General features: G+C 41.1%; 1 protein-coding gene across 3 annotated transcripts; it reads left to right on the top strand.

The window, feature by feature from the left end:
- The first annotated feature begins 23,361 nt into the window (after window positions 1-23,361).
- Window positions 23,362-104,036, top strand: LOC124795189 (transmembrane protein 241-like). 3 transcript variants are annotated; one of them, XM_047259092.1, is made up of 5 exons: window positions 23,362-23,572; window positions 29,539-29,745; window positions 79,714-79,875; window positions 98,888-99,015; window positions 102,914-104,036. In XM_047259092.1, exons 1-5 carry the CDS (start codon window positions 23,450-23,452, stop codon window positions 103,254-103,256), a joined length of 963 nt encoding a protein of 320 aa, XP_047115048.1. In that variant the 5' UTR covers window positions 23,362-23,449; the 3' UTR covers window positions 103,257-104,036. The 3 variants fall into 3 exon arrangements, with proteins under 3 accessions (XP_047115048.1, XP_047115049.1, XP_047115050.1); XM_047259093.1 differs by having other exon boundaries at window positions 29,559-29,745; XM_047259094.1 differs by having other exon boundaries at window positions 29,576-29,745.
- The last annotated feature ends 40,143 nt before the right edge of the window (window positions 104,037-144,179 follow it).

The raw sequence follows: 144,179 nt of genomic DNA on the forward strand, positions 1-144,179 counted from the left end.
CTATTTTCAAGCGTAATTGCATGAGTATGACTAAAAAATAATGTGTTCATTCATGTTAACATTACTTATATATGCATACCCTGTAAACCGACCCGTTCCACATCACTTCAATTAAAGAATCATTCAAATGATATGTGATACACGTAGCTAACTCCAATAAATGGTGACGCCATAGAATTATCAGAAATGCTTTTCCTAAGGAGGCTTTATAAACAATGACAATTTAAATATGTTTCCTTACTTTTTTAGAGATGTTTTTTTGTACAATGGTTGGCTACTGAGGACAAGTTGGATTACATTAAAAATAGTGACATCTTCGTTTTGTATGAACTTTTTGTTACAGATTTAGTCCAGAATGATATCGACTCTCTGTATGACGTTAGCCGTGTGGTATATTTATTGAAGCATATTATTCGACTTCGAGGGAGTGAGAGAAGTTGTGTGGTGACTCAGCTATATAACCCGCCTGATGCAGAAAACGCCCTTTGTTGTGCTGCACTATTTTCTCTAATTCTAGTGGAATAAAAGAACACTGCAGCGTTCATGTCTGACAGGATGGTGTAGATGTCAAATTCATCTATTTAGCACGTGATATTACCTGTGTCAGATAAATTCACATTCAAAATCTAGATCTCATACATACAATTCAATCACGTCGTTCGTTGTCTATTCACTGTCTTTTAGTGATTGTGTGACTACTCGTGTTTCTGTGTTGATACTACATATAGTGTGTTTTAGAACAATGAGCGCTTCCAAACGTATAATTCATGCTATATTATCAGCTGCAATCTATATTCTTGCTTTATACAAATTTTGGTTACATTATCCTCATTCAGACCACAATTTTATTATATGTCTAGTGAATAGTAATATATTTTTGAGAATTTTTCAAAGTTTTGGGAGTGTTATACGTAATACAATTCACAGTAAATCGAAGGTTCCGAGTTACAGAAGCGTTTTCTACAAATTTCAGCAGCAACATCGGCTTTGGAGAATCATTTCCACCATAATAGCGGTGAGAGTAATAAAGTAATTAGTGAAATGTTTCCACTTGTTCTCCACTTGTTAGACAGTTTTCTTTTAAAAGGATACTTTACGATTACAGTGTACACATACCATCTTTTACTTTGTCTGTATTGTATGCAAATTATTGGCGTCATATCGTGTTGTATTTAGTTTCCCAGTGTATATGCATTTGTCGGAAATGCGTGTTATATTCTAGCTTGTTATATACATTTGACAGTGATTGTTTTGCAAGTAGCTTTCTGGACTCAGTTAATTGTATCCCAGCTCTCATAACATACACACTTCGTTACTCCCTGTGAACTATATGGAAATCGCTTGAACAGTCCACGGGTGTACTGCCGGTCCATAGTGTCCAACGGGCACGATATTTCGGGGATCAGACATGTCGCCATCGTCAGGCGCCCGTTGGACTCTATGGACCGGCAGTACACCTGTGGACTGTTCGAGCAAGAAATACGCCGGGAGAAACTGGACAATCACATTATATGGAAATCGATAACATGGAGGACAATACAAGTATTATACAGAAGTGTTAACCCATTAGTGCCTTAGTACTCAGTTGAGGACAGTCGGTTTTCCGTTATTATTGCAATGTGTGCAGCTTCAAACCAACAATGGACTTTTGTTGTGGTAAAGTGAGTTTCCTTCAGCACTGGATACTATTGCTATCTCTCTGCTACAGTTACTCAGTTCGGAACTGTTAAGACGAGTGGAGTGCTTTAGCAGAGCCTGCTGATTGTTTCTATTTTTCTTAGTGTGACTGTGTCTAAGGTAAAACCACAGTTATTTTTTGCTGCTGCGTAATGTAGTACTGTAATAGTGTTTCGAAGTAGTGATGGCCAAAATAGTTTGTAGCATTTTGTGTTCCAGTGCATAAAACTTACTGTCTTCATTCGAGGACACGTGACACTTAAGTGGTAAATGTTATGTCCTAAAGTTTTTTAAGATTTCTTTGTCATGACTCGCCAAATTTTTAAAACTATTGAAGGGGGAGTAGAGTACCTGTTTTTTTTTTTTAAAGAAACAGAAGCAGATGTGGTAGCTCTACCTCCAGATGTAAATGAGCAGACAGATGAGAAAAATGTTGGAGATGAGTTGTCAGGAAATAAGTATAAGAAAGGTTCTTGTATGTCGGATGAATTGAAATAAAAGGTGTGGTCTCACTCCCGTACAGGTTTTTGAACAACTCTTTTCAGAAGAAGTTGTAAGTATGATTATGTAGGAAATTGAAAGATACGCTAGGGAGTGTGAAAATAAAATAAATTTTTCAGTTGTACCTGATGAAATTCGTGTATTTGGTGGGCTCTTGATCTTAACTGGCTATCACAAGTTGTCCAGTGAAAGAGATTGTTAGGCTGAAAATGATCTTGGTGGCCAAATAGTGAAATATGCAATGACTTGTAACAAGTATCTTGTACTTAAATCTGTATTACTTTTCGGTGATAATAAAAAGGCCAACGGAAAAAAAAACATTTTAAAGTAAAACTATTAGCAGTGGCCCTGGCATAAAATTATCGGAGGTGGTGAGTCTTTCAGGAAAATGTAGCAGTTGATGAAATAGTGACGTACTATGGACATCACCCTATAACGCAGTTTATCAGACTCAAGCACATACGGTTTGGATACAAACTATGGACCTTACTAATGTCTACTGTTACAACTGCTTACTATATTGTGACAAGACCAGAAGGATGACAATGAGCATCTACCCTATGCTCTGACTAACGATTCGTCTCCCGCTGATGGAGACTTCATCAGAGGCAGACTCAGGGAGCTGTTACAGACTCAAACAAGCTCAACAAGCTGTACTCTCATCCTCTTAGGCTGTAGCACCCTATTTATGTCTTTGTGAGAGTAGCCGTTTCTTCTGAAAGAGAAAGACGACCAAATTTCATTTTTAAATGTACAGATAATCACAAAATATGACCGAAATTTAGGGCATAAAGTCTACAGAAAGCCCACTCGCATTGATAGATACCATCACAAAGATTCCGGTCACCACCCAAAACAGGAAATATAAAATAATCTTTGAACGCCAGTAATTGGAGGACGAGCTCGATCATTTAAGAACTGCCTCCAGAAAAAATGATAACTCTGACAAAGGGGTAAGTAGGGCGCTATATCCTAAAAGGTCTGGAGTTTCTAATTAAATAGAACCAAGTAAACGGAAAGTTTTCCTTCGATTTGAAAAAAATCATCACAGCATGCATCAGTAAAGTACTCGGTAAACAAAATATTGATACGGTGTTTAAACCAACAAGAAAGGTGCATGAATATTTGCACACTGCAATGGACTTACGCCCAATGCTTGCCACAGCAGGAATATACAAGGAACGTTCAATAAGTAATACAACACTTTTTTTTTTAAAAAAAGTAGGTTGATCTTATTCAGGATTCCAATACATCATATTATTCCCCACTCTTTCCTCTGCAAAACAATATTTTTTAACATAATCTCTGTTCAGTGCGACGGCGTTATGCCACCTTACTGGAAGGGACTGTATGGTCGCATGGTGCCACTCTACTGGTCGACGTCAGAGCCAACATAGCACCTGCTGTGTTTCCACTCCAATGCGATATGCTATCTCATAACCAAAGTCTCCAGATCCTGTTGTCTTGATGTCAGTCTTTTACATCGAATCCCACCTCAGAATCAAATATGTTCCTCAAGCAACACACAGTGTCTCAAAATACGTACTGTCACTTAAGTGTTTCGTAATTTTGAGATCATAACAAAAATCACCAAAGTGACTTACACTAATTTTTATGATCTTTAGTGATATTATGATCACAGGTCACTGTAGATCCTCTTCAAAATAGTCTTCACCAAACTGCTGTTTCACGTGTTCCGGTAACTGGCTGTAACAGACTGACCGTACACATCAAGGCTATAGTTGGAGAGGTAAAACAACAGGCACACCTCGCAATGTTTTTAGTTCTCCTGTCTGGCTTCTTGAAAAGATGATGATGTCCTCTTGATTGCAAAAGACATGCTCGATCATGGATTCGTTTATGAATTGGTGCTGTAAAAGTTGATTATAGGAGCCCTTCAATAGAATTTCAGAGCTATCATACTTTTGTTCTATGCTCTAAGTCTTACGTCAGCAAAGTTATCACACGAAATGATTGTATGAAATAATGAATACACAATCTCTCACTTGCGTAACATCCTGCCACACAAATCCAACAATGCTTGACATAACACATTTTGTGAGCAGTGAACCAAGTTATGTACCCTGCAGTTCATTTAATTAACAAAACTTTATGCTCATGACTGCAATTGGCTTCGACCATCACGTTCATGTCTGCTTTCTTTAATGGCCCGCTCGCAACTCTAATAATGCAATACCTCTTAATAGTGATGCTACATTTGGGTCTGCTCACTATAGCGGTCACCAGCTGACTCTAGTAATGCGCTCTTGTGATACAATTAAAGCTTTCAACGAAATAATTAACACATTTAATGCACCGCTTTAAAATGACCAATAATAAAACAATATGTTAAAAAAGCAAACTTAATAAGTTTTCCTATAATGTTAAAGATATTTATAGAGTGTATAGGATCTATGACCTGAATTTCGTTCTAATGTCTTTTTAAACACAAATACTGAGTATGATTAGCTTCCACTTCACCTATTTCTCATTGCCCTTATCTGTTTAAACTATAGTGTAAGATACTCTCGTATTTTCTTCATATTAATTAGACTAATAATAGTTATTTGAAAAGTACTATGTTTTGCAGTAGTGCTATCATTATTCTTTGCCGTAATTTTGATTTTTAAATGTTTTTGCTTCCTCTTTTAATGGTGACTGTCGAGCTGAGTTAGACAATACTAATACAGTGATGTCATTGATGAGTCGTCGTTACTTTATAGTGATAATGTGATATAAAATTGGTGGGAACTCCACTTAGCCAACGGAAGCACAATAAAATGCTGGGAAACATAGAGCCAATGAAGATCAAGCACCCCCTCCTCCTGCCCCTTCTTATCTTTTATAACAAGCTCAACTGTGTGCTGGCCTTTTCATTCAAGGTATGAACATCATGGGGGGAGGTGCAGGTTTGTTATAAACAATAGCAAATTATCAACAATAATTTTCTCTGTCTCTATACAGCTAACTAATTGCATGTGCCTAATCAGTAGCACTCAGTTGTGCAAGGTTTTTGAAAATAATGAAAAGGGTATAAAAATAGTGTATGGTTTATTGTCAATAATTTTCTTAGTTAAGTGTTTTTGTATATTTATTAACTATAATATTTTATGCTTTATTGACAAGGATATTATAGAATAAATTATTTTTCTTGTAATTTTCCTATACACAAAAATTAATAATCTCAGGTACTATTTGCACTAAAACTAGAAGAATGTAAATACTGCAATAGACTTATAATCAATTCTTTTATTTGCTCCAATATTTACATTTCACAGTACATGAACCAGGATCGACTTTCTTCGCTTTATCAGAATACGCTACCTTATTTACATTAATCATTTCTCTTCTATTTACAGTATTTATATTTTCTTTCATTTCTTTAAAACTAATAATCTCAATTACTAAAGCTAGATCTTAAATACTACATTCCCCATTTTGTTTCTGTGTACTCATTTATACAATATTTACATGTCATTCAGATTGCTTTCATCATAATTTAGTATTTTCATTTAATCAATCATTTCTTTCTGATAAATGATTTCTGTTCTGTTTGTAATATATACATGGGAAATAGGCACTCACAGCAGCACATGAAAGAAAATCACACCCATACACATACCCTATTAAAGAAAAAAACATATGCATAGGAGTCTGACTCTTTACAAATATTAACAAAAATATATTCTTTCTCCAAAAAGTAACACTTCAGTAATTATTGTATCAAGAACTAACGATCCAGCATAGGATCATTTACAATTTTCACACAAAATAAAAGCCACTGAAAGGTCGGGCCTTTGAGATAGGCTGCCCATGCAGAACACCATCGATGCAACATCTTGTGGCAATGAAAAGATGCGAGCCTACCTGCTATAACGTGAGTTTGCTGCTTGAAATGCGTAGAGGGCAAACTACGGATTTCAGACAAATACAAACACTCATGTTTATCGAGAAGACGTAATTTTTGTGGAAGACACAGTATTTGGGGATTTGTAGATAGCAGAAAAGCATTTTGCTTAATAACGTCGGTTTCACTACTTGCCTGTAAGTGGAATTGCAGATGTCAGTAGTATGGAATCCAGTTGGCTTCTGGGTGAAATGGTGCAAATGGTAGTGGCGGATGCTGTTTGGGCTTGATGAGTTTCTGTAATATAAACTGTTGCTTCTGTTGTTGGTTAATTACATTCGAAGTTGCAGTTATTGCTTTCACTATTCTTCTCATTGGACTTTGGAAGGATCTATAGTTGCTGTTGTTGCTGCCACAGTTTCATGAATTCCAGATCCATGATCAACAAAATTAGTGTGTTGTCCTAATACACACGCTGATTCGAAGTGTCTTGCAGCTGCTTGGCGGCCAGATTTTATTTCAGGCTTCACATCAACGGCCAGGCCCAAGTGACGAACCGCTGGCGTCTCTTATTGGCCTCCAAAATCGTCGATAGCGAACATCGTAGTGTGTTGACCTCGCTGTCAGATGGAGATGCAGCAAGAAACATGTGGTGCAAATACTGCACTAGTAAATAATTCCACCACTCGTTAATACTGGATACTTACGTGTTACAATGTGACCAGTGAAAATTTATGCTAGGCGCAGTACGCGAATCAGGATCGACTTTCTTCACTTTACCAGAATAGGCTACCTTATTGCACTTCTTGAACTGATTTAAATTCGGAGTGTCACATTTTTTGCCTCTGTTATCTCTCAAACAACACACAAAATTGTCCATTGACATAGGAATAGCACAGCACTGAGAACAATTTGTAAACAGGCAGGGCTTAACGCTGACACAGTGAACTATACTATACAAATTTCTAAAGAGTAGTTCGTAAGTACTAAACATATGCTTGGAAAGAATTTGAGGCAAACTTATTGGACACTGTGGAATCGAGTCGGTTCAGTACAGTAATTGGTAACCTTATTATTAAAAGCGGCTGGTAGCGAAAATTGGGAGATCCAATCTGAAATCCTGAATCTGGAAAGAAATTTATAATGGTCAGTTTGTAATCGTATAGCAAATATTCGGTACGCTTTTGTGGCATAAAATATATTCTTGTAAATGCTGAAAATAACCACAACATTTGCTCAGATCACTTGTGGCTGGACTTGTAAGTCTGTAAAGTTTATACAACTTGCCTTTGATGAATAATAATAAATCTCTCCTGCATAAAATTTAAATACCATTTCTGGACCACTACATACTTAGGCCGTGTAGGCTATATATGTAGACTAACCAGCTGACCAAGGTATTCTCACTTTTGGTTTCACTATGTGGGAAGACTAAGGTATCCACTGATTCTGGTTTTTACCATCTTTTCAATTACTGATAAGCAGAACTAACAGCAACAGACACTGCAGACACTGAGTTGTACAAAGTGCCTCAAAATTGATTCAAAACTATTATAGATCACTTTGTAAAGTAAAATGTTTCATTTTACCGACTTATCAAGTTTAAACTTCTGCATAGAATGAAACTACCTGACTCACTCTGCAGGAATACACCATACAGCACGACGACACCTTAGTTTAGAAAGTCTGAAGTATATAGTGCTTAGCAGTGGAATCTCAGAACACAACATTGCGACACTTTGTGGAGAATCAAAGAGACAGAATACCACAGAGAGGCAACACTGTGACTATATTGAAGCAAACTGAATAACCAGCGATATCTCCATAGTACAGAGATCACTGTGAATAACCCTCCGCCATATTTTCAGAAGTCAATAAAAGGGCGTCATGGAACATGATTGCACACAAGGGAATTACGAAATTACAACTTTTGGTGCTTAACTACTATAACCAGAAAGAATATTACCTCTGAGTATAGCACACGTCATCTCTCGACAGTGTCAGTAGGTTTCACGTAAACGCTGTAACCCCAGACGACCAGTAAAACAGTATTCATTTGAAATAAGAAATATTCGTAGTTTTATTTCTTCTGAACATGTATTTACATGCTGCACAAATGTTATGCATGATTTCGAAAAGAAATTCAGCAGTTGCATGCCTTACAGGTTCGCACACATACTACCTCGCCCTCAGATCAACCCCAGATTGACTTATGAAAATATGGCGGCTAATGGTATAGCGTGGCTCTGCAAGGAGTGCTAACTAATGTGCCATAGCCTCTCTAATATACAAGGTGATTAAAAGAAAGAAAGTTTACAAATTGAATGGCACATTGAGCATATAAAAGGATGAATAATCACAAAGGAACCAAGGATCACTAAGGCCATCTGGGTCTACTAAATGGCGTTGCAGTTATTTAGTCACATGCTGCAATTGGATACCCACCACGGGATATGCTCAAAGTTTTGTCCAGATGCACTGACACACGCCTGACATCGATGCTGCGTTGAACAGCACACCCTCTCAAAGATACCTGGTGTATATCGAAGACATCCTGCTGTCGTGACGATCCTGTTCACTAGGTCCTCCGGAGATGTAGCAGGTGTTGCATACACAAGGTCCTTCAGATATCCCCACGTGAAAAAATCGACTGAGGGCAGATCGGGTAATCGTGGTGGCTGTACGACTGGCCCACCATGATCAATCCAGCAGGCAGGAAAGGTTATCTAAAGATGTGCTCTCATTTCTCTGCTGAAATGCACTGGGGCTCTTTCGTGCTAAAGCAGAATGTGATGACGAATAGGAACGCGAATATCATTCAGTATATCCGCCACAATCTCTCACAGGAGTATGAGATATGTGTGACCATCAAATCCATGCGGGAGACTGTACGTCGCAATTAAACGTCCCCTTCAATGCCAGACGACTCGTTATGGGTAAATTTGCATTGTTAGGCATGCATACAGGTAGCATGTACGTTCACATTTACCCACATATGCAGGCCGTGAACGTTCATCACACCTGGAGTGAGAATGCACCCTCCTTGGTGAAGAGGACACTCGCTGTGAAACTTCAGTCTACAGTGGATTCCTGCAGAAACTACCAGACAGATCCCATGCACCTGTTGTAGTCACTCAGTTGCAATGCTGGGACATGTTGAAAATGAAACGGATGCAGACCTTCGTTGTGCGCCAGACAGTCTGTTCAGGGAAATCAGGACACAACAGGTACACCATACTTTTCGTAAGATTTCGCGTTTTTCAGCAAGTTTTTTTCCCTTTTACGTATTTATAAAAGTCCAATCAAATCAGCTTATAGTTAAACTGGAACTGTGAGTTTACAGTCCCTGGCAGCAGTCGACTTTTTTCATAAGTCCGCTGGGCCAACATGAGCGAAAATACTCTAGCCACAGTGGCGTTGTGTGCGGGAATAGTAAACAAAACTCGAATAATTTTAGCAGCTGACATTAGTGTACAGGATTTTTTGTTTCCTTAAGAAAGTAAATCCATCGAGTGGTTAGAATTCCATTCTTGCGATTCACACTTAGTTTCTAAAAAGCTCTTCAGATTCATATATTCCTGAAAACAATTATCGCCTGAAATGTCCACACCATTTTTAGTCAGGTATATAACAGTGTTTTCAATAATAACTCAATCCTGGGCTTCAGATAGCGTCATCGAATCAAATACTTGATATTTATTGAAAGAAATAGCCCATTTCTCTAAGTAATCAAATGATATGGTATAAGAGCCATTATCTCTTCCTCAAATTTCGAAATCGAATTAATTATTTCTTGGTTAGGGTTCTTATTCTTTAATTTGTTCAAATTAATATTGGTTTGCATGTCAGTAAAGTTGACAGTCTTCCTTTAATTCAGACATCTTTGTGTGTCGATTAATATATTTCTTATTTCAATTATTGATATTTACTCTTCTCCACGCTTTTTATATTTCTTTCAAACAGAGCTAAGTCTGACTGCAGAAACACGAAGTAAATTTCACTGATACGACTACTGAAAAAATCTGTAATTATTTTATGTGGTCTATTTTTTGCACCAAAAAATGGTTTTAATGGAATCCAAAGCTTAGAATTCTCTCAACTTCAGGCATTAACCACACCCATCTCGTTTTTGGGTGAGATAGAAGAGTGTGATGATTGACATCAACATATAAGCGGAACTCTCTCAGCTTCTCTGTCCTTACCATATATATTGAAAAATAAATGTTTTCATAACGATTATTTCAATGTCAACAGTTAATACTCCAGCAGGGCTTGATATAGTATTGTGAAGAATATGGGCAGGGCCTCCAGTTCCTTCTACACTTTTTCGTAGTTTTTCTTTAATTTGGTGAAACACATTCCGATGGCCAAGTCGATAAAGCCCTGCGAAGTTGGTATTGGTAAGGTCCCCCAAAAAGCTATTAATTTGTCCAATGGAATTTGCAGTTGTCTTGAAGTCTCTAGACAAAACACTGCAATTGTCCCCGATGTTTTGTTAATCAGCGAATCACACTTCAACAGCTTCTCTTGGATTCCATCAGTTTCAGTAAAGTATTGAGCAACGAAAGGAAACATCTTATCAAGAGTGTGGTGTGACAATATTTTTAACAATCGCTGTAGCTTTGATTCTGCCTATAGACTGCTTTGTGGCGACTTTGGAGTTGGGATACGTCGCGGCATTCAGTTTTATGGTACAGTCAAGAGAACTGAAGGATTGATGATGCTTGACAACTTTATTAGCCGTTATTAGTTCTGCAGCAGCAACGAGCAATTCTTTCTGGGTATTTACTTTAGTCAAGAACGTAGAAATAGGCTTTGATGTCAATTCTACTGCGGATCTGTTTGTATGAGTATTTGTAGAAATATGATACCTCAAAACTGCCTTCCCTCCATGAGTTACTGATATGAAGCAGTTACAAATCTAACACAACACTTTCTGATCCATGCGTCCTTTCTTGACAAAAGACCACTCTTTCGTGTAACCATCTGAGAAGTGTCACCTTTTCTTTCCATGCTTAGGCATTTTCATAAGCTGTGGTAAAATAAGATCATTAGACGGTGAAAAGTCGACGATAACACTATGATCACCGAAGTACGCGTCACTATACACTGCACGCCCTATATACCCTCAGTAAACACTTCAAACATCACTAACTTGCACTCGTTGTTTATAATACGTTTAGAACGAAATGTCGTATCGGATTTCTATTCAAATGGGAACTGTTAAATTCATCTGCATGGCGCTCCTTAAATAGTTCTAGCTCCATACTATTGAAGAAGTTTTATTTATTTATTTACACGTCAAGTTCTGTAGGGTCAAATTGAGGCTCAAATCTCCAAGATCATGGAACATTTCAGTACATGAAATTACAACATAAAAGTAATAACATATAAAAATAAAATGTTTACGAACCCGAAAAAAGTCAGTCCATAAGTTTAAGTAAAAGCAATCAACAATACAACAAGAATCAGGTTATTGTTTCAAGGAACTCCTCGACAGAATAGAAGGAGTGACACATGAGCAAACTCTTCAGTTTCGATTTGAAAGCGCGTGGATTGCTGCTGTTGTTGTTGTTGTGGTCTTCAGTCCTGAGACTGGTTTGATGCAGCTTTCCATGCTACTCTATCCTGTGCAAGCTGCTTCATCTCCCAGTACGTACTGCAACCTACATCCTTCTGAATCTGCTTAGTGTATTCATCTCTTGGACTCCCTCTACCATTTTTACCCTCCGCACTGCCCTCCAATACTAAATTTGTGATCCCTTGATGCCTCAGAACATGTCCTACCAACCGATCCCTTCTTCTAGTCATGTTGTGCCACAAACTCCTCTTATCCCCAATCCTATTCAATACCTCGTCATTAGTTATGTGATCTACCCATCTAATCTTCAGCATTCTTCTGTAGCAACACATTTCGAAAGCTTCTATTCTCTTCTTGTCCAAACTATTTATCGTCCATGTTTCACTTCCATAAATGGCTACACTCCATACAAATACTTTCAGAAACGACTTCCTGACACTTAAATCTATACTCGATGTTAAGAAAATCCTCTTCTTCAGAAACGCTTTCCTTGCCATTGCCAGTCTACATTTTACATCCTCTCTATTTCGACCATCATCAGTTATTTTTCTAGAGTTTTGAATTCGAGTGGTAGCTTATTGAAAATGGATGCAGCAGTATACTGCACAGCTTTCTGCACAGGAATTATGGAAGTCTGATGCAAATGCAAGTTTGCTTTCTTCGAAGTTCATCGGAAGTTCACTGAGGCTTTTTGCAGATGATGCTGTGGTGTATGGAGAGGTTGTAACAATGGAAAATTGTACTGAAATGCAGGAGGATCTGCAGCGAATTGACGCATGGTGCAGGGAATGGCAATTGAATCTCAATGTAGACAAGTGTAATGTGCTGCGAATACATAGAAAGATAGATCTCTTATCATTTAGCTACAAAATAGCAGGTCAGCAACTGGAAGCAGTTAATTCCATTAATTATCAGGGAGTACGCATTAGGAGTGATTTAAAATCCAATGATCATATAAAGTTGATCGTCGGTAAAGCAGATGCCATACTGAGATTCATTGGAAGAATCCTAAGGAAATGCAATCCGAAAACGAGAAGATCCAATGGAGAGCAGCGCGCTTCGTTACAGGATCATTTAGTAATCGCGAAAGCGTTACGGAGATGATAGATAAACTCCAGTGGAAGACTCTGCAGGAGAGACGCTCAGTAGCTTGGTACGGGCTTTTGTTAAAGTTTCGAGAACATACCTTCACCGAAAAGTCAAGCAGTATATTGCTTCCTCCTACGTATATCTCGCGAAGAGACCATGAGGATAAAATCAGAGAGATTAGAGCCCACACAGAAGCATACCGACAATCCTTCTTTCCACGAAAAATACGAGACTGGAATAGAAGGGAGAACTGATAGAAGTACTCAGGGTACCCTCTGCCACACACTGTCAGGTGGCTTGCGGAGTATGGATGTAGATGTAGAAGTACTAACTGAGTGAAAGCTGGTTATTTTTGGGAATAAGCAAATATTATTAACAAGACATGACAATAAGGAATATATATATTGAGAGGCTAATGTCAAAATACCGAGACTCGTGAACAGTGGTCGACAAGACGTTTGTGGACTTATACCACTTACTGCCCGAACCACCCATTTCAGAGCCAAAAATATCCCTTTACAATGGGAAGAGTTACCACAGAATGTAATACTATATGGCATAAGCGAATGAAAATAAGCAAAGTAGAATAATTTTCGTATCAAACGATCACTCACTTCAGATACCATTCGAATAGTAAAACTGGCAGCATTAAGTCTTTGAACAAGATCCTGAACATGGGCTTTCCACGACAGTTTACTGTCTATCTGAACGCCTAGAAATTTGAACTGTTTAGTTTCACAAATCATATGCCCATTCTATGAAATTAAAACGTCAGGTTTTGTTGAACTGTGTGTTAGAAACTGCAAAAACTGAGTCTTACTGTGATTTACCGTTAGTTTATTTTCTACAAGCCATGAACTTACGTCATAACTGCACTATTTGAAACCGAGCCAATGTTGCACACAACATCCTTTACTAACAAGCTAGTGTCATCAGCAAACAGAAATATTTTAGAGTTAACCATAATACTATATAAATAAGGAACAGGAGTGGCCCCAACACTGATCCCTGGGGCACCCCCCACGTGACCATACCCCACTCAGAGCCCACATCACAGCCATTCTCAACATTGTGAATAATGACCTTTTGCTGTCTGTTGCTAAAGTAAGAGGTTAGCTACTCCCCGTATTCCGCAATGGTCCAACTTCATGAGCAATATTTTGAAATCAACACAATCAAATGCCTTAGTTAAATCAAAAATTAGGCCTACTGTTCGAAACCTTTTGTTTAACCCATCCAGTACCTTACACAAAAGCCGAACTGTACACTTGATAGCAAATCATGTGATATAAAATGATCAATTATCCTTACATACACAGCCTTTTCAATAACTTTAGTAAACACTAATGGCATAGATGTAGATCTAAAGTTGTCTATGTGGTCCCTTTCTCCTTTTTATAAAGCAGCTTTGCTACTGAGTACTTTAATCTTTCAGGAAACTGAGCATTCATAAAGAAAAAATTACAAATATGGCAAAGTACAAGGCTAACATGTGCAGGACAGTACTTTAATATTCTGCTACGCACTCCATCATAACCATGAGAGCCCTTAGTCTTCAGTGATTTAATTGTTGACTCTATCTCCCCCTTGTCTGTATCACAGAGGAGGATTTCAGACATCAATCTCACAATGGCATTTGCCAAGAGAGTTATATGATTCCCTGTAGAAGCTAAATTTTTATTTAATTCACCAGCAATGGTCAGAAAATGATTGTTAAATACTGTACATATATCTGATTTATCAATAACAGAAATATTTTTACTGCAAACTAACTTTATATCGTCGCCTTGTGCTGCTGACCAGGCACTTCCTTCACAACTGACCACATGGTTTTAATTTTATCCTGTGAACTAGCTATTCTATTTGCATACAACATACTCTTTGGCTTCCTAATAAAATTTTGAAGCACCTTAAACAGTACTGTTTGTAATGTGCTACTGTAGCTTGATTGTGACTGCTTCCAACATTTTGATATAATTCCTGCTTTGTTCTACTTGTTATCCTTATTCCACTAGTCAGTCACCCAGACTGCCTATTACTGCTAGTACCCCATTTAGAACGTTCTAATGGAAAGCAACTCTCAAATAGCATGAGAAATGTGTTAAGGAAAGCATTATATTTATCGTATATGTCATCAGCACTGTAAACATCCCGACACTCTTGGCCCTTGACAAGGTTTAAAAACTCTCTATTGCTGTTGGATTAACTTTCCTACATACTCGTAGTTTGTTATTACATGTGACATTTGTGTGAGTACAAAAGCCTTTTAACGTTAAAATTTGTGCATCATAGTCTGAAAGGCCATTCACGCTTTTACTAACAGAATGCCCATCTAGCAATGAAGAATGAATAAAAATATTGTGTATGGCCTGCGCTACTGTTCCCCTGCTCCCTGGTTGGAAAACACACTCTGCATCAGATCATATGAATTTAGGAGATCTATCAACTTCCTTTTTCTTGCACCATCATACAGAAAATTTCTATTGAAGTCACCACACATAACTAATTCCTGGTACTTCCTACAAAGTGAATCAAGAGCCCTCTCTAGCTTGAGCAGAAATTCTCTGAAGTCGGAGTTAGGGGACCTATAAACAACGACAATTAGAAGTTTAGTTTCACTAAATTCAACTGCCCCTTCACAACAATCAAATATCTGCTCATTGCAGTGCCGTGATATGTCTATGGACTCAAATGGAATACTGTTTTTTATGTACATAGCCACTTCCCAACCCTGCAAGGAACTCCTTGAAAAACAGCCAGCTAATCTGACAGGACTGAAGAAACAACGCTAAGTGAGATGGGTCATCACTAACCTCAATTCAATTTAGAGCTGTCAGGCTTGGGAGTTTTCTGGTTGTTGTCTCTTGGCCTACATAGTTACATGTAACGGTATATCAACAAAACTATTTTTAAATAAACTTTACTGACAATGTTAAGCAAACAACCTCTACTAACAGTATTATGGTATAAGTTTGTGATAGTCTGGTTTTTTCTTGACTGATGGCGCTAGATCTGGAAGGTGCTTACATCGTCAATACAGGATACGCAACATGCTAAGCCATCTCTGAGATGACCTTACCAACATAAACTTCTTGACATAAATAAAACTAATTGAGACTACATTTACATGTTGCCTTAAAAGATGGTGCTATTTCAGTACTAGAGCCAAGCTCGTTACAGTATTTTGCAAAATCGGGACAAAATTGGGTTTTGTCGGGATGTCGGGACAAGAAGGGTGAAACGATGACTGTCCCAATGTAACAGGATGTATGGGAACCCTAGATTCACGCCGTGTGCTTGTAGATGGCGTACATTGCACCCATTCGAGAACGATTTCTTCCACCGCAACTGTCAACTGTTCTGATAACGTGGAACGAGCCCGCTTCGCACAATCGGCGATGCGAAATAGCGAATATTGTGTGGCATGGCACCTTTCTATTGGGATATTTCGTATGATAGAACTGCATGGCTTCTCACCCACTGCATTTGGCCGCACGATAAATCAAATACAACTCAGCTATTTTGAGGTTCGTGTTACTCCCAACGCTTCCACGACGTGAATGGCGGCAGCCTCTATGCGCTCTACCCGTGTTTGTATAGTAACGACCTCTCATGATTGTAGCGCCCTCTCGTGCGTTTGCGAGCCCTGGTTCCTATGTGATTACTGATCAGTGTTACAAACTTTTTTTAAAAATCGCCCTGTATAGTCTATCTCTCTGGGGAGAATAAACAAAACTGCACGAAAGTGTATACTGGACCTGCACACTGGAATGCACATGTGGATGACCACAGAGCAATGACACAAATCTAGAACAGTACTGAAGAAACAACACTAAGTGAGATGGGTCATCAGTAACCTCAATTCAATTTAGAGCTGTCAGGCTTGGGAGTTTTCTGGTTGTTACCTAGTGGCCTACATAGTTTCATGTGATAGTGTATCAACAAACGATTTTTAAATGAACATTGTTGACAATGTTAAGCAAACAACTTCTACTATCAGTATTATGGTATAAGTTTGTGATAGTCTGGTATATTATTGAATGATGACCAATCTCAACTTAGCGTTGTTTCTTCAGTCCTGCCAGATTAGCTGTTTGTTTTCCAAGGAGTATTATGGTACAAGTTTGTAATAGTCACTAAAAATCAGAGTAGAACAAAAAATATAAATAAAACTCTTTTGCTCTTTTTAATATGTAAAATGTTGTTCAATAATTTTCAGTTAAGACGAGTGTAGGCTTCAAACTTTCGAAGATAAACATAATCTTATGTCATTCACCAATAATTTCCAGTGCTTTATAGCCTGATCATGTGCATGTAACCCTAAAAAATAGTTTCTAATCCCGAACTGCTAATTAATTATCCTGCAAATACTGGGCAGTGCGACTGTGCGGTCCCTGGCAGTGTAGGTTTTTTATCATGTGCTACATTTACTCTGTGAATTACCACCTCCATTGGGCTCCATGCCAGTTGCTTGTATACACACGTATCCTTAGATTTCAGTGGTTCTCATCTGATATTCTGATAAACATTCGCTGACGTTCCATCTGCCCTTTCATTTTTCTCTATGGAAATTTGAAGCTAATCCTTTTAATTAAGGATGAGTCTGTTCTTGATGGAAATAGCTACTACATTATAATCCTTTAAGATTCATGACTTTTTATAAGCTGGAGTGTTTTGTTTTACTAGTAGCTGTTTCCATTATAAAGACACATATTCTACTGTTCTGTCTTTATGGAGATTTCCCTTTCAAAAAGAAAGCCGAGTAAACGCAGTTGCAAATCACTGGGATAGAATGAATACTCATTTCGTCAAACGAGATGATTCTGGTAACTAGCCATGCAATTACCGTTACCTCTTACCAGGTGCATTCAAATGCCAGTCATGTTGTGTATGATGTGGCAGATTGAGGGTCGATATTTCAGACACACCCATGTGTGAAGTACTTCTCTGCTGTTTGATAGGATCAGTCTGTGAGAATGACGTTCATAACAAAATAGTAATAAAAAGTTGTTGTGGTGAAAATTGCATTTGCTCGCCTTTAACTGTCTCTTGAAGCACAGATTCAATTGCAGTGTCACTCACGTCAGAGATAATTGACAAGGGGGCTGTAACGATTGGGTGGGCTAATGTTGTAGGGTGTAAAAAGCTGAGCTTCATTTGGTCGAATACTTGTTTCATTTGAAGGGTTCAAGTAGGAGCCTGCTTGCCGTGTGTGTTTTTGCCGGCCAATGCATCTGTCGGTGGTGCCATTTGTGGCAAGTGACCTCTGTACACAGTAATCTTTCTGAAAAATGGCAGTAACTCATGATAATTCGTGTGCTATGGAAAGTGATGAATAAGTTATGTGTGTTGGGTTGTGGGTCGAACCCACTATTCGACTAACAGAATACTTCAGAAATGTTACTTCAGATTTTCGAAGTTGGTACTTCTCATTTATCATCATGCAGAAATGTTCAAGGGTACAAAAATCAGTGTTCCTTATGTAGTTGTGGAATGCCAAAAATCTAAAATATCGTCTACAATATGGGTAACAGAACATAAATTTTGAGAGAAAGTTATCAATGATGTGTTGCCATGTATGGGCTGTGTTTTTCGAACTGTAAGGAATGAACAAAAATGTCGAAGTTCTAAACGATGTTACTGTCGCTGTTTTCGATACATCCTCAGCAGCATTGAGAATTTGCAAGTAAGCTCTTCTTTAAAGTCTAGAGCACTAAAAATTGAAGTACCTTCTAAGGTGTGAGTAAAATCTTGGATGTTCGGTATCAGGTAACCAACTAGTACTGTGGGTGGACTGAGTGCCCGATAATCACCAAATAATCTGTATGTTCCATCTTTCTTGGAAACAAAGTGCATTGACGAAGCCCACATGTTATATGACTGCATAAATATGCAATATATTGCATATATACATATGCAATATATTCGTCGGTAGCAGTCATAGGTTCTCATAGTTGGCTAGTGCCAGTCCGTGCACTTTGTGATGCAACAGCTGGGCCCGGTGTAGTATTAATTTTTTGCACGGAACCATGTCTAACACCTTTCTATTTAAATATCTTGCACATTTCCTGGGGAACATGGGAGAGATACTTTGGAGATGCATGCACACTGCTAGAAAAGTTCACTGTGCTGACCTGTATTTGTGATGAATCGTGTGGTGTGGTACGTTGAACAGTATGTGCGTGTCATTCGTCAGCATCACGGCAGGTCTTGTGTCATTCTCACTGGGTGTTTGGAGCTGGTAATGCCATCCTGCTAAATGTGACACATGCAAGCATGTATAGCATCAAGTTCACTTTCCCTGACGGAAGTATTTTGGTGTGCAATTCGCGATTCTCGTTGTATAGCCTGAGCTTCTCTGTATTCACTACATCATAACTCATCATCACATTTTGTATTTCTGATACTAAAGCCTGTCACTAAGCAGTTGCGAACAAGTGTCATGTTTATGTAGTGAGGTAGGTTCACTTGGACTGCAGGTGAAACCAGGTACCGACTCTCCACTGCTGGTTTTCCTGAGGACACTTCATGTTATATCCAGAGCAAAGATGAAATCGACAGAGAAAATCCGTGCCCAATATTGGTTCTCTAACATCTATGACCAGAAACTGCCATGCAAGCTTCTCATGCACACCAAAGTCTACAGCGTGTGTGACAGTTCCGAAAAATTTGATGTGAGTATCATTTGCAGCTTGCAGTTGGACAGCAGGTATCATAAGCTGTGTTTATGGTTACTGTATGGGGATGACGCTCTTCTCTGAGCTGGTGTCTATCAGGCAGTATTGATTTGCTAGATTAAGATGCCTTTACACCTGTGCGCCTTGCGCCTGGTCGCCATGCAGCTGTAGTTTGCCACACGGAGAAGTAGAGGTGCCCAGTGTGAACACAGGTGTAAACAGAATCACTTGCATGAACATATTGAAGAGGCAGTGTGGATGCTACACGTGTGCCTCTAGTTGCATGTGAGGCAAACACAATTGCACGGCGACTAGGCGACTAGTCACACAGGTGTTAATGTACCTCGGCACACACAGTCTAATACTGTCACTCAAAACCAGGTTATAACTAGCTTGGCCCAAATGCTTTATCTGGTGGTGGCTTAAGTGCCTGTGGCGATCTGGAGTGCCTATTGCAGATGATGTCTTGAGTTTGGGCTGATCCAGGGCATAGAGCAGTTGTGTGCCCTCTCGCCAAAGAGACTGTGAACCCAACACAGCTGTGGTTGCATCAGCTCGCCTGTAAGAGGAAAGTTTTTGTCAGCTGTGGGTATGACTGTTGCGACTGACTTAATGTTACCACATTGCAGTGGGGTCTAGTGACATCACTCTCATAAGTGTACAGAATCACTCAGTTTGCGTTGGATGCATCTGGCAGCAGGTGGCAGGTAGTGCAGGGAATTTACTGGTGGCAATCAATATTATCTGTAACATTTCATGTATTGTTGTTTCTGTAGGATAGCAAAAGTCCATCAGCCTGGAATAATTCGCATTCCATCATTTTGCTTTTATACGAGATCATTGCTAACTTTATCTGAGGCAGTAGTTTGATGAGCCGTGTCATCCATAGCAGACTGCCTGGCATGAGAGGTGAGTTGGTTGATGTACTGAGATGACTCCAAACCTGAGGTGGTGTCCGACTGCCCTATTTGCCTCAGAAGAGACAAATTCGGTATCAGCCAGTGGTGCCTGTATGACATCGCTGATGATGAGGGCATGTCCACTATGTTGTCTAGTAGACTATGGACTTAGAAGTATCATCAAAGCTGCAATGGCTGTGTGGTATGAAGTCGATGATTGTGAACTGTGCTGCCAGATTTGTGGTTGAAAGGGCGGTAGTTTAGGGAGAAAACTCGTTGTATATATGCTCCATAGTAATTTGGAATTGACATGTTGAGGCTGATGGTCTGATGGCGGCAGTGGATGAGGTCCCTGGGACCATATGTCTTGTGGATGGCGAAAATATTCTCCCTGTGGGAGTTTAAACTCACTCCCAAAGAGGCTTGTTTTATAATATTTTACGTCATCAATGGTGAGTTCCCAACAACTCCATCACCACTGCTGCACTTCTCTTTTCTACATCCAGTTTTCTAATCGTTATAGCTTCTGTCTTTTTCTCGAAGAGGTCATCATTTTGTGTTTTCGATGCACAGCCATATAGACACTCTTCATTACCTTCTTTTTATAAAAATAAATTCATTCACATTATAAATGTCCAACGATTGTAACCAGCTGTGTTGTGGCAGATGTGATAAGTAGTTCAGCGACAAATATAGATGGAATTACAGCTGGGCAAATAATTCTCGCATTCGAATGGGCTTGAGATTTCTGATGCGTTGCAGAGCTCGATACAGTATCGAACCTGCTCGAACTTCCACGTGCCATTTGACTCAAGTGGAGCGAATATGAGAAACTATGACTAGCCCCCATAGGTTATAGCTCTCATTAAATTTTGACAGTTTCGTGAAACACATGAGGAAATAGCATTAAATCTTTCCATCTTACAGACTCTTGCTGTATTTGAAAAAATTTGCAAGAGGGTTGTTGTACAGTACTGGTACGTATAGATATACAAACATTTATGCTACTTTTTAAGTAAAGGTGTTAGTCGAGTCGAAAATGTTGTCCTTCAGAAAATATCTCTTGATTCTTAACCAAGCATAACTTTTTACTTGATTATGAGTGTAGAGTCTTGTACTGCAAAGAAGCAAAGGAGAGCATGTTGTTGTGGATGGCCCTCATCCTCTTTCTACAACACAAAGGCACATGTAGATTAATACGGTTCTTTATTTACATGAATGTTTCCTTAACTGGAATAGAGTCCATGTGCTTTGGTACAAGCTCATCTGTAATAGTCCTCTTGCAGACAGTATCGGTAATCTTGCTATTACAAACTTTAGCCTCCCTGTAGTCGCTGATGTGGTCGCTATGAACTGTTGTAGCCTGTGATGTGAACTGAGCCCACTCTGCGACTTAACAGACAGACGCCAAACTGGAAGAGTGAGACGAGTGAGGCCATCCAGTCAGCAGCCTAAATACCTGCCGTCGAGAGGGCGTTGGTGGAGTGTTGCTTGTCAGTGTGTCTCTGGCCTTTCTCATGATAGGACTCTTGATCCATCGCCTACTATCGATCTTTGCCCTTCATCTTTGCCAACTAGTAAGCTGGTGACAGCTTACGCCGGGCAATGAGAGACTGTAATGATTTATGAAGTGTATTGCAAAGGAGAATTTCGATCCCTGTCCGCATACCAGTATTATGCTGTAATAATGGGTAGAAACATTACTGACCTTAATCAGTTTGAAAACAACATGGTAACATTCAGAGGGAAAAGGAAGAAAATTAAATGCCTAATCAACAAAATAAATCATACTATGCTATGATCATTATCACGAGAGAAAATTACAGCGGCAAGATTCGTAGTGGAGACAGTACCAACGGATGTCACTAGATAGTGGGATGGACGAATGCTCGGGAACTGGATTGCATCGTGATTCTTATCTTTTATTTATTTGTTAGTTACATATTATCAGCACCCTAGAAGATACTGCAATCAGCACATCACAGTTCTACATCTACATCTATGCTCTACAAACTGCCATGAGGTGCATGGCAGAAGCTGTTTTAGAGTGCCAGATACATCGTGCAAATAGTAGCAACAGAAGTCGTTTGATCGAGGGCCGATCGGAAGATCGAATCCGAGGTTTACCGAAATGTGGTGTACACTGTTCGATCAGTGAGTCGTACTTAAAGGGGCATCCACGTGATGCGTTTCTTCTGTTCAACTTGGCGCACGCGCAGAAATTTCCAACAACGCAACTGCGCATTCGCATGCGTAATTTCCTGGACATGGAGGCCGTGCGTTTAGCGCATTGCTACCGACCTTCGGTGGGAATCTGTGCGCTTTTTTTTGCAGACGACAGGTAGGTGGGGCCAATGTGTGCTTCATCGTGTAGTATGCTGAGGTTATGCTGTGAAGTTATATACGTGCAAAAGTATCGGTTGACCCCAAAAGAAGCACGCCTTAGGAGATTACAGATAAAGAAAAGTCGTATGGAATGCCGCTTCTCAAGATTAATAAAGAATAAGTTAGCGCAAGTTTCGAAGCGGGAAAACGGGGAAGAATAAGCGAGACATTTACGAAAAGTGTATGAGAAAACAGAGGACGAATATTCATGCTATGGTGACGTTAGAGGCAACAACTGAGGACTGTGACATCTGAACAAAAGAAATGATGGTGTATGTGTAGCTCTTGGTTTACTAGGAATTGAAATGAAGGACATCGCTGGAGCAAAAAATACAAAATTGGAAACCATAACCTCTCTTCTAGAGGAGGTTGACGTCTATGAAATTCAGAGTCCGAGGACAATCTACGTATAATCTTTCGTAGTTAAAGTTGTGTAAACAGTTTTTTTATGAACTAAAATACAAATGGGCAATTCACATAACGACTAAGAACCTCCTTAAGTATATATCAATTTCAGGAACAAGTTTTGAAATATGAAATAAATAGTTCAGACTAGTATAAAAGTCGTCGATTACTAGATGAAGAAATGTTGTAACACTATGCAGTTTCCCTAGCAGAAATTTAAAATCTCGCTGTGGCTATTGGGAGTTGGACTATCGATCGATTTTAGAGAGTCGGAGTAAAATCGATACCGTAACTGTCGATATAAAGAGACGCGGAGCATTCAGCGTTGTAAACACGACAACACGTATTTGTTGTCAGTTCCACCTGTCATGTGGAAGCAGGGTCTCATATGGCAAGAATAATGGAGCTTTATTGTGCATTAATTAAAAAAATGCACTGTGCGGAAAAAATAATTTACTCAGAGTTTGTGACTCATTCTTTTCTTTTCGTTTCCACAGTCTTTATAAACAAGGTGAGTACTGGTAAATACATGACATCACCACGTGTGTTTTGCTTTGTTGGCATTCAGATACGGCCTGATTTGAAGTGGAGCTGAATGGAAAACAAAATCTAACTATTATTTTACCCCTTGTTTCGGTGTTTGATGGCGGCAGTTTTAAATTAAAGTCGAACAGTATGTCGACGCCACAAGCAGAAGATTGTCGACTCTAAGTCTTAATATGTATTCCATCAACGACCAAACACCAGTGGTCAACAAATGTGCTACCTGGTTGTTAATTCATCTCTCGTGTTTCACAGATCCCATAGGAAAGAAGAAACTTCACAGGTACTGAATGTGACAAAGTATGCAATCTCCAAGTGATGCAGCTTTTATGAACTGCATTGTTTCCCCTAGCTCAACTACTCCAAAAATTATAATCACTCCTCAGCTATCGATACCACGGAACGAACACCAAAAACAACGAAAATTGGAATCGGACACTTCCCTTGACCTATATAGGTCAGCAGCAGCTCACGATACCAAAACACACATAGCCATGACACATTGGAATCGGACTCTTCCCTTGACCTTAAAGATGCATACGTCTCACCACACCCACAAGCACATGAAGATCACACGTCAACACACTGATCTGACTACCAATAAATAAAATGAAATACAAGTTTAAATTTTTAAGACCTCACAAGAATCTTGGAAGACAAACCATTCGCCTATAGTCACACATTTCATCCACACATACTCGTACAAATATGTTAGCTGTGTAGTTCTGCGATGCCCCTCAGAACAGCTTCCCTAATTGCAAGCCAGTAAAAACTTACAGCATGTGTACATGCTCCAAAATTCAAAATTGTTGGATTCCACCTGATGACTAACCATAAACTGCTGATAGGTTAGGTCATCTAACCTTATGTTAGTGGTCTATCCGTCAAAATATATCATACTTTCCTCCTCCAAATTCACTTTAATAACGTCTGGTGGAGTGGCAGCAAGCCTGTCCTGAACAACATAAGACTAAAAACTTTAACATTGGCTTACACTTACGACTTTTAATCTTCTGTAAACTAAGTTGAGGATGTTGTTCTACCTTATATTCAGGCCACATCTCCAACCTCCAATAAATGCACAGAGAAATGAGAAAAATGTTCCTAAAACAAAATTCACTAATTTCTACTAATGCCCCCCCCTCAATTATTGTCAAAACCGAAGATTGGGGTACTACCCATCAGTTTTGACCAGTGACATCAAGATTGCAGACACCTCTCTTTCAAACATATCCCATACGATGACTGTGACATCACTCACAACATCTCCTGAGACAGACATACAATACGTGAAATATTTTATTACAGAAATAAAGTGGAATTATTGACACAACTGTGAAAATTGGAACTTTTGGCTGTGACATAATAAATTAAATATATGACACTTTTAATACTGAAAACGTACCAAAACCAGTATTAAAGCAGAAATGAAACAAACAAAATTCTCAGAAGAGAGACGAAAAAGAGAGAGAGAGAAACGTGCACACACACATAGTGGTATCAAAAATTTCACTAGACCAATACAATTCAAATGAAGTCTGTGATACCACAAAACGAAACTTTGCGCACAATACAAATGCTGAAAATGTAATCTCACCAGCACTGATAAAACTATGTTCTTGATACCTACCAATCTCAATCCAACACAATCCACTTAACTGCACAAACCAGAAATTCATAAAAGCTAACATAGCTACTGAAATCGATGTACAAGAAACACACAATTACAAACATAACTCACATGTCATACACACTATAATAAGAATCAAACAACACTACAAAAAATACTCATTCATCTAAGCTGCCGATGCACAAATCTTTTCTGGCTAACCACGCACACTAGTATGAACAGCCTAAGAATCAAAACAATCCACAGGTGCTTCCCAAACTGACCACACCCTCCTCCCCCCCCCCCACCCCCTCCCACACCCTTCCTCAACTATTAGACATAGTGAACCCACTACACAAACAAAAGCAAAAGTATAACTGATAACAAATAACAACATTCATAACTTACACACACACACACACACACAAAAACATCATTCGCAAGTCATCTCCAGCCCCCCACCTACACCACCTCCCCCAAACCACATCTTCTGCTCCAGGCTGTCCTCTGATAAATTTGCATCTTGTGGTAATTAATCTTCCCATTGCAGACTGAATGATGGTAAGTTTTTGATTTGAAAGTGGCAACCAGAGAACACACACATAAAGGTACTGAAATTTGCAAGCTTTTGGCGCCAGGAGCTCTTCCTCGTGGCAGGAGGATTGAATGAGATGGAAGAGGGGTGAAGGAAAAGGACTAATGAGGTTTAGGGAATCAGGAGAGTTCGGAAAAGTTGCCCGGAACTGTAGTGCACAGGAAACTTACTAGGTGGTGTGAAAACAAAAGCTTGATTGTTGGGGACTGTATCAGTTAAGATTTAAAAACCTCAGAGCTTAAAAGTGGAATAAAGGGTAATGTGCAAGACAGAGATTACTGACAAGCATCTTAATGTACATTGTGGTAGAGGTGGGGAGGGATAAGGAAAAATAGACAGTTTGGAAAATAAAAGATATAGAATTAAAAGGGAATGAAGAACAGAATCGTTCTTGTGATCAAAGAAATTATGTAAGTTAAGGCCAGGTGGTTAGTAAGAACCAAGGACATCTTGTAACACCAGCTCTTGCTTGCAGAGCTCTTGAAACTTAATTCTGCCACTGGCTTCAACATCAATACTGGTTAGACATGATGTGAAAGAATGAACAAAAGAGTATATAGGAAATAAATATTCAAAAAGAAAGTGCCATATGAGGATGCGGTTTCCCCCAGAAACCATTTCTCAGAACTTCACAGATGGTAACTGGCATTACAACATGTCTTGGTTCTCAGCACCCACCAGCCACTTAGTCTAATATTGTGTTATGTTATTCAGTCTCAGTATTTCCTCTCAGCACTCCCTTTTAGTTTTCTAACTCTTTTTACTTTCAGACCTGTCCATTTTCCGCAACCTATCTCTACTACATGAAATGCTTTTAGCTTTTCGCTCTTATTAACTTGAGCATAATGTTTTGTCAGCAGTCCCTGTCTTGCACATTACCCTGTTTAACATTTTTAAGCTCTTGCGTTTTTGCATTTTGTCTGGTGCAGTCCCCAACAATCAGTATTTCCTTCTCAACCCATCTGGTAAGCCTCTCCTAACCCTTGGGTGACTTTCCCAAATTTCTCTAATGCCCTTACCCTCACCAGTCCTTTTCCTCCACCCTTCTTTCTTCTCCTTCAACCCTTCTGCCAGGAGGAGGAGCCACTGGCTCTGAAAGTTTGCAAATTTCAATACCTTTATGTTTGTGTTCTCCTGCTGCCACTTGGTAAGCAAACTTTTTAGCAATCTAATTACATAAAAAATTTATTATTTTTGTAGAGATATTGAAGTTTTGAATTGTTTTTGTATGAAACGTCCATGTGTCCTTGCTGCAAACTTTGTTTTAGACACCCTGGAAATTTAATTATGAACATTCTATTTAGATGACCAAAAGAACTCCAGGTCACTTTTACTCTCCTGTTTATTTCTTCTGCAGCTCATCCAGTGGTTCTCCTCAACTTCCCTAAATGCAAGAACTCATCAACTGATTCTGTAGCATCTTTGTTAATTTCTGTGTTTATTATTGAAAGACTGAAAATTTCCTCTAGGATTGCTGAGAATAGTTTTGGTGATACAAATGACGGGTGCATGTCTAATCCATCAGTGTTAAGTTTTTCAAAATCCTTACATAGTGAAACTGAAGCTTTAGCATTGATGAAGGTATTATTCAGCATACTAACGTAAATAGAATCAGTATCTTGTATGTCAAGGGCTGGTAAAACAGCTTTTATTGAAGTTGAGTCAGTAGCAATCTCGAAATCTAAGAATCTTACCAAAGTGAGAGTTTGATAACTATAGCCTTGTCTGTCTCCTTTTCTGCAAAGTACTCTAATTACAACATTTTTCTGTTTGTGTGAAGTATTTTTTCTATGCAGAGATGCAGCAGTTAATTTTGCAGGGTTCTTTTTCAGTTAGCATCCCTCCGGGTTCAATCATTTCTGTTGTAACACCTTTATCTCCAGCCATCTGTTTTTTCATACTTAAAATGGAAGAATGTGCCAAAAACAAACTTTGTTGTTCTTGGCAAATTCTGCTAGCATATGATCTCAGTCATTTCTGAAAGTTCCTCCTGATGGATAATTGTTCTCTTATTTGTCCTACTTTGGTGTTAAATACATTATTAGCTTTTAGTTTATTTACTGTCATTTATCAATTTTTGTTTCTGTTTATGGAAATCTTCTACATCATCAGAATTTTAGGGTGTTAGTTTGTGGCTTTCCTCTCCCCTGACATTTTGTCCATCCTGGAAACATTTTGTAAAGCTTATGCTTATTTTTCCTTGTAGAAGAAATATACTGTAGAACTACACTACTGGCCATTAAAATTCCTACACCATGAAGATGACATGCTACAGAGTGAAATTTAATGGACAAGAAGAAGATGCTGTGATATGCAAATGATTAGCTTTTCAGAGTATTCACACAAGGTTGGCACCGGTGGCGACACCTACAACGTGCTGACATGAGGAAAGTTTCCAACCGATTTCTAATACACAAACAGCAGTTGACCGGCATTGCCTGGTGAAATGTTGTTGTGATGGCTCGTGTAAGGAGGAGAAATGTGTACCATCACGTTTCTGACTTTGATAAAGGTCGGATTGTAGCCTATCACGATTGCGGTTTATCGTATTGCGACATTGCCGCTCACGTTGGTCGAGATCCAATGACTGTTAGCAGAATACAGAATATGGGATCGGTGATTTCAGGAGGGTAATACGGAACGCTGTGCTGGATCCCGATGGCCTCGTATCACTAGCAGTCGAGATGACAGGCATCTTATCCACATGGCTGTAACGGATTGCGCAGCCATGTCTCGATCCCTGGGTCAACAGATGGGAACGTTCGCAAGACAACAACCATCTGCACGAACAGTTCGACTATGTTTGCAGCAGCATGGGCTATCAGCTCGGAGACCATGGCCGCGGTTACCCTCGACGCTGCATCACAGACAGGAGCGCCTACGATGGTGTACTCAACGACGAACCTGGGTGCACGAATGGCAAAACGTCATTTTTTTGGATGAATCCAGGTTTTGTTTACAGCATCATGATGTTCGCATCCGTGTTTGGCGACATCGCGGTGAACGCACATTGGAAGTGTGTATTCATCATCGCCATACTGGCATATCACTCGGTGTGATGGTATGGGGTGCCATTGGTTACACGTCTCGGTCACCTCTTGTTCGCATTGATGGCACTTTGAACAGTGGGCGTTACATTTAAGATGTGTTACGACCCATGGCTCTAAACTTCATTTGATCCCTGCGAAACCCTACATTTCAGCAGGATAATGCACGACCACATGTTGCAGGTCCTGTACGGGCCTTTCTGGATACGGAAAATGTTTGACTGTAGCCCTGGCCAGCACATTCTCCAGATCTCTCACCAATTGAAAATGTCTGGTCAGTGGTGGCTGAGCAACTGGCTCGTCACAATACGCGTCACTACTCTTGATGAACTGTGGTATTGTGTTGAAGCTGCATGGGCAGCTGTACCTGTACACACCATCCAAGCTCTGTTTGACTCAATGCCCAGGCGTATCAAGGCCATTATTATGGCCAGAGGTGGTTGTTCTGGGTACTGATTTCTCAGGATCTATGCACCCAAATTGCGTGAAAATGTAGTCACATGTGTAGTTCTAGTATAATATATTCGTCCAATGGATACCCGTTTATCATCTGCATTTCTTCTTGGTGTAGCAATTTTAATGGCCAGTAGTGTATTTTGCAATAGCACTGCTTAAATTCCATTTGTGTAACACTGAATTGCATCTTTTGTACCATGTTTAACCCAAACCCTCTTCTTTTTCAGTATGTTCTCTCTGTTTTAAGTTTCACGTACCCCACAGTGTTCCAAGCTTGGCAAACTTTAGTGGGAGCAGTCATTTTTAAATACTTGAATGCAAAGAAAATGCTAGATGTTGTTCCGTTGGATAGATCAGCAGCTTTGCAGTTGCTGCCACACTGCGTCTTCTTTGTTGGTGGTATTGTTGCTGGATCGAAAGCATTATCGAAACTTGTAAGTATAATGGCTCACTTTACAAATTTTTAAATTTGGCTTTGAGCTATGCTTTAAATTAGTTTTTAAAGCCTAAAACTTTTATGAATCATCTTCTTAAACTGCCAGTCACATGAATTTTTTACAGTCACTTTTGAGAGTAATAGCTCATAAAGTGTGGTTGATGCACTACACAATCTGTAGACATTTTCTGCTTTCATTTTCTTTAGTAGTTGTCAACTCGATCCTTTAGAGCCATTTTTAGTGAGAGAATGATGTCCCTCAACACTCCATGTTAAGTGCAACTTTCTGTACCGTTGTGGTCAACGTAATAATGTACATACCAAATGAAAGCGCTGGCAGATCGAAAGACACACAAACAAACACAAACATACACACAAAATTCAAGCTTTCGCAACAAACTGTTGCCTCATCAGGAAAGAGGGAAGGAGAGGGAAAGACGAAAGGATGTGGGTTTTAGGGGAGAGGGTAAGGAGTCATTCCAATCCCGGGAGCGGAAAGACTTACCTTAGGGGGAAAAAAGGACGGGTATACACTCGCGCGCGCGCGCGCGCGCGCGCGCGCGCGCCCACACACACACACACACACACACACACACACACACACACACACACACACACACACACATATACAGACACAAGCAGACATATTTAAAGACAAAGAGTTTGGGCAGAGATGTCAGTCGAGGCGGAAGTGGCGGAAGTGCAGAGGCAAAGATGTTGTTGAATGACAGGTGAGGTATGAGTGGTGGCAACTTGAAATTAGCGGAGATTGAGGCCTGCTGGGTAACGGGAAGAGAGGATATATTGAAGAGCAAGTTCCCATCTCCGGAGTTTGGATAGGTTGGTGTTGGTGTAAGTATCCAGATAACCCGGACGGTGTAACACTGTGCCAAGATGTGCTGGCCGTGCACCAAGGCATGTTTAGCCACAGGGTGATCCTCATTACCAACAAACACTGTCTGCATGTGTCCATTCATGCGAATGGACAGTTTGTTGCTGGTCATTCCCTCATAGAATGCATCACAGTGTAGGCAGGTCAGTTGGTAAATCACGTGGGTGCTTTCACACGTGGCTCTGCCTTTGATCGTGTACACGTTCCGGGTTACAGGACTGGAGTAGGTGGTGGTTGGAGGGTGCATGGGACAGGTTTTACACCGTGGGCGGTTACAAGGATAGGAGCCAGAGGGTAGGGAAGGTGGTTTGGGGATTTCATAGGGATGAACTAACAGGTTATGAAGGTCAGGTGGACAGCGGAAAGACACTCTTGGTGGGGTGGAAACCTGCCATTCAACAACATCTTTGCCTCTGCACTTCCGCCTCGACTGACATCTCTGCCCAAACTCTTTGTCTTTAAATATGTGTGCTTGTGTCTGTATATGTGTGGATGGATGTGTGTGTGTGTGTGTGTGTGTGTGTGTGTGTGTGTGTGTGTGTGTGTGCGAGTGTATACCCGTCCTTTTTTCCCCCTAAGGTAAGTCTTTCCGCTCCCGGGATTGGAATGACTCCTTACCCTCTCCCCTAAAACCCACATCCTTTCGTCTTTCCCTCTCCTTCCCTCTTTCCTGATGAGGCAACAGTTTGTTGCAAAAGCTTGAATTTTGTGTGTATGTTTGTGTTTGTTTGTGTGTCTTTCGACCTGCCAGCGCTTTCGTTTGGTAAGTCACATCATCTTTGTTTTTTGATAAATTTTTCCCACGTGGAATGTTTCCCTCTATTATATTAATAATGTACGTATTTATTTATTATGTTAAAGCAAATTATGCACTTCATTCAGTGGTAGTTTTATTGTATTTTGCCCCTCTTACTTCCTTAGAGTGATAACTTTTATGTTTCAAATGGTTATTAAGAAGCAGATAGAATGGACAGTGGCCACTAGCATTAAATTCCTCAAGAGAAGACTTATGTTTACCGTAAGCATGTTTTTCACCAACGTGAAATTCAGGTGAGGGACCCAGTTATTAATGTAACTTGTGTAAGGAGATTTTAATTTTAAGACTTTGAGTATATCTGGATTTCTCAATAACATTGTGTCCTGTGTAAGAATTGAAAGCAAGCTTATTTGAAGCTTTTAATGTCTTGAAATGCTTCAGTTGTAGGTCTTTGGCAGCAAACGTAACATACTTATTACACCAGTGGAAGACTTTAAGAAGTTATTCTTGAGACCATTTGGCAGTTACTTTTGGTATCTATAGGATTAATTTCTTTGTAAACTCTTTCAGATTTAAGGAGACCACTCATTGAAAAGCAGAAGTGTTGAGCTGTAGATAGGCACACATAAAGGAAAGAAAACTTGTTAGCTTTCAGAGCTATCCTTTGATGAGCTAGAGTAAAACACACACACACACACACACACACACACACACACACACACTCTCTATCTCTCTCTCTCTCTCTCTCTCTCTCTCTCTCTCTCTCTCTCTCTGCCTCTCACCTCTCTGCCCCTACATTTGCCACATGGGCTAACAGTGCCAATGCTTTGTTTCTCAGCATGTGGACTGGTTGTGGTGGGGGTTGTGTCAGGTTGGGTGGTTAAAGGGAGAAGGAGGCAAGGAGAGGGGCTGGGGTTGGTGGCCAGTGGCTTGGCAGTCAGTTTGCTGGTTAGGAATGCAGGAGTGAGGTGTAGCAGGGACAGTGGGTTACCTGAGATTGAGGCCAGGACAATTACGGGAGCGGAGCATGTGTTGTAAGGATAACTCCCATCTGCGTAGTACAGAGAAGCTGGTATTGTCGGGAAGGATCCAGATGACCCATGTTGTGAAGCAGCCATTGAAATTGAGCATGTTGTGCCCAGTTACATGGTGTGCCACGGCATGGTCAACTTTGTTCTTGGCAGTAGTGTAGCAGTAGCAGCCATTCATCCTGGTAGACAGCTGACTGGTAGTCACACTGACATGAAAATCTGTGTAGTATTTGCAGCAGCGTTGGTATATGATGGGCTGCTTTCTCGGCCAGCCGCTGGTAGATTGGGATAAGCCTATGACAAGACTGGAGTAGGAAGTCCTGGGTGGTTGAATTGGGTAGGTCTTGCTCCTTGGTCTGCCACAGGGATGTGATACCTATGTTAACAATGGGAATGGGAGTTGCGTATGGATGGACTAGGATAATGTGTAGGATGGGTGGGTTTCAGAACACCATTTTAGAAGAGAAGGAAGTATCTTGTGTGGGATATCCCTCATTTCAGGAAAGAATGAGTGATAAACAAAGACCTGGTGAAAGATATGGTTCATATGTTCCAGTCTAGGGTGATTTTGGGTGACGAGGGGCATGTCGATGCTGTTCTACATACCACCCATCAATAGGATCACAGTCTTAACACTTTCCAGCAACTAGCCACTAAATTTAACCACCAAAACCACAATGTCCTCCTCCCACATTCCTCCTGTCAGAATTTTAAATCTTTGCTTTTTCCCCGTACATGATGATAACTTAAGTACAGTAAAATATGCTCACACCACAAAACCATCCTGTTGCTCCCAGCCCAATTTCTTCCACCCTTTTCACTCCCTGAACTCACATTATGTTATGTAGTTCGCTTTCAGTCGTCCATTTCCTGCATCAAGAATCCTTGACTTGTGCCAAAGGGTGGTCGGGTTTCGGGTTCCGCTGAATAGGTAAGGTATCCACTATACACAGGAGCCAGCTACATGGGTAGCAGGGGCTGTTTGGTGTTGACTGGGCAGTTTTTTAGGTTAGAGGGTCTCGGGGGAAAAAACAAGAAGGGCTTCAGTCACAAAGGGTGCAGGCCAAACACAGGAAGAATGTAGATACAAGAACCAACAGTATAACAGTTGTAAAGTGCCGTAGCTGTGTTGGGAAAGTACCAGAGCTCCAAGTGCTGATAGAAAGCACTGATGCTCAAATCGTTATAGGCAGTGAAAACTGGCTAAACCGGGATATAAGCTCAGCTGAAATTTTTGCGAAGAACCTAATGGTGTTCCAAAAGGATAGGCTAAACACAGTTGGTGGTCACGTGTTTGTTGCTGTTAGAAGTAGTTTATCTTGTCGTGAAATTGAAATAGATAGTTACTGTGAGTTAGTATGGGCAGAGGTCATTGTTGGCAACCAGAATAAAATAATAATTGGATCCTTTTACTGTCCTCCCAATTCAGATGATACAGTTGCTAAAAGTTTCAAAGAAAACTTGAGTTTGATTTCAAACACATACCTGACTCATACGATTATAGTTGGTGGTAAATTTAATTTACCCTCGATATGTTGGCAAAAATACAGGTTTAATTCTGGAGGTACGCATAAAACATCATTAGAAATTATGCTAAGTGCATTCTCTGAAAATTATTTCAAGCATTTTGTTCATGAGTCCATGCGAATAGTAAACAGTTGTGAAAACACACCTGACCTCTTAGCCACAAATAATCCTGAGTTAATAATGAGCATCAAAACCAATACTAGGATTAGTGAACACAGGGTTGTCGTAGTGAGATTGAATATCGTAACCCCCAAATCCTCCAAAAATAAACAAAAAATATACAAGGTGTACAACTTTGCTTCTATCATTTGCCGATATGTGGCGACAACAGTAAGTAGCAGTCGAAAGAAACAGACTGCAGATGTCAGGCAGTTAGCTTGGACCTTCGTCAACATAACCTCATTCAAACATTAGTCAATTTGTGCCTGCATCATAAAGTTGTTCTTGATTGAAAATGTCAGATTATGAGTCTAATTCTTGTCATTTGCGGGAGGTGTTACTGTTTTGTTTCAGTATGAAGAAAACAGCAGCTGATGCTCTCAAGTACGTATGGTAAGGATGCTATTAGTGAAATAACATGTCGTGAGTAGTTTCAATGCTTCAAGAATGGTGATTTTAACATCGTAGACTGACATAGTGGTGGAAGAGAGAATGTTATCGAAGGTGCAGAATTAGAGACATTGCTGAGTGAAGACTCATGTCAAACTCAAGAAGAATTGGCACGATTAGTGGGAGTGACACAGCAAGCCATTTCAAAACATCTCAATGCTATGGCCATGATTCAGAAAGAAGAAACTTGGGTCCCGTGTGAGCTGAAACCAAGAGACATTGAACGGCATTTGTGTGTTTGTGAACAGTTGCTTCAGAGGCAAAAACGGAAGGGATTTCTACATCGCATTGTGACTGGGGATGAAAAATGGGTTCATTACGATAACCCTAAACGCAAAAACTCATGGCGATACCCCAGCCACGCTTCCACGTCAATGGCCAAACCAAATATTCCTGGATCCAAGATCATGCTCTGCATTTGGTGGGACCAGCTCGATGTCGTGTACTATGAGGTGTTAAAACCAAGTGAAACAATCACAGGTGCTCGTTATCGAATGCAAGTAATGCATTTGAGCAGAGCAAATGGCCACAATACAGTGAGAGGCACGGTTAAGTGATTTTTCAGCACAACGCTCGACCTTACGTTGCAAAAGAGGTCAAAATGTACTTGGAAATGCTAAAATGGGAAGTCCTACCCCACCTGCCATATTCTCCAAACACTGCTCCCTCTGACTATCACCTGTTTAGATCAATGGTGAATGGCCTGGCTGACCAGCACTTCCGATCTCATGGAGAAGTCACAAATTGGACCGATTCGTGGATCACTTCAAAAGATGAACAATTTTTTCGACATGGGACTCGTACACTGCTCAGGAGATGGGAGAAAGTAGTGGCTAACGATGGAAAATACTTTGAATGATACATGTGTAAACAATTTGTTTCATTAAAGCCTCAAATGTTGGGGAAAAAATGGCGGAAGCAAAGTTGTACATCTTATTGTTGTTGTTGTGGTCTTCAGTCCTGAGACTGGTTTGATGCAGTTCTCCATGCTACTCTATCCTGTGCAACCTTCTTCATCTCCCAGTAATTACTGCAACCTACATCCTTCTGAATCTGCTTAGTGTATTCATCTCTTGGTCTCCCTCTACGATGTTTACCCTCCATGTTGCCCTCCAATGCTAAATTTGTGATCCCTTGATGCCTCAGAACATGTCCTACCAACTGGTCCCTCCTTCTTGTCAAGCTATGCTACAAACTCCTCTTCTCCCCAATTCTATTCAATACCTCGTCATTAGTTATATGCTAATCTTCAGCATTCTTCTGTAGCACCACATTTCGAAAGCTTCTATTCTCTTCTTGTCCAAACTATTTATCATCCATGTTTCACTTCCATGGGAAGCAGTGGTTGGGAAGGGAGTGAGACAGGGTTGTAGCCTCTCCCAGATGTTATTCAATATGTATATTGAGCAAGCAATAAAGGAAACATAAGAAAAATTCAGAGTAGGTATTAAAATCCATTGAGAAGAAATAAAAACTTTGAGGTTTGCCAATGACATTGTAATTCTGTTAGAGACAGCAAAGGAGTTGTAAGAGCAGTTGAACGGAATGGACAGTGTCTTGAAAGGAGGATATAAGTTGAACATCAACAAAAGCAAACCGAGGATAATGGAATGTAGTCGAATTAAGTCGGATGATGCTGAGGGAATTAGATTAGGAAATGAGACACTTAAAGTAGTAAAGGAGTTTTGATATTTGGGGAGTAAAATAACTGATGATGGTCGAAGTAGAGAGGATATAAAATGTAGACTGGCAATGGCAAGGAAAGCGTTTCTGAAGAAGAGAAATTTGTTAACATAGAGTATAGATTTAAGTGTCAGGAAGTTGTTTCTGAAAGTATTTGTATGGAGTGTACACCTTATACCTATTCAAAAAAGCAGATAAAAACTTACTTGATGCCTTCCTGAGAGACAATCTCCACTCCTTCCAAATTAATAATATAAGTAGACCAGATGAGGCTTGAATTCAAAGAAATAGTATCGTCAGCAATTGAGAGATTTATACCAAATAAATTAACAAACAGTGGAGCTGATCCACCTTGGTACACAAAATGGGTCAGAACAGCGTTGCAGAAACAACAAAACAAACATGCCAAATTTAAACAGATGCAAAATCCCCAAGATCGGCAATCTTTTACAGAAGCTCGAAATTTAGAGCAGACTTCAATGCGAGATGCTTATAACAGTTTCCACAACAAAACTTTGTCTTGAAACATGGCAAAAAATCCAAAGAGATTCTGGTCACATGTGAAGAATGTTAGCAGCAAGAAACAATCAGTGCCTTCCCTGTGTGGTAACAATGGAGATACTATCAAAGACAGTGCTGTCAAAACAGAGTTATTAAACACATCCTTCCAAAATGCCTTCACAAAAGAAGACAAAGTAAATATTCCAGAATTCAAATCAAGAACAGCTGCCAATGTGAGTAACATAGAAGTAAATATTCTTGGGGTAGTGAAGCAACTTAAATCACTTAACAAAAGCTAATCTTCCAGTCCAGACTGAATACCATTTAGGTGCCTTTCAGAGTATTCTGATGCCTTAACTCCATACTTAACAATCATATACAACCGTTCACTCGACAAAAGATCCGTATCCAAAGACTGGAAAGTTGCACAGGTCACACCAATATTCAAGAAAGGTAGTAGGAGTAATCCACTTAATTACTGGCCTATATCATTGACATCGATATACAGCAGGATTTTGGAACATATATTGTGTTCGAACATTATGAATTACCTTGAAGAAAAGTCTATTGGCACACAGTCAACATGGGTTTAGAAAAGACATCTGAATGGTGCGAAAATTGGCAGTTGACACTAACGAAAAGTGTGATGCCATCCACTTGAGTGCTAAAAGGAATTTGTTAAACTTCGATTACACGATAAGTCAGTCAGATCTAACGGCCATAAATTCAACTAAATACCTGCGAATTACAATTATGAACACATAGAAAATGTTGTGGGGAAGGCTAACCAAAGATTGCATTTTATTGGCAGGACACTTAGAAAACATAACAGATCTAATAAGGAGACTGCCTACACTACACTTGTCCATCCTCTTAGAATACTGCTGTGCGGTGTGGGATCCTTACCAGATAGGACTGATGGGGTACATCAAAAAAGTTCAAAGAAGGGCAGCACATTTTGTATTATCGCGAAATATGGGAGAGAGTGTCACTGAAATGATACAGGATTTGGGCTGGACATCATTAAAAGAAAGGCATTTTTTATTGCGACAGAATCTTCTCACGAAATTCCAATCACCAACTTTCTCCTCTGAATGCAAAATTTTTTGTTGACACCGACCTACGTAAGGAAAAATGATCACCATGATAAAATAATGGAAATCGGAGCTTGTACGGAAAGATATAGGTGTTCGTTCTTTCTGCGGGCTATACGAGATTAGAATAATAGAGAATTGTGAAGGTGGTTCGATGAGCCCTTTGCTAGACACTTAAATCTGATTTGTGGAGTACCCCTGTAGGTGTAGATCTAGATGTAGATAGTTAGTATTAAAGTCCTCGAATACATTGCCTTGTGAAAGTCACTTGGAGCCCAGTTGTGACTTGCGGTGGAGGGCGTTGTGTCAGCATGGCTCATTGACTGTGGCAGTCAGTGTTCAGAACACAGCACTGCAGCTATAGTCAGGGTTTGCTTCATTACATTCGGGACCAGGAAAATTAATTAGCAATTGTCAAAGCTAAGAAAGCCTTTAGTAATGTTACTATGATACGACTTGACATCCCCCCCTCCCCTTGCAATCAGTAATGTAACTGTTCAATTGGAATGACCTAGTTGTTCCTGAGAACAACATTGATGAGAAGAGAAAGACAACAAATTTATGTCAGTGAAATTTACCTAGCCACGGTTTACTTTCTCTGGGCACTCTGTTGGGGTAAATTTGTCATAGTGTGTCTTCAAATAGGATATTTTGATTTGTTTTCATCACATTCTCAATGTTTTCACTGAAAGAAATAATCATATGACATTTTTGGCGGAGACCCTACCTGGGGTTGTTCGCCTGCTTAGTGCAAATCTTTTTATTTGATGCCGCTTCAGCGACTTGCAGGTTGGTGCTGATGAAATGATGATTGATGATGACAACACAGCAGCCAATTCCTGAGCGAAAAAAATATCTCTGATACAACCGGGAATCGAACCTGCCCCCCCTCCCTGCATGACAGTCAGCTGCACTGACCACTCAGCTATGGAGGTGGACATAGTTTTCTTTTTTTTTTTCATAATAAACTTATATTATACCTTATCAGATCCTCTTACGGAACTGCCCTGTATTGTTTTGTTTAGTCCACATTGGAGGCAACTCATGGTTTCTATACAGGGAAACTTGTAAATCTGTTACCATTGTAGTCATATTCTTGAATATCAGTCCAGGTGCTTAGCTGGGTGGTAACGTGCTCACCTCCCATGCAAGCAGGCCCGGGTTTGATTCTCAGCTGCGGCAGATATTTTCTCCGCTCGGGGACTGGGTGTTGTGTTGCCATCATCATCATTTCACCCCCATCACCAGTGTGCAAGTTGCCCAATGTGGCATTGAATGAAATAAGACTTTCACCTGGTGGCCAGACTTCCTCGAATAGGGGCCTCCCGGCCAACAATGCCATATGCTCATTTCATTTCTTGAATACCAGAGATTGGTTCCTTAAATTATGTCAGAAAATATAGATTTCTTACAGTTTTATGTAATGCACACATTGCAAAAGCTGTGGAAATGCGTCTCATGTAACAAAAAGAAACATGCTAACAACACATTGTGTAAACGTCATTAGGAAGAAAGGCACTTGTTACCAACTGAAAGTAAAGACACATTTCATTCCCTTATTTTATCTAATTGTATTTGAAATTTTCGGTAGGTCATGCAGCTACACAGAGGTCGTGGGATACATCTTAATATGTGTCGGACCTCCTTTTGCAGGGCACAGTGCAGCTGCTTGACAGGGTGTGGATTCAACAAGTTGTTGGAAGTCCCATGCAGAAATATTTATCCATGCTGCCTCTATGGCCACCCATAATTGTGAAAGTATTGCTGGTACAGGAGTTTGTGCATGAACTGACCTCTCAATTATGACACCTAAATGTTCGATGGGATTCATGTTGGGCAACCTGAGTGGCCAAATCATTCACTTGAAATTTCCAGAATGCTCTTCAAACCAGTCACAAACAATTGTGGCCTGGTGACATGGTGCATTGTCTGTGAATGGTTGCAAATGGTCTCCATGTAGCCAAACATAAACGTTTCCAGTCAATGATTGGCACAGCTGGACCAGAGACCCATTCCATGTAAACACAGCCCACTCCAGTCTGAAGCCACGATCAGCTTTCACAGTGCCCTGTTGATATCCTGGGGTCCATGCCTTTGTGGGGTCTGCATCAGACTTGAACCCTACAATCAGCTCTTACCAACTGAAATTGGCCACCATGTGACAAGGCCATTGTTTTCCAGTTGTATAGGGTCCAACTGATATGGTTACGAGCCCATGTGAGGCACTGCAGTTGATGTCACGCTGTTAGAAAATGCATATGCATGCGCCACGTGCTGCCATGACCCATTAACACAGAATATAGCCACACTGTTCTAATAGACAGCACTGCTCCGTACATGTATATGTGTGAGTTGCTGACAGATGGGATGGTGGATACCATGCCGTGCACACACCTCCCACAGACGGCCTCCAGTGGCTGACCCGTGCTGATACAGTTGAGGGCCAAATTCAGCACGCATATACATGGCAACACCACACTCGGCACACTCACTCTCACGTGTACTAGTAGCAGGATACAGCATACCTCTCCCTCGTGCGAAGTGGGCACCCGGGCAACCGAGGAGACATCGGCAGCACGAGGAGAGACATATCCATTGGATCTGGAGTGGCAGCAGCTGGTGCCGACAGAGGGGGAGGAGATGATAATGCTGGGCAGGCATCGGAGCTCAAGGCCCTCCATGTGGCACTCAACGCCAGCGCCAGAGAGGAGGGTGCCATCGCCATCCCTGCATCATCATCAGCAGGCAGGTCCCAGTGCAGAGGAGAAAGGGCTGGATCCATTGGTGACGATGGCTTGAGGGATCATGGTGAGGGAACCAGTGGAGGCAGCCCAACTACACTCCTGGAAATTGAAATAAGAACACCGTGAATTCATTGTCCCAGGAAGGGGAAACTTTATTGACACATTCCTGGGGTCAGATACATCACATGATCACACTGACAGAACCACAGGCACATAGACACAGGCAACAGAGCATGCACAATGTCGGCACTAGTACAGTGTATATCCACCTTTCGCAGCAATGCAGGCTGCTATTCTCCCATGGAGACGATCGTAGAGATGCTGGATGTAGTCCTGTGGAACGGCTTGCCATGCCATTTCCACCTGGCACCTCAGTTGGACCAGCGTTCGTGCTGGACGTGCTGACCGCGTGAGACGACGCTTCATCCAGTCCCAAACATGCTCAATGGGGGACAGATCCGGAGATCTTGCTGGCCAGGGTAGTTGACTTACACCTTCTAGAGCACGTTGGGTGGCACGGGATACATGCAGACGTGCATTGTCCTGTTGGAACAGCAAGTTCCCTTGCCGGTCTAGGAATGGTAGAACGATGGGTTCGATGACGGTTTGGATGTACTGTGCACTACTCAGTGTCCCCTCGTCGATCACCAGTGGTGTACGGCCAGTGTAAGAGATCGCTCCCCACACCATGATGCCGGGTGTTGGCCCTGTGTGCCTCGGTCGTATGCAGTCCTGATTGTGGCGCTCACCTGCACGGCGCCAAACACGCATACGACCATCATTGGCACCAAGGCAGAAGCGACTCTCATCGCTGAAGACGACACGTCTCCATTCGTCCCTCCATTCACGCCTGTCGCGACACCACTGGAGGCGGGCTGCACGATGTTGGGGCGTGAGCGGAAACGGCCTAACGGTGTGCGGGACCGTAGCCCAGCTTCATGGAGACGGTTGCAAATGGTCCTCGCCGATACCCCAGGAGCAACAGTGTCCCTAATTTGCTGGGAAGTGGCGGTGCGGTCCCCTACGGCACTGCATAGGATCCTACGGTCTTGGCGTGCATCTGTGCGTCATTGCGGTCTGGTCCCAGGTCGACGGGCACGTGCACCTTCCGCCAACCACTGGCGACAACATCGATGTACTGTGGAGACCTCACGCCCCACGTGTTGAGCAATTCGGCGGTACGTCCACCCGGCCTCCCGCATGCCCACTATACGCCCTCGCTCAAAGTCCGTCAACTGCACATACGGTTCACGTCCACGCTGTTGCGGCATGCTACCAGTGTTAAAGACTGCGATGGAGCTCCGTATGCCACGGCAAACTGGCTGACACTGACGGCGGCGGTGCACAAATGCTGCACAGCTAGCGCCATTCGACGGCCAACACCGCGGTTCCTGGTGTGTCCGCTGTGCCGTGCGTGTGATCATTGCTTGTATAGCCCTCTCGCAGTGTCCGGAGCAAGTATGGTGGGTCTGACACACCGGTGTCAATGTGTTCTTTTTTCCATTTCCAGGAGTGTAGAATGACAGGCTGCGGCAACAGACTGTTACCCGACACTAGGAAGCTGGAACCCTAGGGTGGTGCACCTAGACGAGACAGCAAATGGGATGGGGCTGCCTCTACAGGAGGTGATGATGGGCTTGAGGAGGAGGGCAGTGGGGTGCGCTGCAGTGATGGAAGCTGCACCCTAAACTCAATAGCTTCCAGTGGCAAGTGAAGGCAGAACTGTTAAAAATGGCATGCAACCAGCCCATAAGCTGTATGAGTGTCACAAAGACATGATCCCCAGCTGTGAACAACAGTGGCTGGTATCCACTTGGGTTAGCAACCAAACCCTTGCACCCACATTGGTGAGCCCGCCGTGAAGCGGTCAAATGATCCCGACGGCGGCAGGTGCGGAATTGGCCTCCGCTCCACTACTGGTATGAAGCGATAGGTGCTCAGAAAATGGAGAAAGGCATTGTCCAACAAAGAATCTGCAATAGGCTTTTCATTTGAGACGTGAATGTATGCACTAGTCATTCTGAAACTGCCTGGCAGATTAAAACTGTGTGCCAGACCGAGACTCGAACTCGGGACCTTTGCCTTTTGCGGGCAAGTGCTCTACCAACTGAGCTACCCAAGCACGACTCACACCCCGTCCTCACAGCCTTACTTCTGCCAGTACCTCTTTCTTCTACCTTCCAAACTTTACAGAAGCTCTCCTGCGAGTGGGCAGAGATGCCTTGGGAGCTGCATGTTGTTGGGCACACTGCTCACAAGCTATGCCAAGATGGAGAAATTTGCCATCAATCCCAGGCCAGAAAACGTATCCCAGCTAACAGTGTAGTGTGTAAAACTCCCCATTGACGTCGGTGGAGAAGGCATAGAACCTCACACATAACACAGTGGGAAGGACTACTCTGGGAGAGAAGTCTTCCACAGATGACAGCAAAATACCGTAAGGAAAAATGATTGTGTGTGTGTGGGGGGTGGGGGGTGGGGGGGGGGGGGGTCCAAAGCCTGACCTCGCATTTTATCTGGCCAGACCTGTTGAACGAACTGAACCACCTGGGGGAGAACAGGGTCAGTGGCAACGATAGCTGTTAAGCTCGAGCTTGTAATTGGGAAACCCTCGACTGTGGTCTGCATTTCAGTATCTAGATGGAAGCAAACCAATACTTCACAATCAAAGTCAGGATCAGATCCACAGGAAGGCAACATAAGGTGTCTGCATTGGCATATTTAGTCAAAGGTCAAAAATGGAATTCATAATTGTAGCAAGACAAGAACAGTGCCCGACATTGTAGATGTTGTGCTGCCTTTTCTGGCAAGGGAGTGTGGGGGTGAAACAAGGAAACCAAGGGTTCATGGTCAGTAATAAGGTGAAACTTGGAGCCATACAAAAAAACATGAAATTTCCAGAGAGCATAGACTATGGCAAGAGCCTCTTTTTCCACCTGACGTTAATGCTGCTGGCCGGAGTGAGAGTTTGAGGTGAAAGTAACAGGTTGTTCAGAGCTGTTGGCATATTGGTGCAGGGACCATGCTGAAGCTGTACTATGAGGTGTCAGTCGCTGAAACTGTGTGTTGGTCCGGAGAGAAAGTAGCTAAACAATGGGCTGAAATTAATTTGGATTGCAGCACTTGAAAAGCATGTTTGCAATCTGGGCTCTAGCAAAATTTTACATTCTTGCGTAACCCGGCATGCAATGGGTGGACCAACGTAGCCGCCTCCGGCAGGAATTTATGGTGGCAAGTTTCTTCCCTAGGAAGGCCTGATGCATTGTGGATGAGTGCATATTTTTCAAGTTATTGGCCTGGAAGAGCTTGTACAACAATATCATCCAGATAATTAATGCAATCTGGGACGGGCATAGTCAGTTGCTCTAAGAATAGTTGGAAAATAGCAGAGGCATTACCTACACCAAAAGGAAGGTGCAAATATAGTTAGAGACTGAAAGGTGTATCAAAACCAGAATTTGCTGAGACCCTTCATGTACAGGAACCTGTAGATACACTTCAGACAAATGAATTTTAGAAAAGCACTGACCACCCAATATTTTTACTAACAGTTCTTCCTGGCATGGGAGAGGATACGAATCCACAGTCCTCTGTGTAGAGGTGAAGTTCCCTCAATGGCTTCCGAACTGCAACCAGCAAAGATGAACGTCCTCTGGCCATAACAGGTTGCACCAGCCCTAGAGATTGAAATTCTGCTCTCATTTGATCTTTCAGGGTTACAGGTATAGGACGAGCACGACAAAAATGAGGCCGAGCCATGAATTTCAGAGAAATATAAGCAGGAAAATTCATAGCGCACTCTGTACTTTCCGAAAACAAATCTGAAAACTTTGCACACAATGTTGCCAATTGAGAATACGGTACCTGATTGGACACAAGGTTAACTGCAATGGTGGTAGAAAATCCAAATGCTTGAAATATGTCTATCCCGAAAAAGTTCTCAGTGCCAGCATCAGCAACCACCAAAAATGTAATGGAATGGACTACTGACTTATAAGAGACAGATGCCATAAATTGTTCTAACAGTGCAATGTTCTGTTTTATAAGTGACCAGCTTCCGTGTGACCAGTGTCAACGGCAACGAGCCTATACTCACATAGGTTTCAGAATTCAATAACCTCACTGCAACACCTGTGTTGACCACAGGCTCGAACACTTGGCAAGAACACTTAATTCAATAAATAACTTGGGAGAAGTCACAAGAACTGGAGTCATTCAGATTGCATCCATGTCCCTATACTGACAATGACAATGACACACGGAAGCAATGTGGCCTTTCTTCTGGCAGGCATTACAAGTAGCCCAGTGCTTAGTTTAACTAAATGTTTGTGCTGGAAAAAAACAGTTAGGACAAGACGGGAACAGAGAGAGCTGACACTGGCACTGTGGCTGTCATGGCTGATGGGACCAGCATTGGTCTGCTCAGTGCTGGACCTGCATGTATATTGCCACCACTGCCATTTCCTTCATCACCACTGCTGCTTCCTCGTGCAGGCTATCTGTTGTCCTAGTGGATGCATCTTATGACACTACTGCCACATCGCCCTCTGCTTTAATTTGGTTACCCGATTCCCAAGACGTTTCGAAAGATTGTGCTATTTGCAAAACTTTATCAGTGGGGGGTTTTCACAGAGTAAAGCCTTCTGGTGCAATTCCTTGTCTGAAGGTAAACAGATAACTGTGTCGCGCACCATAAAGTCTACATAAGAATCATTATGGGCATCAGTAACAAACCGACACTTATGGCTAAGACTGTGAGGTTGGGCTGCCCGGGCCCTGTGTGACTGGTTTGGTTTCTCGCGGCATCGGTAGAATTCAACTTGCGCCGCTATGACACATGTTCATGTGCAGTGGTAATTGGACAATAAAATGCACATGTTTTCAAAAGTAAGAGCTGCTGGTTTTTGTAAAGTGGCAAGCTGACACAGTAATAGATACATTTTAGGTGGAATCCATGAGAGGAAGACAGGTTTGCACAAATTTGAGTCTGTCACACTGAAGACCAAGTCTTTTTTCATAAGCTTCCCAATCCTCATCTGAATCATCATATGAAAGAAAATGCGCGTGGATGAACTGGTGAAATGGCACTGTGTCTGTTAATGCAAGCTGACAATGTGGTCACTGCCAAAGTAAGCCTCTCAGTCAGGGCCAGTAGCCTAGCGCCCATAATGACTAATTTGATGAAACTACACTTGAAGACTGCACTTGCGGAAACCACCCCACCTCATCACCAATAGGGTGGTAACCAAATAGTACACGAAACTGATCCAAGTAACACAAATATGCCTTTATTCATAACTTCTCAACACTAATGGAATTAAGCTTCTTGTGAATTTGCATTTGAAATGAAACAGAACAACTGATGTTAGCGACACAACTGGAAGAACATAGAGAGGGCCGGTCAGCACTGCTGAGTCGGCAGCAGACAGCGTGGCAGAGACTACGCCGCATGCGTGCCTCCCACCGGCAGCCTCCAGTTTCTGGCATGCGTTGATACAGTTGGCAGCTGATTTACGTGCTCACACACAGTGACACCACACTTGGCGCACTCACAATCACACATGCTGTTAGCAGGATAGAGTGAAATGTTGGTTAATTATGCTTGACTGCATAGTAGTGGTACAGAGACAGAGATTCAAGAGTGAGGTCTTAGCCATTCTGTTGATTCCCCATCATTGTAAGCAGCAGAATGTGAAAATTATGTGGAGCTTGTGTAAACCCCCCTTATGTATTTTATATTTAAGTCATTAATGATAAGTCACTCAATTTTAGTGGACATCAGAGGAGGGATAGGGGGTGGCATTGACATCAGGTACATTGGTGGCTATTGAATTTTAGAGCATGCATAAACTGAACCATGCATATAGGGATTTATGCTTAATGACAGTACTAGCATGGTAAGAGTCATTCAATTTTAGCACAGTTTGTTTATCTGTGAAACAGGTATAAGGCCATCCTTCCCTAATCTGAGCATCTGGCCCATCTCTAATCACCTTGTTGTCGATTCGACATTGAACACTAATCTCTTTTCCTCACTTCTCCTCCACAATCCTTTCTTACTAATTTTACTACTACTTTGCTTCGTTTATAAATTCACAAAATTTCTTCCATGTGTACATAAACACATCCTCTATTCACAATACTTCTCGTGTTTGCAATCAGACTAATATTTCCTCACCCATAACAACTTATCCCGCTTTTAGGCTGCCAGATGACCATCGCCTTTGGGCGTTTGTAACACTCTGATGATGCCTGTCAATCAGTAGCACATATTCACTGCATCCACTGCATGATTGTCACTATTTTCTGTAGCGTAGTTTTTAATAACGTTTCCTACATGTTCATTTCCGTAGTCTATTCAAGTGCCCGACTGCTCAAGCAGAAGCATATTTGTATGATCTATTCTAGCAATACAATAAGGTTCTTTATAAATTGGTCAAAAGTTCTTTATGACATTTTGTACTCCTTTTTTTCTGATTTCGTGTGAGTACGCACAAGAACTAAATTTCCTGATTTATATACTACTGTGTGCACCAACTTACTATGTGAAGCTTTACATTCTGATACTTTCTTCAGTAATGTTTCTTCAGCCTTTCTATCCTTTCAGAACACATTTTATCATTAGCAGGTAGATCTCTAATTGCTTTACTTATTAAACTGCCATGTTTCTTGTTAAATTATACTTTATTTGGGCCAAATCAAGTGGAATCATGTAGTGTATTATTTAACATATCCTCAAAGAGTGTGACAGGTTGTACTCGGTTTCCATGTCTTTTCTGGCAATATACTCCAAAGTATATCCAGTTCCTTTCATTACATGCTCAGCTGGACTAAATGGTGGCCTGTAGTGTGATATTTACACTGACTTAAAATTAAATTCATTCAGCATTTCGTTCCAAGTCTTTCCAGTGATTTGCCTTCCATTGTTACTAATTGTTTTCTCCCGAGCACAGACCTTCAACAAGGTTTTGATACTATGGCAGTTCCTCCTGCCATTTGTAATGGATTTGGAGAATAGCTTTAATATTATTAGCAGCTGTGTGACAGCACCAGTAGTTGTGATAATGGACCCACAAGATTAAAAGCAACAACCTGTTTTATTGTTTTCGTGTTACTGGATACATAAGCCTTATCTCGTAACAAATATCACTTTTTCTCAATACTTCTTATATCTCCTGAGTCATGTTATTAAAGAGGCATTAATGTCTTAACATCTCCAGACATTTTCTTGCTCAAAAATGACATGTACTGTATGTAGTGAGTATACCACATCAGCTCATTTACTACATGCTCTGGGATACACAGTTTTCAGTCTTCATGTCGTATATTTGTCTGATGATATATTATAATAGATTATATGTTCTAATCTTATTTTACTCTGTACAATCATACTTGCTCAATTTCAGTATTTTGAAATACTTTCTTACGAAATTCTTCATATTGCGTTTCTCCCATAACTCTAATTTTCACTTTCACAATCTGCTGTTGTCCTTTGTGAATCTTCAGTCCTCTGGGATGCCTGGGCAATTCATGTGGCACAGTGTATTCGTGTCGTGGTATCTGGTGAGTACCAAAATCAAGTTCTTGAAGTACTAGAATCCATCTTGTTAATCGACTTTGCTTCGATTTACAACTGAGTAAGAATGCTAGTGCTTTATGGCCAGTTACTACGGATGATTTCTGCCCTGGCAGGTAATAGTGGAACTCTGAAAATCCATTAGCTTTCTTCTCTGCCACACTATATTTTCTTTCCCTACTAGTTAATGTTCAACTTACAGAACGTCATTATCTTTCCATTGTCATGTAAATTGATAAAGCTGCAATCATATTCCATAGTCTGATGAGTCAAAAGCCAAGTAAAACTTTCTATCCAGATCTGGCTGATGCAGAACTGGAGCAATACCTAGCTTACTCTTGGGGGCCTGAAAGTCATTATCACAGCTGCTTGACCACTCCAAAATATGTAATGCTTCACTGTACAGTATCTGATCATCCACAAATCTTCTGTAGCAACCTGCAAGTCCAAGAAATGTCTTTCCTGTGTCAAAGAAACTGCTTCAGATTCAGTCTACAGCACTTTTCCTTTATCTCCAGTTACACACATCTCCATCCAAGCAGTCAGCAATGAAGCGTCAGCCCATGCTGATGGCAATACAGCTCTAAGACTTCTAAAGAATGTTACTAGATGTATATGCCCTTGAGGTTTGAATCTATCTCACTCTGGAGAAAGCACATCCGCTATCAATCATCGTTGCTTACATCACAGAAATGCATGCATGGAAGGCTGATACATTTGGTCAGTTCCGGAGGTAACCTATATACCACATTGGTTCACCTTCCAATGTCATGACCCTGGATTGGTGTGTGCTTTTGATCAAGACCATGTGTCAGTTGTCTTTAGCTATCAGATCTACGTTCTGAGTCACTTTTACCACTAGCTTTCCCTGCTTCACAGCCACTTTTTGCACCTTCACATCAAAATTTGCTACCTTTGGGCCTGCACCACTCTATTGCTCTCTGCATTATCACTGCATCCTTCCCGGTTCCTTTGTTATTTTATTTACTTCTCCTAATATCTTGTTGAGCTTGTTCTCTTGTTTCTTTTTAAAACCAGTGAAATCCTTTTTACCAACAACACAATTTTGACTTTGCACTCAATTTATTAGCTACATCTTTCTGAAATAGAAGAAGAACTCCTTGGCTATATTATCCTGCATTTCTTTCAACTGTCCATTTGTACATTTTTGCTTTCTTTGATTTTAGCATCAAAATATTTGTGGCATTTTAAAATTTTGTTAGTGTCGGTACATACTGGGTCTTCTATCGTTTGATGATTTAATCCGCAGCATCTCAATATGAAGAAACTGAGCTACATGAAAAACTCCCTCCTGTAACCAGTAACAAACTTTATTGAATGCATTCACAGGAGAAACAACAGAGAAATATTCATGCACATCTACATCGCTGCTCTGCAAATTCCACTGGCGGAGGGTTCACAATATTCCACTCTCGAACAGCGCACAGAAAAAAATGAACACCTATACCTTTCCATGCGAGCTCTTATTTCCATTGTTTTATTATGATGATCATTTCTCCCTTTGTAAGTCGACGTCAACAAAATATTTTTGCATTCAGAGGAGAAAGTTGCTGATTGAAATTTTGTGTGTAGTTCCCACCACAATGAGAAAGACCTTTCCAGCATGAGATTTTCACTCTGCGGAGTGTGCGCTGATATGAAACTTCCTGGCAGATTAAAACTGTGTGCCCGAAGGCAAAGGTCTCGAGTTCGAGTCTCGGTCGGGCACACAGTTTTAATCTGCCAGGAAGTTTCAGAAAGACCTTTGTTTTAATGATTTCCACCCCAAATCATGTATCATGTCCATGACTGTCTCTCCCCTATTTCTTGATAATACAAAACGTGCTGCCCATCTTTGAACCTTCTCGGTGTACTTCATTAATCCTATCTGCTAAGGATCCCTCATTGCACAGCAGTATTCCAAAAAGAGATAGAAAAGTGTAGTGCACGCAATCTCTTTAGTATATCTGTTGCATCTTCTAAGTGTTCTGCCAATAAAACACAGTCTTTGGTTTGCCTTCCCCACAACCTTTTCTCTGTGTTCTTCCCAATTTAAGTTGTTTGCAATTGTAATTCCTAAGTATTTAGTTGAATTTATGGCCTTAAGATTTGATTGATATTTATTATGTATCTGAAGTTTAATACATTCCTTTTAGCTCTCTTCTTTATTTAGGATCAATTGCCAATTTTCACACCATTCATATATCTTATCTAAATCATTTTGCAGCTGGTTTTGATCTTCTGATGACTTCACTAGATGATAAATGACAGTATAATCTGCAAATAACCTAAGATGGCTACTTAGATTGTCTCCTAAATTGTTTATATAGAAAAGGAACAACAGAGAGCCTATAATGCTACCTCAAGGAACACCAGAAATCACTTCCGTTTTACTCAGTGACTTTCCATCAGTTGCTACAAATAATGACCTCTCAGACAGGAAATCATGAATGCAGTTGCATAACTGAGCAGGTATTCCACAAGCACACAATTGATTACAAGCTGTTTGTGAGCCTTCTGCAAATGTAGAATTATGGAATTAATTTGAAATTCTTTGTCGATGGCACTCACACTTCATGTGAGTAAAGCGCTAGTTGTGTTTCACAAAAGCAGTGCTTTCTAAATCTGTGCTGACTATGTATCAATAGACCATTCTCTTTGAGGTAATTCATAATGTTCAAACACAATATATGTTCCAAAATCCTGATGCGTATCGACATCAGTGATGTGGCACTATAATTTTATGGATTACTCCTATTGGCTTTCTTGAATATTGCTGTGAGCTGTGCAGCTTTCCATTCACTGTTTATGGATCCTTCATTGAGAAAGCAGTTGTACGTCATTGTTAAGTAAGAAGCTACAACATCAATGTACTCTGAAAGGAACCTGATTGGTATACAATCTGGATGGGAAGACTTTTATTAAGTGATTTAAGTTGCTTAACTACTCTGAGGATATCTGTTTCTAAGTTGCCCCACTGAGCAAATGTTCTTGATTCGAATTCTGGAATATTTACTTCATCTTCTTTGGTGAAGGAATTGATTCTGCTCTAGCAGCACTGTCGTCGATAGTAATTCCATTGCTATTGCGCAGAGAAGGCATTGAATGTGTCTTGCTGCTAGCATATTTTATATACAGCCAGAATCTCTTTGGATTTTCTGCCAGGTTTCAAGACAAGGTGTCCACAACAAAACTATTAAAAGTATCTTGCATTGAAGTCTGCACTAAATTTTGAGCTTCTGTAAAAGATCGCCGATCTTGGGGGGGGGCTTTGCATTTGTTTAAATGTGGCATGCTTTTTCTGTTTTTTCTGCAAAAGTATTCTGACCTGTTTTGTATACCATGGGGGATCAGCTCCATCATTTGTTAATTTATTTGGTATAAATCTCTCAATTGCTGTCAATACTATTTCTTTGATTTCAAGCCACATCTCATCTGTACTTACATTGTTAATATGGAGGGAGTGAAGATTTTCTCGCAGGAAGGTGTCAAGTGAATTTTTATCAACTTTTTTGAATAGATATATTTTTCATTTATATTTTTCTTTTAATTTTGGTGGTTTTAGGAGTTACAGAATTCAGTCTCGCTGTGACACCCCTGTGTTCACTAATCCCTGTATCCATTTTGATGCTTGTTATTAGCTTGGGATTATTTGTTGCTAAGAGGTCAAGTTTGTTTTCACAACCATTTACTATTCGAGTGGCCTCAGCTGGAAATAATTTTCAGAGACCATGTTTAGCGCAATGTCAGATGATATTTTATGTGTACCTTCAGATTTAAACATGTATTTTCGTGAATATATCAAGGGTAATTTAAAGTCACAACCAACTATAATTGTATGAGTCGGGTATGTGATTGAAATTAGACTCAAGTTTTCTTTGAATGTTTCAGCAATTGTACCATCTGAGTTAAGAGGTTGGTAAAAGGATCCAATTATTATTTTATTCCGGTTGCCAATAACTTCCAGAATACAAGCTCACAGCTCAACGTTAATCCACAAAGAACAGTATGTAATATTTATCCCATAACTATACACTGATAACAAGGCATGGAGGATAGAGAAACATAAAAAGCATTAACCAAAGTGGGTTTGTATGCAGTGAGCATGGGGCCCCGAGTTCTAGGAGCCTTTCTTCTCCCTTGAGTTGCAGTACTGTCCCTGTATCCACTCCTTCCCATTGTAACTTTCCCCCGTCCCCCTTGCCCCTCCCTGCCCCCTCCCTCTTTCTTCCTAGGTGTTTCCTGTTTTGATGACCCGGGCATTCCCTTGGTACCTCTGTTCCTTTTGGTCCTCTCTCTCTCTCTCTCTCTCTCCCCCCTCTCTCCCCCTGTCCCCCCCCTCTCCCCCCCCCCCTCTCTCTCTCTCTCTCTCTCTCTCTCTCTCTCTCTCTCTCTCTCTCTCTCTCTCTCTCTCTCTTGCTCTCATTTTCCTTGGTTCCTTGGCTTTTTCTGGTTCCCTTGGGGGTTTGATCTTCTAAATTCTGTTTACATAGTGTGAGCCATTTGGAGAATAACTTGAACTCCTTCCATAGCATCTCCGGCATGGGTTCGCCTCCCTCCCCTCCTTCCCCCCCTTCCCTGCTGTAGCACCCCCAACCCCCTAGGTCACCAGCGTATGTAGCCAGTCTGTGTGGTACGTGGTGGGGTGAGGCCCCTCACAACACCGGAATCACACTTCTGGTACCCGAGCTGGTGCTACCTTGTGTACACCTAGGAGTGGTTACTCGTGTTTTAGGGGCACTGAACTCCTGCCAGTGATTGCCATGCCAGGCAGCCCTTGCTGTGGTTGAAGGGCATCGTGGGATGAGTCCCTGATTGGAGTGGGTGGTACCAGAGCGGACACTCTGCACATGAAGTGTGCTAAACTCTATACTTCTGGCTCCTCTTACACAGCTGTTTCTTCATATGGGAATGATTCTTTCTGTGCTCCTACTTTCAATTCCTCGGCCTTCCCCTCCATGGCCAACCCATGGGAGGAGGATCAGGTCTGCCGGCATGGGGTGAAACCCTTTCCCTGTTACTTTGTTTGTTCGTGGACAGACGGGGAGATTTTCACTGCTACCAAACTGCTCTTTTTTTGTAGAACATATTGAATATAAGTTGGGTGAAGTTGACTCACCTAGTAATATTTGATCTGGCTCCCTACTGATTATAAGCTCTTCTGCCAGTCAGTTGGCTTCTTTGTGTTTGTGGGTGCTTAGGAGATATCCCAATGAGCATTACTCCTCAACAGTCCTTAAATATGACCCAGGGTATTATTTTTCACAGGGACCTCCTCCTTCAGTCTGACAAGGAACTCAGGACTAACCTGGAATGGTGCAGCATTTATTTTGTCCGGTGAATTCAGACAGGTCTTAAGGACAAGGACAGCACTTTCATCTTGGCTTTTGAGGGGATACTCTTCCAGAAAAGGTCAGAGTTGTGTTTTACCATTGTGACATGAAGCCCTGTATCCCACCTCACGTGCTTTGTTTCTAGTGTGTCTGTTTTGGTCACATGTCTTTGTGATAGGCAAATCCTATTTGTAGCAATTTTGGCCACCCTATCCATGTGGGGAGTTCTTGCTGTTGTGACGTAACAAGACTGTTACGCCACACCGTAGTTGCCGAAAGAAGGCACACGTACACACACGCCGACGGGCGTCAAGTACTGGAACAGGCTACGTAATTAATGCTATGAAGAAAAGTACGTAGCTGGATTAATGCTTATCTTTAATCAATCATTGTGGTACATCGCTCTTGATGATACACAGGAGACTTTAATTACAATCACTGTAAGGCTAATGGCGCTTTGCTAGTTCGTAGCCATTAACTTAGCTGAAGGCTATTCTGTCTCTCGGCTAATGAGAGAGAAAGGCTTCATACATCTAGTCGCTAGCTAGGTCGTCCGTACAACTGGGCGAGCGCTTGTTCGTATCACGAGACCTGCCTTGTGGTGGCGCTAGGTCTGCGATCACACAGTGGCGACACGCGGGTCCGACATGTACTAAATGGACCGCGGTCGATTTAAACTACCACCTAGCAAGTGTGGTGTCTGGCGGTGACACCACATTCCTCCCCCCGCAAATCAGCGAACGGTCGTGAGATAAGGCTTCCGCCCGCCGTGGGGAGGACCCCATGTTGACGTATGCGATGAGGTGGGGAGCCTAACAACAGGCGAGACTGTGCCACCCGCACTCGGCCATTCGGTCCGAGGGGAGCTAGGAAACGCCTGAAAACCTAGTCCAGGGTGCACGTCAACATGCGGTATATGCGCCCGTAAAGAGACAGGAGGGGCCGAAGGGTCGACCTCCATTGCGTCGGGGTAGCCGACGCGCGATGATGGCATGTGGTCCGGAGCGGGCGAGAGGTCCATGGCGGAGGACAGCTGGTCGCGGGAAGCGAACGGCGGCGCGCGACCCTGGGAGGCGCTTGGCGGCTGCAGCGAAGCGTCGAATGCGGGCGGCGCTGGCCGGAGGACCGGCGGCGGCGGCGGCTGCTGCTGCGGCGCGTCGCCATGGGGCAAAATGGAAGGCATCGTCGGTAACACCTGGGGATGAGGCGAGCCAGTAGATGGGTCCCCAGGGCGCTGACCGGACGGCACCGTCGCTGAAAGCAGACGGGGAGCGGCAGAACCCGTGCGACGACAGAGGCGCAGCTGATTGAGATGCCGACGCACCTCACCAGAGGCCCCCAAAACCAAATACATCGCGCGGCCGAGGCAGCGAAGAATGCGCCCTGCGAGCCAACGCCGTGAACCTCGATAGTTGCGATAAAATACAACGTCGCCAGGAGCAAAAGCAGGAGTCTGCCGCTGCAAAGGAACCTGATGCGGCGGATGCAGCAAAGACATCAAGGTGCGATGAGGACGACCATGGAGCAACTCAGCCGGCGAGCGACCATCGCGGGGCTGAGAGCAATACGAGGACAAAAAGAGCAACAACGCGTCCTCCCGAGAATGCGACTCTTTCAATTTCAACATCTGTGACTTGAAAGTCCGGACCAATCATTCAGCGGCACCGTTTGACTGAGGCGAAAACGGCGCGGATGTCAGATGTTGAATACCATTGGCCTGGCAGAATGACTGAAATTCTGCGGACATGAATTGTGGGCCATTGTCGGAAACAATAGTCTGCGGAAGACCTTCAATGCAAAAGATAGCAGACAACGCTTGGATGGTGGCGGAGGACGTCGTGGAAGACATCCGGACAACATAAGGAAAATTACTGAAGGCGTCGACCAGAACCAACCATCGAGCATTCCAGAATGGACCAGCAAAATCAATGTGCAAGCGTTGCCAAGGGGAAGTGGCTTTTGGCCATGCAAAGACTTTCCGCAGCGGTGCGGATTGTTTTCGGCACACGCCATGCAAGAAGAACACATATTCGTAATCGCAGCATCGATTCCGAACCAAGTACAGTGCTGATGAGCAAGTTGTTTCGTTCGCACTATACCCCAATGTCCTTGGTGAAGAAGCCGTAAAACAGAGGACTGTAACAAACGTGGGACCACTACTCTGGACTGATCATTATCAGAACGCAACAACAAAACACCACTTCGAACAAAAAGTCTCTCCCTGTGAGCAAAAAATCGGCGAACCAACGGATCCTCGATCTGAGACTTTGACAAAGGCCATTGCGTAGCAACAAAACGTAAAACAGTAGCAAGGACAGGGTCAGCAGCTGTGGCTGTAGCTACACGACGAAAATCAATCGGAAACGATTCGACCACTTCATCCGTTTCTGAATCAATGAACATGCAAGCAAGTTCGGAAGAATCGAATGCTTTATCCTCAGCAACAGGCAAACGGGACAACGCATCGGCGTTTCCGTGCTTAGCAGTGGACCGATACAAGATATCGTAGCGGTACTGCGAGAGGAAAATAGACCAGCGAATGAATTTCTGCGCTGTACGCGGAGGTACAGGCTTGTTCGGATGAAAAAGCGATGTCAAAGGTTTGTGGTCTGTGATGATGGTGAAGTGACGACCATACAAGAAATCATGGAACTTAGTAACACCAAACACGAGAGCCAAAGCTTCTTTCTCTATCTGGGAATAATTTCTTTGCGCAGACGAGAGCAATTTGGACGCAAAGGCAATAGGGCGATCATGCGAGCCAACTTTGTGCGCAAGGACAGCACCGAACCCGAAATCCGATGCATCTACCATCAACAAAAGTGGTTTCAGGGGATCGAAAGGCGTGAGGCAAGTATTAGAAAGCAACGCCGATTTCAACTGGCGAAAGGCGCGTTCGCATTCCGTCGTCCAGACGAACGGAACACCTTTACGGCGTAAGCGATGAAGCGGAGCTGAAATGGAAGAGGCATTGCGCATATATTTGTGATAATAGTTAATTTTACCCAACACACTCTGTAGCTGTTTCACATTGCGAGGGGAAGGAAAAATCTTGTATGGCACGGAGGTGCTCTGGACTCGGATGTATGCCTTGGGCATTGATGACATGGCCCAGGTATGGTAAGTCACGAGCAAAAAACACACATTTGTCCTTCCTCAAGCGAAGACCATTTTGTCGCAAGACCTGAAATAACGTTCATAGGTTCGCAAGATGATCTTCTTCCGTCTGTCCGGAGATCACTATATCGTCCAGATAGTTTGCTGCAGTAGGTACCGACGCACAAATAGTTTGTAAATATTGCTGAAACAAGGCAGGGGCGGATGCACACCCGAACGACAGTCTTTTGAACCTGTACAATCCAAGATGTGTGTTAACCACCAACACGCGCTGGGATTCGTCGTCCACCGGTATTTGCAAGTACGCATCGGCACAGTTTAGCAAAAAGATCTTCCGGGCGGGGCAAAGGAAAAGTAGCAGTCACTAGTTGTGGATTCACTGTAGCCTTGAAGTCCACGCAAAGTCTCAATTTTCCGGAAGGTTTTGGCAAAATGACTAAGGGTGAGGCCCAGAGAGAAGCTTGCACACGTTCAATTACACCCTGTGATTCGAGATCGTTTAATGTTCTTGCGACCTCATCACGCAATGCGTGGGGAACATTGCGCGCTCTGAAAAATTTCGGTTGCGCGTTTACTTTCAGTTCCAAATGTGCTTCATAGTTTTTAGCGCAACCCAAGCCCGGTGCAAAAATGTCTGCAAATTCGTCACACAAGCGAGAAACACTGTCTGAAGGCACAGTTTGATTCACTGATAGGACCTGATTTACAATAGACATGTTAAACAACTGAAATAAATCTAAGCCAAACAAGTTCACTGCAGTAGAAGAACGAAGAACGTAAAATGACACACGTTTTGTTTGTCCCTTGTATGTGGCAAGAAGGCTGCACTGTCCTAACACAGGAATTTTCTGTCCGGAATATGTGGTGAGCTGAACATTTGCGGCACGCAACGGAGGTTTGCCCAGTTGTTTGTACGTGTCGTGATTGAGCAATGAAACTGCAGCTCCGGTATCGAGCTGGAATGGTATCACGTTGCCTTCAAAGTCTAAGTCCACAAAAAGTTTATTGTCCTGCTGACGACAAGAGCGACTGTTTTGTGCAATTTGAACAGACACTGGTACAGAATCACTTGCTAATTGACGTGATTTCCGGCGACGTCGACGCACAGTTTTTGTGGGACGAACACAGTCACTGTTAGAGAAAGTGTCACTGGACGAAGTGGAATTAACGACATGAATGTCCATGGGCAAAGGTCCACGAGCCTGAGTGTCCTTGGTTCGATTCCGGCGCGAAGCAAAGGGCCTGGAATGATTGTGATTGTCTGATCGGAGCTTTTTCTGGCAAACACTTTGAACATGTCCTTTCCTATTGCAGAAAAAGCAAATAGCTTGGCGTGACGGGCAATGTTCACGCGAATGTCTAGTAGCACACCGCGGGCATGATTTCACTGCATTTGTGGGCTGGCGCGGCACACCTGGTTTACAGCGCGGCGGCAGCTGCGTTTGTTTGCGCGAGGGCAGTTGACCGGGCCGCGCAGCGCGTCCAGCGGGCCGGTTAATGTTACACACGGCTGGCGAAGTTTCAAAAGATGCCTGAGCACAGTCTAGTGTGTCTTGTCTATCCAATATGTCTATCACTTGTTGAAGGGAGGGATTAACTAGTTTCAATATTTGCTCCCGTATGCGAACATCAGAAACGTTCTGTGCAATTGCATCACGCACCATTGTATCTGAATAAGAAAGACCACAGTCACAGTCAAAGGCACAGTCCCTAGTAAGTCCTTGCAATGTTGCTACCCACTCCCTATTAGTTTGACCGGCCGTACGTTTTGTACGAAAAAACGTATACCTTTTTGCAACCACATTAACTTTTTCTTTGAAATAGGCATCTAAAGCAGACAAAATTTCCTCGTAGGACAGAGTTGCTACGTCGCGTCGGGGAAACAATTTCACTATCACACGGTAGGTGGACACACCAACACAAGAAAGCAAAAACGGCTGCCGCTCATTACCTTGAATTCTGTAGGCGGCCAGATGGAAGCCGAACTGTCGGGACCATTCTGGCCACGACTCGTGGTTCGGGTCGTAGTGCCTAAAAGGCGGTGCAACAGCGAGTTGTGGCTGCGGTAGCGGTGAAGCGGCGGTCGCCGCATCGTTTTGCAGCGCACGTTGACCCTGGACGAGTTGTCCAAGAGCATCCAATAACGCCTGCGTCTGCTGATTCTGCAAGCGATAAAATTCGGACAGTACATCTGGAGAGTGTGGCGAAGCCATGACACAAATAAATCAGAGCAAAGTAAAACACAAGATCCTTTGTAGACTCGTCGCCAATCTGTTGTGACGTAACAAGACTGTTACGCCACACCGTAGTTGCCGAAAGAAGGCACGCGTACACACACGCCGACGGGCATCAAGTACTGGAACAGGCTACGTAATTAATGCTATGAAGAAAAGTACGTAGCTGGATTAATGCTTATCTTTAATCAATCATTGTGGTACATCGCTCTTGATGATACACAGGAGACTTTAATTACAATCACTGTAAGGCTAATGGCGCCTTGCTAGTTCATAGCCATTAACTTAGCTGAAGGCTATTCTGTCTCTCGGCTAATGAGAGAGAAAGGCTTCATACATCTAGTCGCTAGCTAGGTCGTCCGTACAACTGGGCAAGTGCTTGTTCGTATCACGAGACCTGCCTTGTGGTGGCGCTAGGTCTGCGATCACACAGTGGCGACACGCGGGTCCGACATGTACTAAATGGACCCGGCCGATTTAAACTACCACCTAGCAAGTGTGGTGTCTGGCGGTGACACCACACTTGCCCCCCACTACCCAAGTGCTCAATTGTTCCCTCCAACATTTTCCTCGCTCGCTTGATTGCCTGATCAGTAAATAGGAAAGGAAGGATCAGGAATTCAAAACTCTTGATTGCCTATCCTACTCTTAGGCCCAGCAGAAATTTGACCATCTCCACTCATTCTCTTTAACATTTACTTTTACTTCTGTTGTATTCTTTCTTCCTGCTTCCTCCTCCTTACCGTCATCCTGTCATCGTTTTCTTTTGTCCTCGCTGGCAGTTCCCATTCCCTCTCCTCACAAAACCACTCCTTTTCCTCCTCCTCAGCCAGAGAAGCAGCCCTCTTCTCTGGCACCCACCAAAGGTTGGGCTTCCTCTAGGAACCCGCCTTTCCAGTGTCTCCAGGACAAGAAGCCTATTACTTTGAGTCGGACACTCGACCCATGATTTGTGAGCCTCAAGGCTGCTCGTTCTCTTTCGGATCCTGATATTGCTGTGACTTGCTCTCTTCCTGACCACACTTCCTCTCACCTCCTGAAGGAGAAGAAGAAGTTGCATAAGTCTAGTGACAAGGTCACCCGACATCGCAGCAAGTGTCGCCCCCTCCCTCTCAGTCAGGGTCTGATCTTACATTCAAGGATGTCACTCTGTTCTTACTGATGATGGACGCTGACTTGACACAGTGACCGATTCTGGCCCATTGAGCATCCTTCCAGCCATTTGTATTACTCTCCTCCAATGGAATTCTAATGACTACTATCATCACCAACTGGAATTGCAGTATCTTCATTCTCTTTACTCTGTAACTTATGTTGTATTGTGGGAATCTCATTTTGTAGATACTCATTCACTGACTCTTTGTGGCTTCCAAACCTTCTGCTGGAACAGGGTCGGCCCTCTGCAAGTCTTTGGTGGTGTCTGTACTTTGGTGCACACAGACTTTTAGTTCCTAGGTTCTTTCCTCTTCATACTGTGCTGGAAGTGGTGACCCTTCAGATCTATTTAGACTCTGCAGTAATAATATGCAATCTTTATCTCGCCCAAATCAGCCTCCTATGCTTCCTGCTCTTCTTGGCCGCTTTCAACAGCTTCCTCTCCCCTTCCTTCTCCTTGGAGATTTTAACACCCGTAACCCTCCGTAGTGTGGTTCTGCTACCACTGACCAGGACAGGATTGTTGATGTCCTGCAGGCAGGGTGTGCTCTCTGCCTTCTCGATACTGCAGCTCCCACATACTATAGTATAGCACATGGCATTTCTTGGCCATTGATATTTCCAGCTGTAGCCCTGAATTCCTCCCCTCCATTTAGTGGGCACTTCGTGATGATTTGTACGACAGAGATTGTTTTCCGGTCTTATCTTTCCTTCAGCATCACTCATTTGCATGCCCTGCCAGTTGAACCTTTACTAATATGAATTGGGATGCTTTTTTCTTCAGCTGCCATCCCAACCACTCCACCACACTACGACATTGATGAGTCCATATGGAGTTTGACCAGCACCACTATTTTGGCAACCCAATTCAGTGATTCTTTCTTCCTAAGGCTCTCCCCAATGGATGACTGTCCCTTGGTGCACCCCTGAAATTGCTGCGGCTATTTAAGATTGCCATTGTATCCTCCAGTGCTACAAATGGTACCTGTCTCATGACTATCTCCAGGTCTTTAAATGCCTTCATGCCCAGGCCCATTATTTTCTTAAACGCCAGAAACAAATTTGCTGGGAACAATTTGTCACTTCTGTACGGTGTCATACTCCCTCTTCGCAGGTATGGACTAAGACGAGGCGCATTTTGGGCTACTCTACTCCTGCAAGTATCCTCTGATTTTCCTGAACGGTGTTATCCTCACTAGCCTGGACTCCGTCATGAATATTTTGCTCAGAATTTTGCCCAGGCCTCAGTGTCGATCCACTATCTGCGTGTGTTTCATCTTCTCAAACAGTCAGGAACAACTGTATTTATCCTTTGTTCTGGAACCTTATAGTATCCCCATTTAGTGAGTTGGAATACCCCAGCGCCATTGCTCTCTGCCCCGGCAAGTCTTCTGGACCGGACTGGTTGCACAACCAAATGCTTCAACTCTTATCAGTGGCTAGTCAATGTCATATACTAGCCCTTTTTAATGTCTCTGGAGTGAGGAGTAATTCCCTTCCCAGTGGTGAGAAAGTGTTGTTATTCCAGTTTGGAAATCAGGTAAACTGCTTTCTCAGATGAACAGCTATAGGTTGATCAGTTTAACTAATGTCATGTGCATGTTACATGAACATATGGTGAGGCTGTATTGGATTCTTGAAACTTGGGATCTTTTGACTTCAACCCAGGATGGTTTTTGGCAAGGCCATTGTACTGTGGGTAATTTAGTCCATGTGGAGTCTTCTGTCCGAATGACTTTCACCTGTCATCAAAATCTTGTTGCACTCTTCTATGATCTGCATAAAGCTAATGATACCTATGGCACTAATACTTTCTTGCCACCTTACATGAGTGGGGCCTCCATGGCCCATTCTAGATTTTTATCCAGGACTGTCTTTCAAGCTGCACTTTTCAGGTAAAGGTTGGCATCTCCGGCAGCACTTTTCATCTGCAGGAGAATGGGGTTCCACAGGGTTCTGCTTTGAGAGTACCTCTTTTTTACTGGATATCAGCAGTCTAGTGGTGGCTGCAGGGTCTGTGGTGTCCCCTTTTTGTATGCTGTTGATTTTTGCATTTAGTTTTGTTCAGCTGAGATGGGCATTACTGAATGCAGTCTGTAGGGAGCTATACGCTGAGCACAATCTTGGGCTCCCACTCATCTTCCGTTTTTCAACTACCAAGACCTACATTATACATTTTTGTTGTCACCATACAGTCCATTCTCATCCATATCTATTTTTTCATAGCCAGTCCCTCAATGTGATGGACTGTCATTGTTTTTAGGAGAGGTCTTTGACATCTGATTGATATGACTTCCCCCTTCTTTGTGAGCTAAATTGGACATGTTTGTCATGCCTCAGTGTTCTTTGATACCTCAGCAAAACCAACTGGGGCCTGGACTGCTCTACTCTGATATGGCTCTATACAGCCTAGGTCCAGTCGTGTGTAGATTATGGGAGTCTCACATACAGCTGAGCATTACCTTTGATGTTAGAGATGCTGGACACAGTACATCATTGTGGGGTATGACTGGCAACTGGTACCTCTCGGACTAGCCCCATGATCAGTCTCCTAGAGGAGACAGGGGTTCCACTGTTGCGGGTTTTACGCCAGCAGCAGGTGATCACTATGCATCCAATGCTCCCTGGAGCCCTCTGACTACCATTTACTTTTTCTAGATATAGAGATCCACCTCCCACATGTCTGGGGTTATGATCACCATGTGGCTTTTTTTTCTGAACTCCAGCTTTCTCCTTACCACCTGTTCTCTGAGTCCGCTCACATACATTTCCATGGTGCATTCCCTGTCCACAGCTGTCTTGACCTATCACGAGGGCTGAAAGACTTGACCACCCTGAGGCCCTCTGCTGATTCTTCTCCATTCTCAGAGTGTTTCGGGGTTCAGAAATAATCTATACTGATGGTTGCGTCACACTGGCTTTGTTTATATTCATGCAGGATGTAATGAAGTCCAGTTCTTGCCGGATGGCTGCGGTGTTTTCACTGCAGAATTGGTAGTCATATCTCGTGCTCTTGAGCGTATTCATTCCTTCACCAGTGAGTCCTTTCTCATTTTAGTAACTCTTTGAGCAATTTACAAGCTCTTGACCAGTGTTACAACCTCCATTCATTGGTTCTGACTGCCAGAATTCCCTTTTTGGCCATGAACTATGTGGATGCTTGGTGATCTTTTGATACCAGATCCCAGGTTACATTTGGATATCCCAAAGAATGAATTTGCCTTACTCTGATTTTGTCGAGCAAACTACATGTGATAAAGGAGACCATGAATTTGTGGAGGTCCTCCATGCAGGCCTCTCGCAAGTGCTCCATCATCCTTTGCTGGCTCTGCATCAGCCATACGTGGATGACTAATGGCCATCTCCTCCATCGCAAGGGTACGACCCACTGTTATTGTGGTGCCTGTTTGACATAGGTCCACATTTTGCTGGACTGTCCTAACCCAGCTGCCCTATGGTGGACTCTTAAATCTTTCTCACTTTCTACCCCTGCTGTTAGCAGTAGATGCCTCAGCAGCTTACCTGGTTTCATGGTTTATTTGTGAAGGATGTTTTTAACTCTCTCTCTCTCTCTCTCTCTCTCTCTCTCTCTCTCTCTCTCTCTCTCTCTAAGGGAGGGTACCTCAGCCTTGGTGGCCCATTGAGGGATTGGCAGGATGCCCTGTTGCCTCCTTTGCCCCGAACAGACAGCAACTGTCTGGGCTTGGTTGTCCTCCTTGGCACTCGTGTTTCCCACTCTTTTGCCCGTCTTTCCCCTTCTCATGTGTTCCATTTGACTTGGTGCTCTTCCTCTGTTTTTCTGTGCTTCCCCCCCCCCCCCCAGTTCATATAGTTCATATTACTGGTCTTCCTTGGGTGTAGTTGAGCGGAGTGCCACTGATAAGTGACAGGGCATGTGCCCCCCATCGCACTTTCTGCCTTTTGAAGCTTCTGGCTGCTCCCTGGATGGGGCAGTTCTCCTGCTTTTCTCCCTTTCCCCTCATTTTCTTCTTCCTTGGTCTTTTCTCTCGGCTTCATCACCCTTCACTAAGTCATGAGGTTTTCTTTCCTTGGGTTTCATGCACTATGGTCTTATTTGCTGGGTAATTTTGTTGACTTGCCTGCTCCAGGTAGGAGGGACTGATGACCTCATAGTTTGTCTCCTTTAATCATTAAACCAACCAAACAAACAATAAACAAAATGACACAGGCCTCTGGTTTCTGGTGCAAAATATTTTGACAGTGCAGTGTTTGTAAACGCATGCCTATGATGCGTGTGACACAACATTACATAATGGCAGTTGGTCACTACATCAGCACACTCAGTGGAAGTGGAAGCGCACTGAAAAATGGATGTACTAGCCAGATCCGGTGGTTTGTTAACACTGGAGTCGGCACTGGTGATGGTGGTGTTGGTGGTAGGGCAGCTGTTGAATGAGGCTGGGGCCTTGGAACTTCTAACGAGAGTACTTCATGAAATATAGATGATAGCCTGACCATGCATGAAATATGTGGTCAATTTGACATTAGTCAAAATGTCAAGCAGTTTTCCAGTCCTTGCGAGTACACACTTTGGACCTTTGTACAGAGGCTGTAAAGATGGTTTGATACTTCCTGTGTGTAAGATGAAATTCGAACAGATGTTAAGGTCCTGATGAACAAAGCTAGAGGCTGTTCCATGTCTGAAAGGCTGGTGGGAGTGGATCTGGGTTACATGGTTTCTGAGCTGATGGACAAAATTGGGCTAATCTTGATCCGGTGGTGGCAGAGTGTTGGAGTCCACACATTCAGCAAGTACATGCAACAACTCACTGGGCACTAGCTTAGCCGATGAAGCATCTAAGTCTGGTTTATAAGTGTTCCTTCGGCTCAGCAGCACCATGGGAACATCCTTAGTCCACTCAGTGTTGTGGCACATCAGTGCTGCTTTAAATGAGCAGTGTCATCTTACAGTCATCTTGTTGCTGGCCGGGTGGTAGCTCATCGTTTTGTGGTGGACTATGCAGCAAAATTTAATGCACTTTAATTCAAATTACCATGCATGCTCTGTTGTGATGTACAGCGGACAGTCGAATTGTGGTATCCATTGCGACAATAAAGAAAGAAAGAAAGAAAGCAAAGACTAATATTTCTGCTGAAATATTGTCTAACATTGCAGCTCCTGGCCAGTGAATGAAATGGTTCATGATAATGAGTAGATAGCGTTGGCCCTTGGATGGTGGTAATGACCTGATGATTTCGATGTGGACATGGATGAAGCAGACAGTTGAGTTCCAGAAGTTCTCTACAGCTGCAGGCACATTTCTGTGACTCTTTCTGCACTGACCCTTAATGCAACTGCTCATCCATTTATGGCAATCTTTTTGTATCCTTAACCACACACAACAATTTGTCGTCAGACGGTTCGTTGATCATACACCAGGGTGTCAAAATTTGTGTGAAAGTTGTAACTTTGTCACTTCTGAATGTGGCTAGTAGGATGGGGCGATGTTTTAAGGTGGACATATTGGCATACAGTTTGATATTGGTTGCAGCAGTCTCAGTTAGCTGGAGGTCAATGTTTATGATGCTGCTGTTAGTAGTTCCCGGTCTGTTTGTTGCTCCCTGGCGAGCTTAGTTTAATCAATCATGCTAGAGATGCTGCCGACCCAAGAGAGACAATGGGCAACTTCATTGTTAATACCAGGTATGTGTCAAACATCGGTGCTAAATTGTGAGATGAACACCAGCTGGTTTACTGCTTTGGTGAACAGTTCATGTTGTTCTCTCAAGAGGCATACATCAACAGTTTGTGATCATTGTAAATGTGAAGTCTCTGGGGTTCAGCTGAAGCCTGAAGTATTTAATGGCCTTGTACATTGCTACGTGTTCCCAGTCATACCCTTTTCTTTTGCAGTGGTGACAGCTTGTGTGAGAGGAATGCTAGTGGTTGCCATGCGTCATTGCACCGTTGCTAGAGCACTGCACCACTTGCTGACAGACTAGCATCAACTACCTTTGCCAAGGGCGCACTAGGGTCAGAATGCACAAGCAGTACAGCATACATGAAACTCTTTTTGGTTACTTTCCTGCCAAGGTTGTACCATCAGTCCACATTATGGGTGAGTTGCCTTTACTCTTTGGGACAGAAAGTGCTGCAGCTAATGGCTCTTGTAGCTCTGCTGAGCCTTGAAGGTGGCAACGATATAAATTCAACATGCCCAGAAATTGGCGCAATTCCAAAGTGTTGCTGGGCTGTGCGATGGGCAAGAGAGCTGCCACTTTATCAGGTAGTCGTAGCAATCCCACAGATGATATCCTGTGCCCCAGGAAATCCGCTTGTATCTGACTGAAGGTACATTTACCTCTGTTGAGGACCACACCATGCCATTTCGGCCATTTTGAAGATGCTGCTCTGAAGATGCTGAAAAAAATCACAATGTCACCAAGATAGACGAAGCAAAAAGACAGACCTTGTAGTACCGAGTCGATAAACCTTTGCCAAGTTTGTGCAGCACTCCTGAAACCAAGTATCATAAATGTGCTCTCAAACACTTCAAAAGGAGTAATTATAACCACCTATGGGATATTCTGTTGTGCCATGGGTACCTGCATCTATGCTTTAGCACAGTCCAGTATGCTGAAGATGTTGGCACCACCCAACACACAATTGTGATCATGCACCAATGGCACATAGTATCTTTTTGGTATTGTTCTGGCATTAAGAACTCTATAATTGTCACACAGACCCCACACGCCACAATTTTTCAGAACTAGATGTAACAGTGAGAGTACCAGGGGCAGCTGACTCCTCATGGATCATACAGGCAAGCACTGTCTTTGTGATCACCAGTTGATCTGGAGCCAAATATCATGGTCTACAAGATGAGGGAGGCCTGTTGGTTGTCTTGGTATAATGAAAAGGTCAAGCATTTCCTGCTTAGTTAGGCATGCAAAGAGTTTGTGTCAGGGCTGTTGTGACTTGGCAAGACAGCCAAGCCACTAGGAGGGGAAGCCGAAAGGCACGTGTTTAAGCTCACGCTGACTGGCGTGAGGTCTGGAACAGTTAAAGGAATAGAGACTAGCAAAAAAGGTACGTAGCTTCTGGAATACTTAACTTTAATCCATAATTGGTGAACATCGGTCTGACGGTACATGCATCACAAGATAAATAGCAAATGATAATGGCGCCTTGCTAGGTTGTAACAAATGACGTAACTGAAGGCTGTGCTAAACTATCGTCTCGGCAAATGAGAGCGTAATTTGTCAGTGAACCATCGCTGGCAAAGTCGGCTGTACAACTTGGGCGAGTGCTAGGAAGTCTCTCTAGACCTGCCGTGTGGCGGCGCTCGGTCTGCAATCACTGATAGTGGCGACACGCGGGTCCGACGTATACTAACGGACCGCGGCCGATTTAAAGGCTACCACCTAGCAAGTGTGGTGTTTGGCGGTGACACCACAAGGGCTGTGCGCAAAACAGTTGGCGTTGCACTAGTGCGGACTGTGCCGACAGGAGCCGGTCTCATTGCATCCTGTTCCGCTACCAGTTACTCTACCATGTCCAAGGATGTGTGAGCCTGGGACGCTATGATTGCTTTGACAGGCGGTGGTAAATGGCTGCTCTATATTGTGCATATTAAATAGCCCAGTATGGTTCCCACATCCACTTTGCTTTGTAGGTGCCACAAGTACTGCAAAAGCTTTCTATCTCTGATATTTTCTTATGTGGGGAAAGTGCTGTATTCACTCTTCCTGTGATGCTGACATTCGCTGGATCAGTTCTGCCTTAAAATTGTCACAGGATTTAGACGTTGGTGGTATGATAATTACATGTTGTACTACCTCCACAGTGTACAGGTGATCTGATTGACTTACTATCAGTGCAAATTTGGTATCATCCGCCAAAATTCTGGAATAAAAAAGCTGGCTTCCAGCTGCACAAACGATATAGTTGGATTGTGTTGCTGGAAATGTGGTAGCTGTATGACCAGTTGTGACATAGCAGGATTAGCCATAGCGGATGTATCAGACATTTCATAAATCTCCTTTGTGAGCAGTCGTTAATTCAGTGGTACTGTGCAGGCCATCACACCAGTTTGTTGGTGCAAGTCGGGTAGGCTGTAGTTTGATGATATAATCTTGCATGTATCTCAATATGGGTAAATTGGGCAACACGAAAAGGTCCCTTGTGCAACCAATAACAAACTTTGTTGAATGCAGTCGCAGGAGAAATGGAGAATACACATACTAGGTTTAGAGAATAGGAGCTCATAGTTGTTGTTGTGGTCTTCAGTCCTGAGACTGGTTTGATGCAGCTCTACATGCTACCCTATCCTGTGCAAGCTTCTTCATCTCCCAGTACCTACTGCAACCTACATCCTTCTGAATCTGCTTAGTGTATTCATCTCTTGGTCTCCCCCTACGATATTCACCCTCCACGCTGCCCTCCAATAGTAAATAGGTGATCCCTTGATGCCTCAGAACATGTCCTGCCAACCAATTCCTTCTTCTAGTCAATTTATGCCACAAACTTCTCTTCTCCCCAGTCCTATTCAATACCTACTCATTAGTTATGTGATCTACCCATCTAATCTTCAGCATTCTTCTGTAGCACCACATTTCAAAAGCTTCTATTCTCTTCTTGTCCAAACTATTTATTGCCCATGTTTCACTTCCATACATGGCTACACTTCATACAAATACTTTCAGAAATGACGTCCTGGCACTTAAATCTATACTCGATGTTAACAAATTTCTCTTCTTCAGAAACGCTTTCCTTGCCATTGCCAGTCTACAATTTATATCCTCTCTACTTCGACCATCATCAGTTATTTTGCTCCCCAAATAGCAAAACTCCTTTACTACTTTAAGTGTCTCATTTCTTAATCTAATTCCCTCAGCATCACCTGACTTAATTTATCCTCGTTTTGCTTTTGTTGATGTTCATCTTATACCCTCCTTTCAAGACACTGTCCATTCCGTCCAACTGCTCTTCCAAGTCCTTTGCTGTCTCTGACAGAATTACAATGTCGTCGGTGAACCTCAAAGTTTTTATTTCTTCTCCATGGATTTTAATACCAGCTCATAAGTCAATGTTAATCCACAAGGAACAATATACATGTAAGTTATCCCATAATTAGGCACGAAAGATAGAATAACATAAAAACCATAAATCAAAGAATAAACAAAACCAAAACACATACATAAAGCACAGAATCCCTGGTGTCTGGTGCAAAATGTTTGACAGCACAGTGTTTACAAACACGTGCACACACCACGTGTGACACAACACTACGTAACGGCAGACGGTCACTACCTTGACTTTTTTCTGTACTTTCCGAGTTTTCACTATGTTCTATTGGTTTTCACTCTTTAAACTGTTCACGTTCTGTCACTGGATTGCTCATATCTATTTCGTATTGTTGTATTATGTAGTTCCTGGTAGTGGTGCAGAGGCATTTTGATCCACTATCTGCAGAGTATTATTCATACTAAAACTGGCTTCAGTTATATTATATTCCCCATAACTTAAATCGATGGATAGTTCTTTTTTATATTCTCATCTATAACTAAGTCTATGTTTGCTATTTTGGCCATCTGGCTTTTGTCATCTTGAATTTGTTACAACATGACATAAAAAGGATTCTAACGAAGGGCAGTAAGTTATTCCACAAAATAAAATTGCAGTACAGTATGTACATTGTTAATTGCACTTAGCAACCATGCAGTGCCATGAAACACTATGTACTTTGCTGTTACGTGCAACATTTTCTTTGTACATGGTGATGATCTGGCTGCTGGTGTATAGCACTTGAAATATGCTCACTATTTTTATACACTTGAATTTAGCATATTTCGTGACAGTACTCACTTTTCCGTGGATGTTTATGAGATGATATTTGACTTTTTTGTGTTGGCTTCAGTCGTCTAGTGGAAGTATGATTCCATAATGATGTTTTGTCAGCTGCGGAAATGTCCTGGTTCAATGCGTTTGCCTCATTTTTGGTGCTTCAAATACCATTTTTCTGAATGTGCTTCATTGCCGACTGACTACGGTCAAAGACGACTCCAGCGTCAAAGACACTTTACACAACACACAAGCTTCCACTTGTAACCAGTCTCTTTGGTATTATTCATCACATCTACTAATATTAATCAATATGCTGTCACTCTCGAACATATAAGCAAATTAGCATAAAATAAGGCAAATTACTATTCACAAAAAATATTCTGACAAAAATATAAGCAAACATTTACAACCTCCCTCATTACATTTGGTATCGACAAATCCGGTAGAAAATAACACATCTCTCAGATCCATTACACACTGCAAAGGCAATGCAGTGCGATGTAAAGATTCTGCAGTCCTTCTTTCCTGCGTACAACCAAATGTGATTATGAAAACACTTCCCTCATGTGTAGCATTACCATTGGCATCTATTGTTTGTAGTTCACTTTTGTGGCATATCGTCTGTATTCAATGTCCACGATTACTTCTTCACCAAAAGTTACTGTCGTTTCATGCAGCACCATTTGTAGACCCCCCCTCCCCCTTATTTACTTTATTAATTCCAGTTCACTCAATTTTAGTGGTACACAGATATGAAGGCAACTACTGAATTTTACCGTGTGCCTAAACCAACCTACACAACACTTCCTATGTCTTTATGGATCTATGCTTAATGACAGTACCAGCATAATAAAGAGTCGTTCAATTTTAACACAGTTTATTTATCTTTTTAAACATGTATATGGTCCTTAGTGAGTCCCACACAGTCTGACGTCACTCAGGCTGTCTAGCCTCGGTGACAAGATTCACCATGTAATTTATGTTCAGAAAGATTAACAACTTTTCTGCTTCCGAGTCATCACCAGTCCATCACCTTTGGCTACTTGTAATCCACTGATGCCTCTCCAACATCTCCCAACTGCATGCAGTCCAATGGGGTACTCTCCAACTGTTGATGTGAAACTGCCCTGTCTGGAACCTTCTAGAAGACCAACATTCTAGTAACCACTGGAAGTAGGTGGCTGTTATCGATGATTGGTAAGGGTATCAGTAATTGTTCCCTTACAGTTGAACAATTGCCCTAGACTCGGATTTTGAACCTTCTGGAAGCCCATAAAGAGCAGTACCCCGTAGAAGCATCCCCCCCCCCCTTCTCCCCTCCCCAACATCTATTACATGGAGCTAACCTTCATTTGTAATTGCAGCCTTAAGTCTACTAGCTGCTTGAAAAACATCTCTCTATACCAGCAGTTCTAAAAAGTTGACTGTCATTATTTCAATCCATGTGGAAAATATTTGGAATGGTTCCTGATAATTTAAGTTCTGTAATACATTACTGAAAACTACATTTTATGTATCATTTGAGGTAGATCTTCCTCAGAGCCTTTAACTAAAAGCTTTGCATAGTTCACACATAATCTGTCATGTTATTTTCATTGTTTGTTTGAAATTCTCCACTTCCCCTCAATAGCTGCCTTGCTCAATTTGAGACATTGTGTTTTTGCTTTTCCTTTCTCATAGTTGGCACATCATATGCTGTTCCCATAAGAACTTTCATTATAAAATGGCCCCATTCATTTACATTTGTGTAACCTTAATTTTCTTAGATATTCAATTTTTTGCATAATTTAAGCTGGTATGCTTACCTATTCTTAAGGAAAGTATCATAATCTGCATATCTTATTTCTTGCCTGATGAGTCTGTTTCTTTTAGTATTATTTTAACTCTTCGTGTTAAGGGTCTGATCACTAGCAATTGTAAAGCCGTTTTAGGATGGTCACATCCTATACAATCTGTTCATTGGTTTGCTTTTAGTTCCTCACAAAGTTCAGATTTCCCCCTTCCGCACACTTCTAATAATCCTGTCATGTCCCGTTTAATGTTTTTAACACCTCTTCCAACTCCAATAACCCATCTTTGATCCCCAAATTTCTGGGGTTTATTGTTCCTCAGTAAATTGCAGTAGAAGCAGTTATATTTATAGAATTCATCGTATTGTTACAGAAAAAGCCTTAGTAGTGTGCTGCTTCACACAGTACAATTAATTAAATATCTATACATAATGTTGCAAAAGAATAAGCATGTAAGGATTGTAGTGGGGAATGGGAATGATCAACTTAGGTTTCTTGGGAGAATTTTAAGAAGGTGCAGTTCTTCTATAAAGGAGACCACATACACAACCCTAGTGTGATCCATTCTTGAGTACTGCTCAAGTGTCCTCTGGAGATCTTTGGAGAACTCAAACGGGAATCCCTGATGGATGGGCGATGTTCTTTTCGAGGTGCAGTATTGAGAAAATTTATAGAAACAGCATTTGAAGCTGACGACAGAACGATTCTACTGCTGTCAGTGTACATTTCGCATAAGGACCATGAAGGCAAGACTAGAGAAATTAGGGCTGGTAGGGAGGCATATAGAAAGTCAATTTTCTCTTGCTCACTTTGCAAGTGGAATTGTTGTTGTTGTTGTTGTTGTGGTCTTCAGTCCTGAGACTGGTTTGATGCAGCTCTCCATGCTAATCTATCCTGCGCAAGCTCCTTCTGTAGTGACGTAACAAGACTGTTACGCCACACGGTAGTAGCCAAAAGAAAGGCACGCTAGACTAATGCTGTGGCCGATAGTGCACGAACGGCAATAAGCAGACGGGCGTGAAGTCTGGAACATGAGAACTTATGAATGAATAAGAAGAAAAGTATGTAGATACTTTTTACTTATCTTTTATTGATTCCTTGGAATACATCTCTCTTGAATACTCGTAAGCTATAGGCACTGATACAAATAGCTCCTTGCTAGTTCGTAGCCATTAACTTCTGATGGCTATTCTGTCTCTCGGCTAATGAGAGAGAAAGGCTTCGTACAACTGGGCGATAGCTAGGTTCGCGTACAACTGGGCGGTAGCTTGGTTCTCGTACAACTGGGGCGGTAGCTAGGTTCTCGTACAACTGGGGTCGAGTCCACTCTCGTATCACGAGACCTGCCTTGGTGGTGGCGCTAGGTCTGCGATCACAGTGGCGACACGCGGGTCCGACATGTACTACATGGACCGCGGCCGATTTAAACTACCACCTAGCAAGTGTGGTGTCTGGCGGTGACACCACATTCCTCCCCCGCAAATCGGCGAACGGTCGTGTAATAAGGCTTCCTCCCGCCGTGGGGAGGACCACATGTTGACGTATGCGAGGAGGTGGGGAGCCTAACAACAGGCGAGGCTGTGCCACCCGCACCCGGCCATCCGGTCCGAGGGGAGCTAGGAAACGCCTGCAAAACTAGTCCAGGGTGCACGTCAACATGCGGTGTATGCGCCCGTAAAGAAACATGAGGGGCCGAAGTGTCGACCTCCATTGCGTCGGGGTAGCCGACGTGCGATGACGTCATGTGGTCCGGAGCGGTCGGGAGTTCCATGGCGGAGGACAGCTGGTCACGGGAAGCGATCGGCGGCGCGTGACCCTGGGAGGCGCCTGGCGGCGGCAACGAAGCGTCGAATGCGGTCGGCGCCGGCGGCGGCTGCTGCTGCTGCTGCTGCTGCGGCGGCGGCGGCGCGTCGCCATGGGGCAAAATGGAAGGCATCGTCGGTAACACCTGGGGATGAGGCGAGCCAGTAGATGGGTCCCCAGGGCGCTGACCGGACGGCACCGTCGCTGAAAGCAGACGGGGAGCGGCAGAACCCGAGCGACGACAGAGGCGCAGCTGATTGAGATGCCGACGCACCTCACCAGAGGCCCCCAAAACCAAATACATCGCGCGGCCGAGGCAGCGAAGAATGCGCCCTGCGAGCCAACGCCGTGAACCTCGATAGTTGCGATAAAATACAACGTCGCCTGGAGCAAAAGCAGGAGTCTGCCGCTGCACAGGAACCTGATGCGGCGGATGCAGCAAAGACATCAAGGTGCGATGAGGACGACCGTGGAGCAACTCAGCCGGCGAGCGACCATCTCGGGGCTGAGAGCGATACGAAGACAAAAAGAGCAACAATGCGTCCTCCCTTTTTTTTTTTTTTTTTTTTTTTCAACAACAAAACACCACGTCGAACAAAAAGTCTCTCCTTGTGAGCAAAAAATCGGCGAACCAACGGATCCTCGATCCGAGACTTTGACAAAGGCCATTGCGTAGCAACAAAACGTAAAACAGTAGCAAGGACAGGGTCAGCAGCTGTGGCTGTAGCGACACGACGAAAATCAATCGGAAACGATTCGACCACTTCATCGGTTTCCGAATCAATGAACATGCAAGCAAGTTCGGAAGAATCGAATGCTTTATCCTCCGCAACCGGCAAACGGGACAACGCATCGGCGTTTCCGTGCTTAGCAGTGGACCGATACAAGATATCGTAGCGGTACTGCGAGAGGAAAATAGACCAGCGAATGAATTTCTGCGCTGTACGTGGAGGGACAGGCTTGTTCGGATGAAAAAGCGACGTCAAAGGTTTGTGGTCTGTGATGATGGTAAAGTGACGACCATACAAGAAATCATGGAACTTAGTAACACCAAACACGAGAGCCAAAGCTTCTTTCTCGATCTGTGAATAATTTCTTTGCGCAGACGAGAGCAATTTGGACGCAAAGGCAATAGGGCGATCATGTGAGCCAACTTTGTGCGCAAGCACAGCACCGATCCCGAAATCCGATGCATCTACCATCAACAAAAGGGGTTTCTGGGGATCGAAAGGCGTAAGGCAAGTATTAGAAAGCAACGCCGATTTCAACTGGCGAAAGGCGCGTTCACATTCCGTCGTCCAGACGAACGGAACACCTTTACGGCGTAAGCGATGAAGCGGAGCTGAAATGGAAGAGGCATTGCGCACATATTTATGATAATAGTTAATTTTACCCAACACACTCTGTAGCTGTTTCAGATTTTGAGGGGAAGGCAAATCGTGTATGGCACGGAGGTGCTCTGGACTCGGATGTATGCCTTGGGCATTAATGACATGTCCCAGGTATGGTAAGTCACGAGCAAAAAACACACATTTGTCCTTCCTCAAGCGAAGACCATTTTGCCGCAAGACCTGAAATAATGTTCGTAAATTCGCAAGATGATCTTCTTCTGTCTGTCCGGAGATCACTATATCGTCCAGATAGTTTGCTGCAGTAGGGACCGACGCACAAATAGTTTGTAAATATTGCTGAAACAAGGCAGGGGCGAATGCACACCCGAAAGGCAGTCTTTTGAAGCGGTACAATCCAAGATGCGTTTTAACCACCAATACGCGCTGGGATTCGTCGTCCACCGGTATTTGCAAGTACGCATCGGCTAGGTCCAACTTTGAAAAATATTTTCCCGGGCACAGTTTAGCAAAAAGATCTTCCGGGCGGGGCAAAGGAAAAGTAGCAGTCACTAGCTGTGGATTCACTGTGGCCTTGAAGTCCACGCAAAGTCTCAATTTTCCGGAAGGTTTTGGCAAAATTACTAAGGGTGAGGCCCAGAGAGAAGCTTGCACACGTTCAATTACACCCTGTGATTCGAGATCGTGTAACGTTCTTGCGACCTCATCACGCAATGCGTGGGGAACATTGCGCGCTCTGAAAAATTTCGGTTGCGCGTTTACCTTCAGTTCTAAATGTGCTTCATAGTTTTTAGCGCAACCTAAGCCCGGTGCAAAAATGTCTGCAAATTCGTCACACAGCCGGGAAACACTGTCTGTAGGCACAGTCTGATTCACTGAGAGGACCTGATTTACAATAGACATGTTAAACAACTTAAATAAATCTAGACCAAATAAGTTCACAGCAGAAGAAGAACGAAGAACGTAAAATGACACAAGTTTTGTTTGTCCCTTGTATGTTGCAAGAAGGCTGCACTGTCCTAACACAGGAATTTTCTGTCCGGAATATGTAGTTAGCTTAACATTTGCGGAACGCAACGGAGGTTTGCCCAGTTGTTTGTACGTGTCGTGATTGAGCAATGAAACTGCAGCTCCGGTATCGAGCTGGAATGGTATCACTTGGCCGTCAAAGTCTAAGTCCACAAAAAGTTTATTGTCCTGCTGACGACAAGAGCGACTGTTTTGTGCAATTGGAACAGACACTGGTACAGAATCACTTGCTAATTGACGTGATTTCCGGCGACGTCGACGCACAGTTTTTGTGGGACGATCACAGTCACTGTTAGAGAAAGTGTCACTGGACGAAGTGGAATTAACGACATGAATGTCCATAGGCGAAGGTCCACGAGCCTGAGTGTCCTTGGTTCGATTCCGGCGCGAAGCAAAGGGCCTGGAACGATTGTGATTGTCTGATCTGAGCTTTTTCTGGCAAACACTTTGAACATGTCCTTTCTTATTGCAGAAAAAGCAAATAGCTTGGCGTGACGGGCAATGTTCACGCGAATGTCTAGTAGCACACCGCGGGCATGATTTCACTACATTTGTGGGCTGGCGCGGCACACCTGGCGTAGCACGCGGCGGTCGCTGTGTGTCCGTGCGCGAGGCCCGGTTACCGGGCCGCGCTGCGCGTCCAGCGGGCCGGTTAACGTTACACACGGCTGGCGAAGTTTCAAAAGATTCCTGAGCACAGTCCAGTGTGTCCTGTCTATCCAATATGTCTATCACTTGTTGAAGGGAGGGATTAATTAGTTTCAAAATTTGCTCCCGTATGCGAACATCAGAAACGTTCTGTGCAATTGCATCACGCACCATTGTATCTGAATAAGAAAGACCACAGTCACATTCAAAGGCACAGTCCCTAGTAAGTCCTTGCAATGTCGCTACCCACTCCCTATTAGTTTGACCGGCCGTACGTTTTGTACGAAAAAACGTATACCGTTTTGCAACCACATTAACTGTTTCTTTGAAATAGGCATCTAAGGCAGACAAAATTTCCTCGTATGACAAAGTTGCTACGTCGCGTCGGGGAAACAATTTCACTATCACACGGTATGTGGACACACCGACACAAGAAAGCAAAAACGGCTGCCGCTCATTACCTTGAATTCTGTAGGCAGCCATGTGAAAGGCGAACTGACGAGACCACTCTTGCCAGGTCTCGTGGTTCGGGTCGTAGTGCCTAAAAGGCGGTGCAACGGCAGGTTGTGGCTGCGGTAGCGGTGAAGCGGCTGCGGCCGCATCGGTGTGCAGCGCACGTTGACCCTGGACGAGCTGTCCAAGGGCATCCAGTAACGCCTGCGTCTGCTGATTCTGCAAGCGATAAAATTCGGACAGTACATCGGGAGATTGTGGCGAAGCCATGACACAAATAAATGTAAGCAATCAGAAATAAATGTAAGCAATCAGAAAAAAGTTTTTACTCGTCGCCAATCTGTAGTGACGTAACAAGACTGTTACGCCACACGGTAGTAGCCAAAAGAAAGGCACGCTAGACTAATGCTGTGGCCGATAGTGCACGAACGGCAATAAGCAGACGGGCGTGAAGTCTGGAACATGAGAACTTATGAATGAATAAGAAGAAAAGTATGTAGATACTTTTTACTTATCTTTTATTGATTCCTTGGAATACATCTCTCTTGAATACTCGTAAGCTATAGGCACTGATACAAATAGCTCCTTGCTAGTTCGTAGCCATTAACTTCTGATGGCTATTCTGTCTCTCGGCTAATGAGAGAGAAAGGCTTCGTACAACTGGGCGATAGCTAGGTTCGCGTACAACTGGGCGGTAGCTTGGTTCTCGTACAACTGGGGCGGTAGCTAGGTTCTCGTACAACTGGGGTCGAGTCCACTCTCGTATCACGAGACCTGCCTTGGTGGTGGCGCTAGGTCTGCGATCACAGTGGCGACACGCGGGTCCGACATGTACTACATGGACCGCGGCCGATTTAAACTACCACCTAGCAAGTGTGGTGTCTGGCGGTGACACCACACCTTCATCTCCCAGTACCTACTGCAACCTACATCCTTCTGAATCTGCTTAGTGTATTCATCTCTTGGTCTCCCTCTACAATTTTTACCCTCCACGCTGCCCTCCAATGCTAAATTTGTGATCCTTTGATGCCTCAGGACATGTCCTACCAACCGATCCCTTCTTCTAGTCAAGTTGTGCCACAAACTTCTCTTCTCCCCAATTCTATTCAATACCTCCTCATTAGTTACGTGATCTACCCACTTAATCTTCAACATTCTTCTGTAGCACCACATTTCGAAAGCTTCTATTCTCTTCTTGTCCAAACTACTTATTGTCCATGTTTCACTTCCATACATGGCTACACTCCATACAAATACTTTCAGAAACGACTTCCTGAAACTTAAGTCTATACTCGATGTTAACAAATTTCTCTTCTTCAGAAATGCTTTCCTTGTCATTGCCAGTCTACAATTTATATCCTCTCTACTTCGACCATCATCAGTTATTTTTCTCCCCAAATAGCAAAACTCCTTTACTACTTTAAGTGTCTCATTTCCTAATCTAATTCCCTCAGCATCACCCGACTTAATTCGACTAGATTCCATTATCCTCGTTTTGCTTTTGTTGATGTTCATCTTATATCCTCCTTTCAAGACACTGTCCATTCCGTTCAACTGCTCTTCCAAGTCCTTTGCTGTCTCTGACAGAATTACAATGTCATCGGCGACCTCAAAGTTTTTATTTCTTCTCCCTGGATTTTAATACCTACTCCAAATTTTTCTTTTGTTTCCTTTACTGCTTGCTCAATATACAGATTGAATAACATTGGGGAGAGGCTACAACCCTGTCTCACTCCCTTCCCAACCACTGCTTCCCTTTCATGTCCCTCGACTCTTATAACTGCCATCTAGTTTCTGTACAAATTGTAAATAGCCTTTCGCTCCCTGTATTTTACCCCTGCCACCTGTGCAAGTGGAATAGGAAACAGAATGACTAGTAGTGGTACAGGGTACCCACTACCACACATCATACAGTGGCTTACAGAGTATGTATGTAGATATAGATGTGGAAACTAATTTCGGATAGTGAGGTTTTGTGAGGACTGCAAAGAATTTGGTCCATGGTGTAGAGGTATTGTGTGAGTTCCCTGAGTGGTATTCCCAATATTCTGCCACACAGACAGGAATATGAACCAGCACATGACAGTATCTATTGTACTATAGCCTGCCATGGTTCAAAGAGTTTGGCAACACATGTGTCCAGCAGCCTCATCTCAAGTCTGAATACTTCAGAGTCTGAGTGTGGGCTCAAAATTTGTTTGTGTGCGATTGTGTGCTGATGTTGTTGTGCAACAGACTGTCTTTGTGTGACATGCTTTGAAGTCTAAGAGGCTGGAGATATTGCCATCTGCTGTGAGTAGCCCATACATACTATTTCTTTGTAAAGTAAACCATGAAGGTGCTACCTTGGGGTACTAATTGCTGCTTGAACATTTGGATTAGACATTAGGATCTACTATGGTTAGTTTCTTTAATTGTCACCAAGATGTCATTAAGAACCTTTGATGTTAGTTCTGTATCAGGAGCTGTTACCACATGCTTTTGTGTAATGAATTTTAAAGTATGAATGCAGGTACAAATATTACATAGTTTTCATTAAATTCTACCAGTGCTGAAAATGATGTGAATACACACAGGATCAAACACTGATATTAAAATTCTATTGCTCTCTGCAGTTTAAGTAAATACAGGTGTACTGAGCCAACATTAGTTTCAAAAGTTATCTATAAATTATTTTGCTATTGTAAAGCACTCATTCAAATGGAACAACAGTGCAGGTATCAAGGCAAATTAAATTTTGTTAACACTCTCTTTTCTAACTTATGGTAGTTATTGTCATTATACTCTAACTTATAGTGGCTATTACTTTCTGAGGAAAATTTTGTGATTACAGCCTATTCCGGTATTTGTGAGTGTGGGTAGCCTTCCAAGAGTTTGTGTGTTCCTGCTGGACTATGTGTCATCAGCTATCAAGGCTACAGCATTGCAGCTGACTGCAGGGTTGGTTTGCTTATTGGCAGCTACATCTGTCATCTTGCTGGACGTGAGTCTGCCTGTGAGTATACCTGATGAACAGGTTCTAATAATAAATCAGCATCAGCAGTAGTAGCAACAGTAACAACAACAACTGATAACAAACATAACGACCACTTGACATTAATGTTGACTAAATGTGAGACCGTCTTATTGCTTTGCCTGGATAGGTGCCAGAACCAGCTTATTGCTTTGCCTGATTGAATTTTTTCAGACTTTTCCTTATTGGCAGGTGATATTAACCAAATCTTTGTAAGTTTGTTATGTTTTATTTTTCCGTGAGCTATAAACAAGTCTATTGAATCACAATTATCCCCATGAACTTTTCCTTCCTTCATACCCATGGCTTTGTACATCTTGTGTATCATTACATTCAGAATGACATTTTTTTCAACTATCTGTTTCTCCTCTTGCACACTAATAACTTGAAGATAATATTGGAATCTTGTACATTTAACTCTGTTGTTATTATCCCCAACAGGTAAGAACAGGTAAGCAATGATTGTAAGTTTCTGTTTTGTTTTCCTTGTAGTCTTATTGTTTTCAATTATTGGTAAAATGTTTGAGCGGGGTGAAAACAAAACTCCCTATCAATTATGCAGTGGATTTTTGCCTACATTGCTACATTGTTTTAGTGAAATGAAGAATGGGAAGGTATCAGATTGGCTGGCGTAAGGTGTAGTTTTGCAAAATAGAGTTTATTTGCTTGAAAGAAGTTAGTGTAGTTAATAAAAAATTAATTAGTGATTTGAGGCAAAATAACACAATACATTTTTGTCCAAATTTATATAGCTGATCTGAGAGTGGGAAATGGACAAATGTGGTGTCAAATTGACAGTGTGAGATCTATTATTGAAAAAAAAAAAAATCAAGTGCTTGAAACTAATCTGGGTAATTAAGGAAAACTTAATTAGTGATTTGAGGTAAAACTGAAATATTTCATGAACAGCTGTTGCTAGCCATATAAATGAAGTGTCAGAAAGTTAATCTCTTTGTGGCCTAGCTATTTTACACATAAATAGCTACATTGGTGTGGTATTTAACTGTTAGAAAGATTTCCTTTGAATCAAGTACGAAATTTAGGATACATCAATAACAGAAGACACTAGGAAGGAAAATGGGGTGTTAAAAATGTCATCTCTTCTAAGTGTAGTAATTTTGAGTAAAAAAAACTTTGGTGCAATATTTGATTTTTAAAATGGCTTCCTACAAATCAAGCACTAAATTTAGGATGTTTCCAGAACAGAAGACACCAGAAAAGCAAATGAGATGCCACAAAGATCATGCTTTTTGAACAAAACATTAAAAAAAAAGTCAAATATTTTGCGGAATGATTTGTCTATCTGTAAGAAATAAAATAGATTAGAGAAACATTGGACACATCTATGAAGGGCACTGACAATAGTGTACATCAAATTAGGTGCATCATTGTTTCTCTCATCTATTTCATTTCTTACTTTTAGACAAATCGTGTTGCAAAGGATTTGACTGACATCTTTTTTCCCCTGCAAAATTTTTATTGTCTCTTTTGGCATACTTTTAAAGATATTTGTGAATAATTTTGCTTAGTTCAGAGTATTCTGCCGTGTTCCTTTTATCGTTTGCTTGAAATTCACATTATATTTAATAGTGGCTTAGTTTCATTTGAGATTTTCTTTTGGCTTCTACACACCTGAACTTTTGCTTTTTGCATAAGTAGAATTGTTAAATAATTGTGCAACATTTCAGATTTTCTCCCTAATCAGTAAGTTTCTTTCTAGTTTTATACCTAGTTTCAATTTGTAAAGCACTAGTCTATCTCCACATGAAATATTCTGGAATAATATATGACTGTTAAACCGGATATAGCTTCTTCATTGCTTGGTATTCCATGATAAATGAGATTTTTAGTTCAATTTAGTCCTTGTAAAGTTGGTTTTTCCTGCACTTCTGATAACCGTACTCAGACTTAACCTTTGGTGACCAGTGGACATTGTTTACATGTTTGTTAGGCTCACAGGCATGATACGACAGCAGCACTCCAGAACTGTAGCGTCCATGACAGTGTGTACGGTATATTGCACCGATATTAATGACACCTCTTTAATGAAAAGCCACAGTAGAAAATTACACCTCAAAAGCACATGTTTTAGAGAGTACATACATTCATTTTATGTTTGCCCCATTTTCATATGTTTACATTTATTTGTGCGTGGTGAGCATTGTTTCTTTAGTTATGACATTTGACAATAGCTATCCTAAAAACTCCTCTGGAAAAATTCTGTAGTGTCTTGCTTACTCTCTCTCTCTCTCTCTCTCTCTCTCTCTCTCTCTCTCTCTCTCTCTCTCTCTCTCTCTCTCTCTCTCCCCCCCCCCCCCCACAAATTTCTTCTGCGGGCTGGATTGAAACGAATTGTGTGCCACATCTGACCTGTAGGCTGCGTGCTGCCCACCTGTGACCTACTGCACCCCATTTGATGCTGCTTGATTTCTCTTTTAACTCCACTTGTGTATCAAGTAACCACACAGTTTACAAAGCCTTACTTGAGTGTAATGATCTCTGTCTCCATGACTTTTCCTCCTAGGTTGTGTCAAACTGTGATCACCTCAGGGAGCTAGGCTTCTGGGTTTGCCAAACCCTTAGTTTCTGAGCTGGGGACTGCTGAATAATGTAAGTACTTGGTAACCATAAACTTTCAATGACCATCGTGCAATGTAGAGGTGAAATGTTGTATGTCAGAGGGGGCATGCTTACATCACGAAGATAAAAAAGCGCCCTCAGTCTGACTGTGCTATGTGCCAATGGGGTTAATGGATTTTGAGACGGAGCAAGTGTTAGCTAGCAGCCTCTGAGCCACCTACTGCTCCCCAATTTGATAAGGCATATCTACATGAAGGCCTCTGTCTGGATGTACAAGTATTTCCTTAACATTTCATAGAATCAAAATGGCTCATATCTCTCTCGGCCAAAAGATGTCCAGTCCGTCAGGGCAGGAGCGTATAGAGCAACTCTGGCTGAATTTAAAAAGATTAGTTGCTAGATAGATATGTACCCAGTACAACAGTTCATAATGGAAGGGACCCTTCGTGGTTTACAGTCACTGTAAAGAAACTTCTAAAGAAACAGAGATTACTGAGATGTAAGACAAAACACAAGGCTGTAGATAGAGAGGAGCTGAATGAAACGTGTTTGACTGTCAAGAGAGCACTGCGTGATGCGTTCAATGACTATTGTAACAACATATTGTCAAGTGATCTTTCACAGAATTCAAAGAAATTCTGGTTGTATGTAAAGGCTGTTAGTGGCACCAAAGTTAGTGTCAAGTCCCTAGTGAATGAGACAGGAACTAAAATTGAGGGTAGCAAAGCAAAAGCTGAAATGCTTAACTCCATTTTCAAATTTTCCTTTACAAAGAAAAACCTTGGAGAATAGCCCCAACTTAATCCTCATACCACTGAAAAGATGAATGAAATAAGTATTACTGTCAGTGGTATTGAGAAACAGCTGAAATTGTTAAAACTGAACAAAGCTCCAGGGCCCAATGAGATCCCTATCAGATTCTATATTGAATTTGCGGCTGATTAGCCCTTCTTCTAACTACAATCTATTGTAGATCCCTCGAACAAAAAACCATGCCCAGTTCTAGGGGAAAAGGCACAAGAAGGGTAGTAGAAGTGACCCACAAAACTATTATCCATTATCCTTGACATTATCTTGTTGTAGAATCTTATAACATGATCTGAGCCCAAACATAGTGAGGTATCTTGAACAGAATGACCTCCTCAGTACCAACCAACATGGATTTCGAAAACATTGATCATGCGAAACCCAACTCACACTTTTCTCACATGAAATACTGAAAGCTTAGGATTGAGGCAACCAGGTAGATGCTGTGTTTCTTGATTTCCAAAAAGCATATGACTCAGTGCAACACTTGTGCTTATTGTCAAAAGTACAATCATATGAGGTATCAAATGAAATTTGTGACTGGATTGAGAACTTTGTGACAGGGAGGACACAGCATGTTATCTTGGATATAGAGTCATCAGCAGATGTAGCAATTACTTCGGATGTGCCCCAGGGAAGTCTATTGGGGCTCTTACTGCTCATGTTGTATATTAATAACCTCGAAGAAAATACTAATAGTGAAATCAAGCTTTTTGCAGATTATGCAGTTATCTCTAAGGAAGTACTATCTGAAAGAAACTGCATAAATATTGAGACAGAGCTTTACAAGATTTCAAAGTGGTGCAGAGACTGGCAACTTGCTTTAAATGTTCAGAAATGTGAAGTGCACTTCACAAAATGAGAAAACATAGTATCCTGTACAACAACATGCTATGTATCACTCACATAGGGATTGTGAAGATAATATTAGAATAATTACTGCATGCACAGAGACATTCAAAAAATCATTCCTCCCATACTCCATACATGAATGGAACCAGAAGAAACCCTAATAACTGGTATGATGGGATGTACCCTCTGCCATGCACCTCACGGTGGTTTGCAGATTATAGATGTAGATCATTGGTTGACATTAATACTAAACAGGAGAGCTCAACAGACTAGCTCCCAAAACAATCAGTACCACAAAGTGAAAACATCCATGTTTAAAAATGTATTCCGTCTAGTACTCCCTCTAGTATCCCCGTTTTACTGCATATAACATTAGAATCGATTACGTAAATTTGAAGTCAATGGAATGCCTCTAGGATGGAATCCTTCTAGGAGAGATATCATTTGCTGAGCAAGCATAACTGCTACTGAAATGTTAAAAGTTAGGCAAACATCCAGTTGTAACTGACCAACACAATACACTTAATGTTTGTAAAGGGGGTGTTAAATGGTGGAACTTAAATTGAGAGATACCTTTTCAAATTTAAAGAGTTAGTGTGGTTTCTGGGCACCACTTTCATTCGGTAGCTTACATGAGTGCCACATATCACGACATGGGTACTGAATCCCTCAAAGCTCCTAACATTTTAAAATGTGTTGCCCTCCAGTTATGTTGAACCGACTGAGAAATTATAAAGAATATACAGCATACTCTTGTCTTGCTGCAACAGCATGAACAGGATATAGCATTCTACTTGCTACAAGGGCACATGGGAATAAAAGCCTTTAGGAATGACGGAACTGAAAAGTGTGCCACTTCTGTGCAGGCTGTGAGCTTGCTGTTGAGCCCAAAAATACTTTACTAGTGGGTGGAAGAGTGACCGGAGATGAAGGATGTTGTACTGTTGTATGGACACAATATCAGAAGTAACACCAGCCAAGTTTTATTCTGTATGAAGAGATCCACACTAACACTGAATGAGGTAGAGAACAGTACAAAGGTCAGCTGTGGAGGCACTTGCATCATGCGCTTTTCGATTACACACACACACACACACACACACACACACACACACACACTTAAGGTCCAACACTTCTTCCCCCATGGGGAAAACTGTCCATGTCTTCATCGGTAAGTGACGACTGCTGGAGTGGCTGTCGTGCTGTCACAGGAGAATTTGGTCTGAAATGGCACGGGCACGGATATGTGTGGTGCCGACTCCCCTTGAGAGACAGTGAGGAAGCACTGGTGATGATGATGCTGTACCCATGTCAACATCCGGACAGGCATGCGGTGATGGAGGCAGCAGAGAAAATGGTGCCAGCAATAGGGCCTGCAGAGATGGAGGTGGCCTGGCACTGATTGCTCCACCCAGTGGTGGCAGCACCCAGAGCAAAGATAGCTTCTGAGCTGGAGGAGGTGTGTATTGCACTGCGCAGGCTGGCACAGATGGTGGAAGTGGCCATGGGGGCAGAGGCCCCTGTGGTGCATGGTCGGTCGCCTACGGACTTTGCTGGTTGTAGTGTCATGACACCGAGCCACCAGAGTTGCGCACGACACAGAGGCAGCAGCCTTAGCGGTGATGGGTGACTACTGGTACCCACTTAGGGCGCCAGCCAAATCCATGGACCCCCGACTGCAAAGCCCATATAGAATTGCTGTGAGTCGGATGCTGGTGGGTGGCTGGGTGTTGGCCAGAGCAGTGTGCAGGGCCGGCGGCCATGAAGAAGCTCCGCTAGGCTATGGTTGCCAACTGAAGTGAACCTATATGAACTCAAGAACCTATCAAAGGCTTCCTTGGGAAAAGAGTGAGTGTTTTTTTCATCTGAGTTTGAAACATATGGACCAGTCATTTCACCTCTCCATTGGACTGGGAATGAAATGGAGGGGCATAACATGCTTGTTGGCACTCTTTGTACAAAAATCTACGAAATCTTGAGGCACAAACTTTGGCTGTTGTTCGCCACACGTGTATGTGGCAGTTCTTCTAAAGAACAAAAATCTTTGAGAGGGCTGTGACCATAGCCACTGTGGAAGTGGACAGGCAACAAACCACACAAGGAAATTTTGAAGAAGCATCAGCTACTTCAAACCAAAAGGAGTGAATGATCAGCCCCACAAGATCAGCATGACCACACTCTCAGCGGTGCTGGGGGGGCGGGCCAAAGGGAAAGAGAGATCTTGGTTGGTGGTGCACTGCAGGCAGGCTGTTACAATGCACATGTCATTGTCAATATCTGGCCAAAACGTGGCAGCAGGCCAGCAATTTTGTATGAGAAACACCCCAGTGGTCCAGATGGAGAATGACATCTCGCCACACTGCAGATAAGATCACAAACCTGGGTGCTGGCTCTTCAGTAGCCAACAGTAATATCATTGAGAGCTGTGAGGTGGTGGTAGAGAGCATAATCAGCTGCAACAGCCACCAAAGTCTGAGAACTGGTAATGGGAAAACCAGGCATGCTGTTTTGGGCTTTGATGTCTAAATGGAAACACAACAGTTCCTTCTGTTCAAATGCTGGATCAGGGTCAGTTGGCAAACTAGAAAGAGCATCCACATTAGTGTGTTGTGCTACGGGTCAGAAATGAATCTCATCTTTACAGCATGACAACAGAGCCCAGCATTGCAGATGATGGGCCACTTTATCTGGTAAAGATGCTGAATGACTGAAAAGAGAAACTGAAGGTTTATGAGCAGTAATCAAATGAAACTTACAACTGTATAGGAAAACATGAAATTTTTGGAGTACATAGAAATAGCAAGGGCTTCTTTTTCTGTTGCATCTGATTTAATGTTAAAGAAGCGTACGCAATAGGGCTTTCGGAACCACCTGCCAAAGTGCTGAGTGTAATTTCGACCTTAATGGGGTAAAAGCACACTGGCAGGTGGACGACCAGTGAAATGGAACAACTTTACGTAGGAGATCATGAAGTTGCTGGGCCTTTGTGGCTACACCAGGAAGAAATTTATGATACTATACAATCTTTCCAAGAAAGACTTACAACTCTTTGACATTGGTAGGATGCATCAAGACTGTAATGGCATTGACATGCTGGTGTAAATACTTGATGCCAGCACGTGAGACTTCAAAACAGAGATAAACTGTAGAAGACTAAAAAAATTGTGGCTTGCCCAAGTTACATCAGAGGCCGGTAGACCTGTGAACGAGGCATGTAGGTTCTGCCTGTTGAGAAACCTGCACCCCAGCACAGAGGCCGTGATTTGTTACAAAAATCGTTGGGAAATGGCAGGGGTGCTAAACACATTGAATGGCTCGTGCTGGGATTGATATAACCCGAAGAGGGTATTCACTACGAGGACATGTTTGGAATCGTCATCCTGAGGCAGTTGTAAATAGGCTTCTGACAAGTCTGTTTTGCAAAAGTACTGGCCCCCAGATAGTTGTGATAAGAGTTCTTCCGGATGGGGTAAGGGATAAGTATCACCAACAGACAGTGAATTTATAGGCACTTTAAAACCACCATAGAGCTGAAGGTAGCCTTTAGGTTTTTTGACATTTACCAACAGAGTAGAATATTCACTATAGAACAGGTGTGACAACACTCAAAGATGTAAGATGATCTAGCTACACTTTGACTTTCTCCCATAAAGTTGTTGGGACTGGGCAGGCACAAAAGAAAAGGAGGTGAGGGGGAGAATGCCATCAGTTTCATTGTTTTATGATCCTTAAAACTGGTAGTGCATCCTAAATCTTCCAAGAACATGGAGGAAAAATCCCAGCAGAGCACATTCAGTTGTTGATACAGAGCTTGATCTGATGCCAGATGCACTTCATAAGAAATAGAGAACCCAAAAATTTCAAAGACATCTAACCCAAATAAGTTTTGAGAGTTGGTAGTGTTAGGTGAAAGGCTGAACAACTGCTTTGTACACTATGGTAGTTGAAAACTGTCCCTGTATGGGTATTATTTGTTTGTTGTAACTCACCAACTGATGAGATACAGACGGCAATGCCAGTAATCCAAGATCCATATACATTTAAGAATTTAACATTACTGTCACATCTGTGTACATTTGCACATTTAACATTGTCTATCACACATACTTCAGTGTAGAGTTTGTTTGAGGCTTCCATCACATGGAAAACACTGCTTACATCCAGGTTCATGTCTGGTGCAGCAGGTTGACACATTGTACGTATTAAACAAAACAATAAGGTTGTGTTGGGAGATGAGCACATGTCTGCTGTTTTGATGCCAACTGCTGCTGCTGCTGACTGGCATGGTGCTGCCCCATGCGGCATGGAGGCCATGGTTGCTACTCATCATCTTCTACCATGAGCTAACCGATGCTAGCTGAGGAGGAGCCAGGCATGTTAGAGCATCACGAATCACTGAATCAGCATATGAGCCCTTGCAGGCTTCAGTAACAAACTGGCAGTGACAGCTAATCTAAAGTTTCCGACTTAAAGTGTGAGTGCGAATCTGGGTTATTTCAGTTTATTCCTCGAAACCATTTTCCAGTTATTTGCGAGGTGACTTACTTGGAATTTGCAGCCAATCTTCTTTACTGGATAGCCGGCTGCTGGAAACCCTCTTGACTTCTTCTCTGTCGGATAAAGCTACGTACAGGAATTCTTAGACTCTTTCTACTTATGAAATAAGTAGACATACAAACTTTCCTTTTCGTCAATTAACGATGTATTTGACTTTCATACACAATAAAACCCCACTTTCAACATAAGTGTATAACTTCCGGTAACAGTCGAACGTCAGAAACAAATTGAGTTACAGTTAAAAGAAAGTTGGCTTTGATACCATAACTTTTCTTAACATAAATCACAAAATAAGTCTTACCTATAGCAAGGTTACGTCGAGTTTTCAAGAGTTCCTTTTCAACTGTCTTTGTTTTAATAACAATAGTCAATGACCCAATAAGCACAAAACTCCATGGTTCTTCCCTACACACTCACTAAAACATCTATGGTTTGCCCGACAGATACTTGTCGATGCCGTTCATCCGTCACGCCTACTTTCTTCCTGTGACTGATTTTAAACCTGCACACACAAACATGTGACGTGCAGTTGGTAAGATTCTACCATCCCACACTCATATCCAGAATATCAGGTGTCTGAGACGGTAGAAGGCTGAGTGGTTCTAGAATTCACACAGAAATTCTTGAATGACTACACTAAGCTCATGGAGTTCTGCTGCCCAAGCTCTGTATGACTTACCGTCACTTTTGATAGTAGTATAACTCTATGCAAGCAGCAATAACATGAGTACATTTGCAATGGTAATTATAGAGCAACTGACATATTTCATCAAAAGAGAGACTGGCAGGTTCCTGAAGAGGAGCTAGCTGATACAAAAGGTGATAAACACGATGAGAAATCTATTGGAAAAAATAAAGCCATACAAAAGTTGTGATTGGTGACTCCAAAAGCCTGAAAATGTTGCCAAAGGCATTTTTCATGTGTGTCCCAGTCTCCACGGAATCATCATACGGAAGAAACAGTGGGGGTTGTGTCAACAGCTGTGGAATGTGATGTCACTGAGGCTGCCAAAATGCTTAATGCCATGGAGATAGCCTGCCACTGGACAGTGAGAGCTCACTGTTATTCATCAAGAGATTGAAGAACTTCTTCCATTAACGTTTGGGCTTTATATCGAACCACAGAAATGAAACACGTGGAGTAGAATGCTGCACTCACCGCCAATGTTCTTCTTCCACATGAAGAGATCCACAATAACACTGAATGAAGTATATAGCAGTCCAAAGTCTCGTAATTATAGAACACATTAATATAGAGTCTTTTAGGTGACATACAACAACTTTGCTTAAACATAAGTGAGGCCCAGTGCACCGAACTTATATGGGGCTGTTGTGCACATGGCACAAACCTTGCTGCACTGTCTGACCACATTGTGATGCGACCTCTGTAGGCACTTGTATTGCGCAGTGTTTGATTGTGTGTGCTCACACTATAGTGTGTGCAAGAATATGTGGTCTGTGAAAGCAGCTACCTACCTGTGGCATTCCTCCTTCCAATCACACAAAAAGAAAGAAAAAATCTCACTCACTCAGTTTTATGTAGGACATAGGCACCTTAGGCATGACTTTAGCTCCTGTGAAAGGATCCAACCATTTGAATACCTGTGGTATTTCACTATGTGTGATTTTAATGAAATTCATTTCATATTTTGATGTTATGTTAGGGCCTGCCTTGTATTTCAGAAGATGATGAGACGAGTAAGGTTCGTGCTTTAAAATTTTGTTACTGGCCCTTGTATTAGGTTGCAGGTCTTGTGTGCTCAAGTGGCTGGCTCACCTTTCTTAAGTCATGAATTTTGCTACATAATTTTTTACAGTCATTGTGTCATTTCTCTTTTAGTCGGAAGTTTTACTGACTGGTGGTTGGATTTTAATGTGTGTCTGTGTGTGTGTGTGTGTGTGTGTGTGTGTGTGTGTGTGTGTGTGAGAGAGAGAGAGAGAGAGAGAGAGAGAGAGAGAGAGAGAGTGATTTGACGTACCTTTTAATTCAAGTCTAAAATACTGTTTTCTTTTAACAACACACATCTCATCGTAAGAGTGCTAAAGACCAAGGTGTCATGGAGTGAAACAAATATATCACCTCCACCACCATCGCTACCATCAGCATCACAGTTTAGCCCTATCTCATGCAGTAAAATATGGATATAGAAATAACTGGATGTGTTTGAAGCCATTGCCCAAGTTCCTTCAGTCCACTCCTCCATGTAATCACTTATGTGAACCAGAATACTAATTTTGCCTATGGCAGAAAGGTTTTTGAGAGCCCTACCGCTAGTACACTATCATGGAAGGCCAAAAAGTACCATGACACAAATGAAAAATTATAAATATTGGCGAAGTTAGGCTGATAGCTTTCTGAGCCCAGAGTTGAGTGTTTCTGAATTTAAAAGTCTGAATCAATATGAGCAGTTCACATACTGATTGTAGGCCAGCAGGTCAGCGGGAATCTCATGCTGATATTGTCATTTCGCAGTCAGTCTTTATTGGCAGCACATAATACATTTAGTCTAAGGAGGTGCAGATATTCAGTACTTATTTTGTTGTGTGCTGAACAGATTGGCGAGCAGCCCATTTGTATTTGTTTTCCATGAAGTGATTCATGAAGACAATGGCTAACAGATGCATAATGAGTGTCTCTGGATTGGACTATGGGATTGAATCTGGTTGTTTCCCTTAATCCTCTCTGAGGTATAATTAAAGGGAGCCGGAATGGTCCATCTCCTCCATGTTAATTTTAGCAAATAGAAGGAACATTTTTTCTAAAACCATTAAACATATTGCTCTGAAATTTGGAGTACATGTTCAGTGAATATTTCTCTACAAAGTTATAATGCCATGTTAAGAAATATTTATTGGTTTTTGTTTTACAATTTTTTTAAACAGATGCTTATTTTTTCTCTAAAATTTTGCACTTTTTCTTCTATAACTCTTGAATTATGCAATATTTTTTTACAATTTGTTATAAAAATGAAGGAAAAGAAGAAAACAATGTTGTGTATAAATTTAAATGGTATACTGTTAGCAGTTTTTGAGAAAATGTTCCTCAAAGATGAAAATTTTAAAGTTACAGGAAATGGCTTCCAAAGTTTTTAATACATTCCTGTCCCCATATGATGGATTATCAGCATCCTCTTCTTTTTTCAGTGTTGTTTCATTTTCACTGGTCTTTTCTTCCCTTTTGCTGCATGTTGTAGGCTTTTGTCTTTTCTTCCTGCACCTCTTAGTCTTTCTTCATCAATTAGTCGCATTGTGGAAATGGTGTTGTGTCCTGGTTGGAAACCTAAACATTTCAGCACATCATATTTGATAATGTTTCCTTCATTGTATGTTGTCATTGCATCATACACTCCAAAATGCAACATTTTTATCTGTACAAACAGTCTTTTGGGAATCCTAATCCAAATTAAATTATTTACACTTTCATTTGGATTTTGTGTTTCCCATGTAAACACTTTTCCAATAAACTTGGCTGTGATAAATTTCTGAATATGGGCTTAGTTACATTAATTACAGCATTTGGCAAACTGTTTTCATGGGCATATTCCTTTCCTGATTGGTACTTACACCATGAGTCATCACTTGTGGGGCACAGTGCATGTTGTGGGTGCTCATTTGTTGATGCAGTATAAAAAAAATAATGCCCATACTGCTCTCCTCATATGCTCAATGCTTCTTGTATTTTGCCTAATTGCACACCCATAATACCTCTGCAATCTATCAATTGCTTCATCTGTCAATCTTTCTCTTCCTCCAAGGGTCTTACCATCACTAAGCTTCTGGGATCCTAATGTCTACTTGAGTTTGCACAAGTGAGCCCCTATGCACTTCTGCACATGTCAAGTGCACTCCTGTTTTTTAATGTGAATTTCATTGCCATAAGGTTTGAGTTCCTCTACAGCTTTATATCCCTTAGAATCACCATCTCCTAGATAGTTAGTGTATCATACATTACACCATTCCTGTGATCTGGAAAGAACTACTTTCACTCCCTCTACTTCCATTGCTCCAATCATACCGTGAAAATTTGCTTCACAATTTTCACTATGTTTGTCCTTGGTGTTGCCCTTACATCTACAATGTTTTGAGAGAATAGCAACATCAATTACTTTGCAACTGTCTCCACTGGTAGCTGCCACAACTCTATTTAGAGATTTATGACCTCCACATTGCCATGATCCATCTAAAGCAACAGTTAAAGCTCTACAATTCCCATTATCTGTCACAGCTTCTTCAACTGCTTTCTTCATTGTTGCTTGAGCAATATCTTCAGCAGAAGATCCCACCAATTCATTATAAAATCCAAACTTGGTTGGTGATTTTGGCAAGTTCATAATTCCACATAGCATTGTCCCTGCACACTGCCCTTGCCAATGCAACGCAAGCCGTACACTAGCCTAACATTTATGTCGTGCACCTTCTTTCCATTATTACCAATAAGAGGAATACTGTTAGAATTAGAAGATGAAACTTCTGCAGCACATTTGTTACACTTCAATAACATTTTACATGCCAAACCAATGTGTGAAGTTATTTTCAATTCCAGTCATCTTTCTTTGCAAACTTGGCATAATACGTTATGTTTCAAAATATTAGAGAGCAAGGAAATGTTAATTATTTCATTCACATCATTACTGTCACTTTCATAGTTCTCAAATTTTTCTTTGTTGTCACAAAGTTTCTTGCTGGAAGAAGTTCTATCACATTCATTTCGAGTAGTTGGTGAAGCAGTCTTAGCAACATCTCCCTTCGAGACAACAAAAGATTTCTTCTTCCACTCATTGTGCCTTTTCTTAAACACTCTATTGCTGGAATGGTGCACATTTTTACAGCCAGTGAGCGGCGCCGTCGGAGGTGACACACCAAGTCACTACAACCGTTTACGCGGCACGTCAACTTTGCAGCGATAAATAACACACATAGAATTCACTTAGAAGGGTGAAACTTGATTTTTTTTATTCAGAAAACTCCAAATAATTTTATAATGAAAAAGAAAACAAAAAACACTAATTTTGTCATTTTCATTGTTCCAGCTCCCCTTAAGGATTCTCCTCCCAGTTCCGAGTTAAGCCACTTTTTCACCCCATAATATCTATCCATTTCTTGATGTGTATTCAGTTATGAGCAGTTTAATTTCTGATAGTCACCACGATGAAGAGAGAGCATTCTCTTGTTACCTCAACTAATTAAATAATTACACACACACACACACAATAGCTATATGACTGACAGTCATTGTTAGGATGATCAGTATTGAGACAGCAGTATATTTGTTGGTAGCGAGCTCACCGTGACTGGGTGCCCATGGGATTTGTCCTCTGTAGCAGCACGAGCATCAGGATTTCTGTTGTCACTGTATCAAAGGTTTGCCTATGTATGGTCGTAAACACTGCTGTGTAGGTGAGACTAGTGCTTTGAATGAATTGTGGAAGATGAGTCATTATTTGTTAGTTTAGATTGTAAAAGTAGATAGTTGGATTCGTACATTTTATATTATTTATTGCTTCACTGCTGAATAAAACAGCAGTTTGTGAGCACCTTGGCAAATTTTTTATTGTCAGTGGAAGGAGATGAAGTACTTATTAAGTGTGTTGTGATTCAGTCAGACCTTAATGTACTTTAGATAATGTAACAAACAATTACACAAAACAATGATTTGGATTTTAAAAATCCAACTACTTAAACTTTTTTTTTTATTCAGGAGACAGTACATCACAGAATTTTATGATGGAGTGATAGGTTAGTGGATTTGGAAAATAAGTTAAACCAAATGTTGTATGTTGTAAGGTTACATAGAGAGTAGTGAAAAAATGACAAAATAGCATGCCGGATGTCTGTAACTGATTATATTTATCAGACAATGAAGAAATTGAGCAGGATATTGTAGGCTGAAACCATTTTAGATTTTCAACTGATCATAACCTTTTAAGACCAAATGTAAAAATTGACACAAAAATCAAAAGAAGCAACCATATTAGGCAGAGAATCAGAAATGTTGATTAAGAGAATTCACTTAATAGTGAAGTACACTATATCAAATTCAGCAGCAAGTTCAGCATCTTGGAAAATTAAGATTATGTGGACATAAATGAAGAGGATAATTGTTTAACAAAGTTATTTAAAAAATACCAAAAAATGTTGCAAATACTGTATGAAGAAGGAAAAAGAAAAGCATCTTAGACAGAAAGAGGAAACTGTGAAAAACTGAGAATTATGAGCAAACAATAAAGAAAAATATACAGGGTGTCTCAAAAGAAAGATTGTAATTGAAGAGCTCTCTGTGCATGCATAGCAAATTGGAGCAGAGTTGGATGTACATTCATTGTTTGCTTGGCCTTTAGGAATTAATAAATGTGGAGTGCTTCTCAGGGGCAGACTGCATATTCTGAGTACGAGAATTTTATAAAAATGGTGATTTTGTGACTAGCATGGAGGAAATTTTGCAGTAATTGTGAATTGCAGACTGTAAATGATGTTCCAAGTGTTCCCCTTATTTGGAAATGGTTAAAAAGTTTGAGGAGACTAGTTCAACACTGACCAAACTGAAAATTGGGTGACCAAGGTTATCAAGAGCGACCAAATCCATGGAGAGTGAAAATTGATCTGTTCATGAAAATCCTAACTTCCCCATTTTCATCTGTGCAGGTTCTTTAAATGTGCATAGATCATAAAAACACCAAATTCTGCAAAAAGACCTTAAACTGCATCTTTACAATATCCAGTTGGTGCAAGAATTAAAGCTTCAGGTAGCCAGACATATAGACTGCAGTTCATTAACGATGTGACTGAGTGTCATTCATTTAACAACATTTCATTTTCTGATGAGACTCATTTTCAGCTGAACAGTCATGTCAATAAGCAAAACTGCCATTACTGGAGTGCAATGAATTCTAAACAGAAGCATGAGGAACCCCTTCATTTACCAAAAGTTAGTGTATGGGCTGCGATGTCAGCTCAAGGAGTAATTGGGACAGTCTTTTTCGACAACAAGAGTGGTCGTGTAGTTACAGTGAATTCAGAACATTATGTGATGATGTTAAATGACTTTTTGGTGCCTGAATTGTAAAACTTTGTGGGCTAAAACCAAAGAATATGGTTTCAGCAAGATGGAGCCAGAGCACACTTGTCAAATGTGTCTATACTACAGGTTCGTGGAATTTCCCCTGGCAAACTGATCTTCTGGAGGAGTGACACAAACTGGTCCCTCACATTCCAGATTTGAGCCCCATCAGTTTTTTGTTATGGGGATATGTCAAATCTAAAGTGCATTACAATAATCCAACTTCTTTGGAGCAACTGAAAGAAAATATCCGCAGTGAAGCCGCCATGCAAAATTTTGTTCATCATTTAAATGAGTGCCATAGGCTTGCAGGATTCCATTGAAATGACATTATGTTTGAGGACGAAATTCCTAAACTGTAAATTTCAAAAATACATGAAGATTTTGTGGACAGACTTCAGCCTCTATTTTGCTTTGACACATCAGATATAAACTTTCTTTTGAGACACCGTATAGAATAGGCTGAGTTAATAGAAATACTTGGAAATGGTGTTGAAAGGATGTCTGAAGGTACAGTTACAGTCTGATAAGAGAAAAAAGTGTAAACAAAAGGAGTATGAAGGAAACAACCCCATAACTTATGGTGGGTAGAAATGACATTTCAGAAAAATGGCACAGTAACTTATGGTGGAGGGAAAATTGTTAGAAGCATTTGATGACTTCTGTAAATGTTTGGGGTAGTTTGAGATGAATCCGAAGCAATTAGTTTGTAATGAAAGTAGTGACTGTCAGGAAGTGATGTCTAGGTGAGGTGTATAAAATGAGTTGCAGTTTGTAGAAAGGCAAGGTATGTAGAATTGATGATATTTCAGTAGAAATGTTTAAATTTTTACTTAATATTCATAAAAGCTGGAGTAGTTTTTGAGTCAGTTTCAACATAGTCTGTGCAAATGGCCCTTGAGACATGGCATTCATTTATTTGACTCTCTTTGTCAGAAAAGTTCCATGACAGGCTTTTTTCTGAGTTTTCAATACTAAAAAGGAACAAATGTTTTTATGTTACCTGGTATGTTTGCATGCTTGAAATGACCTTGGCCATGTTTCCGCACAAACTCATTGTGTGGCAGGGCTGTGCTTAGTAACATGTTGTTTGGGTTCTTGATGCGTTAGTCACAGTGACACAATTGATGCTGATTGTGAGCAAGAAGTGAACATTAAGTTCTGCGTTAAGCTTGGTAAAGTGCCTAATGAAATGTGGACAATGATTAAGCAAGCATATGCAGGTGAGGCACTTTCAAGAAGTTGTGTTTTTGAGTAGCACAAAAGTTTCATGAAAGGAGAGATTTAGTGCAAGACGACTCCAGAGCTGGCCACCCATCTACAGCACATACCGATGCAAATGTGGAGCATGTAAAGCAGTTATTGCAAGAAGACCCTCATGTAATTGTGCATGCAGTATCAGAAGAACTTAATTTGATTCATCATTTGTGTCATAAGATTTTACGCTAAGATTTATGGAAATGGAAAATTAGTGCAGAACTCATCCCTTGAATACTAACAGATGAACAGAAAGAGGAAAGACAAAGAATTTTTGCTAAACTTTAGGATAGAGCTAGACATGATCCATAGTTTTTCCAAAGATTGTTGCTGGGGATGAAAGTTGGTGTTACTAGTATCCCCTCACATGAAGCGTCAAAAGTGCTGAATGCGGAGTCCTGTATCACCAGCCTCAAAAAAAGTCTAACAACAACCTTCGAGAGCAAAGGCAATGTTGATCAGAATCTTTGCTAGTAAAGGATTAGTTCACCATAAGTATGTTCCTCCAGCTCAAACAGTGAATCGAACTCTTTACATTGAAGTCTTGAAATGTTTGTGACAAGCAATTCAGCATCACCACCCAAGTTTTTGGCATTCTCCGTACTAGTTCTTAGTGCATGACAATTCAAGACCCCCACACTGCTTTATCTATTACCAATTATCTGGCCAGACATTTTGTTGTTGCCATCTCTCATCTGCCATATTTGCCCAACCTCTTGTCTTACAATTTTTTTCCTTGTTTTGCGAGTGAAAAGTTGACTGAAAGGAAAGCTTCATCAAGATGTCACAGACATCTAACAAGCTGTAACAAATGAGCTTACAAACATCACAGTTGAAAATTTGCTGATTGCTTCCAAGACCTCCAGAAACATTTCAAACTGTGTAGAGATAGCTAAGCAGCTAGGATCATTACTTAGCAAGTGCAGTTTTCTGCTTTAAAAATTTTTTTAAAAAAAGTAATAGCTTTCGGAATGATCCTTTTCTGAGCGATAGTAAAATACACACAGTTAATTCAGGGGTGTAGGCCTGTGTATGTGTGCTTGCTTATAGTGCAGATAAACTTAGTAAAGCAATTTGAAAGCATCCCTGAAAATCAGTTATATTAAGCCACAAATGTATAAAACCATCACATAGAAGAGAACAAAGTCAATAGACGGACCAGATGGACCTGTTCTTGCAGCTGGGACCACAGAAGCAAAAAAAAAAAAAACAACCAGATATAAAAAATAAATAAATAGAAGAGTAAAAAACCACTTAGTGTGTTTTTGGTGTGCTACATAGTTCTTAATAACAAGGTTTGTCTTTAGCTAGTTATGTCTGTTTTGACTTGTAGTAATTGTGAGACATAACTTGTAATGAAAGAGAAAAAAAGAAATTGACAGCTGAGACTTACTTATCAGTAATTATTAATAGCAATCAAAGAAATAAAAATAGAACAAATAAATGGGTAGGTGGACAAGCAGGGCAACATGAAAGTACTGAATGCTGAAATTAAAGTAGTAGCACCTCCCGCCCCCCTTCCCCCACACACAAACACAGCAGTGGATTGCTGAATTGATGATAGAGATTGTGGAAGACTGTTTTGCATCATCTTCTGTCAATTTAAGTGGAATGCTTACATGGCTCAGAATAGTTGTTTTTATGATTTTCTCTTATTTCTTAGTTAAACATTTAAAGAGGAAGATATAATCTGTAGGAAAGTTAATTTCTTAACTTGTGGTAAAAGAAATTAGCACAAAAATGGATTTATGTCAAAGAAACAGAACTTCAAATGACTGTGTAACAATTTTATTGCTGATATATACTATTAAATATTAATTTCAATTTGTTGTCGTCAACAGTTTGTTCCATTTTATTGCAGTATTCAAAATCATACCTGGACAGTTTGCAGATTCGGGATACACCTGGCTGTTGGCACATGTTGTTTTCATAACAGCTCAAATTCTGCATGGCAGGATAACTGACAGTCACTACACAGAGACAGATAAGCTGTATTATAGCAACATTTTTAGGTGAGTTTATTTGTGTCACTGCTTTAACCTTTATATACGGGGTGTTTATAAATGAATATCGGGGTTTTAGCGCTTTATAATATTTATTATGTTCAATGTGAGCACCATTTGTCACATGGCGTACATCAAGTCTGTAGGCGAGTTCTTCCCAAACATTGATAAGTGTGTCTTCAGTGATTGTAGCAACAGCTGATTCAATCCAGTTTCTTAATTCAGGTAGGTCTGCTGGTAGCAGAGGCACTTACACATGATCCTTGATGAAGCATAGCATTAGGTCGGGTGAACGTGAAGGCCATGCAAAGCAAGCCCTGTCATTGGGCCCCTTGCGACCTATCCAGTGCTTGGGCTATAGACTTGATGTGTGCCCAGTGACAAATGGTGCTCACATTGAACATTTATAAGGTTGTTGGTAAAACTGTTTGAGTTGCTCTTTCATTTGACCCATCATTTATAATTGTAAGTTTAATATAATAAATATTGTAAAGTGTTAAAACCCCGATATTCATTTATAAATACCCTGTATATAGTCAGTTCTATAGAGTATTATGAAATATAGTTTTAGGAAAACAACATAATGATATATAAGTAATGTCTGTAAAAATATGTATGAAAAGGATATGAATTCCTTGTACATGGGAGACATAATCCTAGACAATAATGATCAGGACTAATGATATCATTCCAGTTTAGGCTCTTTCCTGTTTTTCTAAATTATTTTTCTGTGCACTGTATTGATCCTGTGAATAAGTACTCAGGAAATTCAATCCAAAATTGTAACTTATTATTATTTCTTGCTTTCCTAATCAAGGGCTAGCATTAAATTTTCCACATATACAAAAATTCTGTTTCCGTTTCATATATTTTGTTTTTTCCTATGAAGCAACTGTTTTATACTTTCTGGAAGGTCAAATGTGTTTGTCTGGGTATCTCATTCTCCTCCTCTCAAACAAGGAAGTGACCACTTACAGACAAAGAAAAGTAAAGTTATCTTGTTCATTAGTAGACTGGGATATTTATTGTCAAACATTGCCTTTTAGAGATTTTAAAGTTTTATACCACAGTTGGGGCAGATCTCCACCATGGCTCTTAAAGAGACCAAGAACTATTTTAGACATGACAAACTTTAAGAAAGGTTGCACTCCAGATTTAACATTTAAATCTGTGTTTTGTAACATTTTAGAAAGACGCCATTGTTTTAAAGCAGTGTACACTGATGGTTCAAAACAGAGGGCTGCCTTGGTTGTTCAGTATTGTTCCCCAGTTGTTTCTTCAAGATTCACCTTCCATTTAACACAGAGCTCAGACCGGTCAGTCTGGTGCGTCTATAGTGGGCATTGATCCCTAATAATGCCATAAAACTCTGGTGAGAGGTCATCTCCTGTGGCCCCCCCCCCCCCCCTTCTTTCTTGTCTATAATGTCTGTGGTTTGCAAAACACCATATACCACGTTTTAACTAACTGAATTTTACGTTGTAATGAGAGGGAGGGTGGTGGTGGTGGTGTGTGTGTGTGTGTGTGTGTGTGTGTGTGTGTGTGTGTGTGCGTGTGTGTGAGAGAGTAAGTTTAAGGCATTTTTGTAGTTTTTTTTTTCTTTACTGTAGTTAGAATATAATTATTGTATAACTTTTATCTGCACTTGTCTCATACAATTTTACTATGGGCACTAAACTGTTAAATTCATGGTATCAGTTACACAAAGATTTGTGAGGCTTATTGGGATGATTGAGGTCTCAGCTGAATGACAGGAGCTTTAATCCTATCTGATACAGATCTCATACTGCACAGCAGGACTCAGAAGATCATGGACAAGCTAATCTTGCATCGTCATGATTTGAGTTCCAAAGTGTATAGCCTAACATTAGTAATGGAAGTGATCATTTAAACCTGTAGTAATAAATAACTGTTACCAAAGCACAATGTGAGAAACCTGAGTTTCCAATAGCTAATCCCTGATTTTAACAGAAAGGCAGGGAAAATACTTAAATTTCCTGTACCAAGTTTAGCCAAGAGGGTAGATGTATTGCATAATCTGTGATAAAATCATGTTACTCTAGCAGCTTCAGTGGTTAGTTGATTTGATTTGTGTGTGTTTGTTTCGTTTCTGTGTATAAGAGCACATTAATCTCTAAAATTATCTAAATGTCTTGCAGTTAATACTCAGTACTTTGTGATTTGTTATAATACAATTATGGTATGAACTGAACCAGATAGTGACATGTAACAGGTAACCTGAGATGCTGGTATAGAAGAGTATTAAAGTTGAACCAGTGTAGTATTAATGAAATGGCAGTGTACATGTGCAATTCTCCCAACAGTGGAACATCAATTTATAGAACAGGGAAGTTTTGAAAGTGAGGTCGTACATGGGAAAAAATTATTGTGCAAGCAGGGATTTTATTAGAGAACTGCTTCAATTGCAACCTGTGGTCAGTGTGTCTGGTACCAGATGGTAAATATCTCAAGGATTTTCATATGCTATGACTTGCCTGGTATATTAAGAATGCCATTAACCTATTCTTTTGTACACACTCTCGGCTGGAGGACTGATGATCACTGTAGTTGTGGTAGATGACTAAGAACTGCAAGTTCAATGTACCTACTTTGTCTCAGCAACAACAGGAAATGGAACTGGCCAGAGATTTTGTGTCTTCCCTTGCATGCTGTGGATTCCTTATTGGATACAAGAGTGAGGAACAGATGCTGTTTATGAAGAGAGAATTCTGATATTAATTTATTCTACACTATTAACTAGTGAAAATAATACATAACTTTGTTGCTGTATTTGCAACATCAGTTGCTAACAGTAGATCTGAATGTAGAAATATATACGGATACAAGAGATTTATAAATCTGTCACTCATCAATAGAATGTCTATTCAGAAGATGCCTGGCCACTATGAGTCTGTAAATAACAGACATACAAAATGGGGTCAGTGCATAAATGTGTAAATTTAAGTACATCTGCTGCTGGATATCCAGAGAGGGGATGCTTGCATCTCATTGGCAGCATTGGCGTAATTGTTCATGGCAGCACCCTCATGCCATGATGGCAGCTGTAGGAATCAGGTGGTGTAACTGGACAACCCGTGTATTTGAAAGTACGGCTAACTGAATGGCAGCCAATATCGATTTGAAGACTTACATTAACTGTTTATGTAGTATAGAGAATAGGAGAGCAACAGTTTTTAGCACAAGAGGAAGTAGTGTGATACTTCAGAATAGTTTTTATTTGAAAGAGATTATGAAACTTAATATGTTTTATCTTAGCTGTCAATGTTGGAAGCAATGTGCATGGTGGGCCAAAGATTTTGTGACCAGTCTTCACACTACATAAAGAATGAAAGTCAAATGAGCTCTTGAGAGTTAATCGTCAAGTCTTGTGGAATTTAGTAGCTGTTAGGTATTGAATCACACAATAAATTACAAGCATGTTATGTTATTTCTAGAAATGCCTTTACACCTTTACAAGTGGTGCACCCCCCCCCCCCCCCCCCCACACACACACACACACACACATACCTGCATGCCGTGAGGGTGTACTGCTTGCAGATGTTACACTTCCCTGTTCACAAGATGTCTGGAAGTTGGCGTCTCTTGTCGTCATGTCTCAGGCTTTTCAGGGCTAGGAAGACAAATGGTAACTTTCCACAATAAGGATACTAGCACTGTAAATCTTGAAATAATGGGATTTGTGGCTTGTATCACTGCATGTCGATTGCCATACTCATGTGGCTTAAACACTGGATATACAGCAGCAGAGTACAGCTGTCATCGTAGTCATAGGGCATGGTTTTATGTCCGTACATTAATTTTTATTGTACTCTTATAAGCATACTGTTGTTAATTTGGAACTTCAATGATGAACAGCTAATGAATATATTGTATTTGTGTATTTCAGTGTTGTCGTGTTGGCCCCTGCAAGCTTTTACTTGGAGGAGGCATTCTCCGTGTTGCACTTCCGCCACAGGCGGCAGATAAGATTCTATATTGGTTGTCTGTGCAGCGGAGTGCTGGGAACATGTCTGCAGCTATGGGCTCCACAGACAAGGGCCGCTCCACAGGCTAATGCTGTGGCACGTATGGTTGCCTGCTTGTTAGCAGTGCCTGTATTTGGACGTCATAGTCCCGACTGGCAGACTGTGTCTGGAGTCGCAGTGATAGGTCTCGTTTGTGCAACCATTGTACCATCTTTAGATGAAGTGGAACCAAAAGAGAAACATACAGATTTACTATCAGTATGATTGTCAAGAGGCTGATATTTCTCCAGATAGAAAACTGCATTTATTGTACTTGACCATAGATGAATTTTTTATTTTTTTATTTTTCTGTAAGCAGAAATAGTCAAGACTTCTACAAAAGAACTGACAAAGACATTTTTTTCTATATTTCAGTGCTCAATTATAAGTACTTGATTATTGTATTAGGGACTATGTTTGTTAATATTGATTTTTTTGTACATTGTGGTGCTGGAAGGCAAAACTTCAGATTATGATAAATGGAAATCATGTACCTTATTATGAGAAATGGGAATTATGTACCTTAAATTTGAGAGAAAAGTCTCCTTTCATTTGAAACTTGCACATTCCTCATCCAAGCAAAACTGTTTCCTGCTAGGATTTTGCTATTTTGACTAATGCATATCTCATTTTGCATTGAGTGTGGTAGGAAACTTGTATGTTGTTTATCACTGAGTACCGTTGTACTCTATTGCTTCTTATCAGACTTATGACAGTTATTGAAATCACAAGAATGGCTTCCTTTTTTATAGATGTATATGTTCCCATAGGTTAAGAAATGCAAGTTTTCATTGTAATGCTCAGAAATGCCTGTTTTGGTTTTTTTATCTGTAAAAGTGAATGTAACCTATGCTAATGAAACTGCTGTCTTAGCTGAACTTCACTTTCCTGACGCGTAAGAAAAATCAGTAATTCGTATTCCTGCAGTGAAGTTAACCTCTTTCAGAATGCCAGAGATATTTGCATCCACGCACACATGCGCATGCACACAGATGCTCGCATGCCCCCCCCACACACAAACACACACACACACACACACACACACACACACACACACACACACACACACACGCGCGCGTGCCCCCCCCCCCCCCCCCACACACACACACACTAAAAAAGTGATTGTCTTCTGGTTCTCTAGTTAGTTTATTTACAATATTGTAACTAAGACATTTTCAAAGTGGTTTCGTTAGATGCTGCACCTTGGTATGTATCAAGTGATAAAAATGTCCTGAGAACCAGTGTGTGCCAACATTTTGAAGCCCTACCTTATTGTCTTGTTTTGAATGTATTGTCAAAGACTGCTGTGTCCTTTGAAAGCTGTAATTTCTTTTTCAATACACTGATTCCAATAAGGAAAGAACAGGCAAACTGTTGAGAACCTAGTAAGTGAATGTAAATTTTCCATAACTTAGAAAAAAGAAAAAAAAAATCAGTAAGGTTGTCTAGGAAATTGTGTTGATTTTTTAAAAAGTAGTTTCATGCTGTTACTTGGACAACCAGATTGTATTTATCTTTGTTTGTGAATGACATCTCACATTAGGTGTTTGAACAAAGTCTAATTTGCAACTACATACCTGAAAATTGCTCTTGTTCAATTACAGGAATGCCAATAAACATTGCTCTATTTCCAAGCTCTATAAATACTAGTTTGTTGAAGAGTGAGTTTCATCATTTCAGTGTATCATAAGGTATTTAAAATACTCCAAACCGGGAGGATTTCTTGAGGATCAACTGCTGGAAGCTCCACAAAAGACTGGCTTTCTGCAATAAAGTTCCCATTAATCCATGACATCGCTATACCTTATAGGGCATCCTCAAGATTTACTGACTCAAAAATATCTTGCATTTGCAGCATCTCAGGAGTAGAAGTAGCATCTGGGGAAATTTCTATCATTTGTAAGAATTTTCAGGTTGAGAGAAGTCACGTTCACTTGTATTATTTAAAATCTCATCTACAGTTAACTCAGACTGAAAGGAAACATGGATATTGTAGAGACAAACATTCCTGAAGTTACCTAGCCTTAAATGCTCATTGTTATGTGGATGAAAAAAAGTTCAGGTCTGTATTTTATATGTATTTAAATATACTGAAATAATTTGTTCACTGCTTCTTATTTGGGGTGAAATTATTTAACATGTACTGATGAAAAACACATTTTCCTTGTAGCAAAGGATCTCTCATATCTTTTGTGACAAAGTGGCTGCCAAATTCTGTCCTAGTGTTCTTAAGACATTCTGAGCAAGGCCAAAGTTAAGACTTTTGGACTAGGTCCACTATTCCTCACAAAATGTACTGCGTGACATATATAAATGTGTAGCAGTGGAGGTTGGCGAACTAGCCCAAGTTGAATGGTAGTTAAATGCATGGAAAGCAGACATTACATAAATGTATCTTAGCATACTAGAGGGAATATTTGTAATTCTATTATGAGGAAAATAACTGTGAAGAACTGTAAGAATTATTCTGTTTGAACTTTGTTTTATGAATAATAATAATAATAATAGTAAGTAATGTATCTTATTGCATGTTTAAATTATTATTGATAATGCCTTTTAACCTGTCCTTACCTCCGTGTTATGAAAGCGCTTTCAAGCAGTAATATGTTTTACATGAAGACTACAGGTTACTATTTGCAGTGTAAGATTATAAGTGAAAAGAAAATTGCCCTAAGTATAGGAACAGGAACACTGATGATGCAAAAAGGGAATGATGGGCAGACTAAATAAGCTGCTCATAATCTGTTAATGTTAATGGCTGGTTAAATGAATGTTTATTTAGTTTTAAGGAAAAAAAACATTATGCATTTGCTCCTAATATATATTCAACCATTGCATTATGTGTGCATCAAAAACTTTACAATGTAAGTGAACAGAATGTACATTGATGTAACTTTGCAGAGTGAGGATGAAGGTGATGGCATTGTTAGTTTCTTGAATGTTAAGAATGCCTGACAGATTCCAAACCAACAAACTCCTTCCTAGATGCCATGACCAGCTATATCCTCACCCACAATTACTTCTCCTTTGAAATCATTACCTACAAAGAAATACAGGGTATGGCTATGGGCATCTCCATGGCACCATCCTATGCCAACCTATTCGTGAGCCATCTAGAGCAGTCCTTCCTAAAAACCCAGAATCCTAAGCCCCTCACCTGGTTCAGATTAATTTATGGCATTTTTGCGATCTGGATCGAGGGTGCGGACACCCTATCCACATTGCTCCAGAACCTCAACAGCTTCTCCCCCATTTGCTTCACCTGGTCTCCCTCAACCCAACAAGCCACCTTACTAGATGTTGACATCCATCTGTAAGATGGTTACATCAGTACCTCAGTACATATCTAACCTACTAACCACCAGCAATACCTCCACTTTGACAGCCGCCACCCATTCTATACCAAGAAGCCTGGCCACCTGTGGTTGTCGCATTTGCAGTGACGCGTGGTCCTTCTTAAAATACACCAAGGGTCTCACTGAAGCCTTCACAGACCGTAATTATCCTCCCAGCCTTATACAGAAATAAATCTGCTGTGTCTTATCTTTCCAGTCTTCCACCACCTCCCTAAGTCCCACCGTCCGCCCACAGAGGAGCATTCCCCTCTTAACTCAGTACCATCCAGGACTGGAGCAACTGAATTACATTCTCTGCCAGGATTTTGACTACCTCTCGTCATGCCCTGAAATGAGAAATGTTCTGTCCACTATCCTTCCCACCCCTCCCAGTGGTATTCCGCGTCCACCAAACCTACACAATATACTCGTCCATCCTTACACAACCCCTGCTTCCAACTCTATACCTCGTGGCTTACAAGTTTGGTGCAGGATGTACATAAATCTGTTTAATGTCATCTAGTGTTTATATGGTGCTTCTGCGTGCAAAGTTGGAAGTGAGTAAGTGAATGGTATCGAATTACAGGCTGGAATAATTTCAGAACCAAATATTAAATAATCCAGAATTCTTAAATTTCTATCATAGGTACAAAAAGATCTATAGGAAGGTGCTTATTGCTGCAAAAAAGTCATTTAATGACAAAATAATAAATAAAGCAGAGAATCAAGATGGCCACTGAGTGAGATCACAGGTATTTTCTTCGTCCGCTAAAAGAACTTCTTTAAGAGGAAATAGTGTCAAATTTAAATTTTCTTTGTTTTTTTTATACTTGCTGTAGTGTCTGTTCTTGTCACACAACTAAATATTAGCATCCCAGCAGCGCTTGTTCTTGAAAAAACTTGTTCTTTAGCAGAAGTCGTGATAATCGTGACATAACCCAAAATTTTGCGTGACATAACCCGAAATTTTGCATGACATAAACAATAAAATCTTGGTTGTATCTGATCCTCCATTCCCCTGTATCTGCATCCAGAACCGGACCAAAGATCTTCCGAAGCACTTTTCTCTAAAAAACAAGGAGCTTATGGAAGTCCTGTTTCCGGAAACTCCACATCTCATAGCTGTATAGAACAACAGGCTAGATCACGGTTTTGTACAGTCGAATCTTGAACTGTCTGGAGAGATATCTGGACCGAAGCAGTTGTGCTAGGCTGTGGTAAGATTTGTTTCCTGCTTGTATTCTGGCATTGATCTCTGTTTCACATGACAAGTTCTCAGTGAAAAGTGCCCCTAGGTATTTGAATTCGTGCACTCTCTTGTAGGACTGGTCCCCAACCGGCAGTGATTGTAGATGACCAACAGTCTGACAATGACCACGCGCCATAATGCAGTACTCTGTCTTGGCTTCGTTTATGTTTAGCCCAAATTTGCTGGCAGCCTCCTTTAGTGCTTTGGTCATTTGCTCCAACTCCTCTTCCGACCTAGAGAGTAAACAGATGTCGTCTGCATAGGCTAAGTATGCCAGTCTCTTTCCCCCGATTTCAATCCCTTCATTCTCTTGGAAGGTCTCACGTACGATATTCTTGAGGGCAAGGTTGAACAGGATAGGGGACAACCCATCTAGTTGCCTGAGTCCTGTCACAATTTCAAATTCCTAAGTTACCCAATTTCCCAACTTCACCTTTGCACGTGTTTCGTTCAGACAGATCCTTATCAGATTGATGAGTTTTGCTGCCATGCCAAACTCCCTTCAACAGTTGAGCAGGCTCTTGCAATGTATGCAATCATATGCATTCTTAAAATCAAAGAATAAAATATGCAAATCTTTACCATATTCACCCAGTTTCTCAGTGAGCTGCCGGAGACTTAATTATTCTTTCAAAACTGACCATGAGTGAGAAATGTGGGAGCTGTTATAGGGTTGTGAGTAGAGGGATTTGTTGCCAATATTGTAGGAAATATTTTCACTGGGGGGGGGGGGGGGGGGGGATGCAGTGGGGAGAAAGTTGGGAGAACTGCAGAGTATGCAGTAGGAACATTCTGATTGGGGAACAGGAAATGAAAATCTGTGTCCTTCAGGCACAGTTGGAGGAAGCAAGGTAGGAACTCATAAGGATCAAGGGAGATAGGGGGGAGGAGGGTGGTTGTGAACTGGCAGCTAGCAGGAGGATAGGAAGAAAGAGAACGAGGACAGTTTTATCATAAACACAAAAAACAGGTATCTACCACTGCCAGAGTTAAGTGGAGAAGAGCCTCAGGTAGAACGAGAAGCAGGAAATGTGCAGCACATTTCAACCGAGGCCAAGAAGCCTAGGAATGTACAAAGTGTCAGGAAGAAGAAATTGCTGCTGCTAGGTAGTAGCCATGGGCGAGGTGTAAGCCTCAGTTACAGGGAAGTTTAGGGGCAGTGTACCAGGCCACCAGTATCTTCAAGCCAAATGCAGGGCTAAGTCATGTGATAGAGGACCTAGGGTCTTTATGTAAGGACTTTACAAAAGAGGATCATGTAGTGATAGTGGGTGGGGCGGGAAACAGTTTGGACAGGGATGGGGCATAGGACATAGGTGGTGACCTGGACAAGATAACTTCCCTGACTCATGGTACCAATGTACACTTTGTTGAGCTGTTTCAGCATCATGATCGACCACACCTTGATGGAGCTGTGAGGCGAATCAGTGTGGGGTTAGGGATAGCTCTGAGGCAGCCAACTTTGCTCATATTTCTCTGGTGTCCGTTGGGATTATCAACAGATGGGGTTTCACTAGGCATGACCTACACCTAAACAGGACTGTTTCAGCATCATGATTGACCACACCTTGATAGAGCTGTGAGGTGAATCAGTGTGGGGTTAGGGATAGCTCTGAGGCAGCCAACTTTGCTCATATTTCTCTGGTGCCCGTTGGGATTATCAACAGATGGGGTTTCACTAGGCATGGCCTACACCTAAACAGGACTGGGAAGGGAAGATTGGTACAGCTGATTCTTGAAAGTATAGGGGTGGATCTCGGGCTACACATGGTCAAATACCTGTTGTCATAGGTAGGGAAAAGTAGGTTTTTTTTTAGGATAAATCCAGACAACAGGTTCCCCTGCCTACAGAGTATCTCCAGCACTTTAAAAAATACTAAAACAATTGCTCACAAGACAGATTTTAACACCTCAAACATCACATATACCAGATGTCACAAAGAAAAACAAACCATTGGAAAGAGTAACATGGGGCATTTCACAGACTTAACAATCCTCCAGCAAAACATGCAATCAATAAAAAATAAAATACAACTATTAGAAGTTGAGCTCCAATCTTTGAACTGCGCATTAGTTTGTATTACTGAGCACTGGTGTAGACACAGAAAACCAACATGTAGTATTATCATTATATGGAAAGGCAAACTTTTACTGCAGAACTACTTCAAGGGGTGAAGGATCATGCATTTATATCAGAAAAGGAACACAGTTTAAATCAAGACATGACCTCAGTACCATAAACGAAGAGAAACACTTTGAAATATCAGCTATTGAATTAATACGGCTTGATATCACCAAGAAATTAATCATTTCGTGTGTGTATAGATCTCCCAGTGGTAGTGTCGAAACCTTTTTCAATAAGTTAACAGAAGTTCTAGATAAAGTCTCAAGTACAAAGGTCAACATAATTCTGTGTGGGGACATTAACATCAACACTACCATCATAAATGAATCCAGCAGCACCTTCATAAACATTCTTCAAAGTTTTGGCATGTCCCTATTGGTCAATAGTGCGACAAGGGTTACCACAACGACTTCATCAGTAATTGACCATGTGGCCACAAATATGGACAGGGGAAAATGTGATGTAGCTGTAAAAGATCTTGGACTATCAGACCATCTCTGTCAAATGACAACAGTAAAGTCAGGCATCGGATCGTTCCCTAAACTATGAGCCTACAAATGACATCTATCAGAAATCAAAATAAAAGATTTTTTTAAAGAACTAGAAAAACAAAGCTGGGATGTAGTGTATAAGGAAACCAATGTGAATATGAAATTCTCTAAATTCTGCACATTGTTTGATTTGAACTTTGAAAAGGCGTTTCCAAAAGTATGCATGTCTGTATCAACATCTCACAAAAACAGATGGGACAGCGGGTATTAAGAAGTTCTCTCAAACAAACACCTCAGTTCCATGAAAAAGATTTGCAATGATGCAGAATTCTTAAATTTCTATCGTAGGTACAAAAAGATCTATAGGAAGGTGCTGATTGCTCCAAGAAAGTCGTTTAATGACAAAATAATATATAATGCAGAGAATCAGGACAAAGAAAACTGGCATTCTACGGATCGGAGCATGGAATGTCAGATCCCTTAATCGGGCAGGTAGGTTAGAAAATTTAAAAAGGGAAATGGATAGGTTGAAGTTAGATATAGTGGGAATTAGTGAAGTTCGGTGGCAGGAGGAACAAGACTTTTGGTCAGATGACTACAGGGTTATAAACACAAAATCAAATAGGGGTAATGCAGGAGTAGGTTTAATAATGAATAGGAAAATAGGAATGCGGGTAAGCTACTACAAACAGCATAGTGAACGCATTATTGTGGCCAAGATAGATACGAAGCCCACACCTACTACAGTAGTACAAGTTTATATGCCAACTAGCTCTGCAGATGACGAAGAAATTGAAGAAATGTATGATGAAATAAAAGAAATTATTCAGATTGTGAAGGGAGACGAAAATTTAATAGTCATGGGTGACTGGAATTCGAGTGTAGGAAAAGGGAGAGAAGGAAACACAGTAGGTGAATATGGATTGGGGGACAGAAATGAAAGAGGAAGCCGCCTGGTAGAATTTTGCACAGAGCACAACATAATCATAACTAACACTTGGTTTAAGAATCATGAAAGAAGGTTGTATACATGGAAGAACCCTGGAGATACTAAAAGGTATCAGATAGATTATATAATGGTAAGACAGAGATTTAGGAACCAGGTTTTAAATTGTAAGACATTTCCAGGGGCAGATGTGGACTCTGAACACAATCTATTGGTTATGACCTGTAGATTAAAACTGAAGAAACTGCAAAAAGGTGGGAATTTAAGGAGATGGGACCTGGATAAACTGAAAGAACCAGAGGTTGTACAGAGATTCAGGGAGAGCATAAGGGAGCAATTGACAGGAATGGGGGAAATAAATACAGTAGAAGAAGTATGGGTAGCTTTGAGGGATGAAGTAGTGAAGGCAGCAGAGGATCAAGTAGGTAAAAAGACGAGGGCTAGTAGAAATCCTTGGGTAACAGAAGAAATATTGAATTTAATTGATGAAAGGAGAAAATATAAAAATGCAGTAAGTGAAACAGGCAAAAAGGAATACAAACGTCTCAAAAATGAGATCGACAAGAAGTGCAAAATGGCTAAGCAGGGATGGCTAGAGGACAAATGTAAGGATGTAGAGGCCTATCTCACTAGGGGTAAGATAGATACCGCCTACAGGAAAATTAAAGAGACCTTTGGAGATAAGAGAACGACTTGTATGAATATCAAGAGCTCAGATGGAAACCCAGTTCTAAGCAAAGAAGGGAAAGCAGAAAGGTGGAAGGAGTATATAGAGGGTCTATACAAGGGCGATGTACTTGAGGACAATATTATGGAAATGGAAGAGGATGTAGATGAAGATGAAATGGGAGATAGGATACTGCGTGAAGAGTTTGACAGAGCACTGAAAGACCTGAGTCGAAACAAGGCCCCCGGAGTAGACAATATTCCATTGGAACTACTGACGGCCGTGGGAGAGCCAGTCCTGACAAAACTTTACCATCCTGTGAGCAAGATGTATGAAACAGGCGAAATACCCTCAGACTTCAAGAAGAATATAATAATTCCAATCCCAAAGAAAGCAGGTGTTGACAGATGTGAAAATTACCGAACTATCAGCTTAATAAGTCACAGCTGCAAAATACTAACACGAATTCTTTACAGATGAATGGAAAAACAAGTAGACGCCAACCTCGGGGAAGATCAGTTTGGATTCCGTAGAAACACTGGAACACGTGAGGCAATACTGACCTTACGACTTATCTTACAAGAAAGATTAAGGAAAGGCAGACCTACATTTCTAGCATTTGTAGACTTAGAGAAAGCTTTTGACAATGTTGACTGGAATACTCTCTTTCAAATTCTAAAGGTGGCAGGGGTAAAATACAGGGAGCGAAAGGCTATTTACAATTTGTACAGAAACCAGATGGCAGTTATAAGAGTCGAGGGACATGAAAGGGAAGCAGTGGTTGGGAAGGGAGTAAGACAGGGTTGTAGCCTCTCCCCGATGTTGTTCAATCTGTATATTGAGCAAGCAGTAAAGGAAACAAAAGAAAAATTTGGAGTAGGTATTAAAATTCATGGAGAAGAAATAAAAACTTTGAGGTTCGCCGATGACATTGTAATTCTGTCAGAGACAGCAAAGGACTTGGAAGAGCAGTTGAATGGAATGGACAGTGTCTTGAAAGGAGGATATAAGATGAACATCAACAAAAGCAAAACAAGGATAATGGAATGTAGTCTAATTAAGTCGGGTGATGCTGAGGGAATTAGATTAGGAAATGAGACACTTAAAGTAGTAAAGGAGTTTTGCTATTTGGGGAGCAAAATAACTGATGATGGTCGAAGTAGAGAGGATATAAAATGTAGGCTGGCAATGGCAAGGAAAGCGTTTCTGAAGAAGAGAAATTTGTTAACATCCAGTATTGATTTAAGTGTCAGGAAGTCATTTCTGAAAGTATTCGTATGGAGTGTAGCCATGTATGGAAGTGAAACATGGACGATAAATAGTTTGGACAAGAAGAGAATAGAAGCTTTCGAAATGTGGTGCTACAGAAGAATGCTGAAGATTAGATGGGTAGATCACATAACTAATGAGGAAGTATTGAATAGGGTTGGGGAGAAGAGAAGTTTGTGGCACAACTTGACCAGAAGAAGGGATCGGTTGGTAGGACATGTTCTGAGGCATCAAGGGATCACCTATTTACTATTGGAGGGCAGCGTGGAGGGTAAAAATCGTAGGGGGAGACCAAGAGATGAATACACTAAGCAGATTCAGAAGGATGTAGGTTGCAGTAGGTACTGGGAGATGAAAAAGCTTGCACAGGATAGAGTAGCATGGAGAGCTGCATCAAACCAGTCTCAGGACTGAAGACCACAACAACAACAACAACATGCAGAGAATAAAAGCAAAGCAGTCTGGGATGTTATAAAAAAGGAAACGGGGAGAGGCAAACAAACACAGGATAACATACTGCTAAGGGAGGGGGATAAAGTGATAAATTATCCACAGCACTTAGCAAACTATGTAAACGAGCATTTTTCAAGTATTGCAGAGAAGTTACAGCAAAAATTCCCCAAAACAAATATAACACCTGTAAATAATGTTGCACTAAATACAATGATGTTACAACCACAGAGAATGAAGTCAATAAAACAATTCAAAAACTAAAAAATAAAAAGTCAGTAGGCTTAGATGAAGTACTGAAACAATGCTCAGGGATTATGCAAGGCCCCTTAACAAATGTAATAAATGAATCCTTCACATCAGGGACATTTCCAGAGCAGTTAAAATAGGCAAGAGCTGTACCTTTGCTTAAGAAAGGTAATGCAGAAGACATAGAAAATTACCGGCCGATTTCCCTGCTGTCAGCATTCTCAAAAATAATAGAAGCAATTATGGAAGACAGATTAATGAATTACCTGAATACAATCTTTTAAGCAAATCACAGAGTTAGCCATAGTAGAATTCACAAAAGTTGTACTTGATACTTTTGATAAAGATAAGTGTGTCACAGGCATATTTTTGGATCTTTCTAAGGCGTTTGATACAGTCGATCACAAGATTAAATAAATTAGAAGCATTAGGAATAAGAGGGGTAGCTAATGACTGGTTTCGATCATACCTAACAGATAGGGCACAAAGAGTAGAGGTAACACATATTTCAAATAGATCCAAACATTAAGTAAAACACGTATCAGAACCAAAATACATTAATATAGGATTCCACAAGGCAGCATATTAGGACGGACACTGTTCCTGATATACATCATTACTTTCCCAGGAGTGTTACTCATGGTGAAAAAATCCTCTTCACTGATGACAGCAATATTATAGTCACTGAGAAAATGAGAACTCCTTGCCGAGAAAGCAAATGAAACTCTCAAGGAAGTTTATGATTGATCAATAAGTAATACAGAGACATTGAACATAAAGAAAACTAATGCCATGAATTTCAGTTTGAAGATAAAAAATGACAATGTTAAATTAAATGTAGATGACACCTCTTTAGACTGTGTTACAAATGCAGAATTTCTAGGAATGAATATTGATTCTCAGTTGAAGTGGTGTGAACACACAAAGGTACTTGCAAACAGAATGCCATCAGCGTGTTATGCCCTTAGAATCCTATCATCAGTGTGTAGCATGCAGTGTCTTTTAGTTACATATTATTCATATATACACTCAATTCTTAGCTATGACATTCGTTTCTGGGGAACAAATGTACAAAATATGAACACAATTTTCAAACTCCAGAAAAGAGCCATAAAAATAATATCCAAAAATACTAGTCGAGCTCATTGTAAAGATCTGTTCAGAACACTGGTGATTTTAACTGCTCCATGTGAATACATTTACCAGTCAGTTATGCACATCAAAAATAACATTGGTGAAACTTCCTGGCAGATTAAAACTGTGTGCCCGACCGAGACTCGAACTTGGGACCTTTGCCTTTCGCGGGCAAGTGCTCTACCATCTGAGCTACCGAAGCACGACTCACGCCCGGTACTCACAGCTTTACTTCTGCCAGTATCTCGTCTCCTACCTTCCAAACTTTACAGAAGTTCTCCTGCGAACCTTTCAGAACTAGCACTCCTGAAAGAAAGGATATAGCGGAGACATGGCTTAGCCACAGCCTGGGGGTTGTTTCCAGAATGAGATTTTCACTCTGCAGCGGAGTGTGCGCTGATATGAAACTTCCTGGCAGATTAAAACTGTGTGCCCGACCGAGACTCGAACTTGAGACCTTTGCCTTTCTCGGTCGGGCACACAGTTTTAATCTGCCAGGAAGTTTCATATCAGTGCACACTCCGCTGCAGAGTGAAAATCTCATTCTGGAATAACATTGGTAATTACTGCACAAACAGCTCTGTCCATGACCATGCAACAAGAGATAGACTCAACTTACGTTTACCAAGAAAAAATAAACATAAAACTCAAAAAAACATTTTCTACCAAGGAATAAAACTGTACAATAAATTACCAAAAGAGCTTAAAGAAATTGCCAAAATACACTTATTTAAAAAGGCAGCTAAAAAGTACCTGTTATGCAATACATTTTATTCATTGAAGGATTACTTAGCTAAAACAGAGTAGGGGTTTGATAAAAAATGTTATACAAGTAAATAATAATAATAATAATAATAATAATAATAATAATAATAATAATGATTATAAAATGTCCAACATTCCACATAACACCTTCACTTTGTTTTCTTTTTTCCTTCGTTTTTTCATTTCTAGAAATAATTACCCCAAGCTATGCAAAGCACGATACTAACACTTCCTCCTCTTTCTGAGCTCAACATCTCACTCATTATGGAGGGATGCTGACTCAGTTTTTCAGGATAGCAAATGGTTAGTTGCGGCCCAGAGATTACCTGTGCGTGCGTGCGTGCGTGCGTGTGTGTGTGTGTGTGTGTGTGTGTGTGTGTGTGTAGTGCTGAAGTGTTATGAAACAATGTGTGTATAGTGTGTGCAGTGACTGATAGTGAGATATGAGTGAACAATGTGGCATTACATTATTTAATAAGTTATTTGTAAAAAAAAGTATTGTATACCAGAAGTAAATCTAATGATTGTCTCTAACTAGAAGTCTGTAAATATATGTGTATACGAATTAGCTTATTTTAAAATTATCTACATTTTTAAGTACTTCGAGATGTCCTATATTCTTGTAAAAAGAGATCTACAGATGAATAAAGCTGCTACTACTACTACTAACAACTATGCAATTCAAACCTGCCTGTGGCCTTTCCGCGATGGATATACTAGTTCTCCCATGGCATTGGCATTAAGTAACGTCTGGCCTAGTTAAGTGTTAATTTGGTTTGGTGACCACCTGGGATCCAGGTGATGTTGGCTCAGAAACACAGGTGTCACTTATGTTGCATCCAGCTGAGAGACTTGCACCAGGCTATTGAGCCTCATGAAATTAATGTTGTTAGAGCCAAATAGAATTTAAAATATTTTAGCACGGAATGAGTTGTAAAAATCTGTCCTATTCCAATATAAAAGATAATACTGAAGTTATAGGTCCTAGCAAGTTGGAATGATCTAGCTACCATAAGTATGTGCAGAGCAACAAAACTGCAAACTTTGTGACTTTATATATAATAAAGTAAAACTACAGTGAGACATTTTTCTGTGTCATAAATTTAATTTTTTCCACAAATTCTTTTTGAAACTGGACAATAATCGCCTTTAAGTTTTAGTAAAAAACAAAATACATTACTTGTTACTTATTACAGTTGAGTCATTTGTACTATTTACACACATGTATCAATACAAAATGCTTTTTTCAATTGAACCTGAATCTGATTAATGTTAATTCAATAACATTTCATCTGTAGGACCTCATGTATGGATGGGTACAATAAGACACAACATGGATCCATACACTAGAGTTCACTACTATATTCACATTATGTATGTACACTGCTGTGAACTGAATGTCCTAATGTAACACAGGTTGGGTCCAGACTAACCTGGCAGAGAGTATCCACTAGGTGCTGCTCTATAGTCAGAGATATTGTGTTGGGAAGTCTCATTGGTCGAGTCCCCACAGAGACCAGCCTCCTCCCCGACCCCCACTCCACCTAGTGCAGAGCACAGGATGAGGACAGGTGCTTGTGACCACATGTGTCATGACTGGCTGCAGGACAGAGCATGGGTGGGCAGACTGTTTCTCATGGGAAGATGCAAAGGTGTATGAGGCATAACTGGACCATTTCTCACAGAGATTGTAGGATATGAGTCATCAGGTTGGGAATTCATAACTGTGACATGGGCAGCAGATTGAATGCCCTGATCTGCAGTTGCCGTCTGTTGTGAGAGAGGATGGTCTGAAACCAGCAAATTATATCTCATAACTTGGTCTCACAAGTGTTCCACTTGTTCAGGAAGGAACAGTGTGTAACAAGTTGCCCACTAGATGTCAGTGGAACCGCGCTATGCTGTTCGAATTGCATGTTCATTGCAGTAACAGCGTTCTCCAGGCAATTCTGCATGTGGAATGTGGGTCACACGTGATGGCAAAATGTCCAAGGCCATCTGCACTTGCATATGGAAGAGCCAGACCGCAGGTGGAACCAGCATAGACATGTGGCACATAGTGGGAAACCGGCATCCACTGCACAACAAGTTGTTACATCATCTGACAGCCACTGTAGGAAAGTGCCCCCCCCCCCCCCCTCCTCCCTCTTGCGAGGCAATGATCATTCCAGTCACGTCATCTTGGTGGAGGTATGACATCATGGCTGACTGCCATGGTAGGGAGAGAACGCCAGCTTTTACAGTGATGGTTGGGAGACATGATACATCAGCCAGCTGGCATGGCACGCTGACGATGTCATGATCGGTGACGGTTGGCTGCATTCATACATGTTCAGGTTCTTGCCATTGGGAGGTGTGTGGAGATTGCAGTGAGGCAAGAAGGTTGCCATTGTTGACAGTGTTGGTTACACATTGTTGACTGTACAAAATAACAGGGCAGAAAATAGCATGTGAGGACTGTTGGCTGCATTCATACATGTTCAGGTTCTTGCCATTGGGAGGTGTGTGGAGATTGCAGTGAGGCAAGAAGGTTGCCATTGTTGACAGTGTTGGTTACACATTGTTGACTGTACAAAATAACAGGGCAGAAAATAGCATGTGAGGACTGTTTTGGCTGAAAAGCACAATCATGAAAATGTGTACTGTCCGAACATGGTGTGGTTGAAACAGTAGCATCGAAAAAAAACATACTATCTAACTAGTTGGATAGGGTGTCTCCATCTGGAACTATAATGACACTTCATACTGAATTTAAGTCCCATGGAGAGCATTCAGAACGCATTTGTGGAGCACCAAACTTGTCAGCTGTATATTCCATGCCAAAACGAGCCATTTCTTGCACACTGATGGATGGCGGAACACTGTAGATGCAGTGGGTGGTTGGTACACTACACAGTTGTTTTACTGTTTCAGATTTGAACCAGTTTGATGCTTTGCACAAGAAGGTTCTATGTTGTAGCGTGGCATGTAAAACAAGGATGCAGGAAAATCGCTGTCAGTTTGCACGAAATGTGTAACAATAGAGTGCGATAATAGCTGCATTGTTATTGTGTAGCAACCGACTTGGCAGTAAAGGGAGAAAATATGGTACAATGCAATAGTCAAGGGTAACCAATGCAGGATCTTGGGTACAGATGGGTGCAAATTACATTATGTATGTACACTGTTGTGGACCGAATTTCCTAACATAAAACAGGCTGAGTTCAGAATAAACTGGCAGAGATTATCTACTCATCACTGCTTGATAGAGATGTTGTGTTGGGGAGTCTCACTGGTCAAGCCCCCACATGTATAATTTGTCATTTGTTTATGTACTTCATTCTTTTGTAATTTTCTTTATTATGATACATTGGTAGCATTACTGATTATTGAGAGACTTGTGACAAAAGTAAAATTCATTTGTTTCCTTTAAAACTGACCACTGAAATCAGAGACTCAATTATTAATTAAATCTTAACATAAACAGACTACAGTAATCATGATGTATTTAAATTGAAAAAGTATGAAGAAAAATTATTGTCTGAAAAGACTCTCAATGAACTGAGAGTGAAGCTTCTTTGATGTATCTTCCTTGGTGTAATGGTTTATGGTGACATGAATTGTAAGTCAGATTTCATGTCATAAATATGTGTTGAAGAAGTACTGCATTAAATCGAATTCTGTTGACATGAGAAATGCTAAAAGAATAAATAAAATGTGGAAGATCCAAATGAACAGTCTGTGATAAATTTGTTTAAAACTTTGTATGAGATGATACTGAATCTGGGAAAACTCCCTTTTTTTGCAAATAGGAATCTTCAATTAGACAACTGTGCTAACAATGAGAGGGATAACGGATGGATAATCAATAGGAGATAAGTAGAACAAATGTTCGCTTGTTATAGTTGCAGTTTCAATAGGTACAGAGAATCTGACTTTGCCTCTTACTTCTTATCAAGTTATGAGAAAAGTAAATACAAGCCACATCACACTGGGAAGTTAGTAATGCTTGTTAGATGATGATAATAATAATAATACAAGTATTTCAAAGTGTGGCAGTGATACTAAGAAGGAGGTAAGATTCTGAAGCCAGACTTGTATCTTTGATTTGTAATGAATGCTTAGTGACTGAAAGAAAGAAACGTGCACAATTAAAGTCACCCACTTACAAAACATGCTTCTTATTGCAATAATATTTTGAAGTGCTATTGCAGTCAGATAAATAAAAAACAAGTCTATCAAATCCTATTATTCTGAACCAAAAACTTTGAAGTTCCACTGCCAAATGATACAGTAAGTAGACCCAGACATATTCTGGAAATTAATAATCACCAGTGTGACTATGATGTTTCAATAATTAAAGAACGTTTGAAATTTGCAATTCTCATGGATAAATACATTCATGCTACAAACTTTGTACAGCTGGTAGCATGGGTAATATTTTGGTATTCAGTGAATGTACAGAAAGATTTACTATTTTGCAGGACCACTAGCAGAGAATTTTACTGGTGAGGGTATTTTTCAAAAATTGATTGATGACTGCGTGGCTCCAAAATGTACAAATGAAAATGAGAAGATTTGGTGTAGAAGATGAGGATACACAAGATGAAAGTACCTGGAGGTACATTTTGAAGAGATTGTGTTAAGTGCTTGTGTAATATTCACTGTAATGGATTACAATTGTATTGTTGTGTTGGAGAGAAAGCCTCGGTATTTGAAAGGTAAATTAGATTTTGCCTGTAACTTTGTCCATGGCATAAAAACAGGGTGTATAAGACCCAGGACAACTGGGAGATCCGGGAAAAACCTGGGAATTTTTTCATCCGGGAGAAAACCGGGAAAAACACGGGATTTTTTTTTAGAATTCCGGGAATTTTTCATTGTTTTAGTTTTCAGTTAAATTTTTGTAACTGACTGGTAAGAACCAGTACTCTAACAAAGAATATTACTGTATCTCCCTACTGGAGAACAATACTGCAGCAATAAAACAAGAACTAGAGAAAAAAAATGAAAATAAAACTTAAGTTGCAGAGGAAATGCACCATATACGACAACAAAACACAGTGCTCATACAATCGTCTGCCAACAGCAAAATGTGTCAAAGGCTTTATGAAGACTACGCAATGCTTCATAACAACAAATTGCCTCCGATGAGCGTGACGTCACAACTGTTTACATTGGATTCGTTTGAGTGGTTGCGAGCGAGCTTATGCACATGTGCAGTTCAGTTGCGTATGAGTAGTACCACAGTCTAACATAGACTGTGGTAGTACCTTCTCCCGCTTCTGGCTACAGAAGTGTGGCAGTTAGCTGTATAAGCAAAAGTAGCAAGCAGCCAGATGCTATCCGGAAAAATTTCACTGGTGTGCCTAAGCTGTCAGATTCGCATATGCGCAACAGGCCCGAAACTAGGGGGCGGGGGCAAACTGGGGTATCTGCCCTGGGCGTTTCGGAAGGGGGGCGGGCGGGGCCAAATTCATATTATTGAGGGAAAAGACCTTGTTTCCAAAGCGCCTAGCATCCAGCGTACGTTGGTCTATCGATTACTCATATGGTTTTGAACGCATCCCTATTGGTTTTTGAACAAATTGTAAGTTGATTTCTGAATGAACCATAAGCTGATTTTTTAATGTGTGCATAGTGTACATGATATCTCTGGCAGGGGATCGCATCTACAAGTAAACTTACCTGCAGACATAAGCGAACGGGTCTATACGAGCTGAGCGGAATAAAGCCGAACAGGTGAATGCCAATCGCTGTTTATGTGGTTGACTGGGTTTGCAAATGATCAGCGTTGTTATAATTACTAGCGAAATCCATAGATTCAGACTACCAGAGAGGAAATAAATGACTAACAGGAATACGTATTGTCTTCTCCGTGTATCCAAGAGAATGAAATTTTGACAGAAAATTTTTGGCCAGATCAATACACTACTAAGGGCCAGTTATACAGTCCCCGGCTAGCAGCCGCTAAAGTTCTATTCTGGAAGTAGCGCGGAAAACGCGTTGTACGAACAGGTAATAATGCCTAACTGGAGAATAAATGCGGGATATTAAACTGGTGATTGTGGCAGGGTTAGTGAAGTTAACCAGAGAATAAGTTTTGACACTGGCAGGAATAGTTACAGAATTAGTGATGATAATATTGTTTGTTAGACAGAGGAAGGAGAAGAAACGGGGACTCACACAAATTACAGAAGAATATGATGATTCCAAATTTATATAAAAATTTTGTACTGACAGGAATGGGGGAAAGAAATACAGTAGAAGAAGAATGGGTAGCTTTGAGGGATGAAGTAGTGAGGGCAGCAGATGATCAAGTAGGTAAAAAGACGAGGGCTAGTAGAAATCGTTGGGTAACAGAAGAAATACTGAATTTAATTGATGAAAGGAGAAAATATAAAAATGCAGTAAATGAAGCACGCAAAAAGGAATACAAACGTCTCAAAAATGAGATCGACAGCAAGTGCAAAATGGCTAAGCAGGGATGGCTAGAGGACAAATGTAAGGATGTGGAGGCTTATCTCACGAGGGGTCAGATAGATACTGCCTACAGGAAAATTAAAGAGACCTTTGGAGAAAAGAGAAACACTTGCATGAATATCAAGAGCTCAGATGGAAACCCAGTCCTAAGCAAAGAAGGGAAAGCAGAAAGGTGAAAGGAGTATATAGAGGGTCTATACAAGGGCGATGTACTTGAGGACAATATTGCGGAAATGGAAGAGGATGTAGATGAATATCAAATGGGAGATACGATACTGCGTGAAGAGTTTGACAGAGCACTGAAAGACCTGAGTCGAAACAAGGCCCCCGGAGTAGACAACATTCCATTGGAACTACTGATGGCCTTGGGAGAGCCAGTCCTGACAAAACTCTACCATCTGGTGAGCAAGATGTATGAGACAGGCGAAATACCCTCAGACTTCAAGAAGAATATAATAATTCCAATTCCAAAGAAAGCAGGTGCTGACAGATGTGAAAATTACTGAACTATCAGTTTAATAAGTCACGGCTGCAAAATACTAACACAAATTCTTTACAGACGAATGGAAAATCTAGTGGAAGCCGACCTCGGGGAAGATCAGTTTGGATTCCGTAGAAATATTGGAACACGTGAGGCAATACTGACTCTACGACTTATCTTAGAAGCTAGATTAAGGAAAGGTAAACCTACGTTTCTAGCATTGTGGCAGGGGTAAAATACAGGGAGCGAAAGGCTATTTACAATTTGTACAGAAACCAGGTGGCAGTTATAAGAGTCGAGGGACATGAAAGGGAAGCAGTGGTTGGGAAGGGAGTGAGACAGGGCTGTAGCCTCTCCCCGATGTTATTAAATCTGTATATTGAGCAAGCAGTGAAGGAAACAAAAGAAAAATTCGGAGTAGGTATTAAAATCCATGGAGAAGAAATAAAAACTTTGAGGTTCACCGACGACATTGTAATTCTGCCAGAGACAGCAAAGGACTTGGAAGAGCAGTTGAACAGAATGGACAGTATCTTAAAAGGAGGATGTAAGATGAACATCAACTAAAGCAAAATGAGGATAATGGAATGTAGTTGAATTAAGTCGGGTGATGCTGAGGGAATTAGATTAGGAAATGAGACACTTAAAGTAGTAAAGGAGTTTTGCTATTTGGGGAGCAAAATAACTGATGATGCTCGAAGTACAGAGGATATAAATTGTAGACTGGCAATGGCAAGGAAAGCGTTTCTGAAGAAGAGAAATTTGTTAACATCGAGTATAGATTTAAGTGCCAGGACGTCGTTTCTGAAAGTATTTGTATGAAGTGTAGCCATGTATGGAAGTGAAACATGGGCAATAAATAGTTTGGACAAGAAGAGAATAGAAGCTTTCGAAATGTGGTGCTACAGAAGAATGCTGAAGATTAGATGGGTAGATCACATAACTAATGAGGAGGTATTGAATAGGACTGGGGAGAAGAGAAGTTTGTGGCACAACTTGACTAGAAGAAGGGATCGGTTGGTAGGACATGTTCTGAGGCATCAAGGGATCACCAATTTAGTATTGGAGGGTAAAAAGTCGTAGAGGGAGACCAAGAGATGAATACACTAAGCAGATTCAGAAGGATGTAGGTTGCAGTAGGTACTGGGAGATGAAGAAGCTTGCACAGGATAGAATAGCATGGAGACCTGCATCAAACCAGTCTCAGGACTGAAGACCACAGCAACAACAACTCTTCGATCTCATGCTTCAGAAGCTAGAGAGTATGAATGAAACGTGAAACTATTTCCTAACATAAAACTTTTTGCATTTAGTAGGCCTAATAGGCATATGATATTGGTACTTCGTGAATTATATTCTGCCGCGTTATAAAAATGGGGATTTGTGGCAAAACAGTCTCGTTTATTTGGTGTGTGTAACGATTGTTGCAATATTAGGTGTGCTTATTTTGTTGTATCTAGCAGACAGTGACAAAATACACGCAATCAGATCGGAAAACCACACGTCTAGGGTACTATTTGTATTAACAGCTTTTCTAGTATTAGACAATGACCTTTTGTTTTTTTCATGTAGCGAACTTTGATGACGTAATAGATTTTTTTCCCAGAAAGGAAAATACACCACATAAAACTGTGGCAAGATTAGAGAGAAAAAAAAGCTAGGACTTAAGGATTGAAGAAATGTATACTGTCTTGCTTGTCTCTTGTCTTTACGCGTTTTATGTATCCTATATTTAATTTTATGTCACACAAAACAGCAAGTTACTATATAATAGGCACTAAAAAGTGCAGATTTTCTGAAGAGTTCTTGTTCTCCCGATTACAAATAATCTCATTCGCTATTAATTGCAAGATTTTTTTTTAAAGAGAGGCAGGCTGTCAAACCGGCCGACTGGGAGCAGGAGAGGCACCACAGGAGACTTTAATTTACACTGGCCAGAATATAGTTTGATGGCACCCATTACAATTACACATTTGAATTCCACAGAGCGAAATAGAGAGGCGTGCGATGGAAGAATGCTGTGTGAAGAGGCGTGGCACTGCACTTCGGCACACTTACGACCAAATAACGTGTCTTACGTTCCCTCGAACATACATGTTTTATGTATCAGACTCTCCAGAAAGACGTGAGCTACAAAATGAAGATATTTTTGAAAAGTCGATTTTTTAAATTTTTAGCGTCCTACCTCAAACGCTCGAGGGAGGGGGAGCGCCACTAAGTAATATTGCCACGGTTCGGAAATAATGTAGATCCGGAGCTGATGCACAGAGCAGTCTGAGTTGTAGTGGGGAGGTGGTACAGTCTCCACGTGGCCCGTGTTTACGTTAAGTGGTTTTGCTGTTTCTTCTTCATTTGTTGCTCTCACGTCAAATGAAAACAAAACGGATTTCTGTGGGCGGGAGCTATCAAGTGAATTAAAATACATTCACATAATTATTGAAGGGTCTCCCGCATCGTTCACTACGCTCCTCAGAATATGGGACCTCATCATCATCATCATCAAAATATATTATTAGTTTCAGATTTTATTTTGTTTCCACCTTTCTGACAGTCAAGCGTTAATCACCTTGCAGAATGATGAAGTTATTTTTTGTTGTTTTTTTAGAGAAATTTGACTTTTATTAATCTTTTCCGCTGAGGCAGTCAATTTATTTGAAATGAAGTGCTTAATTCCACACTATTGGCTAGTTTCAACTGTTCGCTGTATTTCAAGTTCACATTTTCATCTTCTAGCACGTATGGCATTATGCCATAATAAAGAACCAAACATGAGATAATACAGTACTGGTACTCCAAGAAAATTTACATCTGAATCTGGACATACGCATGTGCATTTTAAGAAGAATATTGCATTTTAGTATGGTCCACAAAATTCCCATGCTCTTGGAGTATCCTCTAATGTCTTGTTTCTTTTTTGACATAATGTAAGACGTTTTAATGTTTTAGTCACACGAACATCATAGTAGCTGTGCAAGCACGGCGACGCTCTGGTAACTGCTGAAGCGAATCTATTTCTAACAGGTCGCGGGAAAATATTCTGAATGGTTGTTTGAGAAGCATTACTTTCAAAGTTAATTTCCTTTTACGCAAGATGAACGCTGTGCACGAATGTCCGATGAATTACTTAAATCACAGAGCGTTTGACTCTCATTCTAAAATCAAATCTTTGAGGACGACCATTTAGAATATTTTCGAGCCCAGAAGATCAGACATTTATGTCGCTGTTAAAAATTTTACTGGCACATTTGTGTGATGTATCTTAAAGCGTAACACGCGCAAAAAATATCAACATTATGTGTGAAAGCTTAGCTTCTCTTTGCAGCTTATTAATCTTACAGACCAATATTATACATCTACATGGTTACTCTGCAATTCACACTTAAGTGCCAGGCAGAGGCAACACTATGTATATTAAGTTAAACCATGACCTTTTCCTATTTGTGTGTTCGCACTACTTAACAGTGATGTTGCTATTGGCTGACTACATCAAGTGTCCTATGCTGTGAATATCCTCTGTCATCGGCTGGCGAGATCGCTTGACATGAGCTGCAACTGGCTTAAAAAAACGCATCGTAATCTCGAATTCGAATTTATACTTTCGTTATACGAAAATATGCAATGTACATGTTGCTGCACATCAGATAACTTTTCAAAACGTGTTTCTTCCCCTGAGTTTTCTAAAGTGCAGGGAAATTCAACGCCGGTATATAAAACCACAACCATTGAAAGAATTAATAAGTTTTACAGTTCCGAGGAAGAGTATAGTGTTACTTAACACGGAAAAAGTGTATTTTCATCCGGGAGAAAGTGTATTTTTAACCTGGAAATCCTCGAAAAATCCGGGATTTTTTTTTCCTCGTCCACGTATACACCCTGAAAAAGGCATTGCTCTTATCCGCAATAAACTCAACCAATTGGAAATTAAAAATCCCACAAAATCTGTATTACATGTAAGTAAAGCTTCAGGCAAACCCAAGTTAATTGAAGGACCTTTAAATTAAACAGAAAATGGTCTTGCCGCAGTGGCTACACCGGTTCCCGTGAGATCACCGAAGTTAAGTGCTGTCGGGCGTGGTCGGCACTTGGATGGGTGACCATCCTGGCCGCCATGCGCTGTTGCCATTTTTCAGAGTGCACTCAGCCTCGTGATGCCAATTGAGGAGCTACTCTTCCAAATAGTAGCGGCTTCGGTCAAGCATACCATCATAATGACCGGGAGAGCGGTGTGCTGACCCCACGCCCCTCCTATCCGCATCTTCCACTGAGGATGACATGGGGGTCAGATAATCCCGGTAGGCCAGTCCTGGCCTCATGACGGAGTGCTTTTTAAATCAAACATATTATGTAATGTAGGTATTAAAATATTTATTTATGACAAAAGTAACAAAGCTAAAACTGCAGATATTTATGTATTATTACATTATGTAATTAATTATATTATTAATACAATATTCTTATATTACTACATTATTCTTTGTTTATATTTATTTTTGTGATGCTTTGGGATTTAGCAATAACTTTAGGTCATAAGTTAGTGTAATTTAATAAATGTGACCCTAACATAAAGAATTACATTTAGCCTTCTATGCCTTACGTGATGTCCATTAATTACATGAGGCACTTTTTTTGAAAATTCGAACCTCCCCCCTCCCCCCTTGTTGGGATCTGGTGAGATGTGGAGGGAGTGACACCCCCCCCCCCCCTTTCTTCTCCCAATCATGTCTTGTTTATGCTATAATTGGTAAATAATTAACTTTATTTGATATGTTCATTTTTTGCTTCAGACTACTAAAAATACCTATTATGTTCCTTGGAATTAATTTTGTAAAGCAACAGGTTATTTGTTATTGTAATGGATACTCTTGTGGCATTTGGCAGCATTCAAGACAGTTTATTTATTTATTTACTTATTTCATGGTCCGTAGTGCTCGTATTGTGATCACGTCACATGAGATGTGGAACGAATCAAACATACAAAACAACAAACATACAAAAAGATACAAAATAGTCTTCATTAAATATATAAAAAATGTTCTACATAACTGCATATAGTTAATACAAAGTTTAGAGGAATTCCAGATATTGTGCATATAACAGCAGATTTCTTTGAGCATTAATACAAAATTTCATGTTTTAATTTGGAGAAAAATTGCAAGCACATTTCTGTGTTAACAAGATGGATAATTCTATCTAAATGCTATTTCCCTTTTTGCATCATAAAACTCTTCTAATGTATAAACAGACATATTTAACAAATATTCCTTCAGTTTTGCTTTAAAAAGGGATTAATTTTGTCTTAAACATTTTATCTGGTCAGGGAGATGGTTAAAAATTTTTGTTCCTGACCATTTGACACCTCTCTAAACAACTGTCAGGTTCTTAAGTTCACAATGAGGATTTTCTTTCCGTCTTGTATTATATTTGTGATAGTTCTTATTTGATGGAAATTGTGCAGGGTTCTTAATTACAAAACACATCAGCAAATATATGTACTGGGATACAGTGGTCACTATTTGCAGATTTTCGAAAAGGTTACGGCATGATGTCCTAGGGGGTACTCTGCACATAATTCTAATAGCCCTTTTCTGGACCACAAAAATTTTCTTTGCCCAAGGTAAATTTCCCGAGAAGATAATTCCGTAACACATAACGGAGTGAAAATACCCATAGTAGTTAAATCTCCAATGGAAGACATCATTCTGATAGCATACGTAGCTGAGCTCAATTTTTTTAGGGTATGTTGTATATGGAAGGACCAATTCATTTTGCTACCAATATGTACTCCAAGAAATTTAGACACATCCATTCTTTCTATTGGTTGATTTCCACATGTTACATTCATTTCTCTCACTTCTTTTGTCTTTGTATGGAACTGGATAAAATTTGTCTTACTTGAGTTTAGAGAGAGACCATTAACACTGAACCAGTTAATCACTTCAGAGAGTATGTTGTTAACCGACTCCTCGAAATTAACATCAGATTTTCCACTCATGAAGGTGGTGGTATCGTCAGCAAAAAGAGTAAATTTGCAAGGCAGGCTTGCACACAATGGTAAATCATTTATAAACATCAAAAACAACAGTGGCCCCAGAATTGAGCCTTTAGGCACACCACAACTAATAGAAGTCCATTCAGACTGAGCGGAGGTATCCGTTGACTCATCTGAGCTGTTTAAAATTACTTTCTGTTTTCTTTCCTGAAGATAAGATTGCAGCCAGTTACCTACGACACCCCTTATTCCAAGTAGTTTGGCTTTCTGCATGAGAATGTGGTGATCTACACAATCAAATGCCTTTGATAAGTCACAGAAAACACCAATTCCTATCATTGTTTGATTTAGACATTCAAGTACTTCATTTGTAAGTGCATACACTGCATCCTCAGTTGAACAGACCCTTTGAAAGCCAAACTGGCTCTTGTTGATAAGTCTGTTCATTATGAGGTGTTCAGTAATTTTATTGTGCACTAATTTTTCTAGAATTTTAGAGAAGGCTGTTAACAGTGAAATTGTGCTAATGAGCTCACCTCTATCACCCTTCTTGTATAGGGGCTTCACAATGGCATACTTGAGTCTTTCAGGAAAAATGCCTTGTTGAAATGAAGCATCAAAAATATGGCACAGAATATCATTAATCCATATACATGAAAATTCCAATAAATTACTGGATACATTATCTACTCCTGCAGAGGTCTTACATTTTAAAGACCAGATGACTGTTTGAATTTCCTCTACAGTGATAGGATTAATGTTCATTTCTGGTATTATGTTGGAGTATACATCCTGACAAAGTCATAGCTTCCTCAACAGAGGGCCTACAGCCAATTTGTTGGGTTACTGAAAGGAAATGCTTGTTAAAAATTTCAGCCACACTTTTTTGATTTTCTATTAAGTTACCCCCATGCCTGATTTTTAGGTCATCTGTGTCGCTTATTTTTGTCTTTGTCTCACTTTTTATAATGTTTCCAAATTGTTTTCATTTTATTATTAGATTTATCTATTTTCTCCTTATAGAAAAGGGCTTTTGACTTCTGTATTACTTTCTTTAAAATTTTGCAGTACAATCTATAATGATTCCATTTTTGTGTATCATTAGTAGTTCTGATTTTAGCATAAATTTCTCTCTTAGTTCTGCATGACTGTTTAATACCTTCTGTGATCCAAGGCTTACTTACGGAATTTGGATTAATATTTTTGACCCATTTCTTTCGAAAAGATTCTTCGAAAAGGGCAGAAAAATCATTTATAAAATAGTTAAATTTGTCATTAGCATTATCAATGTTGTAAATAAAGGACCAGTCCATTAGCTGCAACTTACGGTTGAAGGATTCTTTTGCCTCTTTGTTCATTATTCTTATACATTTCCACTGGGGAGATAGTTTAACAAGAGGGTTAACACTGTAAAGAGTGATTAATTGACCATCATGGTCTGTGAGACCATTTATAACCTGGTTTAGATTAATGTTCTGGTATCTACTTACATTTAAAAATACATTGTCTATCATAGTTTGGGAATCTGGTGTGATTCTAGTGGGAAAATTGATTACATCACATTCTGGAAATTACTTCTATTGTTATTATAAGTCAGACAGTCTACATTAAAATCACCTAAGGCTACAATATCCTTTGTTTTTGAAAATAAAATTGACAATACCTGGTCCATGAGACTAAAAAATATTTTTATATTTCCTGATGGTGCCCTGTAAACAGCCAGGACTATTAATGAATTGAGATTAGTTTTTATTTCAGTAGCACATGCTTCAAAATGTTGGTCCATACAGTATTTTGTAATGTCAATTACTTTGTAGTCAAAATTTTCCTTAACATATATTGCCACTCCCCCCACTTCTTTATTTACTCTACAGTATTGGGTTGCTAAGTTGTAACTTGGTAAAAAGGGCATGATGCAGTTGCTAGTAACATGGTGCTCAGTGAAGCACAATATCTGGGCATTATTTATACAGTATTTCTCATTAATGTTGATAAGCAATTGGTCTATTTTGTTAGGGAGGCTTCTCACATTTTGATGAAAAATTGATAACCCTACCTTCTTTATTTTGTCAGTGCTGTTATTTCTTGACAGATTCCAGAAGAGTCTGCCTAAAGTCAGTTAACTTAATTAAACTCTTGGTTCATTTTAAATGTAGTCATCATTTTCACTTCTAATTCCACAGAAAAACATAGTACCTAGATTTAGAAAGTGAAGTACACTGTGTTTTTAACATGTGATTAAAAACACTTTATTTTAAACATGCCAATCCTGAGTACTGTAATATTTGGAAGGACAGACAGACAGACAGACAGACAGACACAGACGGATGGATGAAAAGGCTCCGCGAATGTGGTACTAACCTTTTTGGCAGATCCCCAAAAAGATGACCGTTTATTGATGTAGTATATACGTTAAAGGTCACTGAACCTGTAATTACTTTGTAGGTTAAATACAAAATTATTTGTACCTTCCTTTGAAGCATATGACTACATAACTTGATTTATGTATCACCAAGAGAATGCCTGCTGATGAACTTAAGCTTAGCTTTCTTCCACAAGCATTCCTTCACAAGCAATTAATTTCCTGCTGGCACATTTGTTTCAACTTGTCAGCATGCTGCTAAACATATGCATATAGAAGTTTTGATACAAATTCATTTTGAGCAAAATAACATCAGTTTCAGGGGTCTCAGTGGACACAGTGTGTGACTAAAATGATAAGAAGCTTTTTTTTTTATCAAAGGAAAAAGCTATTCATCACATTGTTCAACAGCGTTTATCGCAGTGACAGGTTTTTGCCCTGCAGATGTCCAATGATTGTGTCATATCTCATATTCACTCAGAAATTCTGTTCTTGTGTTTTCATCTAGAAATATTTGTGCTATCTTTGTATGATTTGCCTTTGTCTGGAATCATTACGAGTTTTGTCAGGCAGAAACATGGGAATTTCCTTGATCATTTCTTCATGCTGCTTAAAACAAGTATCAAGTTTTATAATCACATGTTTAATAAAAGGAAATTTATGTGTCAATGGTAATCAGATTACCTTCCATTAGGAATGTGGAGGCACTCAACAACTGTGATATAAATTTTAAAATGATGGAGCACAGCAGTTGTCCTTTACTTGCAGGTTTTATTAAACAAATCTACATTTCAGCTAGTGCCTAGCCATTATCAATGCATTATTTTATAGTATCAATGCATGTCCGTCTGTTACAGTTCGTTCAAGAGTCTTGAATGAAATATAATGACAATTTTATTTGCGATGGCAATAATAATTTCAATAGATAATGGGGAAATACTGTATTTACTTGAATCTAAGCCGCACCTGAAAAACGAGACTCGAAATCAAGGAAAAAAAAATTTCCCGAATCTAAGCCGCACCTGAAATTTGAGACTCGAAATTCAAGGGGAGAGAAACGTTTTAGGCCGCACCTCCAAATCGAAACAAAGTTGGTCCATTGTAATATGAGACACAATTTAGGTCGAATGAATGATGATACAGCTACAGTAGTTTGGTTCATGTCGTGAGGTTAGCAGTAAAGCTTTACCAGGTAGCCATTGCTATGTGTCAGATGCTCCGTCCGTATTTATACGTTGTTGTTGTGGTCTTCAGTCCTGAGACTGGTTTGATGCAGCTCTCCATGCTAACCTATCCTGTGCAAGCTTCTTCATCTCCCAGTACTTACTGCAACCTACATCCTTCTGAATCTGCTTAGTGTGTCCATCTGTTGGTCTCCCTCTATGATTTTTACCCTCCATGCTAAATTTGTGATCCCTTGATGCCTCAGAACATGTCCTACTAACCAGTCCCTCCTTTTTGTCAAGTTGTGCCACATACTCCTTTTCTCCCCAATTCTATTCAATACTTCATCATTAGTTATGTGATCTACCCATCTAAGCATTCTTCTGTAGCACCACATTTTGAAAGCTTCTATTCTCTTCTTGTCCGAACAATTTATCGTCCACACTTCACTTCCATACATGGCTACACTCCATACAAATACTTTCAGAAACGACTTCCAGACACTCAAATCTATACTTGATGTTAACAAATTTCTCTTCCTCAGAAACGCTTTCCTTGCCATTGCCAGTCTACATTTTATATCTTCTCTACTTCGACCATCATCAGTTATTTTGCTCCCCAAATATCAAAACTCCTTTACTACTTTAAGTGTCTCATTTCCTAATCTAATTCCCTCAGCATCACCCGACTTAATTCGACTACATTCCATTATCCTCATTTTGCTTTTGTTGATGTTCAGCATATATCCTCCTTTCAAGACTCTGTCCATTCCGTTCAACTGCTCTTCCAAGTCCTTTGCTGTCTCTGATAGAATTACAATGTCATCGGCGAACCTCAAAGTTTTTATTTCTTCTCCATGGATTTCAATACCTACTCCGAATTTTTCTTTTGTTTCCTTTACTGCTTGCTCAATATACAGATTGAATAACATTGGGGAGAGGCTACAACCCTGTCTCACTCCCTTCCCAACCACTGCTTCCCTTTCATGCCCCTCGACTCTTATAACTGCCATCTGGTTTCTGTACAAATTGTAAATAGCCTTTCGCTCCCTGTATTTTACCCCTGCCACCATTAGAATTTGAAAGAGAATACTCCAGTCAACATTGGCAAAAGCTAGAAACATAGGTTTGCCTTTCTTTAATCTTTCTTCTAAGATAAGTCGTAAGGTCAGTATTGCCTCACGTGTTCCAATATTTCTACGGAATCCAAACTGATCTGCCCCGAGGTCGGCTTCTACCAGTTTTTCCATTCATCTGTAAAGAATTTGCATTAGTATTTTGCAGCTGTGACTTATAAAACCGATAGTTCGGTAATTTTCACATGTCAACATCTGCTTTCTTTGGGATTGGAATTATTATATTCTTCTTGAAGTCAGGGTATTTCGCATATCTCATATATCTTGCTCACCAGATGGTAGAGTTTTGTCAGGACTGGCTCTCCCAAGGCCATCAGTAGTTCTAATGGAATGTTGTCTACTCCCAGGGCCTTGTTTCGACTCAGGTCTTTCAGTACTCTGTCAAACTCTTCACGCAGTATCGTATCTCCCATTTCATCTTCATCTACATCCTCTTCCATTTCCATAATATTGTCCTCAAGTACATTGCCCTTGTATAGACTCTCTATATACTCCTTCAACCTTTCTGCTTTCCCTTCTTTGCTTAGAACTGGGTTTCCATCTGAGCTCTTGATCTTCATGAAAGTGGTTTTCCTTTCTCCAAAGGTCTCTCTAATTTTCCTGTAGGCAGTATCTATTGTACCCCTAGTGAGATAAGCCTCTATATCCTTATGTTTGTCCTCTAGCCATCCCTGCTTAGCCATTTTGCACTTCCTGTCGATCTCATTTTTGAGACGTCTGTATCCCTTTTTACCTGCTTCATTTACTGCATTTTTATATTTTCTCCTTTCATCAATTAAGTTCAATATTTCTTCTGTTACCCAAGGAGTTCTACTAGCCCTCGTCTTTTTACCTACTTGATCCTCTGCTGCCTTCACTACTTCATCCCTCAGAGGTACCCATTCTTCTTCTACTGTATTTCTTTCCCCCATTCCTGTCAATTGTTCCCTTATGCTCTCCCTGAAACTCTGTACAACCTCTGGTTCTTTCAGTTTATCCAGTTCCCATCTCCTTAAATTCCCACCTTTTTGCAGTTTCTTCAGTTATAATCCACCAATAGACTGTGGTCAGAGTCCACATCTGACCCTGGAAATGTCTTACAATTTAAAACCTGGTTCCTAAATCTCTGTCTTACCATTATATAATCTATCTGAAACCTGTCAGTATCTCCAGGCTTCTTCCATGTATACAACCTTCTTTTATGGTTCTTGAACCAAGTGTTAGCTATGAATAAGTTATGCTCTGTGCAAAACTCTACCAGCCCCAATCCATATTCCCTACTATGTTTCCTTCTCTCCCTTTTCCTACTCTCGAATTCCAGTCACCCATGACTATCAAATTTTCGTCTCCCTTCACTACCTGAATAATTTCTTTTATCTCATCATACATTTCTTCAATTTCTTCATCATCTGCAGAGCTTGTTGGCATATAAACTTGTACTACTGTAGTAGGCATGGGCTTCGTATCTATCCTGGCCACAATAATGCGTTCACTATGCTGTTTGTAGTAGCTTACCCGCACTCCCATTTTTTTATTCATTATTAAACCTACTCCTGCATTACCCCTATTTGATTTTGTGTTTATAACCCTGTACTCACCTGACCAAAAGTCTTGTTCCTCCTGCCACGGAACTTCACTAATTCCCACTATATCTAACTTTAACCTATCCCTTTCCCTTTTAAGTTTTCTAATCTACCTGCCCGGTTAAGGGATCTGACGTTCCACGCTCCGATCCGTAGAACGCCAGTTTTCCTGATAATGACGTCCTCTTGAGTAGTCAGCGCCCGGAGATCCAAATGGGGGACTATTTTACCTCCGGAATATTTTACCCAAGAGGACGCCATCATCATTTATCCATACAGTAAAGCTGCATGCCCTCGGGAAAAATTACGGCTGTAGTTTCCCCTTGCTTTCAGCCGATCGCAGTACCAACACAGCAAGGCCGTTTTGGTTAATGTTGCAAGGCTAGGTCAGTCAATGATCCAGACTGTTGTTGCCCCTGCAGCTACTGAAAAAGCTGCTGCCCCTCTTCGGGAACCACACGTTTGTCTGGCCTCTTTATAAGTACCCTTAATTTTTCACGTGCTTTGTCTGGTTTGAATCGATTGCATATTTTTCTTTGATCTGAGAGTGCCGTTCTCTTTGTTATAGGTGTTTACGGCACTGTAAGCTAAAAATCTGAAAATGCATTATTGTACCGTGTCACGCATTGTTTGTCGCATTCTGATAGTGTTTACTACCTGTCGCCGCTCGCGGCATGGCTTGCTTTTGTGCGCGCTATCGCCGCTTACAATTAAAAAAAAAAAAAAAAAAAAGAGGAATTGTCTCATTAGTGAAACAATGGCAAGAGACTGCTATTTGTTGTTACTTACACTGCTGCTTTCTTTGATAATGATCAACAAGAACCAAATAATAGACTGCGTATGATAGAAGATGTTCTGAATGAGAGTTTAGCTAAAATTTTTCTCCGTTTGAAGTTCTTTGCAGACGCCTCTTTTGTACATTACAATCTGCACAGAAATTAGAGTCATCTTGAATTTAAAAATCTAGTCAATTGCCGTGCTTCATTTCTGACTGTATCACTATTAGGCATAAGAATACTACGAATATAAACATGGGAAATACGGAAGCGTCCGATCCCACCCGTCTGCTTTGACCCATGACGTCACAAATATGGCGGAAACAAAAACAAACACACACTTTCCACAAGAAGACTAATGACACTAACGGGACAAGTGCGGGAAATGGGGTGTTTTGGGTGGGGGCAAACTAAATATAAACAAATTTAGATGCCTTGCGTAGCTACAACGTGTAAGTGAAGACAGCCATGCATGAATACCCACCCACCGCCCCAGGGGTCGTAACCCCTGCAACCCATAGAAGATAAAGATGCTTCAGTAGCTGATTAGTGTTTTTTGTCTTTTTTAAAAAAAATCTCACGGGATAGAACGAACAGATCAGAAAGATAAATATAATAAACTAAAACATAAATTCGAGGAAACAGATAATTAAAATAAGTAGTAAGTGTTTTTAAATTTTAAAAAAATCTCACGAGATAGAACGAACAGATCAGAAAAGTAAATAAAATAAGATAAAACAGAACTGGAGACAGCCACACTCAAACCAAACTCCGCGCCGTCATGACGTCACACACGACAACACCCTTACGTCACGGGTCAAAGCCGACGCGTTGGATCGGATGCTTCTGTCGACCCTAAACATGACATTATATGTATATTCTTCCGCGTTTGCTGTTGTCTCACACTAGTATCGTAGTTTATTCGGTTGAAGGATGTAAATGAGACAGCAGCAAACACGAAAAAATACATGGCAAAATGTTTATATTCGTATTATTCTTATGGTGAAGAGAATACAGCATGTGATTTACAATTCATAAAACTTCCTATTAGCAACCATCTCTTCTCACAGGTAGGAAAAAATTCAGAACATAGAGCTGGCCATATTGACAAACATCCCAAACAGTCTTGCCAGTCGGATTTTCATAGTACATTGGAATGCTGCTACATTCGAAGATGAACAAAACGGAATTTGTATTTACTTCTTTGGATAATGTATGAAAATGCAGTGGTCGAAACTCGGGGCGGAGAAAAAAAGCTCGTTTTCCACCTTTTTTAATTTTATTTACTGACGCAGAGGTTTTGGTTCCAGTATTTATCTTTGTGCCTGCAAAGCATGCCTGTGTAGCGCTACATATATTCGTCGGCTGAAGTTAGTTGTGGTGGCACCTACCAACATTTTTCAGAATTTCCGCTTACTTTGCACTCGATTCTAAGCCGCAGGCGGTATTTTTGGATTACAAAAACCGGAAAAAAAGTACGGCTTAGATTCGAGTAAATACGGTGATAATTCTGATTCTTTGCAGGCATCTACCTGGCCGGCCGCGGTGGTCTCGCGGTTCTAGGCGCGCAGTCCGGAACTGCGCGACTGCTACGGTCGCAGGTTCGAATCCTGCCTAGGGGATGGATGTGTGTGATGTCCTTAGGTTAGTTAGGTTTAATTAGTTCTACGTTCTAGGGGACTGATGACCACAGCTGTTAAGTCCCATAGTGCTCAGAGCCAGGCATCTACTGCTGCTGTTGCGACCGAACAGCGTTTGCAGATACAGAATCATGATAATAGTAGGAATAATTTTAACAATTCACAATCTGTAAAAGGTACAGCTAGATCGTAGCCACAACAGCCTAATAACAGTGCAAAAATTATCAAAGTTACTGACGAGTCACAAAGTGGACCTTCCACTTCATCAAACTAGAGATGGCCAATCTGTCTTCTGAGGCTGGTTACAGGGAAGGAGGAAGCAATGTGGAAATCCATGTTTGTATGTTACGGTATAATGATGGAGTAAAGTTGCAAGATGAGCTCAGTACAGAATCAGGAAAGTGCAAGACAGCAAGTAATAAGTCGATACAATCTACAGGGTGAGTTGTGTAAGACGTAACATCCCCTTTATTCCGGGGGTGATTGCACGTATCACCAAGCAGTTTTTGGCAAATCATAGTGGACTATGGGGCACATACGTTGATAGATGCACAATAATCACAATGTTTATATTGACTGAGATAATGAGGCAAGTACATGTTTTTTTAAATGTGACGCTATACTTTTTTTACCATAGTTCGAACGCTCAGGAAAAGACGCGTATAGTGATGTACCACATGTTGCTATTGTGATTCAAACTTTGCTTAAAAGACGCTGGGAAATATTGAACAGTTGAAGGTCAAGGTGGTCGGAAGTGGCTGCAGACTGTAAACACACCTCATGTGACCTAGAAAGCAGGCCGCGTCATACAACTAGTAGATCATGTGACGTTGAACCAGTAGGACGTGCATCTCCTATCCAGATGTAGTTGCTGCTGGAACATTACATCCAGGTATGTACACAAATCAGGAGAAGTTAGACATGCTACTTCTGTATGGTGAATGTCGTAGGAATGCAGTCGAAACTGTACGGCGGTACAGGGATATGTATCCTGATCTTCGGTGTCCTACTCGCCAGGCCATTGCAAGAATGGTTACTACACTAGTGCGAACAGGCAGCTTTAACAGCAAAAAACGGAGGAGGAAGAAGACTGCGACCAACAGAGACGACGAAGAGGCTGTTCTGGCCATGACGTTTATCGATCCTCATTGTGGCAAGAGACATACTGCTGCGGAATGTGGGGTCATCCAGACGAGTGTCATGTGCATTCTGCACTGGTATAAGTTCCACCCGTATCACCTTTCCTCCATCAGGCACTCGAAGGATGCAATTTCGCATATTGTATGGAATTTTGTTGGTTTGCTCTGCGATGCCTGCGGGATGATAATACGTGTGCTCTTCACTGACGAAGCAACATTCACTAATCATGGGAATGAAAATTTATGTAACATGCACTACTGGGCTGCTGAGAACTCACATTGGCTTTGTCAGGTACAGCACCAAAGGCCATGGCGCGACAACGTGTGGTGCGGCATTGTAGGAAATTACATCGTAGGACCTTATTTCATTACAGGAGTATTAAATGGAAATAGGTATGGAGAATTTGTTAGGAACATTCTACCTGTTCTGCTAGAGGAGATACCACTCAATGAGCGCCTGTGTATGTGGTTCCAACATGACGGTTGCCCAGCTCACTCCTCACGTGTTGCAAGTCAAATATTGAACGAGACATTTCCTAACTGCTGGATTGAATGGAATGCTGCAGTACAATGGCCTGCCAGGTCCTCGCGATTTGACTCCACTTGATTTCTTTTTGCGGGGAACACTGAAAGATGTGGTCTACCGTGGAGCCCCAACAATGCCAGATGACATGCGCTGCTGAATCGTCACAGCTTGCTCCGCCATATCATCCACCTTTCATCTGTTACCAGTTCTCTTGAATGTCGATTACAGATGTGTCTTGCAGTCGAGGGTAAACCGTTTGAGTACATGCTTAAGTAAAGTACAACGCCATGTTTTGTTAAGAACACTGTGAATTGTGAAGGTTATCAGTAGGTACCAATATATTATTAAACAATATGTGTAAATGACCAGTAACATCCTTGAAGAATAAATGTAACATGTGTCGACAATGTGTATACCATGTAGGTTGTCCTTCTGTCGTATTGTTTGGAGGGAGGCGGTCAGCATATGAATGTGAATAAAATGATTATCTTATCAAATGTGTATTCTCTCTAACTACAATGTCCAATACTATATGTGGAAACAGCAGACACTTTATTACCCCACAGACACACTCAGGCATCACCCGGTGAAGAGTTTCCCATGACGCATCCATCAATAACATTATCAGCAGCTTACTGTGTGTCAGGTGTGACATGTTAACAGGAAGGGGGCAAAGCTTAAATGAGAAACAGCATGACAAAGCGGTTGCTATGTTCACACAATAACTATTCATTTCAGCCTGGGAATGTCCACGCATTTGGCATAGTTCTCATAATCCCCTTTTGCTATGTGATTAGCTAGTATGTGCCACAGTTAAATACAAAACGCGACTTGCCACCCTTGTACCTATAGTGTATCATGAAGAGGGCGAATGAGGATTTATCTACGTAGCGTAGGCCATGTATGCTGCATAGAGCACGGAAACTCGGCCTGCAGGTCGTGCGAGGCATGTTTACAGTCTGCAGCCGCTTATGACCACCTCAACCTTCAATCATACAATATTTCCCAGTGTCTTTTAAACAAAGTTTGAATCACAATAGCAACATGTGTTACATGTGTATTTTCCAGAGCGTGCAAACGATGGTAAAAAAAGTATAGCATCCCATTTAAAAAAACATGTACTTGCCTCATTATCTCGGTCAATATAAACATTGTGATTATTGTGTATGTACAAAATTATTTGCCCCATAGTCGGCGATGATTCGCCAAACACCGCTTGTCGATATGTGCAATCGCCCCCGGAATAATGAGGGGGGTTACGTCTTATGCGACTCATCCTGTATAATTAAGGAGGAGGAGGATATTAGTGTTTAACGTCCCGTCGACAACGAGGTCATTAGAGACGCAGCGCAAGCTCGGGTGAGTGAAGGATGAGGAAGGAAATCGGCCGTGCCCTTTCAAAGGAACCATCCCGGCATTTGCCTGAAGCGATTTAGGGAAATCACGGAAAACCTAAATCAGGATGGCCGGAGACGGGATTGAACCGTCGTCCTCCCGAATGCGAGTCCAGTGTGCTAACCACTGCGCCACCTCGCTCGGTTATAATTAAGGTGTCGCTCCATGGTGTACCTGTTGATATAATTATTGACACTGGTGCTACAGCTTCAGCCATGAGCATGAATTTATACAAACAAATCAGTGTAGGTCATGATTCCGGTTTTCCCAGTGCAGAGTTGTAATGTCACTGCAGCTTTTGGGCTAAAGTGAGTGACTTTCAAGATGCACCCTCTCGTTTTACTCATGTACACCTTGATGTTGTGGGACTGCTTCCTCTGTTGAATGGCCAGTGATATCTCCTTAGAACGATTGACCGATTTATGTGCTGGCCCGAGGCAACGCTTGTGGAAAACATCACTGTGGAAACCTTAGCCTGTGCCTTCATGTCAACTTGGCTAGCTAGGTTTGGCTTCCTGCTCCACTTAACTACCAATCAAGGCAGGCAGTTTGAATTGGTATTTTTCACTCAGCTGGCTAGATTCTGTGGGTATGTATATCATGAAATTACTAGTTACCACCCTGCCAGTAACGGCATGGTTGAGAAATGGTACCATTCTCTGAAGGCAGTCCTCATGTGCTATGGTACATCCTGGACTTCTACTGTTCTGATAATTCCCCTGGGTTGAAGAATGATGTATAACCAATATTTGGACTCCTCGGCTGTGGAATTAGTCTATGTAGAACATTTGCTTCTTCCTGGGAGTTCGTTGAGGCCAGCTCTCTATAGTTACCAATTCAAAATCAGTCAGAATTCCTTCAACAATTAAGAGCCATGTCACAGGCATACAACCCCCGCAGTCTCCAGACCTGGTACACCAATGACTTATTTGCCTTGCAGCTTGGAAAGCTGCATGCATGTGATGCTTTGAATAGACAATGTTAAGCTTCCACTGCAATTGCCTTACACTGGCCCTTACTGTGTCCTGTGACAAAGCATGCAGACTTTAGACATTGTGGTAAGCAGCAAGAGTACAGCTATTTGCATCAAAGATGTATACAGCCTCAAAGAACAGCACTGAGACTACAGCAGACTTCAGTACCGGCATCACAATTCCTACCGCAGGAGCAACGACTGAGCAATGTCGACCAATGAGAGAAACGCATGACTCGTTTCGGCCACCAAGTACATTTTCCAGCCTGGTCCTGTAACGACACTCCAATTCAGCTGTGGGGGCTGATGCAACAACTGCTACAAAGTTTGTGCCAACCAGTGATGTTATTGTGTTCAGTGGTGCAGTGTTGTGGGTCGCAGCTGTCAAACAGCTTCCGTGTGAAATGCCAGGTGTGCTGTGTTTGATAATACATTTTTAAGTTGTCTTGTTTATTCTTTGGCATGTAAATTTTTATATGACTTTATATGTTCTGTGGTTTCATGTTCTATGATTGTATCTGTCAACAATTGGTTTTGTGACTCGCTTCTTCCTTAGTTATTCACACGTTCAGAACTTTGCACCTGTGAGTTAAACATTTGGATTCATACTTAGGGAGTAGTCGCTTGTCTAATCTGTTCACTGTCTCTAATGACTTCTTTGTCCTCCTCCAATCTGTTCAGCAGACACTGTTGCCACAATAAAGAATTTTGTTCCACTGAAACCTCCAGGCTCACTTTTTTTCACACTCAGCAACGGCCAGTTAGTTCAAGCTGTGCCAGTTAGCCCAAGCTGTGCTTATCCTGACAGTACTAATTTCACTCGTAATACTGAATGGTGGTCACACACTTCTATGAAAGCAGTCGCTGGTGTATGCTGCTAGTACAAATTCACCTGCATTCTTATTTTCTTGTTTATTATGAGATCCACTCCTTTATAAACCTTACTGACAAATTTGTAATCACCTGATCAGAAATCTTGTCCCATTAGACACCATCCCATCTATTTCTCTTTTCAAGTTTCTAACCTAATAATATTATTAAAGAGTTTTATATTCCACATTCTTCCTTGCAGTAAATCAGACATGGTTTTTTCTTTGGCCAGCATCACACGGCTTACTGCTGGAGGATACCATCATCATTAAACCATGCAGTAGAGCTGTTTGTAACTACCACAATAGGAATGAATTTAGTATTGGCAATGTTGTAACTGAATGCTAATTCTAATTCAGTTCAAACACACGTAGCAGCAGTAAAGTGGTTTTCATATTATAGTTATTTAGAAGTGGCAGACTGCACAGTATATGTGTCAACTTAAACACTGACTTGACAGGGCAGTACTAGAACAGAAATGCGGCAACATAATAAGAAATAACCAATAACATTTATTAAGAGTAGGTTACACAATGGTACTTAACTTCGGCACAATTTTATGCATGCCACTCGATGTTTAATACTTAATACGATGATATCTAAATAACTTTGATAGCTCTTGGCAGTCTATGATTGTGTCACTATGACTGAATATGATTATGCAGACACTCTTGACTGTCTTCTTACTCCATAAACAGTCACTTCTAAGATGGAAAGTTGTTTTCTCAATAGTGTGCTACTTATCATAACTGTGGAAGCTATTGGAGCTTGTTGCAGGCATTGAACTGTGTCATTTTATAGCAAGGTATTAACTGTGTGTGTGTCCACAGCACACTGTGTTTTGTGCCTGTGGGCAGAATTTCCATCTCTGCCAGCACAAGGCAGAAGCAATGTAGTCTGTGATTGACAGTGCTCTCTCTGGTGGCTGCATCATTACTGGCCAATGAGACCACACTCAGATGGACATGGTGCAGAAGCAGAAAGTTGTTCAAAGCTGTCAGTGCCACCTGGAGCTGCTGCTCGGAAGTGAGGGGCACCAGGTGAGTGGTTATGCCTGTGTGGTGATGGCCTCACATGGTATTTGTTGTGTGCCCTTAATCCCAGTACATGAAATCTACGTACATAGTGTAAATTGTGTTTGATGGTATCTAGCACTGAAATTTTTATCAAACCAAGATACTACAATCCGTGAGCAGTAAACTGGATGTTCCATTGGAAAGTTACAAAATAAACATTATGTTGAAGCAACTTTATATCTCACAACACCCCCACAACGACCCCATTAAGTTTTATTTACATTCCCTCCACAAACATGCCTTCACCCTAGCCAGATTACACTCGCATATTTTATTTTCTCAGGCTTGTCTGACATTTGGCATAACCCCCAAAGGCCTCACACTTAAAGTTCCCATCTCTGGCTGCAACCCTTCTTTCCATCAGTCCCTATACCAGTTCCAAACTGAACAATCCATTGCCCTCACCCACCTAATCCTTCACCTATACATCCCTCTTTCCTGATGAGGCAACAGTTTGTTGCGAAAGCTTGAATTTTGTGTGTATGTTTGTGTGTCTGTCGACCTGCCAGCACTTTCATTTGGTAAGTCACATCATCTTTGTTTTTAGATATATATTTCCAACTTTAGTGTTATGAATATAATAGAGGGAAACATTCCACGTGGGAAAAATATATCTAAAAAGAAAGATGATGAAACTTACCAAACAAAAGCGCTGGCAGGTCGATAGACACACAAACAAACACAAACATACACACAAAATTCTAGCTTCCGCAACCAATGGTTGCCTCGTCAGGAAAGAGGCAAGGAGAAGGAAAGACAAAAGGATATGGGTTTTAAGGGAGAGGGTAAGGAGTCATTCCAATCCCGGGAGCGGAAAGACTTACCTTAGGGGGAAAAAAAGGACAGGTATACACTCGCACACACACACATATCCATCCACACATACACAGACACAAGCAGTCTTTGCCTTTACAAATG

This window comes from Schistocerca piceifrons, chromosome 4, assembly GCF_021461385.2.
Source record: "Schistocerca piceifrons isolate TAMUIC-IGC-003096 chromosome 4, iqSchPice1.1, whole genome shotgun sequence".
Classification (NCBI taxonomy): domain Eukaryota; kingdom Metazoa; phylum Arthropoda; class Insecta; order Orthoptera; family Acrididae; genus Schistocerca; species Schistocerca piceifrons.

Excerpts from the sequence above, each read along its gene's own strand:
- LOC124795189 (XM_047259092.1), top strand. The coding sequence starts at position 23,450 with ATGGCAAGAATAATGGAGCTTTATTGTGCATTAATTAAAAAAATGCAC. Across the intron at positions 23,573-29,538 it reads CCACAGTCTTTATAAACAAG|TATGTTCTCTCTGTTTTAAG; the intron begins GTGAGTACTGGT and ends CTTCTTTTTCAG. Across the intron at positions 29,746-79,713 it reads CGAAAGCATTATCGAAACTT|CCTATTCCGGTATTTGTGAG; the intron begins GTAAGTATAATG and ends TTGTGATTACAG.